Genomic DNA, 127963 nt, shown 5'->3' with positions numbered 1-127963 from the left:
CACTTTTCTCACATCTTGCCTCTGACCAGCCCTGCCTCTTCAGCTGTACTTAAAATGAGAGAAATCAAGTCAACAACGTTCAGCAATCAGCGACCCTAAAATAGCAGGCCACCACCAGCGGGTTAAGTACACACCCGCACAGAGGCAATCATTCAAATTTCGTACCTGGCAAATAAGCTAACAATTTATACTTGATCTGACTTGATTATTTGGAAAAATCTGCTTTTCTGTGGCATAAATACAGATGCCAGTTCTGTCCTGCAGCCACATTTCTCACTAGAAAGTCACATGAATTGTAGGATTCCCTTACAAAGAAACTAGTAGAATGATTTCTTGTAAATGGTAAACTAACGAAAAGGCATCCACTAGTGCCTGTGGAGTTTAAAAAAAATACATTGTCTTCCTTCTTTGCCCTTCTGATTGAAATCAGATGGTTTCAGTCCGCAAGTATTTACTGAATGTTCACTATGTGCCAGTCACTGTTTGCTGCAAAAAATAACAGTACTGAAGAAGGCAAACTGAGTCCCTGTCCACGGTGGTTGCATTCCAAGTGAGAGGGAGATAGGTAATAAACATGTAATTAAATAAATACAATTTCAGGAACTAAGTGCTATGAAGAAGATTAAATAGGGTAATATGGCAGATGGAACCTGAGGTGTGATGTGGCTACTTGGTGATATCTGAGTAGAGACCTGAAGGCTGAGGAAAGGGCAGCAGTGTGGCCTTCTAGGGAGGAGCTCTGCTAGCAAAGAAAGAGTAAGTGCAAAGGATCTGGGGTAGAAATGAACCTGGTATGGGGCACCTGTGTGGCTCAGTCAGTTAAGCGTCTGCCTTTGGCTCAGGTCATGATCTCGGGGTCCTGGGATCGAGTCCCACGCTGGGCTCCCTGCTCAGTGGGGAGTCTGCTTCTCCTTTTCCTTTTGCCGCCCACCCCCTTGTGCTCTCTTTGTCTCTCTCTCTCAAATAAATAAATAAATAAGATCTTAAAAAAAAAAAGGAAATGTATCTGGTGTATTTGAGGGCAGAAAGATGGGCAGTGGGGCTGGAGCAGAGCAAGAGGTCGGCTTAGAAGGGGATGAGGAGATGAGGCTGAAGAGGGAGGCCCAGCCAGGTCAAAGACTGACAGGAAATTTATGGAGGATTTAAAGCAGGGAAGCTGGGAAGTTAATTAATCTAACTGATATTTTAAAAAGATAAGTCTGCTACTTTGTAGAGAATAGACTGTAGGAGGTTAAACATAGAAGTGGGGAGACAATGGCCAGGAGGAGACAATGGCAGGCGCTGGTGGCTTGGCCTAAGGTTTCAGCAAAGAGGACATACTGGCCCATACAGTGCTTATGAGAAGATGAGAAAGTCTCCCTTTCCCTTTAGTGGCCCCCAAATACCAGGTGGATTAAATGTGGGGTGTGGAGAAAAGAGGAGGCCAGATGACTGAGGCTTGCACCTGCATAATGGGCTGGACTGTGTTGAAATCACTAGCTCAGTTTTGATCACGCTCACTTAGAACACCATGAAGTGGGTGTACCCAGTTCCCAACATGGAAACATTTATCACACTGACAAAGTCAAGTAGTTTGGCTATGGAGGGAAGTTACCACTTCAACCAGCACTGGAAACCTTATGCTGATGTCATGGAAATAGCATTTGTGAGATATCCAACCAACTTATGTTGCCTTCCCAGTAAACTCTTGTGCCCATGCCCCGCCCCCCCCCCCACTGAGTCAATGGCATGTATTGAGTCACAGAGAGAGAGAGAAAAAACAACAACAATAAACAAACAGCCAAGAATGGGTAAGTCATCATTTAGCTTTGAGTTTCAAAGTAGGATTTAAAAAAAAATTCATGGCAAGACAACAGTTTGAAATCAAGTGCTTTTGACTAGCAAAAGCCAGACTGTGTTGAAAGAAAAAAAAATGTAATTGTATCTACCAATGAGGCAGAGTTTGGAGAACTGCCCCTGAGCAGATCGTAGATGGTGCCAGGAAGAACACAGGATATGACGTCAGAGTCATTTTCCCATGAGAGGAAAGAAAGATCAAGTTTAAGCAGCAGACAGGAAGTTGGAAGATTCAGAGGGTATCTAAGCATAGGCTTGCCCCAGGTGAGTGGTGGGGGAGTCTTAAAGCTGAAGAAGTGTGTACCCTGCTTTCCATTTGGAACCAGGCCAACTACAGAGAAGTGGAAAGGCCGTGGTTAGGCAACAAGAGGCCTTGTGATCATGCTTCAAGTTCCTGGGGCCCGTTGTGTTTTCCCTGGGAGAGAATGGTGGAAGGCTAACAGGATGAATGGGCTGGAGGAGGCCTGGCTTGGGCCAAGAAGGTGCGACGGTCTTTATCCCCGTGGGCTGTGGCAGGGACTGTGGCGGTCGGTAGAATGTGGAATCAATGTAGGCCCAAAGCCTGGAGAGACTGATCTGACCAAAGGAAGCTGGGACGGCCTGGATATTGGCAGACAGAATTTCCCTGCAACTTTCCTACAGCTTCCCTTCTACCTGGGAAGGGGATAAGAGAAGCCTGGGATGAAGGACAAACCCTGAGGAAGGACTGAGTGGTTTGCCAAGGGGGACTGTTTTAAACCTAAAGGGACTGAGCTGTGCTTAAGCAGCATTAAGTGCTTTCCACCTACACCAGGAACGGGGGTTTTTAGCAAGAAGTCATTATAGACAATAAAGTGTTTTTGTTTTGTTTTGTTGGTATATCTAATTTTTAGTGCATACATTTCAAGATTGCTACATTAGGAAAGTCTGTATCTTTTTACTGAATAAGGAGAGCTCAGCTTGATGTACCTCAGCCCATAATGGGGAGAGGGGGAGACAGGAAAGGAAAGGGCAAGGGTTGACTGTCAACACTGGTTGCCTCCAGGGAAGGTAACTGGGGGACAGAGGAGGGAAAAAGACATATTTTTTTACTGTATACTTTTTGTACCTTTTGCATTTGTACCAGGCATGAGCATTAACTTTCAAAAAGTAAATTAAAATGGGAAAAAGAAAAGTTTCTGAAATGAAAAAAAAAAAAAAAATGCAGGGGCGCCTGGCTGGCTCTGTCGGTAAAGCATGCAACTCCTGATCACAGGGTTGTGAGTTTGAGCCCCACGTTGGATGTAGAGCTTACTAAAAAAAATAAATAAATAAACCAAAAAATGCAGATGCACAGAATCTGATAGTGAATGCTTGACAGCTGACATTAAGTATTTTTTAGCTTGCCAAGAATTTTCTCCATGCACCGTGTGGTTGTTCCTTTCATTTGCACTGATGCTGGTTTTGTAAGCTGTCCATCTTGCCTCTCCAGCTTGCCTGTGCCGTCCGTGCCTTGTACCCCAAACACATACCATACATCCAGTAGAGAGGCCATCACTTCCAAAGGGGAAAACAATCCTACTGACTCAGTCTTGCCTGCCATCCTGGATTGAGGCATGGGAAGGATTGATGAGGGGTATTTGTCCCCATGCTGGACATTTCTTTCCTTTGGCATCAAATAGCAGGGTGGAAGCAGCAGAAAGAATTTGGGCACTGGAGTCAAACTCACCAGGACTGAGCCCTGCCAGCTTCGGTTTCTTGGGTGAGTCTTAAGTTTCTTCTTCCACACAGTAGAGTTGATACAAACCTCATTGGGCTATCTTAACACAATGCTAGAAACCATTCTGATTACTCCCAACCCCCAGTCCAAGAGAACAGAGATTAATATTTGAAAGATCTTGCATCTGACCAGACTCTGCATACCTCTTCTTCCTACCCCCATTCTGTTGTCCCTACCTTGATAAACCCTATTAGTATCTCCTATGGTCTGGGCTCAGGGCTTTAATTTAAAATGAACTGGGCTATAATAAAGTCTGTTTGTCAGTGTCCCCTGCAACTAGACATTCCATGTTCTACGGCCAACGGATTTAAGTATCAGTAGCATATGAGCTTCTCCCGATCCTTCTTTCTTCCTGCTGACTGGAATGCAAACAAAAAGGCTGGAATTGGACAAACTGCTGGACCAGGATATGGAAGTCAAATCCTGAGGAGAGTAAAACTAGGAGCTAGAAAGAATCTTGGTTCTTGACACGTTGGTGCTCTATTCTAGCCTTATTAGTCTACCTGGATTTTTATGTAAGAGAGCAATCAACCTGTTTCATGTTTACTGTTACTTGGACTTTTCCATCATTTGCAACCTAATCTAACGAATATAACAAAGTTGGATCATTCTAACTTCTTCCCCATACCAATCCTGGGAGCTTTAAATGCTGGTGGTCAAATTACATGACTAAGCAGATCACAGCCAATACCTACTACCTTCTCCAACCTCACCTGGGCCCTCAGTGCTGCTTAGCAGTGTGTCCAATTCTCTCCAGTAGCCACTTCAAATCTTCGTGCTCTTCAAACTTTTCTCGCTTCCTTTTCCCATTTCCCTCTCAGCAGTTGACCTCTCCTTATTTCAGAGGGAAAAATACAAAAATCCATTAGATAAGACTTCCCCCCTCAATCACCCACCTCCAAGGTTACTCATATCCGCACCCATTTTTTTTTTTTCCTTTCTTCCAGTTATCATGAGATTAGCTTCTGAAGGCTAATTCCTCCCCTGTGCTAGGGATCCAGTCTCTTCCATCCTCCTCAGACACTACCCTCCTACTGTCCATGATCTTCCTCCCTTATTCCACTGGCACTTTCCTTTCAGTTTCAAATATCCTTAAGTAGTTCTCCTCTGCAAAACAAACACACAAAAAACTTTCCTTCAGACTTGCATTCCTGTCCAGTTTTCTCTGCTTTCCTGCTCCCCTCCCTCTTCCCTCTCTAACTCCCTTCCTTCACTTCTCTCCCTCTCCCTTCCTATCTCCTCCCCTCCATAGCCAAACTACTTGACGTTTCAAGGTCTCCACCTCTTCCTCCCTCAGGATCTTCTCAAACCTCCAGAGCATGGTCTCTGCTCCCACCACTCCATAAAAATGCTATTGTCAAGGTCACCAACACCTTCCTTGTAGTCAAATCCATGGATATTTCTCAGTCCTCAACTTGCTTTGCTCCTCAGTAATGTGACTCGGTAGACCACCCTTCCTTAATGCGTTCTCTTCTCTTGGCTTCCATATCATTCATCTTTTTTTCCCCCAATGACATCTCTTTCTCAGTCTTTGTTATGGTTTTTTTTTTCTTGTACTCTACCCCATAAATGTTAATCTTCCTGTCTGTCTAGGTCACGGCTTCCTGGGAAGTTTCATTAACTTATTGGACCTCAGGCTGGTGATCCCCAAATCTTCATTACTCTCTCCAAGGTGGATCTCATTTTGGGGCTTCAGAGTCATACATTCAACAAGCCACAGAGCAGCATCATGGATATCTTATAGTGATCTCAAACTACCTTCATCCCACACCCCAGACCTGCTCTTCTGTTATTCCAATTCGGTAAACAAACAACCATCTGTCTAGCTGCCCAAGACAGTCATGGGTCCTCTTTAATCAGTCATAAAGGCTTGCCAAGTTTACTCTTCAATGTGTTAAATATGTTTCAGATGCATCCACTTCTCTCCATTCTCACTGCTAATTCTCTCATGCATTTCTCCATCATCTCTCCCTGGGCTATATTCTAAAACTTTCCCTCTGCTTCCAGTCTTGCACACCCATTCTCTACAGTACAGCTGAGTGTTCTTTCAAAAGTACAGATGTGCTCTTGGCATTCCCCGATTCCCTATGGCCATTAGGATAAAGCTTAATATCTTGGCTTTCTTACGAAAGCTGTCTGATATGTCTCCAGCCTGTGGCTTTGGCCTCTTCTCTTGCCATTGCCCTCCTTTTATTCTCCATTCAGCCACATTCAACTTCAGTTCCTCAAATACGTGCTACTCTCTATCGGTGCTGAGTTTCTGAACAGGCCAAGCTGTTCCCTCTGCTGGGAATCCTATTCCCACTGCCCTCACCTGTCACCCTCCCTCATCCTTGGCTACCTCCCCCTTCTTTCAGGTCCCTGATTGTTATCACTTTCATCTAGAGAGCCTTCTCTGACCTCCCAAGTTTGGTTCAGTACCCCTCCTATGTGCTCTCTGCCAACCACAAAGACTTAGATCTTATTTCTGTCATAGCACTTACACATCACATTGTAATTGTTTATTTATCCACTTCCTTTTACTAGATTTTCGGCATTGTGAAGGTAGGGACTATGTCTATTTTACTCATCTTTATATTCCCAGTGTTTCTCGCTTACTAGATGCTCAATACATTTTTAGTGAATACATGAATCCAAAGTAGGTATCTGGTATTCAATACATGTGTCCCTTTCTCAGTGGCTAAACTCATCTGACTAGTTAGGCAATTAAGAGATCTTCAATGAAACAACTCTCATGGTGAGTGAAAAGAAAGAATCCCTCTCTTCAGACATTTTTATAATTACTAAGTTTAACAAAGCTCTGTAAATTGTGATGCTCATTCAGAGAAAAAGATCAAATTAAAATCAGCTCTTGCTTTCCAATTAAGCTGTCAACAGGCTTCCTTCTTTGAGGTTTCCCCAGGAGTCCCATAGAGTAAGGAGAGAGAAAAGGTGTATCTTAACTGTCAGCATAGACCCTTATTACTTTCCTACTCCACTCAGGAGTGGAGTTCCTATCTCCTGTCTTGTGATCTTAAGTTGCTAGAAAATTAAAAATAGCTCTCCATCATTCATGAAGGATGAAGCGTCCACTTCTGCTCAAATATTCAATGAATATTTAACTGCATGCTGACTATATGCAAGACACCCTCTTATTTGTCACAATCTCAGGTTTTATGAAGGATCAAACTTTTGTCTCCTGCAAGTATTTTATTCTCTCGCAGACCTCCCTTCAAGAGGGGAGCCCTTACTCTATTACCAAAGGCCCCCTGGCCTTCAAGAAGCAGAATGAAATTAGAGACATAGTTTCAGTCACAGTCATCCAAGTCCAAACCACATTACAGAGTTAAGACACCAGAAAGAATTTTGCTCTGAGCTGTTTTTCTAATCATATTGATCATGATGCATTGCACTACTTACACACTCTGATCCAGTCATTCCAGATGGTCCCTAACTTACAGTGGTTTGACTTAACCATTTTTTGACTTTATGATAGTTCAAAAGTGATATGCATTCAGTAGAAACTGTACTTTGAATTTTAAGTTTGGATCTTATTCCAGTCTATTGATGGACAGTTTGATCTCTTGTGATGCTGGGCAACAGCATCCCGGTCAGCCATGCAATTAAGAGGGTAAACAATCAATATACTTACAACCATTCTGTACCCATTCAACCATTCTATTTTTCACCTTTAGTATAGTATAGTATAGTATAGTATAGTATAGTATAGTATAGTATAGTATAGTATTCAATAAATAAAAGATATTCAAGACTTTATTATAAAATAAGGTTTGTTTCACCCAACTGTAGGCTCATGTAAGTGTTCTGAGCACATTTAAGGTAGGCTAGGCTAGGCCTATGATGTTCAGTAGTATTCAATGCATTTTCAACTTAAGATATTTTCAACTTATGATGGGTTTATTGGAATGCAACTCCGTCATAAATCAAAGAAGATCTGTATATATTAGCCCCTGATACATGTTTGCTGGTCCTAAAATAGTTTTCTCCATGAGAAGATAATTGGTTCAGAAAGGATCAGAAATTTAGAGCTATTAAAAAACTAATTCCACTATCTCCAACTTTACTTAGAGAACTCATCTCCTGGAATTCTCCAAAAACATGGCATTACTTTGCAGGCACCCATATAAGTTGAGTTTGCTTAGACACAATACCAGAAAACAAAAAGCCAATGTAGGCATTTCAGAAATGCTGTGTTAGCTGGAAATAAAGCATGCAAACAAGTAAATGAAAGAGGGCCTTAAAAGTCACGGAGTGTTTGCCAGCCAGGAAGATGATGTCACTGCATAAGGTTCCATTTTGTTTAATTATACCTAGTTCTCCAAATAAATAAAGACTTCTATCACCTTTCTACATAAAGAGAAACTGTAAAAAAAAAACAAAAAAAAAAAAACAAAGTCACAAAACAGATTTTCTGGAAATGTTCTCACTTGTTTGTGTGTAAATCTCAGTGAATGCTGGGCCCTGTGATTACTGGTGTACTTACAAATCAGACCAAGGGTATTTCAGAATCCAGCAGGTTGACTTATAGCTCAAAGTGTCAGCCATTATGAGCAACGATAATGCATACATCAAATTAACGTAATATTCTTAGTAAAAATTTAAACTACTACATGTCCTGCCCATTCTCTCATTCATGTCTCTCCCATTTTATAGTATATTTCATGGGCGAGCAGGCTTAATTCATCATAATGAAGAAATAAATAAAAAGGTTAAGATCAACTGTCTTCAAATTCCCAGGACAACCAAACATTTTGCAGATCAAAAAGATATTCAAACTGGTGTCATAGATCAACATACAACTAAATTGCAATACAGGCTAATAGGGATAGTTCCTTGGAATCTGTTAGGGGATTTCAAATGTTGCATCACTGCACTGAACTCTGGCCCCTCAAACTACATAGACCCTTTCAGAAGCGTTTCAGCTATGAATAATTTGGAATATCTTTTTCGTTAGCCATTGAATGACTTAAAAAATACTTAAACTGAAGATAATTTCAGAATTTCTTCAAGATTCCCTGGTTCTGTTATATTTCCAAGAGGCTACTGAGCTCTTCAACTGAAGTTTATTAGTCTGGGACCATCTGCTCTGACAAGTCTCATTCCACACAAAGGACCGCACCAAAGTCCTAAGGGATTAAGATGAGGTAGAATGAGTATTAATTCATTGATGCTAAAGAGTCAGATTATCTTGTTCCAATAGGTTAGCAGGTAATGAGATTCTTAATCACAGTAGAGCCAAGGAGCTAAACATAAAAGCATGTTGCAAAATTGCAGGAAATGCTGGCTTCAGTATAAATGGGAGCCTCTCCAAAAGGGGACGTCTTATCTCAGTATTTTTGAACTCCCCTCACTCAGTCTCCAGTTTATTTACAGCGAATAACTGCTCATTGTTACCTACTCTGATAAAAGAACATCTAAGGACTGGTATCTGGGGCCAGACTGGATTAAGGCTTGGACTCATGCCTTGTCTGAAGAATTCCTTGTGTTTGTGAAATTCCACCCAGGCATTTTCAATGGTCCTTTTGTACTTAAAGAGGAATTAAAACACTCTGGTAAATAAATATGGCCATATTTGAAGTCAGTAGTAATAATGAAACCATAAAAGCACCTTTAAACAAACTCTTGATTATAAACTCTCAAACTTTTAAACTCCTATAGCACATGCCAAAGCAGTAAACGTTCTTTTAGCGCTTGTCTGCAAAAGGCCATGTCTCAAGAGCAGTGTCTGACTTTTGTTTCATCACATCACAGATATCATTTCATAGTTATATTTGTTACCTCTGCAACAAGATACCGACTTTGCATAGTACACCTCATTCAGGAATTCCTGCCGTAGTTGAGTTCTTTGAATAAAATCAAACAAAAATACAATTAACATTTGCATTCATGCAGTGTGACTAATACAGAAATTACACTAACAAACTTGTTAGAATTTACACACTCAACTGAACACTGTTTCTTTCAAAACGTCATCGGAAGCAGCTTGGTGTGTGTGTGTGTGTGTGTGTGTGTGTGTGTGTGTGAGACAGAGGGACAGAGAGCTCCAAGAAACTGCCAATCTCTTGATGTTGTGATTCCTTCCTATAGTTTCCACACCTGGACATGTGGATAATTACTATGACTTCTCATGAGGGATGCACAATAAATTCTGATGCCCCACCCCATTCCCAACCCTTATTTACACTCAACTCTGTAAGTAATTACTTTAGGGATCCTAACATGTTACTAAGACCCTCCTATCATGTTACTAAGATCTTAACATGTTACTAAGAATTCCTCCCCTTACCCCTTCTCACCTGTACCTGAGCCCATCCCTGCCGTGGGAGCGGAGCTCTTACCTGCTGTAGATCTTTGATAGCCATTTTGCGGGAAATTCCTTCTTTTGTCCTTGTACAGCTAGGTACTACTGTCAACTCCTGTTTCTCTACCTAGGGATCTCTCCTTTGTGATTCAAGCGTTGGACAACTTTATGGGCACTTAGAGTTTAGGTTACCTCGTGGATTAAAAAAGATTTTGAGTTGCTTGGCAATATAGTAATTTTAACATTTTAATGAGATATTACAATCACCATTTCAACTCATTTTCCAAAGGTCATTTGACAAAGAAGCCAACTGAAAATGAGGAGTATCTGAACGTGCTGCATTCCCGCAGACGTGTGGTATGCAAAACAACTGTGCTAACTTCACAATAAACAGAAAAAGTGACAGAAAAGCCTTGTCATTGAGTGAGCACTCCCGTTAGCTGCATGATTTCATGCAGAGTACCAAAGGGCTATTAGTGAAACTATGGCACAAGGCTTTGATTCTCACTTCCTCCTCTTGTCTTTCATTTCCAAACTAGGCAGCCTTTTATTTGAAAGAATTCTGAAGCAGATCATCCCCTACAGTTGGGACTCATTGTTTAGAACACAATGATAGTTGATGTTCTGACTCTATTGCCACTTGTAATTTAAAAATAGAAACTATTAAAGTGCAACATCGTTATCTCTGCTTCAACAAACAAAACTTGGGAATTTAACTGAATCTTGGTGACTTAAGTCCCTGAATTATGTGGACATAGGAAACAGAGGTTCTAGTATCAGATTTATCAGTCAGGAGCCACTTTGCCTGACTAGGCTTTGGTTTCTCAACTGTAACTTGATTGCCAAGATCCCTTCTAGTTTCATGTTCTGTATTTTCATTAATAGTTACACAGTAACATGATATAGTGGAACTTCAGGAAATTCTAAGGTGGACAGACCTTAATCTTCCCTTTCAATCTTGAATTGCTTTTTGCACCCTATTCCTACCAATGACAGGCGCTCAAGTCTGGATGACATACTTTTGGGCTGTAATTGATATTCCTTCTCTTTTCTCCAGGAGAATCCTTTTTGTTCTCTTCTGGCATCATCCCTGGGTTTCTTCTTGTTGCCCAGTCACCTACTTATTGTCACTTTTTGTGATGTCTCCACGTTTTCCATTTTTATCTTTTCAGCCAATAAGAACCATTTTCTGATCAAATAGCTTCTGTAACCTTCATTCTTTTGACTGTTTTTTTAATGCTCCTACTTAGAGACCGTCTTGGTAGCTTAATGGTTCAGAGTTCTGTTTCCTACAATTACCTAAGAAATAGTTTTTGAGCATCTACCACAGACCAGGCACCATGATAGCTCATCAACTTGGGAAAGAATTCTTTCAGTGTGTTCTATCATTACAGTGGGGAAGGAGCAGATAAGACACCAAGAGCACAGGCAACAAAAGCAAAAATAAACAAGTGGGACTATATCAAAACAAAACGCTTTTGCACAGCAAAGGAAAAAAATTAACAGAATGAAAAGGCAACCTGTGGAATGGGAGAATTTATTTGCAAACCATATCTGATAAGGGCTTAATTTCCAAAATACATAAGAAACTCGTATGATTCAATAGTTAAAAAAACAACAACTAATAAGTCAATTAGAAAATGGGCTAAGGACTTTGAATAGCTATTTCTCTTAAGAAGATATACAAATGGCCAACAAGTATATGAAAAATGCTCAATGTCACTAATCATCAGGGAAATGCAAATCAAAACCACAGGGAGATGTCATTTCACATCTGTCAGTTTGGCTCTTTTTTTTTTTTTTAAAGATGTTTCATTTGTTTGAGAGCGATAGAGTGAGCAAGAGCACAGCAGCGGGGAGGGACAAAGGGAAAGGGAGAAGACGAGTCCCCGCTGAGCAGGGAGCCCAACACAGGGTTTGATCCCGTGACCCTGAGATCATGATCTGAGCCAAAGGCAGACGCTTAACCGACTGATCCACCCAGGATCTCCAGTCAGGTTGGCTAGTTTCAAAAAACAAAAGACAACAAAGCACTGGCAAGGATGTAGAGAAACTGGAACCCTTGCACACTGTTGGTGGGAATGCAAAATGGTGCAGCCACTATGGAACACAAAAAATTTTTTAAAAATTCCTCAAGAAATTAAAAATATAACTACTGTTTGATCCTGCAATCCCATTTCTGGGTATTTACCCAAGAGAATTGAAATCAGGGTCTTGAAGAGATATCAGCACTCCCATGTTCACTTCGGCACTATTCATAAGAGCCAAGATTGTGGAAACAATCTGAAAGTCCAACAGGTGAATAAAGAAAATATGGTATATACATACTCTGGAATACAATTCAGCCTTAAAAAAGGAAATTTTGCAATATGCAATATGGATGAACCTTAAAGACATTACGTTAAGTGAAATAAGCCAGTCACAGAAAGACAATGCTGCATGAATCCACCTGTATGAAGGAATGGTTCTATTTCCTGGATGTGAACTTCTCTGGTTGCAGGACTAGAAATGATCATGAGTTTTTGCATCAGTGAATTTGCTGCTGCTACCTTCTAAGCAGCTGCCTGGAACTTATAACTGCTCATGTTTCCCTCACTGAATAACCTGCTAAACATCTTGGTGCCAAACTGATTTATGACTCACATTTAGCAAGTTTACAGGTCTTCATTAAATCCATTCATGTACTCACACCACTTCTGGTTCTATCTTACTTTGTTATAATACCAAACCTTTGTTTTGTTGTTGTTCATTTAAAAAATTTTGCTATTGATGTTTTAGTCTTAATTATAATTTTGGTTAGCTACCTTAAATCATTTTTTTAAAATTATGAAAGAAATAGACTCCAAATCCCACTCAATAAAAAAGGAGGAAGGAGCAAACATGGTGGCTGCGCACACAGGAATGGAGCAAGACTTCCAAGGTTCAAATTCCACCTCCTGGAGTTGTGAGCCGTGTGAACCTTGGGCAAGTTACCAGATAACACTGTACCTGGTTTTTGTCGTGAAACGGAGACAAGAATTCCTACCTCACAGAGCTGTTTTCAGCTTTAAATAATATACTTAAAATTGTGCATTTATAACAGGTCCTGACACATAACAAATAGTCATATGTTAGCTGTGAGGAATTTATCTTATGCTTTGGTTTAACTTTAACATACACAGCTGAGTTTACAATCTAATGTCAACCAAAACAGACCAGCATTCCCATCATATCATCTAACAGAATGTTTGGACATGATGCTTTACAACAATTACTAGGAAAACTCTGATACTCTGAGATCTTATTTACTCCATTTTCTGCTGACAATATTATCAAAAATACAGGCATATTTCTTTAAGGGAAGCTGAATATTGAAATCTGGACTTATAGGTTCAAGAATTGTTTTCTGTAAACATCGGAATATTCAAAAAATTTTTAAAAACAAAACACAACTTGTGCTTTACCACTGCCAGAAAGAATCTGAAGCAGCAAAATATTAAAATTCAAAGGACTTTTTTTTTTTTTAAAAGGCAAGAGCTACAGAAAAAGATGTACATTAAGAGAAGGGAGAAAAACTGTATCAGAATACATTGGTTAAAGGAAGTTACTGTAGTTGAAAACAGAACTTGATTTCCTCAGAGGGCAGCCAAAGCAAAGAGCGAACCATGAGAGGTGTCCCAACTCTCTCTTTAATGACAGGAAGTTTGCCATTCATCAAGGAGAAACACTTCTTGTTTCTAAGCTAACAGAGCGTGTATGGAGAACTTTGTTCATGATGGTCAAGAACTCTGACAGCAGCTTAAACAAAAGTGGAGACAGCTTACCTTTGGCAAGTACCTTGTCTAATAGGGGAGTCTCAACCTAATGTCCAAGGCTACGTTCCTGATTCCACAAGCAGTGCGCCCTCCCCCGCAACTTTTCTTCTCATAATCTCCACTTTAAATGGCAATTCTATTCTTCCAGTTGCTCAGGCCAAGTCTTGCTTGACTCCTCTCCTTTTATGCCCTACATCTGATCTGCCAGCAATAATTGTCAGCTCTGTCTTCAAATATATCTAGGTTCTGGTCACTTTTCAAACCAGCTCCACCACCACCACTTTGACCCATGCTGCCATCATTTCCTTCTAGGGTTACTGCAAGGGTCTAACTGGTCCCCCCATTATCACTTCAGTCTATTTGCATCTATAAAAACGTGAGTTGGATCATGTCACTTCCCTGCTCAAAATCCTCCTATAGCTCCCATCTCACTCAGAATAAAAGTCAAGCCTCAGGAGGCACTCCATGATCTAGTTTCACCCCTTTTCCTCTCTGCTCTTACCTATGAACTCCTCCCTTTCACACTACAGAGCTACACTGCCGTTTTGCCATTACAGCAATATTCCAAGCACACTTTTCCTTCAAGACTATTGCAATTGCTATTCCCTCTGCCTAAATGCTCTTCTCCTAAGTGTGGCTTTCCCTTGCCCTCCTCTTTAATACTGCAAACATTCCACACACATCACCCATGACATTTTGTATCTCCCTTTCCTGCTTTATTTGAACCTTCAGCACTGTTCACTATCCATCATGCTGTGTCTTTTATTTTTCTTATTCACTTCTATCTTCCCCACTAAAACATAAGCTCCATGAGGGCAAGGATTTTTTTCCTGTTAAATCACCCAGTGTGGCTTGGTGTGTAGCAGATATTCAAATACCTGTTGCAAGAATGTGTAGATAAAATTTGAGGGCATGGTCTTAAAGTATACTTATTTCTGAAAGTGGGAGTGGGAGACAGAATAATATAGTTCACTAAGCAGTACTTTGGTGATCTGATATGCCACAGGGTTAATGCTTGGAACATAAATATGAAAGAATGGATCATAGATCTCTTAGCCAGTGGTCTCTAAAGTGGGATAGCACAAGATGATCCATCAGGATGAGGGGCCCAAGTGTTTAAATTGATAGGCTAAATATAGTTCTAAGAAATAACGGATGGATTTTCACTGGTGCCCTCACTCACTCAGTCTACCTGTCAGAAGATCATGCATCACCCATGGTTCTTGAGGTATCCTGAGGGAAGACTAGAGTAGGAGTACTCATGTTAGATGTAATTATATACTTATTTACATTATTATATATTCCTATCCTGTTTTACATATACCAGAATATTTTTAAAGTGGTAGAAGTAAGCAATGACAGCTTCAAGAAGATAGTCTGGTAAAAGACTCCTCCTTCTGGATATTTACCCTGTCTCACTTCATGACCCTAACATGTTTGATGAAGGGAAATTCCCTATACAAATTAAGGAACATTTAGATGGTAAAATCACTTTGATAAAAGAGTTAAGCCGTAAAGATGATCTTTCTTTCGAGTACATTTGGGAGACCTAAATATAACTTTTTCTCCTTGGCCAGAATACTGTTATTCCGTTAATACAACTGAGTAACTGAAAGTGTTCCATTAGGCATCAACAAAATGACAGAACCAATATTCAAAATGCTTGAACAGAAAAACACCTAATGATTTAAATTACCTGAGTTTTCAAAACTTGAATTTGATAGGGGCGCCTGGGTGGCTCAGTTGGTTGAGCGACTGCCTTCGGCTCAGGTCATGATCCTGGAGTCCTGGGATCGAGTCCTGCATCGGGCTCCCTGCTCAGCAGGGAGCCTGCTTCTCCCTCTGACCCTCCTCCCTCTCATGCTCTCTATCATTCTCTCTCTCAATAAATAAATAAATATCCTTAAAAAAATTATTAAAAACAAACAAACTTGAATTTGATAGAAAATGAACCAGACTTTTCATAGTTGGGAGGAAGGGGGAACTGAGGCACTCTGGGAAGAACATGAACCTTTCATGGTCAGTGAAGCACTGTTTCAAAGGTCTAGTATCCCACTCTTGCAGACAGCCAACTCCCTAGCAGGACTTTACCAAAGCTTCAATTATTCAACCACTAAACAAAGTTCCTTTATTAATAAGTCAGAGATGCTTTCCCAAGAGAACCAGAGATTTAAAGTGTTACATTAAATGCAAATTCTTCATCTATTTCAAGTGAATATTTTTGAAGTGGGGGGTAGATTTGTCCAAGAGTTTTCATTTCTGGTTTCCCACTCTCAGTTATGCAAAAACGAACTCACGGAGACAAATTCAAGTATCTATTTTGAAAAGTATTTACTTAGTTTGAATAAATTAATTGCAAATAAAAATTAGCTACAATATATAGCCTGAATAGAAATGACTAGAACAAATACAACACTGGACTTGATTTCCTTGCATTAGTCACAAAGCATGTGACTATCTAGAAAACTTCAAAATCAATTACATTTCTTTGAAAAGGGGGTAACAGCAGTTACTGATACATCACAACTAGTAAACTTATAATACAAGTTTCCTGACATGCATTTCCTGAGTGAACCCAAATGACCATTTTTAAAAACAAGGAAATTTTGACAAGTTGAATTAAAGTAAAACAGTTCATGGCTTCTAAGCAACAGTTTTTTTTTTTTTTTAAAACCAAAAGAAAATTCAGAACAGTATAGTAATAGTTATGATAAATTAAAGCTATACTACCACATATGAAAATTTGCTAGAGTCAATTATTACACAACTTGCGAACTGAAGGAAAAACAAATCAAAAGATTAAAAAAAAAAAGATTCTGTCTAATCTAAAAGTGTACTGATTTCTACAAGTGTCACAAAGGGTTTGATGTAGTGCAACTGTCTATACTTCCTTTGTGGTGCATTAAAAAAAGGGGAGGGGAGGGACTACAGAAACGTCTTCTTGCTTCTTTAAGCAAAGAACTTACTGGAATTAGAGAATAAACATACCATGCAAGTATGTTCCCCTACTCAGCTGTCACTGGTGCTCATCTGCCAACCAAACATTTCCTTGAGTCACATGGTGGCAACTCTCCTTAGGATTCAAAGCCCACAAAGTTAAGGCTGGTCTGCTAGGTTAAAAAAAAGGGGGGGGGGGGGGCACTACTGTCATTGAACCCTTTATCTCTCTACATTTCTTAATGCCTGGATAAGACCACAAACAGAATAATCAATTAAGTATTTCTTTTTCTAAAAGCAAATCAAGTCACTCTCCTCCTTGTTAATTTATGCTTTTTCTCATGAGAATGATTTTTTTTTCTAGAAACAGTGAACAGATGAACCACAGTTTATATCTAAAAAATAAACTTGCCAAATGTTGCTGATACTAAAAACAGATTAGTTATCATGGGAGAAAAATAGATAATCTAGATTAAATTGCATATTCAAAGGAGCATATAAAATGTTTCTTAGCATTAAGTTTTTGTTATATACTACACTTGAGAGAAACATTAAGAAAAAAACTTTCCTGATTATATTCAATGTGGTTAAAAACAAACACCTCTTACACAATAATAATTAATATGAATTTGGTTTTACAAAGTATTTTAATTTACCAAATTCCATATTTAGAAGGGGGCAGGGAGAGAGGCTCTCTTGTCCTTCTTTCTAAGCTTGTAAATCCTTGAGCTATGCTCGCTAAACTACCATTCACACCGAAAGTGTGACACCATCGTTACCATGCTACTCTATCAAGAACATTCTAAGATGTTTTCTATAATAAAGATAAATAGAAAAAAGTTAATATACATGTTGCTGTATTTTACAATGTTTGCAACAAACTGTAAACTAACATAGTTTGAACCAACAGTACCCTCAGTTATATAAAACAATTTTCCAACACTGAGGATGGGTGATTCAAAAACACTAAAAGGAAGGCAACAAATTAGATTGCATCTTTTTATCCTCAAAATATATTTTCAAAACTCAGAATTCAAAGTCTGGTACTTTCAGAAATTCTTTTTCTTGAGTTTCCCAGATTTTTTGATCAGAAATTGTTACTACTTATTATAAATGTTTAAAAAAATTCTTCATCTTAATGCAAATGACCAGAGCAGAGAAACTGTGACATGGACAACAGGTTGGAAAACCCAACTCACTTAGCTTATAAATTTTATAATATAGTCCTGGAGGACAACTGTCTGTTAATCTAGAGGTCCTTGGAAAATAAGTCTGATGTAGCCTTGTTCACCAGCCAACTGATGTGCACAAAAGGGGCAGGCTGCATGAAAAGTATGAGTACCATGAGGAAGCGGGATCTGGGACCAATAGGCAGTTGTCTTTTCTGAACACACATGCCCACATGGGCTGAATGCATGGGTTGGAGGGCCGGCGTCCACATAAAATCCAGCTTCACATCCAAGCCACAGAGGGACATAGGGACCAACAGACCTACACATGGGACATTCACGATCTTTTCCATCACGTTCTTCTTTGTTTCCCCAGTTATGATAGCCATGTACATGGCCGCAGTTTAGATACACCCATGGCTGTTTTTCATCGACAACATCTTTCCTCTTCATACTAGGAAATGCTAGTGTGTTGAACCCTACAGGGCACTGAGGTCGTGCTGCATTGATTTCCTGTCTTAAAGCTTCTAAATGCTTCACTGTAGGAGTGTGGGAAAGGCCTTCTGCAGTACGCCACAGCAATGTTGCACCACAGAGGTCAATTAATGAGCCATCTTGTAACTGATTGGTTTCAATTTCCACCTAGAAGAAACAAGAATCCAAAAACATTCAACACTGTGTTTTCAATTTTTACATGAGAGTTTTGGTCTTACATGCTCCTTACTCAAGAATCGAGATTTCCTATGATTGTTACTAAATGTAAGAAACTCTAATGGCAGTCATGAAAAATATAAGTTTGAAAATCAAGGATAAAATGTGGAGCAGGAACATATTTCTTCTCAGCCTTATAGTGAAGACTACTTATGATTAAAACATCTGGCTACTCAGTAAGTCTAATATTTCCCATATACATCATGGTCAAAGAGATATAAATAGAAACTACACAGTGCTATTTAATTTAGGAAAGCTGAGGTTTTAAAATATATTAACATAATATGAAAGAACAAATTTTTAAAGTGTCCTGATTGAAACATTAAGATATTACCCTCTAGTATAATATTTAGCGGTCAGTGTTTCTGATAGTCAGACTTAAGCACTCTGTGTCAGCATTTGAGAGTTTTGGGAATTATGTAATACATTCAGTCCAACTCACCCAATGTGTTTACTGGAGTTAAATAAGAGGCTACATCTCAATACTTACCATTTTTCCTCTCTGCTGAGCTGATCTGGTTTCCCGCAGGCTGAATACATTTCCACACACTGATATTTCTCTCCATATTCCAGGCTTGGAGTCTTCTGTGAACCCATTGCGTGGATGCATAACAAGAACGCCATTAGTGGTCAAACCATCCATCTGCCCATCTGATGTCTTCCACTTGGCAGCCTTCTCCTAGTAGCAATAAGAATAGTGAGCTTCCAGTTCTTTGTAATTTGGAAACAGAAGTGGTTAAAAATAATGCACCAGGGTGCCTGGGTGGCTCAGTTGGTTAAGCGACTGCCTTCGGCTCAGGTCATGATCCTGGAGTCCCAGGATCGAGTCCCGCATCGGACTCCCTGCTCAGCAGGGAGTCTGCTTCTCCCTCTGATTCTCCCCCCTCTCATGCTCTCTCTCTCTGTCTCATTCTCTCTCTCAAATAAATAAATAAAATCTTTAAAAAAAAAAAAAAAAAAAAAAAAATAATGCACCATTTAGGAAAAAGCTTTTTACCCCAAGAAAGATGTTTTTTGATGAGTCAAATCCTGCAGCATAAATCCGTGCTGTAAAGGGCGGATTCCGTTCACAGATGATTCTACAGGCAAATCTTGATATAGTGCTTTGCACTGACTGTGTATCAGAATTACTTTGGCTTCCAGGAACTGTGTCAGTTACTACAAAATCAATGGGACTTTCAGTCGACCGACCAATCTAAGGGAAAAAGAAATATCTATAAACCTATTGAAAGGAACACAGTGGAAAATCCATTCAAGAAAGGTACAAGAAGATGAAATCATTAAGCCTCTGAAATTTCTAAAGCTCAAACTTATACTTAACTCTGAGGGCATCTATACCCTAGAAAACTAATCTGTCAAACTTGTTCTGACATAATAATTATTTAGAGTATAGGAGTAAATGGGAACTTACCATCCAGAATATATGGAACCCTCAGGGAATGCAGAGTTTAGGATGGCTGAGATTCCTAGATGGCTACAGATTTTAATTTTAACCCCTTTGGATGGAAATATGCCTACCATGTATTATTCTGCCTTCTTTAACAGAATATAGTGAACATACAAGTAAATCTTTTAAGATGTCTCCAGGACATTAAACTATAAATACCATTTATATTACACTGAATGCAGTGATGTCTTCAGGTGCTATAAAGGTGTACAAGAAGGCTGATCCTTATGTTATGGGCTTACATAGCTTTCTTTGAGGTCTTATATATACTTTATATTCTCATGTGTTCTGTCAGGTTGTCAGCTATCACTTCTTGCTGTTGGGCATACTTGACTCTGGCAGCATACCCCTCCTCTAACTAGTCACTATTATTCTGCTGTGGGCTGAGAAATCAAAAAAACTAAACTTTAAAGGATAGCATTTCAAAAGGTTCTTGGTAAGTTCCTAAAGGATTCTCCAGGGAGCAAAGAAAAGGAATTTTAGTGCATGGCCTTTTGTGGCCTTTATTTTATAGGCCTAGATGTCCTTTTTATTTTCTTCCTGGTTCTTGACCATATTTAAGAGAGACAAGGTTCCCAGATAAGAGTTCTGGTGGATGGGTTGGCAAATTAAAACATCTTCAGAGGTACTAGCTAGGAAATATATTAATTTTCATTTTGAAAGATGAAAGTTGAGAAGAAAAAAGGAAATAGATGACAGAACTGATTGTCACAGGGTTTTAAAGTAAACATTTAAAAATGAAAAGAAAAAAGGAAATCTGTGGAAGAGATGACAGACCTGACAAGTGTCACAGGGTTTTAAAGTAAACATTTAAAAATGATGAGTTCATTCATGTATTTGTTATAAAGTAGTATAAAATTGAAGGAAGTGGATACTGAGAAAAAACACTGTCCCTCTACAATGATGATGACACTTCAAAGTCATTCTTTGCATAGTTGAGCCTCAAGAATTCCTCATAACCACACACTTTCGGATAAAATCCTTTTAGCATTTTGTCCTATCAAGTATAAGTCTTTCTTTAGTTTGGATAGTTTTAGAAGAAAACTGGCTGGTTAACAAAAGGGACTGGATGTCCCTTTTCCTGCTTTTTAAGATAATGATATACAAAGAAAATGGTCTCAGACTTTTGAAACTAAAAATATTTCTAAGAATAAAAGGCTATTTTAGATCTAAAAGATGTAGGCCCAGGAATGGATTGAGGATTGATTTTTTGAATCAAGATATTCAGAAGTGGCATTTATTTGGGAGGAGAGACTGTTCCAAGAGAGTTGAGATTTGCTCTGGGTCTTAGAGGAGATTTAAGACATCAAAGCAATATTGGTCAAGACAGGTAAGAAGGAAGAAATCTTAAGTATCTATAAAGAGAAAAAACCTATGTGATCATGATCAGATGCCAAAATATAACTGTGCGTTAAGATAAATTTTAGTAATTCCTCTTCTAACTGCTACTATTAGCTTTAAAAATATAGATCTTATGTCATTCCCTCCCACTCTCATTAAAAACCCTAATGGTTCCTTACAGACTATCCAAACTTCTTAGTTTATTTCTGTAATAATTAGAAACTGACCTCACAATTTGCTTCCCACTGATCCAGCTTAATTTGCTATCATTGCTAATCACACGAAAAGTATATTCTAGCTATAAGCAGCTCACTTGTCAATCTTCTACCACACTGTGTACTTTGCCATCTCTTTTGTCAGAATGCCTTTCTACTGGCTGGACTGACAAAATCCTACTCAACTTGACTAAAAAAAAAAAAAAAAAAAGTCTGGATAAAAAGGCACTGCTATGAAGTCTTTCCCTCACCCTTCTTCAACCCAATCAGAAGCTTGTACTTCACATTTAGACTGCCAGTGTAGCATCTATGAATACAATCAACATGTAATGTCTTTATTTACTTCATAGTGTTAACCAATGCAGAGTTGGAGTTTGAACAGCTAATGAATTGAACAATAAACATTCTTGTTCAGTTTGGAAGGCAGGCAATCCCAGAATGATTATAAAACCAGTTCCTCAAAGACTGGCTAATTTATCAGGGTAGTTTTGGATATATCTCTGGTTTTTAATGTAGAAATGTTTGGATTTTCCATTGGTATAATGCTTTGTAGAAGGAGCATCATGACTACTACTTAGGAAAAACTCTCTATTCCTTTATGAAAAGGAAGAAAACAAAAATGGTGCAACTTATTTAAGGACCTTCATAAGATGGTAAAGACACTGTTCTAGAAATCAGAATGCCTGGTTTAACCCCAATTCTGCCCCCAACTAACTTTGTAAACTTTAACTCACAAGATTTCAGTAACTTTACTGACAAAAAATAAGGGGTAAACAAATTAATTCAAGGTATTTTCTGAAACTAAAATTCTAGTCTGGGGTCAAACATCTAGGTAGCATCTTGATTTTTTAAAAAGCTAATTAGGCATATTTATTTTAACTGGTTGTCAGCGAAATAAAATGTGGAAAATCATCCTAAAGCTTGTGTTAGGTTCTCATTAAGATCCCAACCTTCATCTTCATTAAGGGTGTTATTTATCTTAAATTTTTTTGGCAATAGCAAGAAAGATAAACATACATCCATATTCTGATATTAGAGACACTATTCTAAAAAATTCAGTATTCTACTAGAAGGGCTGGGGCGGGGGGATAAGTGACCTCAATGAGAAATACTTTGCTATTGGTTATAATTAAAGATATCTCCAGGCCTTTAGATTTCAATCTTGATAAAAATAAAGAAAAATTGAAAAGTCATTGGGACAGTAATTTTAAGAGCAACATTATCAGGTACTTTATGTCCTATTTGTTTCCAAAAACTCCAGGGCTTTACAAAACCAAACAAGGGAGAAGACAGCATGGATTCTGTTTCCATCTTTGGGTTTGGCTGTTCTATCATCTATCAAGTTTATAAAAATATCAGCACTGGACTGGTACAAAAAGGAGAGAAAAAAAAACAAACCTTTTACCGCATTAGTAGCTTGGAGCAAATGTGTGCTGAAAAACAAGTCTGATCACAAACGTGATATGGACAATTAGAGACTGCCTGTACATTTTCCTACCTAGAGAGGAAGGTGGGAAATAGTGGCAAAAACGGTCATAAATATGTGCAGAATATTTCTTGGTTCTTTTTCTTTTGGATAATAGCTAACTGAGCTATTATTATAACCACTATTATTAATAGCTAAGTGTTTACCAGCTCCCTGGCCCAGCTTTGAGCACTTTACATGTACTAACAACACATTTAAGCCTCCTAAATGTCATATGAAGGAAGCTCTATTATCTGCACTTCATAGGAGGAAAGTGAGCCATAGAGTGGTTAAGTAATGTTTACCAGAGCCCATTTCTTAACCATGCTATGCTGACTTCTATATATGAGATTTAGAAATCAATATATATTTTAATGTAATACATGACTAAAATAGGATAATCATGAAACTGACCACAGCAAAAGTCACTGACAATAGGTTTTCAACTTTTTTTTTTTTTAAGACAAAAATAATTCAGATGTTATAGTACCTGAAACATATCAGTGTTGCTGTCATGAGTATATTCAACCACCACTGTCTGGGCCCGAGATAAGGTATATGATATGCTGTGCTGGTCCTTGTTGCTTATTGCCTAAGAAAGAAAAGATTAATAGCAAAAATTAGCTGGTAGGCCAATCAAATCAAATTCAAAAAAGAAAAGTAATCTATCACATGTTTGACATATTTTCCTCCCAAAATTTAAGGTAGAAATTAATAACTCTTCTGTAACCTCAGCTGTGACAGTAGTTACTCAGGTTGAGTGGGGTTTCAAGAATACCTTGAAGATGTTATACAATAAGAACATTAATTTCATTGTATAAAAACACTGTAAAATCTAGGTCTCCCTTATAAATATTTTAAATTATAAAGTAATCAAAATCAAAGCCCATGCAGAAACTGAAAATAGTACTCGATCATGCTCTAATAAGGAGGAAATACAGAATTTTCCAAGATAAGATTCTTATTTTTAAAGTAACTCAAAGAGTTATAAACAAGTTACCAACAAGCAGAGTTAAATGGTTTTCTTAATCATTCTGGGACTCTACAGGTGACACACATTTGCCATATGCTGGGCAAATACAGAAAAATTCATCAGATGATTAAATATTACCAAAGGAAATGGACACAATGCTTACGACTGTATTTTTGACTTATCCCAAACTAAAACTAAAGACATTGCTAAAAAGAACTTTTCGGTTTTGTTTTCAGGCGTTTTCTATGTATATGAGTTGAAGATAATATCAGAAAGGGGGAAAACCTGAACAAAGGAAGTGGAAATAGGTTACGTAAAAGGAAAACAGATACAAAACAGATACAAAGACACAAAAGAATGATTATACAAAGCAAAGAAGCTAAATTCAAAAAATGTTTTTTTTTTTTAAAGATTTTATTTATTTATTTGAGAGAGAGAGAATGAGAGAGAGCGAGCACATGAGAGGGGGGAGGGTCAGAGGGAGAAGCAGACTCCCTGCTGAGCAGGGAGCCCGATGCGGGACTCGATCCTGGGACTCCAGGATCATGACCTGAGCTGAAGGCAGTCGCTTAACCAACTGAGCCACCCAGGGGCCCTGATTTTTTTTTAAAGATTTTATTTATTTATTTGACAGAGAGAGAGCACAAGTGGGCAGAGCGGCAGGCAGAGGGAGAGGGAGAAGCAGGCTCCTCACCGAGCAGGGAGCTGGATGTGGGGCTGATCCCAGGAGCCTGGGATCATGACCCGAACCGAAGGCAGATGCTTAATGACTGAGCCACCCAGGCGCCCCCAAAAAATGTTTCTTAATTAGAACATTGGCATTATAAAACCTTACTTGGTTTCAATTTGTAGGTAATCTGTAATAGATAAAGCCTTAAAATAATAGCTTTAAAATAAGGCTGTGGAATTTTCAAATATTTAAAGAGAATAAATAAAACACCTGGGTACCAACTACCCAGCTTTATCAAACCATAACAATGCCATTTTTGCCTCTGGTTTCTTAAAAGAAATTAAATTCAACAGCAGTGTCAAGGCTGCTTATTACATGTTTCTCTCACTCCCCTATCTTCATAGAGGTATATAACACCTCATTAACACAATGTAGATCATTCCCATGCACGTTGTTGATGTTTTTAAAATAAACATTATATAATTGTTTTATAGATTTTAAAAACTATAATTACTTTAATTAGCATAAAGCAATGATTTTCCAATCAAATACTGCCCATAATCTTGGAAGTAATTTTTTTTTTTTTTTAAGATTTTATTTATTTATTTGACAGAGAGACCCAGGGAGTGAGGGAACACAGCAGAGGGAGTGGGAGAAGGAGAAGCAGGCTTCCCACTGAGCAGGGAGCCTGAGGCGGGGCTCGATCCCAGGACCCCCGGATCACGACCTGAGCCGAAGGCAGACGCTTAACGACTGAGCCACCCAGGTGTCCCAGAAGTAATGTATTCTTAATGGCTAAAGGGATTTAAAAACACAGGTTTTTGTGTACTTTGAGATTGTAATCTCTGGCTTTTTAGCTATTAAACCTAGTCTTAGATTAAGAATAAGAACTATGTCTAGTTAAATTCTCACTGGACTGAAAGGCGGGGTTTAACCTTATCCCAGATGACTGCCAGAATAGGGTATTTTAGAAATAGGGATCATAACTATTTTCCCTCTGCTAGTGGTTCTCAACCAGAGGTAGTATTAGCTGTGAAAGGGGCACCTGGAATTATGTAGGTGCATTTTCTGGCTGTGATTTGCAGGCTTACATGGCATTAGCGGTTGGGGACAACATGGGAGACAACCCTGCACAGAGAAGTGGCGTACCCCAAATGCAAGAGCACGCTGCAAGGGCAGTTCTGGCACAGAGCTCCTCGGCCTGGGTCATTAGCTTTCACTCACTCTCACCACCTGCTTAGCACAACACTTCTCTGCAAAGGAGCAAAAAGAAACACTTAAAAAGAAACTGTCCCTTTTCTATATTCACTGGGTCTCAAACAGTAATAGAGGAGGCCTCGTCAAGACATGAGGACTGTTCTAGTCACCATGCTGGATACAAAACAAATTCAATTAACTTCAGGGATTGGAGCTATGACCTAAAACAAGCCACCATATGCCAATTTCTCTCTTGTTTAACTTACAAAGATATACCTCAGATGGTAAAATATTAATGCACATCCTGGGGCTACCTAGCTAGGGATACAATTACTTCCAGAAGCTGAGAGACTCTTTGTAATTTTAGTCACTCAACACAATATCAAATACAAATTCTATGTTACAAAATTGAAAGTAGAGGAATTCACAGAAATGGAAAGATTTAAAATTCCCTCTAAATTGTCTTTCACTCTAGGAAAAGCCTAAGTGTCCCGAAATGATGGCTCAGGTTCTGGAGATTTTGGTAGGGAGAGAAAAAGGAGCTAAAAGCATTAAATATACTGGGGGACTGAGAAGTTATACTGTAGATACAACTGGGTATATGCTTTTATAGTTTTGGTTCAATTTAATAGTTAACTGAGGTCCATTTTGTTCAAGGCACTATGTTAAAAGCTTTGAGGGTCATAAAACAAGTAAACAAAAAATAAGAGCATACACAGAATCTTTGATAAAGATCTCTTGTAAGAAGCACACAATTAAACCCTTAGTTTAAAAATCACCTCATCCAAACAATGCTTCTAGTACCTGAGTACTCTTATTATATATACTACATTCCTTGCTCAGCCCAGGCAAGGCCACTCTAGTAACAGTGGAAACTTCCTACTTCTCGGGGTAGACAGCTGTATAATTCTAAATACTAGATAAAGCCCTGGTCCCAACCTACCTTTTTAAAAATTTCTTATTAAAAGGGAATGTTTCTAATTTCCACCCACTGATCCTGGTTTGTCATTTAAAAAAAAAAAAGTCTGATGCCCTTCCATATGGCAGCCCTTCAAATATTGTCTCCAAAGTGTCTGCTCCCATTGAAACAAAAGGGAACTTCTGGTACAGAATGTGAAGGGAACGCTAGAGAACAGAAACAACATGTACAAGTGTTTCAATTTCTCAAGTTAACTTATTTAGTTTAATTTGGGTTTGTTTGCTTTTTACCTTTGCAGCCTGAGGAGTACAAGCAATATGCACAGTGCTGGGCTTCACCCCATTTGCCTTAGGTCTTTTAAACAAAGCAAACCTACTTTTCCTTCTTCCTCTATCACCGTTTGGGAGCGATCCATTGTACCTGATGGGAGGGAAAAAAGTGTAGGTGATCTCTTGTAAGAACCGCACAATTCTGAAATAAATGCTTTATTTTGCTTTACAATATGGATCAATCTTCAATTAATTATCTATTAGCACACTGTAAGTATCTCAAATTCCCTTCAGTAATTGCTGATCCCTAGACCAGCTGTCTAAGCATGAAACAAAATGAGATTCTGGTTACACTCCCAGTCACAAAGAAGTATTTTTTGGATTATAAATAGCCTTAAATTATCTGTATTTTTCTTTCCTCTTTTATTCAAGATAATCAAGAGCTAATTAATGGCATATCTGATGCCTTATTCTATGTTTTTTAAAAGTGAATGTTTGCCTGTGCTAATACAACCTTTAAAAGTACAGTGTGAATTGTCTAAAACAATCTCCTTTAATTGTCAACTAAATACTTTAAATAGCTTAACGTCTGAAATTTTCAGACTCATTTGATAAGTTTGATAAGTCTTAGGACTTGAATGTGCACATACACATTCATATTATGTTGGCAAAACTTATCCAACTGAGATGCCTGCTAAATAGTGACTAAACATATTTTTGTCATTCAGATCTTATGACCACTTCTCCATGATACCATATACATGTGCTGAAAATAAGCAAGTAAGTGAGGACTGGATAGGAAAGAAGTTCACAATGAAACATTTGGGTGTTTACCATGTATTAGGCACTACTGCGTTCTCTACCATACAGCACCTCATTTAATTCATCCTCATAAAAACTCTTGAGATTGGCATCACTCAACTTTTACAATTTGGAATTTAAGTTATTCCTCAGGGGAATAGAATTCCTTAGAGGCTCAGAGAAATTAAGTCATTTTCTGAAGGTCACACAAGGGACAATGGAAAAACTAGAATCTGAATCCAGGTGTTTGTGTCAGGCTTTTTAAAATTCTTCATTGCTTCATTTTGGCATAAGCAATGGCTTAATAATAATCTCTCCTCATTCACTGTTCCCTGCCCCCTGACAAAATCTTTGGTTTGTTTCCTGGTCTCTCATTTATAGTTGGTCTATCTGAGGGAAAATGAGGCACAGACCAGGGACAATTTTGAGGTTGTAGGAGAATGTGATTGTAAAATGGCCTACATTAGTGGCTGACAAGGAAGAGAAGGGACTTTACTCACACTGCCATATGTAGAAATTATACCGATCCTTTATAAAAAATAACACACTGATTTCTGTTGGACAAAGCCCTTGCCAATCTTGCTAGCCTTGCTGAGAGTTCAGAGTCACACCCCTTAGTTAATACAGTACTAATTCTAGGCTGTGTGTTGCCACCAGCCCCATTTTGGGTCCTGACTGTTCTGTCTGCCTAGTTATATGACTTGTTTCCCTCCTGGGGATATACTCTCTATTCCCAAACATTGTGTTTCTGTAGCTCAAAACTATTCTAATAAAGTAGCAACAACATCAAACTGACAACCTTATCCAGCTTTACTTTTCCTAGAGGGCTGGAAAGAAGTATTATTTGTATTTTAAGACACCAAGTGCCAGATACAGAGACAACCATTATTGCCAAGGACTAACTGAGAAACTTCTGGGCTAAGAAAGGCAGTTTAAACCATATAACTAAATTTTAAATTCCAGTCTTCAAATGACTCAGATTTCCTGGTAGAAGAATTTAACTTTGAATAATTTTTGGTAGTTAAAAGCTGTTTGTCATTAATACCTTAAGATCTATGTGATGTGAAGTTGGTAACATTGTAGTTACTACATAATTTTCTAATCTTTTAAATTGTTTTTGAGAAAAAAGATTTTTAGGTCTCAAAGAGCCTGAGATGATCCTGTCTGTCATTTTACCGAAGAGGAAACCAAGACCCAGAACGGTGAAGTGACTTGCCCAAGGTCATGTAACTAGCAATGTTGGAATAGGCACTGGAATCTAGCATTCCTGACTTCTAGTCAAACTCATTAACTCCATATTATCTTTCGACTTTCTCTTACTCTCTGCTCTGAAACAAGGGACATATTCTCACTTAAACAAGACCTTGTACCAACCTGACTCTAAAACATGTTGTTTTAAATGTCTAAAGTCATATAATTGTTCCTAGAGCTGTTTTCTAGACAGAAGAAAAGAAACATCAGAGGGAAAGTAAAATTTGCAATTTCTAGTTTCTGAAATTTCTAGCTAATAGACTATATTGTGTCTCTGTTTTGACAGTTAAATCAAGTTTTAGACTGAATAAACGGAATCATCTGTTCCTCATTCTTTAGATTGTGTCTGTGTAAGTTGTATGGATGAGAATACGTAGGAAGCAAATGAGCAGTGAGATTCTGGGCTTCAGAGTCATCATATCTTTAGCCTGTACAACTCTATCACACGAAGAATAGGACCATAAGCACAAAGCAACAACTACCTCAGAAGGACAAAGGAACAAATAAATACTGACCTACATGAAATGACCTAAACGGGGAAGGGATTTTGGTAGTCAGGTGAGGCAAACTTTTCTAAATGATGGGATAGGGAAGACAAATGGAAAAATTATATGACTGTAGACATTTAGACTGTACATTTTTCACCTTTAAGAAGCTTTATTCTTTCTGGGGTAAGGGTGAGGCAAAGTTTATGCATATGTGAGCACTTACAAGAGATGGCATAAAAATGAGGATTAGAAGAGTTTGATTTTTTTTTTTTTAAAGATTTTACTTATTAATTTGACAGAGAGAAACATAGTGAGAGAGGAAAAACAAGCAGGGGGAGTGGGAGAGGGGGAAGCAGGCTTCCCACAGAGCAGGGAGCCCGATGCAGGGCTGGATCCCAGAACCTTGGGATCATGACCTGAGCCGAAGGCAGACGCTTAAGACTGAGCCACCCAGGCACCCCAAGAGTTTCTTGATTTAACATTATCAATATTATTTTGAGGTAATATTATCCTGTAGCTTTAAATCATTTTTGGACATAGATAGGATATACAATCTAAAAAGTAATTTTAACCTAGATGTCAAAGTTACTATATATTGTTCAATTTTATGTGTCATCAGATGGAGAAAACTTACCCTAAGACAATGAGTTCACCATATTTTACTGGTGCTTTGGATGGATGATTTTCTTGATCAGGAGAAAACATGAGCTTGGCTGTCTTTCTCAAATCTTTGTTCACTGGTCAGGAGCCTTGGGACACCTTTTGCATTATCTCCTAGAGAGAAAAAGTTTTCATTAATAATGTGAACAATGAATTTCAGTTTAAATAAAGATGTTATTTTCTAGCAGTCCTTGTGAACACAATATTATGCAAAGTTATCATATAATATACAAAGTGTATGACATTTTCCCCAATAGTGGTTATATATTTGGTCCAACTGTTTAAATAGTTTAAAAATATAAATTTGGTAACTTCCACTTCTAGGAAAATGGAGTACGAGTATTTTTCCCTATTATTTCCACTAACTACAACTACAAACTCTGGATATTATATATAAAACATAAGAAGACTCTGAAAAGTAGAGAAAAGATAGACCAGCTAGGGACCTTGGGGCACAAGGAATTACACAGTGCTGAGTTTCTCTGGGTTTTCTTTATGCTTAATATATCCCAGATTAAGAGCTGAAGAATCCAGCAACCTGGAAATGTCAACTGGCCGAGACAAAAAAAAAAAAAAAAAAATCCACCCAAAAGCTTGCTCTCTCTAGTTAAAGGAATGAGAAAGGGGCTGCCTTAGCAAGAGAAATAACTTTTGACAATAACCACTCTACTGTAGCCAAACACCACAGAAAACACTGGACCTACCACTGCCTATACAAGCAAGAGCCAAGTGGGGAGCCTAGATTTCCACCTCATGAGGCCGTAAGGAAGAAACCTAGCCCCCTGCCCCCAACCAGGGTATTGTCAGGGCAGCCAAGTAGGGAGCCAAGACTTCCACCCTGCTGGTTGGTAACATGCCCCCACCTCTACTCTAGCAGTGTCAGGGGAGCCTGGACTTCCACACTCACTTGTCAATAACAAGGATTCCCTTCCCTTTGGGTGTCAATGAAGGCTGACTAGGGAAACTGGACTTCTATGTCTATTTGGCAGTAATAAGGAGGCAGCCACTATTCCCTAGCCAAGGCAGTGACAGAAAAAGACACTGGAAACAGTAGGTGTAGATAACATCCAGAGTCTCAGAACATAACACAAAAATGTCCAGGTTTCAACAGAAACCATTCATTGTATTAAGAACTAGAAAGATTTAAGACAATGCAAAAAGATAATAAAGACAAAAGCTGAGATGACAGAGATCAGAATTACCTGAAAAGGATTTTAAACCAATCATGATAAAAATGTGAAATGCTTTAATAAACAACTGCAAACATATCTGGAACCAAAAAAAAAGTCTGGACAAAGAAACAAAAATTTAAAATAAGCTCACTTTTTAGGATGGGCTTATCAGCAGAATAAAAGGGACATTATAAAGAATCAGTGAACCAGAAAAGAGAAATTACTTAATCTGAACAATAGAGGGAAAACAGACTAAAAGAAGAAGGAGGAGGAGGAGAAGAGAAGGAAAGGAAAGGAAGAAAAAGAAAATGAAGAAAGACCAGAGCCTCATGGACCTGTGGGACTGCAGCAAAAGATCTAACATTTGTATCACTGGAACCCAGAAAGAGAGGAAAGAGAGTAGAGCTGAAAAAGTATTCAAATACTGGCTGGAAACTTGCCAAATTTGGGAAGCGAAACCACACAACCACAGATTCAAGAAACTGAACAAACCTCACAGAGCATAAACCTGAAGAATTCCATGCCAAGATACATCACAGAAGCCAGAAGAAAGTAGCATATATTTTTCAGGTGCTGAAAGAAAAGAACTGTCAACCCAGAATCCTATGCCCAGCAAAAATGGAAGGGAAATCAAGACAGTTTCAGGTGAGGGAAAATTAAAGAGAATTTGTTACCACAGATCTACTCTATCAGAATGGCTAGCAGAAATTCTCTAAGAAAAATGATAAAAGAGGGGCGCCTGGGTGGCTCAGTCGGTTAAGTGACTGCCTTCAGCTCAGGTCATGATCCTGGAGTCCCAGGATCGAGTCCCGCATCGGGCTCCCTGCTCGGCAGGGAGTCTGCTCCTCCCTCTGACCCTCCCCCCTCTCATGTGCTCCCTCTCTCTCATTCTCTCTGTCTCAAATAAATAAATAAATAAATAATTTTTTAAAAAAAGAAAAATGATAAAAGAACCCTGGAACATCAGAAAAGAAGAAAAAACATGGTAAGTAAAAATACAGGTAATACAATAAGCTTTCCTTTTCTTGAATTTCTACAGTATGTCTGAAAGTCAAAGCAAAAATTATTAACACTGTCTGATGTGGTTTCAAATATATGTAAAGGAATATTTAGGACAATTATAGATGGCACACCTGGGCATTTATCCTAGAGAAATGAAATGAAGACTTATGTTACAAAACCTGTACATGAATGTTTATAGCAGCCTTATTCATAATAGCCAAAAACTGGAAACAATCCAGATGTTCTTTACTGAGTGAATGATTAAACTGTGGTACATCCATGTTGTGGAACAGTACTCAGCAATAAAAAGGAACACACTACTGGTATATACGAAATAACATGGCTGAATCTCTAGAGAATGATGTTGAGTAAAAAAAGCCAACCTCAACAGGTTACAAAAATGATTCTATTTATGTAACACTCTTGAAATGACAGAATTATAGAAATGGGAAACAGATAAATGCTTGCTAGGAGTTAAGGAGGGGGTGGGAGTAAAATGGAAGTGGGCATGGCTACAGAAAGACAACAGAAAGGACCCCTGTGGTGATGGAAATGTTCTGTATTTTTACCAATGTCAGTATTCTGGTTGTGATATTTTACTATAGTTTTGCAAGATATTACCATTGGAGGAAACTGTGTAAAGGATACACAGAATCTCTCTTTGTATTATTTCTTGTGACCACATATGAATCTACAATGATCCCAAATTAAAAAGCTTAATTAAGAAATATAAATTTGACACACATATGAAAAACAAAATATTTCTGATAAGCCAGAAAAAATGCTACAATAAATAATCCCCATAATACTATTATGATTATTTCATCAGCAGCTTAATGGGACCAGTTATTTCCTATACCTGTTCTCTCCATGGTCTTCCTGTTAGACCTGTTACAAAGGTTTTTCACAACAAAACTCTTACTAGCTAACCCATGACAGTCTCCTGATTTTATACTTCCATCAACAAGTTCCATAGGAAACTAATGAATGAAAAATGCCTATTTGTATTTTTCTATAGTACAGTGAAATACAGCCTCTATAGCAGCACTTTTGGAGAGAAGGCAACACAGACTATTTGTAGCCCAATGAGTAAGAACAAGTAAAAGGAAAAAGCTTAGCCATTTGACCCTCTTTTATCCGTTGTAACTGACATACACATTTAAACCAGCAATTGAGACACACTAATTTTTATCGTTAGTAAATTTAAAAAACTTATTAAATTATTTTAAATAAATAAAACATGCTTAAGAACTATTAAAAAAACACAATCCCTCCATACAAATACTCTATAAAATCTTCTCATCTCCCCAGAGAAATGTTTTATTTCAGTAAAATAAACTATACTGGATCATATCCTCCATTTAGAAAAAGAAATAATATGAAGCTAACTAAAACCTTCAATGTAAAAATTTAAGAGTTCTAAAACAAATTAATTCAGGGGCGCCTGGGTGGCTCAGTCGTTAAGCGTCTGCCTTCGGCTCAGGTCATGTTCCCAGGGTCCTGGGATCGAGCCCTGCATCGGGCTCCCTGCTCTGCGGGAAGCCTGCTTCTCCCTCTCCCATTTCCCCTGCTTGTGTTCCCTCTCTTGCTGTGTCTCTCTGTGTCAAATAAATAAATAAATTCTTAAAAAAAAAAATTAAATTCAAATTAACCAAAGAACAGTTTTGGTTCCATATTACAAGACCTTCTGATCTATATTAAATCAGACTTTACTATACAAACAAGAATTCATACCCTTTTACTCCCCCCTCAAAGAAGCATCCCATTACAAAAAGCTAAGCAAAGCTTAATTAGAAGCTTTAACTGTGCTTTTCTTGTTAGACAATTAAGGTACCGCCATCAAACACAAAAACATTGCTTTGATACATTTCTGACCAAGAATAGCAAGAATTAAAAATGTAATAACAAGAACTAAATTTAAAGTTTAAATTAAATTTTAATAATATGGCTTTGTCTTGATTTGTGCTCCCATTTAGAGTTACTTTCTATTTTTAGGAAGTGATAATTCTCCATTTATAGTAGTAAAATGTTCCTTTTAAAAACACTTATTTAAAGAGGTAAGTCAATTTAATAGTATTAAATAGTATCAGTAAGTACACAGATATGGCTGAAATCTGAAAGTGATAAATGTGAATGCCCATATTTGGCTGATACTTGTGTATAGCAGGGCTAGCAAATATTAGCTTATGTTCTAGTTCTAGCTCTCTTTGAACAAAGCAATGTTCCCTCATCTCTAAAAATGATGAGACTAAAGTAGAATGAAGAGAATTTTGGAGCTGTAAAAAATACGAGACCATCTGGTTCTAACATAAGAATTTATAAGTAATGTACATTTAGGACTATAGACTTAGTCCCATCACCTCAATAGCAAAAGAACAATTTTTAGCTTTGACAAGTAACTGGGATAGGGCTAGCATATATCCACCATACAGACCTTGGCCAAATTAGCCAAGAAAAACAATAGATTTCCAATTATACTTATTTTTACTCTGCTTAGGTCCCTTAGAAGGCCTGATTTTGGGATATTTTATCAGTGATATCAAAGTTTCAATACAGGAACACACTCAAACTTGGCTTTTATTTCTGTATCTAATAATCTGAAACCTATAATAATGAAACACTTTAGTAGTACTGTTTATACACTTAAATGACCCAAGATAAACAGTTTTCTTAAATTCAAAATGGCATATAACCAATGATCTATAACTGGAATTCTTAAACTATGAATAACATATGCTATGACAACTACTTCTCCTGGAACCTTTCATTGCAATTCTAATACATGTTTACATGTGTTTGTCGGAAAGAATTGTTAGAATCTTTACATGTTCTGAAGAATCATGATTTTTACAGTGGTTTAGAATCTGTAACAAAGCTAAGTTGCTAGATGGTGCTCCTGTACCCACCCTCCTTGTATATTCTCTATATTTAAAATCTGAATAAAATATAGAATTCTTCAAAATTAATTCCTAAAGTCATTCCTAAATTCACTTGAGACTGTGAAATGGGTATCTATATAAAGTATATTCTAATGCCTCAATTACTGGCCCCACCTGTTGATATTCAATTAAGTTAGTTGGTCTGACCTCATATATTCAGTTCTTTCCCAATGTGATGATCTAACAAAAAGAATATTAAATAGCACCATTAATTCTACCCGAGACTGGAAAAAAAGGATAGCAAAAAATCCTACTAATAATAAGGCTGTTTTCTATAATACCTATTATTTTAAAACTCTGCTTGATCCTTAGAAAGTAAGCATGTTCTCATCAGCAGGGACCTTCCCAAGTTAAACAAATTGTTTTAAAGAAACACATTCAAGAATATTATTTTCTGTGTAGGCTTGGAAAACATAAAAAACGAGCCATAAAATATATATTTCTTAGAAACAGTCTCATTAAATTTGACTGATAAAGGATTCTAATCAAAGAGTTGATACAAAAACAATTGTACTTGGCCTTTAAGGCCAGTGAAGTACAATTGTTTTTGTATCAACTCTTCCCAAAGGAATGACTTTCTATAACATATAATTGTCAGTTTCACTTAAAGAAGGAAAACTGGGAAATCAATCTTCGTTCAAATTGCTCCCTCAACATAACATGTTTTTTTCTTTTATTTACATTGCACACAGCCTTTTGCTTACTACCTACTAAACACAAGTACAAAATTCCTGCCCTGAAAAATAAAAAGAAGCAAAACAAATACTAAACAAAGAACAAAACTGATCTTACATAGATGTTTACATAATCTTTTTAAACACTTCTATTTTGGTGGGGAAGTGAGTAGGCACAAAGGGTTGCAGAGGAAAAAAGAAAAAAGGAAAATGTTTTAAAACATGAAATGCTTCTTTATGGTGAAAAATGGTGTGGACTGCATATATTATCTCTAATGAAACAGATTCCCATCTACACTAGAGTTCCCCTTTGGCTGATTTCAAAAGGATGACTCAAACAGAACTGTTTTGGTATATTTGTGGTGGAGCCGTTTTATGAAACCAATTAAGCTATGATTGAAGGGAGGTGAATTTATAGCAGTTTCTTGATAATAAGAGTGAAAATCTAATCACCTTCTTCCTTTTTTCACAATCAGCAGGATTAATAAGCAGCATTCTTCCATAAAAAGAAAGAAAGGAGAGAAGAAACAATGGAGCCTGCAGGAATATGACGTTACAATACTGCCCGTCAGTGACTTTAAACTTTTTAATACAGCAATGGAGGAAGTGAAGTCCGTGTTCCCCTTCCCAAAATACAGGGCACCCCCTGTGCGAACACCTAGTCTTTCCCATCGGGACAGCCCAAATGACATGCTGATATTCTACTACTTATAGGGACAACATATTTTCATCCTGATGGGAAAGCAGTTAACATCTTTCACACGGACAGTATTTGCTCCTCGAAACTAGGGTTTCTCAACCTTGGCACTACTGATATTTTGACATTGTCGGGTAGCTGGCCTGTTCACTGCAGGAGGTTCAACAGCACTCCCAGCCTTTACACCCCAGAGGTACCAGGAGCATCCCTAGCTGTGATGATCAAAAATGTCCCACCTTCCCACCCTTCACCCTGTGAGAACCACTGTTCTAATCTCAAATTGAGGATGACAGCTTGTTCTTAGGAGGGGAATTTCCCCTATTTTTGGCATAGTGCTTGGCACATAGTAAGATATTTAATAAATGTTTGCTTTCTTACCTCATCATACTGATGTCTTAAATGGTTATTACTAAGCCTTGTGTTAGTGAAGGCAATGGCTTTGAAGGTAGCTGTAGTTTCAGTGTTTTATTAGAATCGGTAAGTGGCTGGAAGTGAAAATTGAAGAACTATCATCTTACCTTGATGGTGATTAATTATTAGTATTTCTGTGCATTTAAAATATTTTAATATTGTAGCAGCCTCTCTTAAGTGGTGGAAGGAAAGGGACTGGAGCTGGGGTGGCCACTCTAGTCTTATAGGCCAGTGCTGGGTAGTCTGACATTTAGAGAAAGGCTAACCTGTGAAGGCCAGATAAGCAAATATCTTCTTGACCTAGGGGGCCCATATCTGGAGAAATTAAAAGCAAGCTTTGGAAAGCATAGGGGAATCTTTTTAAATCAAAAGGGGTGTCAACTTGAATCAACCTTGGATTAAAGTCTATCTTGCACTTGCACAGAATGTTAATTAGCAAAGAGCTTTCACATAAGGTTATTTTATTTGACCCTCACAAAAGCCCTGTGAATTAGAAAAGTCTTATTAACTCCATTTTCCAGATAAGGGAACTGAGTGTGTTAATCAGAAAGGCCACTGACTGGGTTCAAGGCCAAACAGGTAATATCTGGCAAAGCTAGAACTGAGACCCATATATTAATTCAACATATATTAACTCATTTATCCCCATTTTATAAATGGAGAAACTGTGGCTCCTAGAAGTTAAGTAGCCTGGGTTTTCTGATACCGCAAATCAAATCCCATACATCATTGGCTGGGACTAATTCCTAAATAAGAATAGGATGCCCCTACTATGGGATCATTTAGGAGAGAGACTAGAAAGTATACCTGGGTAAAATAAACTAAACAAGTTACACTCCAATATAGACTAGTAACAACTATGCAACTATGACTAGTGTTTTTTGAGATTGTTTGAAACTGTGACTTCCTCACTGCTCACTGTGTTTGTCAATCCTGTTTCCTGGTAGCGACCAACAATAAAAACTTCAGTAAATGAAGTGGACTTTGCATGGTTGTTTAAAAAATGGAAAGGGAGACAGGAACCCAACATGAGAAGCAGGGTATTTCACTAAGGCAAATTCCTGGTACCATCGGAAAGAAAAACACATATTGGAAGTAAGTCAAGATAGCTTATGGACAGAAGCCTTCATGTACTCTCTAAAAAGTAACAACCAAGAAAAAACTGCAGGGCAGTATTCCTGATCAGCTGACCTCAAATGATCACTTAATTCCCTACACACAGAAATGTATTTTAAAAGACACAAATAAGGCCTCAAACATTTTTACTATCTCTGCCCATACTTGGCCTGTGTGCAACCCTTTCATATTACCAAAGTTCCTAAAATGAGAATATGCTTCTCAAAAAGCAAGACTAGAAATTCCCTTAGGTTTAACCACTAAAATCCCAAACAAAAGTCTGCAGAAAGCAGCAAATTCAGTGGGATTTGACAGCTATTTGGAACAAAAACATCGGATAAGAGTATATTCATGGAAAAGTCCATCATTTTCTAAAGTCAGCACTCAACACTGGCAGTCAACTCATGCTTATGCTACCTTTTTTTTTTTCATAGTGGCTAAAACTTAATGGGTTCTGTCCCTGTGCCAAGCACTGTTCTAAGCACTTTACATGTATTGACTGATTTAATCCCGAGAACAACCTTAATGAGGTAGGAACTATTACAACCCTTACTTTATGGATAAGAAAACTAAGGCTCCAACTCAAGCTCCCTATTACAGGCTACATGTTACATGCTATTGTCCCAACATGGGACTAAAGTAATACTGACTAGCCATTTTAATTTTCTCAGTAATTCAATTAATTGTTTAAAGCTGAATTTAAAAGTCCCTTGGATAAAATTTAAACATGGAAAAAATGAATAAAATGGTTTCTTTCCAAACTTTATTTTTTTAAAGATTTTATTTATTTATTTGACTAAGAGAGACACAGCGAGAGAGGGAACACAAGCAGGGGGAGTGGGAGAGGGAGAAGCAGGCTTCCTGCGGAACAGGGAGCCTGACGCGGGGCTTGATCCCAGGACTCTGGGATCATGACCTGAGCCGAAGGCAGCGCTTAATGACTGAGCCACCCAGGCACCCCTATTTTTATTTTTTTTAAAGATTTATTTATTTATTTATTTGACAGAGAGAGACACAGCGAGAGAGGGAACACAAGCGGGGGAATGGGAGAGGGAGAAGCAGGCTTCCCGTGGAGCAGGGAGCCTGATGCGGGGCTCGATCCCAGGACTCTGGGATCATGACCTGAGCCGAAGGCAGACGCTTAACGACTGAGCCACCCAGGCGCCCCCCAACCACTTTAAATGTATACTAACCCATGAAATAAAAAAAAATGGAACACTGAGCCTATCGTCATCTTTTTATATTCCAGCAGTTAACAATATTAATCTTATGGGTTATGGGCCCTTCCAAAAAGAGTATTATGTAATAATTATTTTGGACAGTTAAATCACTCCCAGAAAGAGAATAACCTGGGTTTTCTCTAGTCCTTATTTTTATTGGAACACTGACCAAGTTACATGCATTTTTAAAAAGGCAACAACAGGGGCGCCTGGGTGGCTCAGTTGGTTTAGCAACAGACTCTTGATTTCAGCTCTGGTCATCATCTCAGGATCTTGTGGGATTGAGCCCCAAGTCGGGCTCTGCACACAATGGGGAGTGAGCTTGTCCCTCTCCTTCTGCTTCCCCTCCACCACTTGTGTGCGCGTGCTCTCTCTCTCAAATAAATTAATAATAAAAAAGGCAATAATAATAGTCTCAAAATATCTCCCCAAGACATTAATTATACAGGAGAAAACAGAAACTTCCCAGTGTAAAAGCAGGCAGACACCATTTTAACCAACGATCAAGGATAACATTATCTGTAATAAGACATTTTGATATCATGTATCCTCTGATTAGGATGCACCAAAAGACACATTGCTTCCATAGTATGTTACCAAAAAATGCATAACCTCAATCTAATTACCAGAAAACGTCAGACCAATGCAAACTGACAGACATTCTACAAAATAACTATCAGTACTCTTCAAAGTGCCAAAGTCATAAGAGACCGGAAAACTCCCAGATTGGAATAGGATTAGGAGATGAAATAACTGCCTGGGGTATGGGATCATGAACTGGATCCTAGAACAGAAAAAGGACATTAGTGGAAAGCTGGGTAAATTTGAATATGGTCTATAGTTTAGTTAATCATATTGTACCAACCTTAATTTCCTAGTTTTGATAAATATAATCTGATTAGATTGTTGACATTAGAGGAGGCTGAGTAAAGGATATATGTAAACTAGCTGAATTAGTTTTCCAATTTTTTTAAGCTAAAATTACTTCAAAATCAAAAGTAAAAAAGAGAATAAAAACAGGAAATACAAAAAATAGCCCCTTAAATTAATAACAGGCATTAAAATGAATTCAAGATTCAAAGCTGGCCTCCTTTCAGCCTTCTCACAACCTAAAGGTACAGTATTTCCACGTTGTGCTGGTCCTATCAAGTCACAGAGCCTCCCAGGCCTCCCATCCTTTCTCTGATGTGAAACTGCCCATCCACAGCCAGTTGGTCAAGAAGTTTGTTACTTCAAGTATGGCCACTCAACAGACTGAGTGATACCAGACCCAAAGTGACCCATTTCCCACATTGACTAGAATTTTGCAGAACCATGCTTCATGGATTTTTAAGAAAAAAGAAAAAGAAAAAAAAAGTTATGACACAGAAGGGCAACTTCATTATTAATCTACTGTAGGTGGCTTTATTAGAAAATACTCTGTATATGCAGTAATATCATAGCTTCTGAATTAATGTATTTACATTTATTTTTCTTATCTATAAAGTCAGGGTTATAATAGTGCCTACACCTCATTAGGTTTTTCTGAGGATTAAGTCAGTTAATACATATAAATTCAGTTAATATATGTACATTTACATGTAACTGAAATCTTTAACAGTGTTTGAATCTGAGTTCTGTCCACCTACACACATGAATCCTTGTCTTAAATAGTTTATGAAAAGGAATAGAAGGGGAGCTGGGAGGAAGAAGAATTAGGAAAAAGCAGCATCAAACTGTAATTCTGATACATTTCATTAAAGTAAAATCTTGAGGTGCGCCTGGGTGGCTCAGGCGTTAAGCGTCTGCCTTCAGCTCAGGTCATGGTCCCAGGGTCCTGGGATCGAGCCCCCCATCGGCTCCCTGCTCAGCAGGAAGCCTGCTTCTCCCTCCCCCATTCCCCCTGCTTGTGTTCCCTCTGTCGTTGTGTCTCTCTCTCTGTCGAATAAATAAATAAAAATCTTTAAAAAATAAAAATAAAAATAAAATCTTGAAAAGCTAGAAAGTCAAGGACTTCCCTGAGTTATTCACTAGATTACTTCATTACGATAGTGTTTTCTTCAGACTAGAGAAGACACTGAAAGTCCAAGCTGTGACTGTGTAGGGCCAAACCTGAGCATTCTGGCCCTTGACAGTCATGAGGGCTATATCTAGGGTCCTTCATGAATTCTCGAATCTACAAAACCTATTCTGTAGCACATGATTTTCTCTACCTATGGTGACAATATTTTCCATACTTCATAGATTTTGTCACCAGGGCTGAATGAGAACAACAAAGTGGCTTTGAGATTTGGACATTGGGCAATCTGCTTGGTTCAGTCACTATATACATAAGTCATAGACTTTTGGGTCTCTTAAAATTATTTAAACTGTGAGGGTTAAACCAGGGATTCTCAAGGACCTAATGTAATGTAAAAAAAATTTTTTTTAAAGTGCTTGCTAAATACCCACTAAGTATTTAGTTAGGCATACAAAGTAGGTCTTACTAATACTTAATAATACTGCTCCAACATTTTATATTTATTTTCTCAGAGACTGATCTTTTTTTCTTGGTATCTAAACAAATGTTTATAATCTATTACTGGTAGATAACTTTGACACCACAGAAGTTCTAGTTTTCTACTACTCATAATATGTAACAGGCCCTGAAATACAATCAAAGGCCTCAAAAATCACTGCAGTTAGTGTCAAGGTTGAATGTTGTATAAATGTTTGATTTTCAAAATGGGGAAAAACAGTACACCTAAGTCAAGTCAGAGTTAGTATATGTATTCCTTGCTCTTATAGGGAAGTTAACTTTAACTCTTTTATAGTTTCATAATTCCATTAATAATTCTATTAAAAAGGAAGGGAAAAATGTAGTTGAAAATTCAAATTACAAATGAATCTTCAATACTGTGTCTAACAGTAAGGTTAGCTACCTATAGAACGAGATCATTATTAAAAGATGACAACTATTATTCATCTAACAAAAAGAAGGTTCATCTTATGAGGATTTTAGTTTTCTCTCTGGTTCACAAAAAGTTCTCAAAAGTAGCAGCTGATCTTTCTTTGACCAAATCATAATGTTTTCTCCATAAATTTTTATAGCAATAATTTAGAGACATTGTGTGTGGGAGGCTAAGAACATCTATTTTTTAGCAGAGTGATTATTCAAAATCACTCAGTGTGGTATTCCTACTTAACTCTTTTCATTAGGAAAATGATACATACATACAGCTGAGGTATTTTTACAAATTTCCTCTCTCTACTCTGTTATTGTTATATTATCACATTATAAATACCCCAATTATGCAAAATTACTATGATCAATTTTTCCTAATTTGCAACTTTTCTCGTTACTTCCATTTTATACATGTACAAGAGTGAATACTTCCCCCTCACAAACAGATTAGAAAATCTGACAAAAAATGCACACACATTACTGGGCAGCATGTCAATATTCTAGCAAAAAGATTCAATTTTTAATAAATTTCCTATAAAAAGAAAAATAAAACTCAATTATAACCCTTTCTTTTAATGAAAACACAATGCTTTAGAAAAGAATACTGGGAACTTATGATTGTTCATTTTATATCAGAAAGAGTCCCATCTCATCAAAATTAAGATCTAAAATTATTAAATCTCTTCCCATCATATCAGAAGAACAACAACAAAACATTCAGGGTAGGAACATTACTTAAAATCTTTATAAAGCAAGACTCTCAATATTGTAAAAAATTTTTTATAATTTTTCCCTACCTTGTGAAAATGTCTAAATAGTAAATTGTAGTTATCTCAAAGGCCTAGATCTCTTTGAGAGAACCTCAAGAGGAGATTTATGGTCAAAAAGCAAGATTCTGAATAAGCTGTCAATAGCTAACCAAAGTACAATGACAGCACCATCATTCTGGCTTCCAAACAATTTTCTTCAGAGAGCAACATAATTCACAAATTTAGTAATTCAAAAGAAAACAATGGACAACATTAAGTTCTAAAGCATGTAAAAAAAAAAAAACCTACATACACTAGCTTGGATTGGAAAAATATTACACATGAAGTTTTCAGGTTTCTGTTGACCAACAGTCAAGAGGCAATAAACACCTGTAGATATTTTTCTTAGTACTGATGGAGGTGAGATTAACAGTGTAAAGCCTCCCTAAAAAAACAGAAGCCTCAGAGCTAGAGATTTATTCAACCCTTTCTCTAAGACAGAAGGAAATGTAATTCATACATAACACTTCTAAAGCTGAATGTGAAAAAATTAAACATAAGCAATCTGATTATGATTCAAATCATTCCTCTTAAAACCTTACCTTTAACCTGAAGCACTGACAATGTGACAATTAAAATAAACTACAGAATACCTACCTCTTTATTCCACTGCTATCAGCTTAGCTAGATAAACAATCTTCTCACCAGTAGATAAAATCCAGACAGTATCAAAGCATCTCCCAATTACACTTGGAATCACACACTGAATAGCTGTCTGCTCAGTGTTCTTTCACTTAAGCACCTCATAATGTGTGTGGGTGGGCCTGTGTTACGCAAAATAGGTAAACACTATATAATTCTAAATTCTATTGGCTGAAGTGAGAACTCAGTTCTCCCTCACGTCCTCCCTAAGGAAGCTTGTAGCCCAAAAGGGAAGAAACGGAAGTAAGAGGGAAGCACAGAACAGTTTTTAACACAGGCTTAATTTCAAGTTATGGAATAAGGTACCTGAAAAGGCAGTATTCTATTTCTTAAATGGTTGACTGAATTAACTATATAAATGCTCTAGAAATGTCAGAAGTATCACTAAGATATTGAACTACCTTCTCATGATAGTGTAATAATCTATTTTTAACAGATTTAGTATAATAATCTGTTAGAAACATTCCATTAAAAAAACCCAGAAAAATCAATGCAATTCACATATAAAGAAATAGTGTCCATTTAGCATTATCTAATGAATCAGATTTTTTTGGTCTTGTTACAAAACACTACATTATCGCAGGCATAAGAACAGGTGAACATTCAACCACATTTTCAATTGATCATGCTTTTTTATTTCTAGCTTTGTATTTTAAAATAAATTAGATTCATTTGGTGCTCATGAAGAGGAAGAATCGATAGCAATACCCAGCGGTGAGCTGGGATTGTTTAAGGTTCATCAGAGAGCTACTGAGGGCACCCTACTTATTGACTTGTAAACTTCATTTGAAGAGTTAACTCTCTGCAGCTCCAAATTACCCCATTCCTCTTCTTAAGAAATGTATTTTCTTAAGGTAAAGGGTTGTGCATGGAACTCATCTATTCCTCTACACAGTCCAAGGTGAACCTGCTTTTGCTTAATTATATTTAATATTTTTTTAAAAGCATGCTAATTAAGTCACAAGAGTAAAGGCTGGTTCATACCTGATCAATGAGCTGCACAGGCAAATCATCTATACTCTCCACCCATTAAACTCTTGCCCTACTCCAGTCTAGGGGCTGATACTCCCCTATACAAAAATGGTTTTGGTCAGCCTAAGTCTAATAATACCTTGTCACCTAACATCCTGGCATAAAATACCCCCTCCCTCCTATGTTATTGCTGCAAGTTTACTTCTGTTGCTTCCCAGCATTCCATATCTGTGTCATATCCCCTGAAGCTGTTCTTCAGTAAATCTGCATAATGTTTCCTTCGCCCATTCAGCTGGCAGCAGGCCTGCTCGGGCTACTGTGAAGTAAGTCTGCTCCAGTAGTCTGCTTTTGTCTAACCAGTGTAGATGCATGTCCAGTTCAGGAAATACATCTGTAAAAATGACCTGGGCATATTCTAAGATTTTGCTATTTGGTGATCCTGCCTTGTCATGTGATTCTGGGCCGATGAAACTGCTCAAGAAGCCGGACATGACAGGTCCAATACTCATACTAAATAGAATGTAGTTGTGACTATTCCTTAAACTTGAGTCTACAACAAAACCTGAGGACCTGACAGTCTTTAGACCAACGTATCAACTCTCTTAATTTGGGGAGTGTGTTTCTTGCTCAAAAACTAAAGTAACTGAGGTATCAGTAGCTCATGAACTACCTTAATGATTAAAATTAGAGCATTAAGAGTATAAAAGTTCCTTATGTATTTCAAGCTCTGTGTTTATACTATATAGTGTCCTGAGGGAATATAATTTTCCTAAAGAACTCTAAGAAAACATTAAAGACAAAACCTCTCTATTTTCTAAGTGAGTATGGTGAGTTATTTTTATAATGAGACAAAGACCCATATTCATAAGGGAGAGAAGGCTAGAATTAAATCTCCAAGCTCTTCTTTCCCAGTCTGAATTCTACTTTTTTCTTTCTTTTCCTTTATTTATTTATTTATTTTTAAAGATTTTATTTATTTATTTGACTAAGACACAGCGAGAGAGGGAACACAAGCAGGGGGAGTGGGAGAGGGAGAAGCAGGCTTCCCGCGGAGTGGGGAGCCCAATGTGGGATCCCAGGACCCTCGGATGATGACCTGAGCCGAAAGCAGACGCTTAACGACTGAGCCACCCAGGCGCCCCTCTTTTCCTTTTTTTAAAATTCTATTTATTTAAGTGATCTCTACACCCAATGTGAGGCTCGAACTCATGACCACGAGGATCAAGGGTCGGATGCTCTACTTACTGAGCCAGCCAGGTGTCCCTACTTTTTGCTTTTCACATGTGCTTTATTTATAATAATGTCTGATTAATAATATCATGTAGACCAAATACAAAAACAAAAACTTTAAGCACTTTTCTTAGGTTAGTGGGAATCAAAGTTCCCAAATGTTGGCAAATGGACCTGAATTTCAGTGACCTTCCCCCTCTCTTCTTCCATATCTAGCTTGGTTTACAGGTGTCATAAACTTCCTGGTCTCTATCTACAGTGTCTGAACTTCTGGCAAGTACCTCAGCTGAGCTTTGGGATCAATAATAAACTTTTAGTACCCTGAAAACTTTTAAAAATCATTCTGGAAAAAGGCTAAACAAAACAAAATACACTTACCTCACAATTTCTAGGCCTTTTCAGATGTTTCTTTTCTTATGGTCCTGTTTTTCTTATTAGTTGTAGTCTAGGTTTTGATTTCACCTTTGGACACAACTAACCTCTGAGAGCGTGCTTCTTCTCTAATGATCTCTGAAAACTTCCACGGAAGCAATCAAGGACTTAATCTTCATAGTCCCTTTACCTCTAGCCACACCCACAGCAGGTGTGTAAATTATTTCATCCTTTAGTTCTGCCTCACTGGTGATGTGTAGGTCATGTTCTTCTAATACATAAGCAACTTCACACAGGTGGTATTGGCTATCCTATAATGTCTTTACTGAGTGTCTACATGTACCTGGTTTTTTACTTGCCAAATCCATCTATCTCCAATCCTTTTGAGAAAAAGATATATGGAGGCCTAAGATTTTTCAACAAGGGGAGGGGGAAGGAAAAAGGAATAAGAAGGAGGAGAAGAAAGTCACTGGTATTACTGCACCATATAATCACATTCTAAAGCTGGAAAGAACCTTAAAAAATATCCTTCCTATTCAACTTGCACAATTTTCTTTTCAATTCCCTCATTTTATAGATGAGAAAAATCTATATCCAGAGAGGGTAGGTCATTTGATGAAGTTATAGGGCTAAGTAGTGGAGCTAGCCAACAGATCTTTGACTTCCTTCCCCCCACCCCCCCCCGCCGCCCAGATCTTTTGACGTCTGTTAGTCTGTTTCATTAGTTTTGGAGGCAAGACCACAAGCACTAAAGAACAGAACAGTCAGCCAACAAGTAACTCATACCTTGTACTGTGCAAGTATCATCATATGAGATAGCCAAGTATTCACCTTTAGCTTTATTATTTGCTGTCTTGGTTGTTATAATAATTTATATCATAAAGAGAGAGCTGAAAATTAGATAAATAAAAGTTTGATGACAGGCATACCATGGAGATTGGTTTCTTTTTGCTCATCAGAGGGGCTATGCCTCCCTGAACTGTCTGTTCACTCTCCCACTTTGTGGGCTTTCGCTAACCTAGAAGTCTCCTTAAACAAACCAAAGAAACCTAGATATCAAAAGTACTGCCATAGATAAGCCACAGAATGGGAAAAAATATTTGCAAATCACTTATGTGATATAGATCTAGCTATATCTAAGTACAGATATATAAAGAACTCTTGCAATTAAATGATAAAAATATAAACCCAATTAAAAATTGGTAAAGAATCTGAATAGACATTTCTCTAAAAAAAGATAAACAAGTGAGCAATAAATACATGAAAAAATGCTCAACTCACTAGTGTTTAGGGAAATGTAAATCAAAACCACAAAGAAATACCACTTCACAGCCACCAGGAAATGTTACCACCATAATAAAAGACAGATAATAATAAGTATTGGCAAGGATGTGGAAAAGGTAGAATCCTCAATCACTACTGGTAGGAAAGTAAAATGGTGCAGTCATTTTGGAAAACAGTCTGGCAGTTCTTTAAAAGATTAAACATTAAGTTATCATACGACCCAGGAATTCTACTCATAGGTATATATCCAGGAGAAATGATAACATATGTCCATATATAGACTTGTGGATGAATGTGCATTGGGCAGCATTATTCATATGGTCAGAGTGGAACAACCCCAAAGTCCATCAACTGTTGAATGAATAAACAAAATGTGGTGTCCATACAATAGAATATTTGGCAATAAAAAGGAATAAAGACCTGTTAGAATCAAACACAAATGGTGACCAGACTTGAAAACTCCCTGAGCAGTCATACAAGCAAAGTTTAATTTAGCTTATTAAGCAAGATAAGTGAAGTTACCTTGACCTGGGTCACTTCTAAAAATCATAAGCAAAATAGTTCCCCCAAACTGATAAGGAGTGAGCAGTAACCAGTTCTCTTTCTTTTAAGAAAATTTCAATATTGCAAGTAACCACCATAAAGAATAAACACTCATGCCTTCACACTATATAAGATGCTTTATAACAATATACCTCTGAGCCTCATTCCATGTTTTGATTTGAGTGCTCCTGGTTTGCAAACTGTCTTTTTGATATGTACTCAATACACTTTTACTAATTTCTACTTAAGTGACTGATTTTACTTGTTTTCTTTATGAACTTTTGTGACAGTACTAATAGATGCTATAACATGGATGAACTTTGAAAACATCATGTTAAATGAAAGAAGCCACTCACAAAGCACAACATATTATATGATTCCATTTATATGAAATGTCTAGAATAGGCAAATCCAGAGACAGAAAGATAGGTGGTTGACTAGGGTGAGGGTATAGGTAAGTGGGGTTTGAGGAGTGATGGCTAAAGGCTACAGGGTGTCTTTTTCAGCTGATGAAAATGTTCTAAAATTGATCGTGATGATGGTTGCACAACTCTGTGACTATACTAAAATCCAGTGGAGTATATACACTTTAAAGTGGGTAAACTGTATGGTATATAAATTATGTCTCAATAAAGCTGTTACAATAAATAACAAAGAAACAAAATATACCATATAAAAAAAATCTTGCCATAAACTTGAGATTACTGAATGCTGGTGTACATCTGGAATTCAAATACTAATGTTCTGAAGAATAAAAGATCAGAAGAACTTATGCAACTTTAGAACTTGCAAAAGTTAAAAAATTCTAAATATTTTAACTTCTATTACTTGTTGAACCAGAGAAATGGAGGGAAGTAATTATTTGAACATTCTACAAGTTTTCACAGAGCTTAAGACTTTCCCAAACCAAATGTTTTTTGTACCAGAAATCACAAAATTGACAATTAGGCTTGGAATTTCTAACCTCATATTGTTTCAATCTAGCTTTAATTGCAGACATGAGTTTTTTTGGTTTATGTTTTGCTGACATCATACATCACCCTTCAATGAATGCAACTGAGCATGATGTATCCTCTAACACCAATCAATTCATCAATTCTCTGACACCAAGTGGGTGTCCAACAATTCAATTCAGTTGATGCTACCTACCTGGAGTTAACTCAGATCCCACAAGTTAAAGAGCTCAGTCCCAAAAGACCATCCCATTTCTAATGCCAGTTGCAAATCCCAGGCTATCTCTACTTCTGACTAACAGGCTATAAATTGGGGGTTTCCATGCCCCACTCCACATGTTCCATAATTTATTAATATGACTCACACAACTCAGGAATACACTTCACTTACATTTACTGCCTTATTGTAAAAGGAAGTATTAGCTACAAATATTAGCTTACAGTCCTATTGGTTAAATAACTAAAAATAGTTTAAAAACTATTATTTCTAGGTTACCAGATAATGATATCTCTACACAACAAGATTATAAAGAGCCATCCCTCTTCCAATATTCTAGATTGGTATTTTCCATTAAATGATTATTAATGATTTTTTTCTACTAACAACAGCAATTGTAGGCTTCCCTTGCAATTTAATTAACTTAGATGTTTGAGTAGTTTTCAAACTGAGGGCTGTCGTCTCCCTACTTTTTTTTTTTAAGTAGGCTCCACACCCAGTGTGGAGCCCAATGCAAGGCTTTAATTCACGACCCTGAGATTAAGACCTGAGCGGAGATCAAGAGCTGGATACTTAACTACTGAGCCACCGGGGCGCCCCTCTCCTTTTAATTTTGTGCACCTAAAATAACTAATAATGTAATTACTAATCCAACAAATTATCAGTGAGCATTCACAATAATACCAGAAGCTACGGGAGTATTCAAACGAATGCAAAAGGTGTGATTCCCTATACCACCACTTATTTCCTTATTGTTAGCAAAAAGGGTATAAATCAATCAGCCCAACCCAAATCAGTACAGGACAGATACTATATTAAAGCAAAAGACCATAGGTATTGTAAAACCTCAAAGAAAAGTATTACCACTTCAGTGGAAGAGGATCCAGGGAAATCTTCATAGGAGGGGTATTTGAGTTGGGCCTTGTGAGACAGACTAGATTTTGATAAGCAGAGAAATGGCAGTTCAGGTGGAAGAAACACATGCATCAAGACAAAAAAGGCAAGGAGTAAAAACTATAGTGTGTGCTCATAAAGGATAAGTAAGTAGGTTGCCTGAAACAAGGGATTGGTTAGGAGACCAATAAACAGTAAGTCCGCGGAAATCAAGGAGCATGTCTCTGTAAGCTCAGTCACTATCAGCAAGCACTGAATAAATGTCTAATAACTGAATGAGATACAGCTGAAAGGCAAAGAAGTGCCCAATATAGTGGGCCTTAAGGGTCAGGGTAAGGTAAAGAGACTGAACTTTATTCTGGAGTTAATCAAAAGTCTTTAAACAAGGTTTCGGAGAGGGGAAGAAAACAAACGTGTTATCTGCTGGGTAGCAGGTATTAAGAACTTAATACACATTAAACTCAAATTTTACAACTGTCTCATAACAGATGAGGAAAACAGGCTAAATAATTTGCTCAAGGTCATTTTGAAACTAACTGGCAAAAGTTATGATCTGAACTTAAGCCCCTGTCCTTTCCACCATTCTACACAGCAAAGGTCAATCAATCAATCAAACCAGGGCCAGAAGCTGTCTGCCAAAAATGTCTGATAAAAATAATGTATTATGTCAAATTCATATTTTTAGTCTGGATTATCACATTATGGAAAAATAGGTTTTGCCAAACTTAGGTGGAATTTGGGATAGTAGGACCCAAAATAAAGGCTGCAGTAGCACACATAAAACTCACTTTAGGGATTTTTGGGAAGTCATCTCAAAGAAAGAGTTACCTTTCAAAATAGAGTAAACCAATATGAGTGAGAAGTTAATCTGAATATGGAGAGGGAAATATATGCCATATGCATTAAGACAAAATGGAAAGCCCCAAAGGCACAGGCATGTTACTGATTCTCCTCACATGTCTTGTCAATTTTTCACTATTTAGGAAAATCTATATTGATGAATATAGGGGACTGGTGTGGGATCCCTCATCATTTGTGTACTGTTGTGTATTGTGTATTGTTCAACATCTCTCAGAGGGAGGGCTCTTTTCCTAAGGAAGGTTACCAGAGAGGGATGGGTTTATATCTTTATTTTTTCTCATGGTGAATGGATTAAGAACAGGCCAGTAATGTGGCTCTTCAAGTGAGATGAGTTACATAGATGCTTCTGCAATGCAAATATGTAAAAGGAATAAGAAATTGTATATGCAGCTAGAAGATGCTTATGAAACTATCTGAAACCAGCCAGGTCAAAACTGATCAAAAGAAATCTCTGTTCTGTGTTGGACATGGTCTTCATACTTTAAGGTACTGAGAACCAGGACAAATTTGACTAAGTCTGAGTTTACTCACAGGAATGAGAAGCTGGGTGGGGTAGGTTGGAAGAAAACCAAAGAAATCACCAATTATGACTTTTAGTATTATACACCAAAATAAAACACTTATTTTAAAAAAAAATCAGTTGAGTGCAAACAAAAAGTATGATAGCAACTGATTCCCCTTTATAGCCTCACAATAAATTCTTGACCTCATATTTTTTCAACGATGGATAGACTACCAAGACCAGAAAAAACATCCCCATATTAATTTGCAAAAGCCCAGGTTGCTAATAACCCTTTTGCTGATGCTTATTAAACAAAAAAAAAAAACCACAAGGTAGAATGAAAGCATAAAACCCATCAAATTCCATGCCATCAAGAGTTGATTTGAGGGGCACCTGGGCGGCTCAGTTGGCTAAGCCTCTGCCTTTGGCTCAGGCCATGATCCCAGGGTCCTGGGATCCAGCCCTGCATCAGGCTCCCTGTCAGTCGCTTTCTCTATCTGTCTCAAATAAATAAAATCTTAAAAAAAAAAAAAAAAAAAGGAGTTGACTGGAAAACTTTTCAGAGGCATGATTCCATCAATATACACTTACTGGGAAACTATGCTTTAGTAGATTACAACACCATAGCAATGCTTCCTAAACAATGTTAAGTGAGTCGGGTTTTTAACATTGGTGAATATGGCTTGAATTGGTAGTGGGTATCTTCTGGAACTTTGTTGTGCTAAAAATATATTCATTTAGTGCTGTTTTAACTGTTTTTCTCAAACTCTATTTCCAATTGAGTGCTTGACTGAAACAACTGCAACCTTGCTAATCATAATCCTTGTTGTCAAAGGATTACTGTACCTGAAATTGGAACTAACCTGGAAAATCTAGGCTTTTGCCTTAGTTAACATTTGAAAGTCAGAATTTAGCTTCCCTCTAACTACATTTATTAGGACTGACTGCTAGATAGGAGTAGATCCTTTTGGCAGAAAGTTTCTCTACCTTGGTTGATTGACTTTTTTCCATCAGGCATCTCAGATAAAAACAGACTCTTCCCATTCATATAATTTAGAAACTATATTCTGTAGATACCTGAAAAGATGGTATGCTGTTAAATCTAGTTCCCTTTTAAGTAATTTCAGCTCAAGCTAAGATTGAGGAGATGAAAATATCAACCAGTTTTCTTCACACTCAGAACTGAGAACCTATCTGTACCAAAATTGAGATACAAAAGTGGGTGTGTGGGGAGGGGAGAAGTATAGATTTAAAGCCTAGAAAGGTAACATTGTCCTACTGTGGAATTTCTAAAATTGAGGTTAGTTCAATACACATTTACATGGTGCCTACTATGGTTCAGCTACTGTGCAAGGAGTTACAGATACAAAGATTAAATGAGAAATATTCCTCTCCTAAAGGAACTATTAAAATTAGGAAAAACATTTTTTTTGTCACTAGAATTTTTCTGAGATATCCTTTTAAAATCATGTAATAGTCTTATAAGCAAATAAAGTTATACATGATATACTTCTATGCTTTTAAAACTGTAAAAATGGATTCGCAAATGTACTTTTTAAAAGTACTGTAGGGGAGCTAGGGTGGCTCAGTTGGTTCGGCATCCGACTCTTGATTTTGGCTCAGGTCATGATTTCAGGGTTGTGAGATTGAGCCCCGTGTCTGCTCCATACTGAGCATGCAACCTGCTTGGGATTCTTTCTCTCCCTCTGCCCCTCCACCCTCCCTCCCTAGGCTTGTGTGTACTCTCTCTTTCTCTCTCTCACATAAATGAACGAATGGATGGATGAATAAAAGTACTGTATGCATTTTAATTGCCATCAACATTTCTTCTCTTCCTCTAAGGAAAAAAATTTTTTTACAGGACCTCAAAAATTCCCTAAAATTTTACATTTTTAAAGAGTTACAGACTGAGCTAAACTAATGTGACATCTATAATGAATTTTTTAAAAATTCTTAATTTGCTTCTATTGTCATCTTTAATTATCTGTCCTAATAATGATTCCTGCTTTTACTGGAGTTTTATTGTAGAGTATATGACAGTATGTTTAAATGTCTACACACATCTTTAAATTTCATATAGCTTACAATTCTCAGCAAGGCTCTCCTCTATTAATATTTTCACATATTAACATTTGTCAAAAAATTGGGTTTTATGTAAGTTAACAATTATTTTTTAATAGAAATAAAAAGTATTTTAATTAACATATTGTTTTTCTCTTTGAAGGCCCTGACACAGACATAAAATTGCTGATATTTGGATCAATAAGTTTACTGGATTGTCTTTTTCTTAACCTTTGACCATAAAGTGTTTGGTCTATCACTGTGTTTACTGAGCCAAATATCTACAAGGACAAACAGCAATGCTTCCTATTCATTCTAGCTAAATCAATTAGGTTATTCACAAATTTACTGAACACTTGCCAAAAGCCCACCCCCCCCCACCTTTTTTGGTATCAATAAAAAGCATTCTTATAATAAAGGTTTATTTTGTTTTGGAAAAAAGCCAGGGTTCTTAAATTTACTGTGTTACTTTGTAACTCCTGCTTCATTTGCCTTCTACATTGTGTAGGTGGAGGAAAGAAACCAAGACATTCAGAACAAAATGTGAAGTCAAGGGAAATTTTTAGACAGCAATAAATTGTGAAAATGACTTAAAACTTACTGTCAGAACAATCTTTTGTAGAGAAACATAAATGTGGGAACTTTAACATACCCTTGACATTCAATGAAAAAATACTAGGCTCAGAATACCACAGATTCAAATCTTATTTGTTTAAACTAATTTGGGCTCTTTTTTATGTAACTCAAACTGCAATTAAAATAATATTTGAATAGGTTTTGTCTAATTACTCCTCTTAGTACTTCAAAAAAAAGGCTTAACTTCTTAATAACCTATGAAATATATTATTCTCTTCTTTGTGGTTATGAAAATGTTCTTCAGTAAACATTTAGAGTATTTATAAATTTTCCAAGACCACTCATTTAAAGTCACGCTGTATTTTGGAAAGTCCACTTTAAATGATCTTACATTTGTAAAACACATTAATACATATATAAAAACCAAGCAAATTAATATGTTGTTGATTCTAGAAGATGTACAGAGTACAGACTACAATTGCTAATACTGCTGATCCATATATAATCACAGGAATTTCTTTAATGACTAATGTTAGAACATTAATCTAGAGCCTTCTAAGGCAATGTATGTACTATTTTTTATTCAAATCACTGATTACCTCTTGAGAAACAATGTAATTTTTGTTAGAAATGATTTTCAACATTTATACTACAAAGAGTTATTGTGGTGGCTGAAATAGAAAGCTTCTCATATGATGTGTCCCAATAAGCTCTATTACTTTTGGTTTTTAAGTTTTAAACCATGTGTCTTTAGGATCTACCACAATTCAAATTCTTCCAACTTTTCTCCAGATTTAAAAATGATATATCACATATTTTTGGCAAAAAAGTGAAACTGAATATAATAAATGCTCAGTAAGTAATAGTTGTTTTAATGTTATCACTATTTACCTGTAATGTTTCAAGACCCATATGATATGCGTTTTCCAATGAGGAAGTCTTTCCTTATCTCCTAAACACTTATCCTTATATCCAGCTTTGCATTACAGTAGGTATGGATCTTGTACCATCTCCTATTAAAGCTGAAAACATCTATAAAGCTGAAAAAATTGTTTTCTCATTTCGCAGAACTTAATAAAAGAAAAGAAAATGTTAAATATATGTTTAAGTTAGATTTCATGAAGTCTTCATTTTATTTATTTTTTAAGATTTTATTTATTTGAGAGAGAGTGCACGAGCAGGGGGGAGGGGAGAAGCAGGCTCCCAGCTGAGCAGGGAGCCCCATGTGGGGCTCCATCCCAGGACCCTGGGATCATGACCCAAGCCAAAGGCAGACAGACGCTTAACCAACTGAGCCACCCAGGCACCCCTAAAGTCTTCATTTTAATTTGGTGAGTAAAGCATAAGTATTTCTATGGTGTCAAGAAATTCTGGGGCATCTGGGTGGCTCAGGTAGTTGAGCTTCCAACTCTTGACTTCGTCTCAGGTCATGATCTCAGGGTCCTGGGATCAGTCCCTGAGGCAGGCTCTGTGCTCAGTGTGGAGTCCGCTTGGGATTCTCTCTGCCCCTCCCCTTGCTCTCTCTCTCTCTAAAATAAACAAAATCTTAAAAAAAAAAAAAAGAAATCTAAAAGAAAAAAACCTAAAGTTTCCTAAATACTATAGGATGGTAAAACCTTAATGGGATATTTGTACCCATTCACATATATATGAATGTAATGTAAAAAATGGAAGAAGTGGGACACCTGGGTGGCTTAGTCGGTTAAGCGTCTGCCTTCAGCTCAGGTCATGATCCCAAGGTCCTGGGATGAGTCCCACATCAGGCTCCCTGCTCAGAGGGGAGCCTGCTTCTCCCTCTGACTGCTGGTCCCCCTGCTTGTGCGTTCTCTCTCTCTCTGACAAAATAAATAAATAAAAGCTTAAAAAAAAAAAAAAGAAATGAAAGGAGCTATCCAAAGATTATATTAGAGACTGAAATGTAAATATAACTTTCCACTTCATTTCACAATTTTGATGTTAAAAAGAATAAAAGTACAATAGGTACTTATTTGCCTTTTCAGTAATAACTGAATTTCCATTTTCAGACTAAAATCAGTTACAGTAATGAATACATAAAGCCTTTTTAGTGTCCCTCATCACCCCTTACTGCTCCTCCTCTCCCCAAGGCCCTGAGTGTCTAGCAGAGAACCTTAGATTTCATGGTTCTTTATGAACTTCTTGGTCTAAAAGCCCAGTCTGCTTAAGGCATTAAAGAAGTATTAACCTAGAAAAACATGTGAATCCATAAAGACACTGTTGTATATCATAAGAACTAGTTATCAGCAAATGTGATTACTATAGCTAATAGGAAAATTAATAGTATGGAATTTATTAAAGTAGCACCAAATTTTTAAATTTTGATATTCTCAAAGCTCTTCAAAGTTGAAAAGTCCTAAAACAGTAATTTGAAGGGAAGTCATACAAATTCCAAATTAGCACTGAATACTAAATGAAAAAAACAAAACAAAACAAAACAATCAAGCTGGTCTTCTTTAGTTGAGACCTAACTCTTAAAATGGAAAAGATACAAGAGTTAAGGACATCTATTTTCTGTTGCCCAGCACACATTCACCCTTACTGTAATATAATGGTATCCTCATTTCCTTTTTGGAAATTACAGTTTATGTGTATCTGGTGGAGTAGACTATGCCCTCAAACTCGATGGCTGGGCATATGGCTCACTCCTAGACAATCCAAACTTCACATTCCTGTGGCCACAGAGGGGGCCAGTCTGAGCCAATAAGGTGCAGTGAGACTTTTGCTAGGGCTTCTAGGAAAAAGATGGTCACTCTTTCCAGATACAGATGACCCTGCAGGTATTTAGGGGCTGAAGGGATTAAAGTTATCTTCTACTCAGATCAGGCTGGAGAATAAAGCCAACAGGGAGGAAGTAGTGCCAGGAAAAGCACAGAAATTGAGTCTTAACATTATTAAAGCCTTGGGTGGAGCCAGTCCTGAAGCCACACCTATCCGGGTCCAGTTTACACAAACCAATAAAACTTTTCCCCTCTTAAGCCAGTTTGAGTGGAGTTTTCTATCATAATAGAGTTTGTTTCCCCAACAGTAAATACGCTAGGCCACAGAATTCAGTTCCAAAAACATGGTAAAACAGACTCTTCTTCATAAATGATTCTTGTTTTTCATAGTCCACTCTCCTTCTCAAGATACCCTCCTGGCTAAGTTTAAAGGCTATAGAAGACTTTTATCTTCTGCCTTTATATTGTCTTAAAACAAAGGAATTTCTTTTTTTGCCACAAAAAAATAAGAATAAAAAACCAACAATGGAAAAAAGAAATAATAAGCAACTGGGAAGTGGGGGAGTAAATCATCTATAGAAACTGTAACCAGATGTACTTTTTTTACTAAAGGCCTAAATGAGAGGGACTAAAACTTACACAATTAAGCAGAATTCAACTACATACAAAATCTAATACAAAGACCTCAAAATATTGAAATCAAAGCTCCTATTCCAAAAGCAGCTGAAAAAATTAATAGGAAAACTTCTCCTTGGGAAATTGAAATGTCTATGACTTTTAAAAATAGGCAAATAACTACATGATTTCAAAAGAGGTAATAGTTAATTATAACCATAAAAATTACTGATTTTAAGCATACTATGTGAATATGACATGCTATTGACTTCCAAGTCATTCTGAAAATATTTAGCAAAAGAAGATTTAAAAGAATAAGTAATTCACAACAACTAAAGACACTTTAGAGTGATATATAAAATTAGTACTCCCACTTTCTAGGGATTTTGGTGACTTGACTGCTAACAAGAAAAAGAGAAAAACAATGCATGTGGAATAAAATGGAATTAAGATGTATATCCTTGCGTTTCTCGTAACATATTCAAGTGAGCTTTTAACTGCATATTTTAGATCTTTTACATTTTAAACACCAGGTATGAGAGTACTAGAGTGAATTATAATACTCCTATGATCACAATGAGATCATTAATACAGAGTCTTGTGTGCAAGAGGATGAGATACATTATTATTAGTTGAGATGAAATAAAATAGAGTGGTTAAGGGAGTTCTGGAGTCAGACTGTCTATGTTGACTCTGGCACTGTCATTTAAAAGCTGTAAGTCTTGGACCAACCCTACTGAGGCTCAATCTCCTCAAGTCTAAGATAGTAAGTAATGATATTAACATGTATGCAGTGCTTATCCTAATAGGTGCCAGGTATTTTTGAAAGAGCTTTACATATTAGTTCTTTAACTCCTAATTATGTTCTTGGGAGATAAATAATATCTTCTCTGTTTTATCCATGAGGAAACTGAGGTCCAGATCAGTAAATTACCAGAGGTCATAAAGCTAACCTGAGAAGTCTTGGTTAAGAGTCAGTACTTATAAACACTACAATCCACCTTTCAACAATATAATATTACCCACCTCAAAGGGTTGTTTTGAGAATTAGACCCAAGTGTTTAGCACATAGTAGTACTTCAATAAAGATTTATTGTTATGGTTCTTTTGATAGCCAATTTCTATTTACTTGGATATTTATACTGTCAAATAATTATTTTAGTATAGAAACTATTTTTTGCTAAAGAGAATTTGGTGGGGAGAAAGACAACCCTGGAAATTAATTTTTATGAAGGGTAATAAATCATTCTTCAACAACTTTTATAGCCAGGAGGCTCCCATAAGTTTGACTTTGAGCATGGGAATCTGAGGTGCCTTTGAGACATCCATGGAGCATTAGAAGCAATTATATATACAGGTCTGGAGCTTGGGCTGGAAATATAAGCCTGGAAATCTTCAACATACAAATGAAATTACCTAGGGAATGAGTACAGAGTATGAGAAAAAAGCCTAAGATTAAGTTCAAAAATTTAGGAATCTGAAAGAACAGGAGCAACTCCTAAAAGAGATTTTAAAAAGCAACAGCATCAAAGTGCTGGTCTATGGTGTATGGCATCCTGGCAGTGAAGAAGAATGCTTCAAAAAGTAGGAAGTAGTCAGCAATGTCAAATGTTGCTGAGAGGTCAAGTAAGATGAATAAATGAAAAAAGTATCATTGAATTTAACAATATGGAGATAGTAAGTGATCTCCATAGCCATTTCAAAGGAATAATGGGATTTCATTTTATTTTAAACACACTTATGTACCTTTTTATCAAGAACAGCAAGCAAACATTTGAGATATGTTGATAATTATATTGGGTCTGCCTTCTTCCCACCTCCAGCCCCCATAATGCCCATCCAAGGAAGGCTATATTGGTGAGATATTCTGCAATGACACTATAGTCTACTGCAATTTTCCTGATTGCACATTAGCACAGTATTGGGATAAATAAGGAAAACCAAGACTCAGTTCTTGTCCTTAAGAAATGTATGTAAAACAATTTAATGTCAATGTAATATGGTAAAAGCAGTATCTGGGCCCCACGGAAGCAAAGAATACTCATCCCAGTTCAGGGGGTAGGGTCAGACTGCTTTGTATAAGATACATATCCACTCATTCATTTTGAGCAGCTCCTATGCACTAGATCCCAGGAACACAAAAACAATAAGCTTAGATCTCTGGATCCACATAGCTCATGGTTTAGTGAAATGTGTCCAGATGTGTCAAAAGAGAAATTCTAATACAATGTGATCAGTGCTATAACAGAGGTATTTTTTTTTAAAGATTTTATTTATTCATTTGAGACACAGAGAGAGAGAGAGAGAGAGAAAGCATGAGCAGGGAGAGAGGCAGAGGGAGAGGGAGAAGCAGGTTCCTCGCTGAGCCAGGAGCCCAATGTGGGGCTCGATCCCAGGACCCTGGGATCATGACCTGAGCCAAAGGCAGACGCTTAACCATCTGAGCCACCCAGGAGCCCCTATAACAGAGGTATTAACCAAATGTTAACCAAATGACAATAAAAAGTAAAAAAGCCCGAGACCCTAACCTAAACATGGAGAAGTTGGAGAAAATTCTATAGAAGAATAAAATTCAAGATGGGCTTTGAAGGATAAAAAGGCCTCAGCCAGAGATGTTTATTCTATGCAATAACATATGCAAAGGTTCAAAACTGTTTTGAGAACAATGAAAATTTCATTATGACTTATGCACAGTAATGAAGGGAAGTGAGAGATAAGCTAGAGGTAGATGACAGTCAACAATTTAAGGACTTTATAAGCCAAGACAGAATTTGGAGATTTTTTTATTTTTAAGATTTATTTATTTATTTGAGAGAGAGGGAGTGCATGCACACACATACACAAACTGGGGGCGGAGGGAGGGGCCAGGCTGAGGGAGAAGGGGAGAGAGAGTCTTAGGCAGACTCCACCCCAGCACAGAGCTTGATCTCACCACCCTGAGATCATGACCTGAGCCGAAACCAAGAGTCAAATGCTTAACTGCAGAACGAGAATGGACTGACATAACTATATTTATTTTTTTCAGACTCTCAAACCTGACAAACTAGAGTCATGATCCTACCCCCTGCTCAAACCTATCCTATCCCTAATCTATTTCAGTAAATGGCACCACTATTAATCTAGTAATTGCTCACACTGGAAATCTGGAAGTCCTTAATAACTTCTTCTCCCTCATTTTCTGTATTCTGTCTACCACCATGTCCTACCATTTCACTTTTAAAACATACTCAGCATCTTTGCTCATGCTGTACCCTCAGCCTGGAGCAATATTCCCTGCTCTTTGCCTAGCTGGCTCCTCATTCTTGAGATAGCAGCTTAAATGTTAATTCCTTAGAAAGTGTTCTCTGACCATCCAATATACAGTATAACACAGGTCCCCTCCTATTATTCTCTCTCAGCACCCTGTTCTGTATTTACTTGTATATTTACTTGTTTTTAATATCTACCACCCTTCCTAGTCTGTGATTTTCATTAGGAACTGTCTCATTCTGTTCTCTCACCATATACTCAATGCCTGCACAGTGCCTTCTACATAGTAAGCCTTTAAGAAATACTGGTTGTAAGAAAAAAAAAATTTTTTTAGGAAAATAACTTTGAAAGCACTATGGAGGATGTATGAGGAGAAGGAGGATGTGAAAAACATGAGGAGACTAGAACCAACAAGATCAGATAAAAAGAGCCCAGGTGAAAGGATAAAGAGCCCAGGCAAAGGGGAATGTGGAAATGAGGATAGAGAAAAGCAGTACTTGAGAAACCAAGGCAGAACTGACAAATTCCTGGCTTGGGCATGTATAGAGTGAAACCTTAACTTCCATCAGGATTGAAGGAGGCAGAACAGATACTGAAAGAAGAATGAAGAGATCTTCTTGACAATGGTAAGTTTGAAGAATCTGGATTAGTAGGTCTGTCGGGCAGCTGAAAATTTAAATGTGGCACACAGGAGAGAGGTCCTGGGTTGGAGAACAGATCTTTTCCTCTCTTCTTCCACCTCTACAAATCAAGATGCCAGGAGGAATAAAAACAGCTTCCAATTTTTGATCACCTACATTATGCTTGACATTGTGCTGAGGGCTTTATATATTATTTCTATTCCTTTCAACAACCCTATTAAGAAGGTATTCAAAGCTTTGAGAGGTTAAGTAAACTAAGTCAACTGCCCAAGGCAGCAGAGCTGTTAATCAGTGGCAGAATTTAAATCCAGTTTTCTAGGGGTGCCTGGGTGGCTCAGTCGTTAAGTGTCTGCCTTCGGCTCAGGTCATGATCCCAGGGTCATGGGATCGAGCCCGGAGTTGGGCTCCCTGCTCAGCGAGGAGCCTGCTTCTCCCTCTCCCACTCCCCCTGCTTGTGTTCCCTCTCTTGCTGTCTCTCTCTCTGTCAAATAAATAAATAAATAAATAAAATCTTTTAAAAAAATAAATCCAGTTTTCTTTATAGCAAAGCCTCTTTTTGTACACCATCTTACTTCTAACTTGAATGACCCTATGAAGTTGGTTCTGGGAAGGGAAAAACAGCAAAACTAAAGGAGCTATCAGACTGAGAAAATAGGGAATGAACCTAGAGAAATGAGGCTTCAAAAACAAGTTTAATAAAATTTCATGTGAAGGAGTCGGAGAAAAAGAAGTAGAGTTAAGATTTAAAGACCCAGCCAGAAGAACATCAAACCATCATAATAGTTTTATAAAATATGTTCCATGGTATACAGCAGCAACACATTTGGGAGCTAGTTAAAAATGTAGAATCTCAAGGCTCATCCAGACTTATGGAACCACAAAATGCATCTTAATATGACCCCCAGATAATTTGCATAATACATTAATGTCTGAGAAGCAATGGTCTGATACCATTACATAGATGAAGACACTAACCAGGTTAAAAAATAAGTTTGCAGAGCTAGAAGTCAGGCCTTTTGCCTCTCAGGCTAGTATTCATTCTGCTTCCCTATGTGCCCTTCAAACAGACACATCACTTTGAACTTCACTAACCTGAAGTTTTGCCATTGAAACATTTAGGAGTTGAAATGAGTTTAAAACAAGTCATCACTAACCACTGTGAATGTTTCCACTTCATTTGTAATTTTAAGTGTTCCCATGAATTTTCTCCACTATTTTTGTTTTTTTTAAGATTTATTTATTTATTTTAGAGGAAGGGGGAGGGAGAGGGAGCGAGAGCAGTGGGAGGGGCAAAGGGAAAGAAGGGAAAGAAGCAGACTGCTGACTGCCAAGCTGACTTGGGGCTAGATCTCAGGACCCTGAGATCATGACCTGAGCCGAAACCAAGAGTCAGATACTTAACCAACTGAGCCACCCAGGTGCCCCCTTCAATATATGTTTTTAACATCACAATATATCTTAGCCCAATATTGGCTGTTCTAACAGAATACCACAGAATGGATGGCTTATAAACAAGAGATTTATTCCTCACAGTACCGGAGACTGGGAAATCCAAGATCAAAACTAGCAGATTAGGTGTCTGGGGAGGGCCCGCTTCCTGGTTCATAGATGGTCACTTTTTACAATGTGTCCTCACATTGACAGAAGGAGTGAGGGATATCCGAGTTCTTTTATAAGATCACTAATCTTATTCTTGAAGGCTGCGCCCTCATGACCTAATCCTGTCCCAAAGTCCTACCTCCAAATACCATCATATTAGGGATTAGGTTTCAACATGTGAATTTTGGGGAGATACAAACATTGAGTCTACAGTATTACATGAAACACAAACATGCTATCTCTGACTACAAAGAATTCTTAATTCACAAAGTTTCAACTCTGATCATTCAATGTGAAAAAACAGTAAAGACTAAGAAAAAGACTTTCTATTGGCAAGTCATTTAAAATCATGGAATCACGGAGTTAGAAGAGACCTTATAACGTTGAGGTGACAGATTTCATCTAGAATGCCAACTATCTAGTTGCTGACAGTGTAGTACCAAAAAGGGAGTATGAGATGATTTGGGGTCAGCTATTAGGTATATCTGCCAGGGGTTGGTTCCAAAGAGGGCTACCATAGAGTTGCTAACCTTGTAAAGATAAGGAAACTAAGGCCTAGAGAGGTTAAATGAAATATATGAGTCACACACCAAATAAATGGACCAGAACTCTAGGTCTCTTGACTCCTGATATACTGGTTTATATCCAGAATCCTCTTGCTTTTCCTCTCTGATACATTTATTCAATAAAAAATAGAAAATCCTTTTCATGTAATAGCAAAAATCAAGCCAATTAAAATTTAACTGAGAATAAACAAGTCCTCATAATTTATAAGTCCTATAACAAAGACTTACATTTTAAGTACATTCAAAGATTTAAATGAAGCCCACAACCTCTAGGTTGTATCACTGTGATCAGTGAATGATCTCTGACTCAGATTGTTTTCTGATAATTTTACTTCATGGTGAGTTTTTCCATGTGACAATTCTTTATAGAGTTTAGCCAGGATGACTCAGGGCACCTAGATGCTATGAAGAAGCTTTCAATTTAAGAAGTAGGAGGAGAACAAGGGGGCATATTGAATCATTAACAACCTACTCAGTTCTGAAATGTAGCAAATCCTTTTTGGAAGCCATTTTACAGACAGCTTCAGAAGGCAGGTTCTGGCTAAAGCCTTTAAAGACTGGTCTTATTTAAGAGCTGAACTATATACAAATAAACTGGTATACCATCTCTAAAAGAGACACAACCAACAAGTTTTAACAAAATGTGACTTTCTTTTTGTTAACTATCAGTGATGAATTTTAAAAAAAAGGTCTGGTGTCACTGAAGTTACAGACATGATCTAGGTTGAACAGTTTAAGGGCCTAAATGAAAATTCATTGCTCCTTTGGTGAACCAATAGGACTTAGTTCAGAGGCTGAATCATCCCACTTGAAATGAAAATTATAGTAAAGCAGTAAATAAATTTAAAAAGCTTTCAGATACATGAAGTTTGTCTATATGACTGTGGTTTCTACTTAGAAGCAACCACTACTTTATAAAACAAACGCACATTTAACGCATTTTCTCATGAAAGATAAACTTAACTAGTTTTGGAATTTGGATGTTTTGGTCCTTTGTTAAATTTAAAGAATAGTAGTGAGAAACAATTCAAGAAAAATCTATTATGTTATCTGTAGCCTAAATTAAAGAAAATCAGCTTTTAGTGCTTCCAGTACATGCAGTTCATTAAATCTGGCATAGACCCAGAGGAACATGAAGTACTGTGGATATTATCTGCCAAGAACCAGGAATGCAACACTAAGGTTTTGAGGAACCAACAAAGCACCTCCAATTGTTTTAACGTATTGTTAAAAAATAAAATTAAACTTTATGATGCCTTCTAAGGATTAAACCAACTGATATGTTGAACACTACAACAAGCATCTAAGTGGCAAAAAATCAGGGCCAATCACCTTATAATTTATTCCATGAAAGGATGGAGAAGTTATAAACTTCTTTACCATATTACTGATCTTTCTATCCTTTCCTCTTAACTGTCAAAAAGCACCTTATCAGAAATCCAGACACAGTTTTTTCCAAGGCCATTTATTACTACAGTAATGATGAAGTCCCTGAATGATGTTTTTGGAAAAGACAACATACACCAAGAGCTGAAAATGGCCTTTGAAATTCTGCTAGGCTGTTAATTCTACCAAATTTTGCTAGTTTAGGTATAGTTCTGGATGGATGCAGAACTCATGAGGCTTTCAATTTAATGAGTTTACTACTACTCCCTACATTATTCAGTTCAAAAAGTACTATATCCTCTGGGTCACCCAGTTATCTCTTAGTGCCTAGCTGATGGGATATACTATCTCTCCACTAGAACACACACCAAAAAAGGGGGGCAAGAAAAGATAAAAAGAAGCTAAGTAGGTAAGACACAAATAGGACAAGTGTTATATTTGTCATCTACCTGTGACTTCTTTAAGACCCTTCATTCATTCCAAGACCACTTTGTAAGTAAAAAAATGGCAGACACGTAGACAACATGGTGGAAGAGCAATGGGTACTAAAGCAAGCAAAGGAAGATAAACAGAGCCAGTGAAAAAGTGAGGAAGAGATGAAAGTAAGAGAGAGATGAAGTGAGAGCTGCAGAGATGTGGAATACTAATATCTTGCAAATCACAAGTTGAAAAGAACATCCTGGAACCTGATGCTGCAAAAATCTACAGAGTTTAAGTAATAGAGTGAATTTTCTTTTTTTGAAAAAGGTTTATTTATTTGAGAGAGAGAGAGAGTGCAAGTGGACATGCACTAGAGAGCAGGTGGATAGGGACAGAGGGAGGGAGGGAGGAAGGGAGGGAGAGACAGGAAGAGGGAGAGAGAGAGAGAGAAGCAGACTCCCCACTGAGCACAGAGCTTGACTCAACTCATGACCTGAGAAAAAATCAAGAGTGGGATGCTTAACCAACTGAGCCACTCAGGTGCCCCAACAGAGTGAATTTTCAAATAATTCTTCATTACTGTTAATTATCATCACCATCATTATTAACATTATTATCAATTCATTATTGTTATTGCTTCCCAAAATAAGTACAGGCTTTATCATGATCACAAAGTTTAAGCCAACATGAAATTTAAGATGTCCCTTTTGCAAAGCAACTTTTTTTTCTTGAAATGGAAGCTGTATTATTATTACTATTCTCTACTTAATTTATAAATTTGAGTCTTAGAGCTCATTAAGTCATGGACACTTAACTAGATCCAAGTTACAAGAATTATCTATGGACATGTTTACTATTTTGTGACAGCCAATTTTTTTCTTTCCTTCCTTCTCTTCCCCTCCCCCTCTTTCTCTTCCTCCTCCACCATAAGTTATTTATTTATTCCACAAAAAGGGAAATGAAAAAGAGATTCATAATCCTACTACCAAATCAAAAGATTGAAAGCAATTTCTAAAATGAGCCACACATCACAATGGTCCCATCATAGAATTTCAAAGTCCTTCATGAAAAACTATTATTCTTTTTATTGTATTTTACAGATGAATCAAAGATAGCCTGTAAAGACCTTCAGAATTAATGGAAAGCCTAAGAATTAAACATGGGCTCTCTGTTCCATGCCAGTAGGCTAGTGTTTAAAATACGTTAAATAATCCCGCCTAGCATCTAAATCTTGATAGTATATACAGTATATGAAGAAAGGTTCTATCTATCTACATATACACGTATGCTATATACACACTAAAAGGACCAAAAACCCTGATTGAATTAAAGAAATTAAAGATTTTTCTGAAAAATGTTTAAAATAGGGAACTTTGTTAAAGTATTCCTTATACTGTTACATACTTATATTCTTAGTCACTTTATGCAACTCATTTTGTTATTATTATTTTTTTAATTTTATTTTTTTAAAGTAATCTCTATACCCATCATGGGGCTCAAACTCACAACCCTGAGATCAAGAGTGCATGCTCTACTGATTGAGCCAGCCAGGTGCCCCTGCAATTTATTATATAATAAAAGTTCACAAATTCTACTTAATCCCATTAAATCCTACATATTATTGATTAAAAATACAAAAGAAAACATTGTGCCCCCTATTATGCATAATTAACTAGAAAAAATGGTTTTTTAAATTCAATGTTATCAACAAAGTAAAAATCATTGAAATAAGTTTAGTTTCTCAGGTTGGAAAACTTATCCCTACAAAAAATGAAATTCATTCGTCATTTTAAATCTTTTAGTGTACAATCATTCAAAACTAGTAATCTCCGCATGTATATTGTCCTATGAATAGATGATTTTAAAAATCCGTATTTATGGAGGGTTTTTTTGAGGGGGCCTTTCAAACATTTGGAGGATAAGATCAATTTTTCTATAATAATAAAAGATTTAAACACAGTTCTTTATTATGGCAAATCATCATGTTCCGGAAGCAACTACTAATCTGAGAACTGAGGCATGAATATAAATCTTAAGAGCCAGATTAGTCTCTTAACACTAAACGTGTGCTAGTCTTTTAATTCCCCAAGTATATGCCATAGCAACAAGAAAGTTATACAACTGGGCGCCTGGGTGGCTCAGTTGGTTAAGCAACTGCCTTTGGCTCAGGTCATGATCCTGGAGTCCCAGGATCGAGTCCCGCATCGGGCTCCCTGCTCGGCGAGGAGCCTGCTTCTCCCTCTGACCCTGCCCCCTCTCATGTACTCTCTCTCATTCTCGCTCTCTCAAATGAATAAATAAATCTTTAGGAAAAAAAAAAAGTTATACAACTTCATTACATTATAAATGCCATCTCTTCAGTCTTGAATACCTAACATGGAAACTTACCTGCAATGATTGTTTTGAGTACTTAATTATTAAGAAGTGTACACAGTCTTGTGTGTATATGTGTATGTGTTTTAATGCATCAGACAAAACTTAAATATTTCAGTGAGTATAATAGTCTCTTCCATATTAGTCACTCTCAGAGGTTAGATCCTTATTCTAAATGATGCTACAATTGTCCACAACATTATTAAAACTCCTTTTCAGTCTATGGGTAGATTTCATTTTTAGAAATAGTAATTGCCTTCTCAGAGTGGATGTGAATTTTAGAAACAGCCTGAAGTTATTTCCTATTTTCTTTCTGTCCAAAATCCTTTGAGTCATATCTGATAAATGAAATGAGGTATCATGTGGCTAATACCCCCTTTTTCCTTAAAAACAAGGAACAAATATAAAGTACTGAGCTATTTTCATGTGTGGCTCCTAAACTGGCTTAGAAGGCAATTACCAAAAAAAGGTAGTTCCAAAAATATTTTGAGTAATGCTAATATTCTTGAAATAAGTGTATAGCTTTCAGGGTGACTAAAGTAGACTTATTTTAGTTAAGTGTATAAAATAAATGTTCTTACTTCAAAGCAAGGATGGATAACCAACCAGGCCCTGGCACCTCCCTTTACCTTTCTTACCCAATCACCTGCTACTTTCTCACTCTAACCCAGTCACACTGGTCTTCTTGTAGTTTCTTGCATTCTAGACAAGATTTCTCTACCTCAGGGCCATCATACTTGCTGTTCTCTTTGCCTGTGTCCTGCCCAAGGGTTATCTGCAAGGTTTACTCCCTCACCTCCTTCGGGTCTTTACTCAAATTTCTATCACCTTCTCAATGAGGTCTGTTCTGCAACTTCCTCCTATCACATCCCACCTGTCCCTTTTCCCCCTTCTCTGCTTTATTTTCTCCTGTGTGTGTATAAAACTGTTCATTACAGAAATTTTCAAACATACACAAAAGTAGAGAGAATATGAAAAATCTCAGGTATCCATCATCTACCTTCAACAACTTTCTTTTTAAAGATTTTATTCATTTATTTGACAGAGAGACACAGCGAGACAGGGAACACAAGCAGGGGGAGTGGGAGAGGGAGAAGCAGGTTCCCCACGGAGCAGGGAGCCCAATGTGGGGCTCGATCCCAGGACCCTGGGATCATGACCCAAGCCGAAGGCAGATGCTTAACGAATGAGCCACCCAGGCGCCCCGACCTTCAACAACTTTCAATATATGGACAATCTTGGTTCATCTATGCTCCTCTCCCCTCCAAATTATTTTAAAGCAATAATCCAGATATGATATTTTAATTCATAAATACATTAAATCTCTAAAAGGACTCTTGTTTAAATCCCGTAATACATTATCACACCTACAAAAACTAACCATTCCTTTTAATCAAATATCTAATCTCTAAATTTCCCCAATTTTTCATAAACATCTTTTTACAGTTAGTTTGCTCAAAGCAGGATCAAAGGTCCATACACTGCATTTGGTGGATATGCCTCTGAAGTCTCTTTTAATCTTAGAGCTTCCTCTCCCTTTCTTATTTCTTGTTATTTACTTCTTGAAGAAATGAGATCATTTGGGCACCTGGGTGGCTCAGCCGGTTAAGCATCTGCCTCCGGCTCAGGTCATGATCCCGGGGTCCTGGGATGGAGCCCTGCATCAGGGCTTCCTGCTCAGCAGGGAGTCTGCTTCTCCTTCTCCCTCCACCCCCGCCCTTCATGGTCTCTCGCTCACTCTCTCAAATAAATAAATAAAATCTTTAAAAAAAAAAAAGAAATGAGATCATTTATCCTTAAAACATGAAATATTTTACTTATTTATTTTATTGCCTATGTCTTGGTTTAGAATGTAAACACCATAAGGCAGAGGTTTTACTTTTAGTCTGTGTGAGTGGTATCAGCATCTAGACCAGTGCCTGACACATAAAAGACATCCAATAAATACTGAATGAATGAATATTTGGCGTTCATGTCAAAAGTCCAATGCCCACCCAATAGCAGAAATTGCTAATCACAGCACTCCCAGTTTTCTAAATATAGTGCAGGGAGCCACCACCAAGAAACTGGTTTGGTACCTAAGGTGAAATTTATATGCTATCTCTGCTTTACCTCCCCCGTTTCAAAGTAAGTGTACTTCTATCTCCAAAACAAATTCAACGCACCCTGTACAACGAAATTTAGCTGAAATTTAACATAATTAATAACTGTATTTCTTGTCAAGTATGTGTAAATATTTCTTAGCTTATTTTAGACAACTTAGGGGAGAAAGCAAATTGAAGCCAAAAAATGATAGGAAAAGAAACTGCAGAAGATGGTGGGAAACTAGGGGTATTATGTATTTTTCGAATTAGCAACATCCCAAGGGTCCATTATAAAAGAAAAATCAGTAATAAATTCTTTGAAAAGGAAGTAAATTACAAGTGTATTGAATTTAGATTTCTTTTTTTTTTTTTTAACCCCATGAATGGTCAAGATTAATGGGAATGACAAATGTCCGGATTTTCCCATTTATAGGCAACAGCAACACATTCTATTTTTCTGAAAATGGTATTTTGAGGTTTATGTAAGTCTTACAGGAGTAATATAAGGAGTATTATATAGAATTCTAGTTCTTTGAAACAGAGTTTACTGCAGCAAAGAAAAAAATCTAAAACATCGTCTACACATTCTGAAAAAATAATCACATTTTCTTAGACTCATTTACAATTCATTTCTCTTAAATTACCTGACGAAGCTCTTTTCCTCTAAGTTTATTTCTGAAGGAAGCTATGCTAATTGAAAGGCTCCAATCACATATTCATATGTTTCGATTACTTATTTCTATTTAAAAAGGATAAAAAAATCACAAATTCCCTGATATTCCCTCAAACAATCATTGCTGCTTCTTTATTACCTGCAAATTAATTCAGCAACAACAACAGAAATTATGTAGGACCTACTAAGTGTAATATGTTAGGCAATTATTTTCAACCTTTGAAAGGAAAATTAAAAGTGGTCTTTCAAGATAATGTAAGAAAAAGCTAGTGGCATAACTTGGAATTATATCTAGTGGTTTCAGTGACCAATATTTCTTGTTTTTAGATTCCCACACATTAGTGTGGCCTTCTCTGGCAGAGGTCAAACTTAAAGAAAAACAATAATGGCCCACCCTCCCCCTTACCACATGTGTAAAAACAATCTCCAACAACCCAAATCCCTTGAAAGAATGATTTCTGTTTACTTTTCCTGTGTAATATATTTAGAGGGAATCTGGAAAAGATGGCTAGAAATCTATAAACAGAAAGTGCTAAGTGGAATTCACTGTTTATAGATTTCAGCTAGAATTTTGTCCCTTATATAATGTTGCCAGGAATCTTTTATATTATACTCCTTAAAAACATCTTCATCAGGTTTCCTTCTTTCTGTTGTTTTTCTTCTTTCCACGGGCTCTTAAATTTGTTTCATTCTTTTTAATTAAATGACATAAATGTAACTTTTGGAATAACATGATTTTTCCAAAGAAACTCCTGGAACTATCTTAGTACCATCATATACCTGTCATTTTGAAATTTTAATATATTATATACTGTACAGTTAAAATATATGTAATAAAATAATCCATATAAATCTTTCTGATTTAATAAATACTAGGGTAGGTCTATACTGATGTGCAATGGTAAAATGTATGTGTGTGAGAATGTTAGAAAGATAGTTTTCAACTCTAAGTCTGGGCTTAAAATCTTCATCAGCCCCAGAAGTTTCTGTCTGCAAACAGTTGTTCACAAAGCAGGATTACTATAGTATAGTCCTTATCATCTGACCCACTGGACAACACCATAAGGCATATTTTGAATCAAAGGATTCTGAATAATATGTGACATTATGACAACCTGAAAAGATGCTGAAACAAAGTCAAATAGCAACCTACGGAGGCTTCCCCTTGAAACTTGCCTGATTAGCATTCAGCGGTACCATACTCCATTCCCTGACCTGTGCTTTTCAGTCATTTCTTTAAGGGTTCCCAAAGATACCAGGACACTGCAGGGCAAGCCTTTGCCAGTCAACACTAACTTCCGCCTTTGGACTCCAGTGATTGAGCAAAGATGTTGTGTCAGTAGCTTCCTTAAAGTACAAATGCCTCTGGCAAATCTGGTTTGTAAAAGCTACAGAAAAAGTTCAACATAACCAACTAACTGCAAGGTCACTGAAATGACAATTTTAAGGAGAGCACAGCTTCTCCCCCTTCACCCCAAATCTGTCACTAAGACACAATGTCTAGCTTTTTTTTTAAGTCAATAAATACTACCATTATTGCATTATAGCACCTCTAACACATTAATGAAAACCTAGGTGACAGTATTCTCTTTAAAAGGTGTAAATTTATTAGATGGGGCATTAAAACCACTTCACTACATGCAACTTTCCATACACTTAACTGTTCTATTTCCAATTGTTTGTTTTAAACTCAAGACCTCTTTAAACAGGAAGGGGACAGGTTAGAGGATTGGAGAGAAATATGAAAATAGCAAATGTCTCACTTTCCTTTTCTGACAGAACGACCAGAATCTAAAATCTGGGGGCAACTATATTACACAAAGTTAAATTCAAGAGTAATTAGGATAAGTGAAAGTACTCACTGTTACTATAGTTCTGATCATCATTCACCTCAGGAAATAACTACTAGAAATGATGCTTGATTTAAATTTTTGGTACCCTCCAGTTTGGTTCAACTACCAAAATAAATAAGCTTGTCCTCAGAGTTAAGCATTTTCCTCCAGAAAAGGTTGTTGGTGTGAATAAAAAACAAAAGGAATTCATATGATGTATTTGTACAATGAGGACAATGTTTTGAGAGATGTAAATCTGATCACTCTGAGAAAACATTTCCTGTTTTAAAGGAAACATCATAAACTGAAACAGAAGAAATGAAGAGACTGAACCTTCTCCACAATTGAAAAATTTAAATTCACACTATAGTGCAAAACAAACAAAAACAAAAACAAAAAACCCAGCATCTTACATCCCTCTTCTACTATAATACATATTCAATGTAGAAAAAGACAAAGCCAGTTCTGAAACAAAAGATCAGCTGCTACAAAAACAAAATAACATTTTGCAGAAGAGGAAAAGTACACAGCCTTTGAACCAAAACAAACAGATGACCTTTTCAAACTTAAAGCTTCAATCCATGGCACAATCAGCACCTTATGGATAAAATGCTCCCTCAATTATCTGTTAACATACTGTTTGATGACTACACGATGGGAAGGTTGTTGATGCTGTTAAAACCAAGACACATTTCCTTCTGTGTAGTGATTAATATCTGTCAAATCTACATTAAAAAAAAAAAAATCTCTGCCCTCCCGCTCCCCATCTTGCCTCATAAGAGACCCGAGTGTACAAAATTAAAAGTAGATGGTGAGGTGAGTTTATGATTTACAGCATTTCCCACACTCGAAGCATTTTTCAAGAGTCCTTGAGGTTTTAAGATTCAAATACTATGCAAGAAGAATTATTGTTTGAACTACCTAACAATTACCCAGACTTCTTTTAGACTTCAGTTAACCTGTAACTAAAATGAGCATCTTTAACTTTTCCACGGGTTATTGGAGAACGAGTTCTTACTCATAAATGCTTTCAGGTCCTCAGACACTAGGCGCGGCGGAAGATCAAGAGTATCCATCAATTAGAGAGCTCTTCCGGACCTCAGTTTACCCACTTAGGAAAACGGGCGTATTAACTTGTTTCGTAGGGACCCCAGAGGTGTAATTAATTAGTGTTTTTAAACGCTCTGAGATCCAGAGATGAAAGGAAATGCGCGAGACACGCAGAGAACATGACAATAATCACAACAATAAAAAGAAATGACTAACTTGGAAGTCTGCGTTATATAAGGAAGGAGAAATAAGTTAGCAGATTCGCACAAACAAAAGAAAAGCCCACCGCCCCCTTTGTTTCTCTTTCATTTCTCTCTTCCTCCCCGCCCCCGCGGAGCTCCCCTCCCGCAGCATGCGGCCCGGCGCGGGGCGCGGGGCGCGGAGTTGGCCGCCGCGCGCCGGACTCCCGGGCGGAGGGGGAGGGAGCGTCGGGCCGGCTCCTGACAAAGGCTCTTCCTCCTGCGAGAGCGCGGGATGTCGGCGCCGCAAACTCCGCTCCCGGCCGCCTCTAGAGCGGGGGCGCGCAGGCGGGCAGGGAGAGCCGGCCGGTCGCCCCGGGCAGCCGCCGAGGAAGTTGCGCGCCCGCCTTGCCCGCACCCCTCGCCAGCCCCGTCACCATCCCTCCCGCGACGCGCCGCGGCCACACTCACCGGACAATTGCTGGTGGCCGCAATCCCAGCACGGCCCCGAGATCCGGAGCGAGGGGGTGAAGTGTGCGTACGCGAGGAGCGCGAGCAGAGAGCCCAGCGTTCTGTCGCCGCCTTCCTCGCTAGCCGGCCAAGCCCCGCGAGGGAAGTTGGCCTCGGAGCCGAATGCTGAGGAGCCGCGGACGGAGGGAAAGACGCGGGGCCCGCTTTGTGGTGCGCTCCCGGAGGGCTCGAGGCAAATCCGAACGCGCGGCGCGGCGGGTGCTGCTGGTGGAGGCGGCGGCCGCGGCGGCGCCCCCCGACGGTCCCTCAGCCTCACACCGCCTCTGGGTCACTGACACACACTCGGAGGGAGGGGAGGGGACTAGGAGGAGGGCGGGGCAGGAGGGAGGGGACCGGGCAGGGCCACAGCGGGAGGCGGTGACGCGACGCCGAGTGGTCTCTTGGGAGTTGTAGTTTTCCGACCGAAGAAAAAAGGGAAACCTCGTTGAAGATGCTGCCCGGCTCTCTCTGCACTGCGCATGCTCGGGGAGGGAGCGCGCGGGAGCGCGCGCGCGACAGAGAGAGAGAGAGAGAGAGAGAGGAGAGAGGAGAGAGAGAGAGAGAGGGTCGGCCCCTACTGTTACTATGGTCACCGACACACCGAGGAAGAGAACGTGTTCTTTGCTGCTGCGGGCTGAACAAGGCCCTTCTTGTCTTAGGTGCTGTTAGGGATCCCGCCCTCAGCTAGTCCTTCCTACTTCGCTCCACCCCCAGCTCCTAGCCTCACCACTCACATGTGCCCGGTGAAATCTGACTTCCTGCCGATATTTCGGTCTTCCCTGCTGCTTCATTTTCTTTCAAAATTCTGAATCAGAAATACCCATTTCGGGGCGCCTGGGTGGCTCAGTTGGTTAAGCGACTGCCTTCGGCTCAGGTCATGATCCTGGAGTCCCGGGATCGAGTCCCACATCGGGCTCCCTGCTCGGCAGGGAGCCTGCTTCTGCCTCTGACCCTCCCCCCTCTCATGTGCTCTCTCTCATTCTCTCTCTCTCAAATAAATAAATAAATCTTAAAAAAAAAAAAAAAAAGAAATACCCATTTCCTTCCCTTCCCTCAAACGAATCCTCTCTGCTTTAAATTCAAGGTTTTTTTGTTTTGCTTTGTTTTTTTACTTAAGACTTGTAGAAATGTAGTTCCTTCCAGTAACTTAACAATTAAGTGATAAAACTATTAGGAACACTGTTGGAATCCCATAGTTAATTTTTTCACTTAGTCACATCAAACTTTAAGACCAACAAAGGTAAAAGTTCAGGATTAGGATTGGTATTTTTTACTTGCCCGGTGTAAAATAATCCAGATTTGTTTATTTTAGGGTCTACGATTTTTAAAGAAATATACATAAATTCAAACGATACGTGGGAGGTTGAAAATTGTTTACTGTACTTACATTGGTAAACTTTCATTTGGCAATAACAGAAGTCTGAACCAAGGTCTGAATATGCTGTTGGGCTGGTCAGCTAAGTCTACACCCATATCGGGCACCCAGGTGTGAACTGATGTTGGAGGAGGGTGGTGAAAGGCAGGATACAGTTACTGGATCTCTAAAGGACTAAAGGCAACCTGTCCCAAGCTCTTTTGTTTTCCTTCTCTGCCTAGCTAGAAACCCATACCCTGGGAGAAAAAGATTAATGTTTATAAATCAGAAACATATGTGACGGAAGAAAAATTGGAGGTTTTCAAATAGAATCTCAAGATCAGAAATCCTTATGTTTGTACAGCAAATAATTACTCATTCAAAAAAACATTTATTGAGTATACTATGTCCCAGGCACTTTATTAGTTCTCAGAAGTAGAGATACAAGAATGTAAAAGAGGGGCGCCTGGGTGGCTCAGTTGGTTAAGCGCCTGCCTTCGGCTCAGGTCATGATCCTGGAGTCCCGGGATCGAGTCCCGCATCGGGCTCCCTGCTCGGCAGGGAGTCTGCTTCTCCCTCTGACCTTCCTCCCTCTCATGCTCTCTGTCTCTCATTCTGTCTCAAATAAATAAATAAAATCTTAAAAAAAAAAAATGTAAAAGAAACATTCCTTGTTTTCAAAGTGCTTGCTATGCACAGAGGAGACAGGTAAATAAAGGGACTCAGTGTGATAAATACTGTAACAGGAAAGCACACCAGGTGCTTTGGTACATAGCTGCCCCAGACTCAAGCAAGGTCAGGAGATGCTTCCAAGAACATATGAGCTTGAAGATGACTACACATCAGCATGTTTGTGCACTTTGGTGGAGGAGGGGGAAGAGAGAAGTGGGTGGAAGCATTGCAGGTGGAGGTGGACGGCAGCAGGAGCAAAGTGCTAGAGGCAGGAGACTGTACAGTATTTTGGTTATGCCAAGAGTTCAGCATTGTCGGTAGAACAGGGTTGAGGGAGTGGTGAGAGGAGACGCATAAAAAGTAAGGGAAACTGCTTAGATCATGAAGAATCTTATACAATATGCTAAGGAATGTGAACTCTTTTCTAGAAGCAATGGAAACTCATGCTAGGATGTAAGCAGATGAAATTTTGATAAGATATGCATTTTAGAAATGCATTTTAGGCATTTAAAAAAAGAGGAGAGCCTGAACTAAGGCATTCACAGTAGCAGGAGACAGAACTGAGGGTACTCAGGCACTATTTAAAAGAATTAATAGAACCTAGTGAGCAATTGCCTGTGTTTGGGGGTGGAAGGTGAAGGAAAGTTATAGTTATGATGCTTTTGGTTGCAAGCAGCAAAAACCCAACTCTAACCGGCTTAACCAATAAACCAATATTACCTATCTAGATAGAAAGTCCAGTGAAAAGGTGGGCTACAGAGCTGAATGATTCAACAGTTCAAAGATGTCATGTTTCTCTCTTGTTTCACTGCTTTTCCTTACTTAGTATTAGCCTATGGTCAAATGACAGTGGTTTTAAAAATTCCTGTGGTTTTAAGTTTCACCATCTAGGCACATGAAAAGAAAAAAAAGAGTAAAATTTTTGAAAACTCTCTTAGAAAGGAGAGAAAACACCTTTCCCAGAAGCCTCAAGAATTGGTTCATGTGTCTATACATGGCCAGGGGATGACATGAGGCTAATTATCTTAGGATAAAGACATATGCCCTGCCCCTAGACCCAAAGGAGTCAGATTCCCCCAAGTTGTGATGAGGAGGTGTGGATATCCCAATGAAAACTGAGGTGATTGCCCAGAAAATGAAGAACAAAGGCTGACAAGGGGGGAGCCACAATATCTATTACAAGGAAGAAGAAGGATGAGTCACAGATTTATGAGCTAGTGATGCCATTCACTGAGTTAGGGAATATAGGAGATTGAACAGCTTTTGAGGGGGAATTTGATGAATTCACTTTGGATATGTTGAGTTTGAGATAATTCTGGACATCTCTGTGGAGAAGTGGACTATATATGTGTGTGTGTGTGTGTGTGTGCTCTGAAGAGAGATCTGGACAGCAGAAGTTATAATTGGAATGTACCATCATATAGATGGTAGTCAAAATTATGGGAATGGATGAAATAACCCCACCGGGAGTATGTACAGCAGAAAAGGAAGAATCAATAATAGCATCCTGGGGAACACCAGCACTTAAGGAGTAGTCAGGAAGATCATGAAAATGCCTGGGAACTAGCAAGGGAACTAGAACGTACAAAGAAGTAGGAAGGAAAATGTAATCTATAACCAGGAGAAAAGTCAGTCAACGTAAACAAAGCCAGAAATGACAAAGGTGGTAGAATTAGCAGTCAACAACATTAAAAATTATCATAAATATTCTCCATATACTGAGAGAAATTAAAGATATAAAAATATGGAATTTCAATGGACATAAAAATTTCACTGGGTGGGATTAACACTCAAGCAGATTAGACACTCAGAAAAAAAGATTGGTAAGCTTGAAGACATAGCAGTAGAGTCTAGCCAAAGTAAAGCACCTGAAGAAAAAAAAAAAAAAAAACTAAAACAACAACAAAAACTAGAAAAAGAAAAACAGCCTCAGTGATCTGTAGGATAATACCAAGTATTCTAACTTTTGTGCAACCGGAGTTCCAGATAAGAGAAAGGTGAGAAGGGCAACAGAAAAATTATTTGAAGTAATATAGCTAAAAATTTGATAAAAATTATAAACCCAGAGACTCAAGAAGTCCAATGAGCCCTAAGCAGAGTAAGCACACACACTCACAAAACCACTACAAAAGACATCACCATTAAATTGTTGTAAACTTGTGATAAGAAAATATTAAAAGCAGCCAGTGGGAAGAAAGGTACATTATGTATAAATAAAGACAAAAATTCAATAAACTTCTGATCAGAAACTATGCAAGTCAAAAGACAATGAAAGGGCGTTTTAAAAAGTGCTGAAAGAAAAAAAAATCTGTCACACAGAATCCTATATTTAGAGAAAATATCTTTCAAAAAAAGGAAAGCTAAAGAAAACAAAAGCTGAGAGAACGTTACCAGCAGAGCTGCACCACAAGAAATGTTAAAGCAACTTTTTCAGCATTAAACACACACACACACACACACACATACACACACAGAAGCTTGGATTTATACTAAAGAATGAAGAATTCTGGAAATGGTAACTATATAAGTAAATACAAAAGGCTTCCCACCCCCACTTAAAATTTAAAAAAAAAATGATAATTGACTACTTAAACAAAAATATAACACTGTTTTATGGGGTTCATAACATATGTAGAAGTAAAATGCTTGACAATAATAGTACAAAGGATGGAAGGGGGAAATGGAATTATATTGTTAGAATTTATATTATATGTGAAATGTTGTACTATTATTTGAAGGTCAGTTGTGATAAATTAAAAATGTGCATTCTAAATCTTAGAATGCCCATCAAAAATAAAACAAATGGGTATAGCTAATAAGTCAACAGTGGAGATAAAATGAAATCCTAAAAAGGTATGCTTGAATGTAGAAACAGAAATATGAAGAAATCTGCATCCTTAATGACCATAGAGCTGACATAAGTTCTGGACTTTCTTTCTCTTCACCTCTTTTTTTTTTTTTAAAAGATTTTATTTATTTATATGACAGAGAGAGACAGCGAGAACAGGAACACAAGCAGGGGGAGTGGGAGAGGGAGAAGCAGGCCTCCTGAGGAGCAGGGAGCCTGAGGCAGGGCTCAATCCCAGGACCCTGGGATCATGACCTGAGCTGAAGGCAGACACTCAACAACTGAGCCACCCAGGCACCCCTTCACCTCCTTTAAGTGAGAGAGAAACAAACTTCTTTCTTATTTATAGGCATTGTTATTTTTGTATTCTATGTATGTACAGCTGAATATAATCAGAATAGCTACATGCTTATAGTAGTTTCATGAAATAAAGTATATTTCCCACAATCAGGCAGACCCACACATTGCTCAAAATTTGGTCTCATTGGCAGCAACTTCAACATCATTCTGGAGTTCGTGTACTTGTCACTAGAATTGCAGGAATAGTTTACCTTTTGTATGAACATCCCCTACTATTAGTTCAATCAACTTTCCTTAAAGAGGAAGTACATGTAAAGTCCTTGGAATAGAGTAAATGCTCAGTCAATATATACTACTTTGAAGAAGCCACCATAATAAGTTTGAGATAGCCCAATTTAGACATATTATGGGGTTCGTACTCCAAAGTTGGGTAGAAAATCAAGGTGGCATTCATTTACCTATGAAAATCAGTGACTCTCTTTTTTAAAATTGTGTTCACCGTACACTTCTCTATAGTTCTTCAAAATCTGCAGTGCTTTGAATTCAGGAAATTTCAGTCACAGGAAAAGAAATGAGTGTACCTTCACTTACCATCATCTACTCAGTCTGTGTATCTAGTTTAATACTGAACATTTCTTTGACCAAAACAGCTATCCTTTTGTTGCTTATCTGCACTTTCAAATTTGGTATATTCAAATATCTACTCATTTCAGTAAGAAAGTGGATCCTGGGGGATTAATAACTTAGGTTTTGTTAGATGTCTTAAATTCTAAAAAAGTCTTGATCTTGGGACTTTGCTCAGTAAATTCCAATGTTTCCTCCACATCTAACTATATAAAAATCAACTAAAACTGTATTTCTACCCTCCTTCCAAACATACATGGAAATGGTATTTAGAATATGAATATAAGGAAAAGATCACAATATTGATACCCTTCTCCAAAACATCATGCAATTAATCTAATTTGCTAGTAAATGATGTAGAGGGAATTGGATATACCAATCTTTTCTTATGACTTGAAAAAAACTTACAAACTTATTTTTCTCCTTTTATTGCAAATGTTTCATCTGCAGCATATGAATATACCTTTTCATATTTTGTCCAAATTTCTCGTATTTTATACTGACAAATGATTATATCCTGTTAGTTCATGTACTTTAAAAGTTGTTTTTTTACTAGAAACACAGGCAGTCTTGTCTTTGGGATCAAGAAAGACCTAGACTGCATATTGAACTCTTGCTAAGACTCTCAGATTTGAGAGTAATAATGTGTGTTGGGGTGGGAGGGAGGCATGCATTTTAATATTCATAAATTATGTAGGTTATCTCTTAAAACTTCTACCTTCCAATAGTCCTCCTCCCTAAAATAAAATTATTCTCTTTTAATGTTCTCAGAGTCTCCAAATAGCTCACAGTCAACATGGAACATGTTCCTATTTTAAACCTGTGAATGGCACACAATTTGAAGGCCTGGGCTTTCACTCAAAAGATTTGTAGGCCCCAAATGCTGTCTCTGACATTTTAGATATATTTGGAAAATGTCAAAGACAAGCTAGTTAAGATTTTAATGTTTTAAAGGAATGTGCTTATATACTGAAGAATGCAGCCTGTATATTCTCAGTATTAGGCCAACCAACACGTATGCAAGCAGTTATTTTGAAACTTTAAAAAATACTAAATAATGAGAGAAGTGGAAAACTTGTGGAGAGAAGATTTAGATTGTGTTTCCTTCCCTATTGATTTATCTGCTCATAGAATAATTACTTGTATTTTTATACCTCAAATTTAATGCATTAACTCTTTCATTGAATACTCATTGAGCATAATGCCAAGCTATTGATGTAAAGATTAATTAGTCATGTTTCCAACCCTCAAAAAGCTTATAAGCAAGGGAATAGATAAGTACAACAAAATTTTATAATCACTTTTCTAGAAGTATGTTTTGGAAATAGTGGGTATGTAGACAAGGGAATAATCAATTTTACATGAGAATACAGTCAGAAAACACTTCAAAGAGGAGGTAGTGGTTGAGCTGAGTCCTGAAAAATGAGGACTTTTCAGTAGAGCTTGCACTATAAGAAAAAACATGGAAGTTGAAATAGCATGGCCCACTTGCAGAACTATAAGCAATTCAGGCCAGATGATAGGGTGTGATGTGGGCACCCTGAATCATGAAGTTAGGTAAATTTTCTGGGATCAGATTACAGAAGTCTTTGTATGCCATGCCATGCCAAGGAGTTTGGCAATGAGAAACTGTTGGAAGAATTTAAACAGACGAGTGATATAAATCATATTTGTGCTTGACCAGGGTGACCAGTTAAAAGAATATGTAATAATTCAGGTGAGAAATGATGGACAGACTAAGTAGCTGTGGGAATGGAAAGAAGAGAACAGATACCAAAGACATTCAAGAGATAGAATGAACGGGACTCAATTGCTGATTGGATGTGGGAAGTGAGGGAAAGAGGAGAGAAGGATAATTTTGAGGTTTCTGGCTGTGTAACTGGACATTATACATTGAAGTTACTCATTAATATAGTGAACACAAGAGGAGAAGCAACTTTGTAGAGAATAATGAATTTCATTTTGGACAACAGAGTTTGAAGTGAATGTGATGATATCTAGCAGGCATGAGATAAATATTGAGGACTCATGCCATCACTGAACCTGAGAGTGGGTAAGATCCCCCAAGGACAGGGGTGCCTAGGGGTGGCTCAGTCAGTTGAGTGTCCAACTCTTGGTTTTGGCTCCAGTCATGATCTCAGGGTCATGAGATCGAGCCCCGCTTCGGGCTCTGTGCTCAGCGGGGAGTCTGCTTCTCTCTCTCTCCCTCTCTCTTTGCCCCTCGCCCCACTCTCTCTCAAATAAATAAATAAATAAATCTTAAAAAAAAAGATCCCCCAGGGAGAGTGTGTAGAGTAATAACGATAACAACCATTAACATTTATTGCATTATTAAGATCTTACTTTGACCAAGCATCCTGCTCTATGTTATCTCATTTAATCTTTGACACAACTCTATGAGATAAATACTAGTGATTGTTAATTTTATGTGTCAACTTGACTGGGCCAGATATTTGCTTAAACATTATTCTAGGTGTGTCTCTGAGGGTGTTTTTTGATGATACTAACATTTGAATCACTAAACTGAGTAAAGCGAATTGCACTCTAATGTGAGTGGGCTTCATCTGATCAGTTGAAAGACTGAATAGAACAAAAAGGCTGATCCTTCCACAAATGAGGAATTTCCTTCTGCCTGACTGCCTTGAGCTTGGATATTGGCTTTCAGCTATTTGAAAGTCCTGGTGTTAGCAGGGATCCCAGTTCTAATCTCTGCATTGCCAATACCAGTACACATCTCCTGTCCCTATATGGGCATTAAAACCCTGGCCCCAGGCCCTTAAGGCCAAGATTTAGGTCTCTGGCTTTGAGTCCCCTTCTCCTGATACAACGTTTTTTATCCCCTCTGGCAATAAGGATTTCTCTCAAGCTCAGCTATGTTGTTATATTTACCCAGGATGTCTATGTATTTGTATGAGAAAATGTGGCTACAATTAGCCCCGTCTGCCATGTTGTGGGAGCCTATTTTTCATTCATTTTTGAAAACGGTTTCAAACACTTTGCCATAACTACCTATATTCCTCCTTTTCTAAAATCTTTTACTGATACCTTTAAGAACATACCTGACTTTCTAAAATACTACTTTCTTAGCGTTCAAGTACAAAAGAGACACACTACCTGTGAAGCATTACCACTCTATACTACTGGAGTGGTAATATAGACACTCTTGAGGCATGGTTAGGGAATACTGGGGAGCCAGGCTGGGGTACGGAGGGGGTTTAGGGTAAACAGCCATATTTAAAGTTGGCAATACATGGTGCTCCCTCTAATTCTCCTTGTTTTGCTCTCCCAGCTATGTTGGTGCCCCATAACCCAAACCCTCCTTGGTAGTCTTCTTTAGTCTACTCTCTATATCAGTTTTTGTTTTGTTTCATTTTGTTTTAACATCTCTTTGTAGGCCTGCGTACAGGAATCCTGGACTTTGCCAATAAAATTTTCCTAGTTAAGTTCTGCCTTTTTCAGAATTGATTCCTCCCAATGAGGTCTCCTGAACTGGTACTGCTTTAATCTTTTCTCAGATAATGCCCCCATTCAGTTTCACAGCCTGCCTTAAGCATCTGTCTCCTGCTGGTCCTGCCTCCACAGTTACCTCTCAGAGATCAGTTTCCTCACAACCCCACCCTGCTGTGTCACTGTATAAAACTCCCAGCCTCCCAACCTGAGTCACCATACGCCCCGTTCTAGTGTTACCAGCCGGGACTCCTGCCCCCAGCCTGTCTCTTCTCTGATAAAATCATCATTGCACATTAGCGGAGTCACACGGTTCCATCCATTTGACCAGACTTAGCAGCCTGGAGTTTTTCAGTTTACGGGAGTATGTTTTTAATGCATTATTTATAGATCTTTTTATTATAGGAAATTTCAAAATATACGGAAGAACAGAGAATAGTCTAATGAATCCCATGTATCCATCATCCAGCTTGAAGAATTTTCAACTCCTGGTCAACCTTGTTTTGTCTCTACCTCCACCACACCCACTGGTTTATTTCAAAACAAATCTCAGATTCCATATAATTTTATCTGTATATCCATATGTGTCTCTTAAAAACTGGGTATCTTTATTTTAAAAACGAAACTATAACGTGATTATCACAGCTAAAAATAATCTCCTGAATATTTCCTTAATATCCTCAAACATCCAGACAGTTTTTAAGAATTGAGAGCCAAAAATGCAATTGGTTGTTATTATCTCTTAATTCTCTCTTTTTAAAAAACTTTCATATTATGGAAATTTTCAAACATATACAAAGTAAGCAGTATAATATATATGCGCACCACCCAGCTTCAACCATGACCAGCAGTCCGTCTCCTTGTATCATCTCTACCTCCACCCACTCTCTAACTTCCATTCCATTATTTTTTTCAACAGTGTTTTGAGGTAAAATATACGTGTATTTATTTATTTACATTTATTTATTTATTTATTTTTAAAGATTTTATTTATTTATTTGACAGAGAGAGACAAAGCGAGAGAGGGAACACAAGCAGGGGGAGTGGGAGAGGGAGAAGCAGGCCTCCCATGGAGCAGGGAGCCCAATGCGGGACTCGATCCCAGGACCCTGGGATCATGACCTGAGCTGAAGGCAGGTGCTTAACGACTGAGCCACCCAGGCGCCCTATACATGTATTTAAACATACAAATCTCAGCTGTATAGTTTTGACAAATGGATATATCAATATAACCCATATCCCTATCATCACATAGGAATTTACATCTCACTAGATGGTCCCCTTGTGTCTCTTACCCCTTCACAGGAAACTTCTATGTTGATTTTTTTTTTTAACCTTAGATTAGTACCTGTTCTAGGCCTTTATCCTCTTTTATGTCCAGCTTCTTCTTAGTATAATGTCTGTGAGATTCATTTGGTCTACTTCTTAAAATTGCTATCACTACTACAATATGTGTGTCCTTTCTCCTGTTGATGGAAATTTGGTTAATGAAAGTTTTTGTTATTGAGAATAAAGCTGCTATGAACATTCTTCCATAAGACTACCAGTGCTTAAGTCTCTTTTAAGGTCTAAGTGGTCTAAGTGGTGTTTGTGTGTGGGGGTGGGTACGTGGGTGTAGGGGGTTGGTTGTTGTTGAGGAATTCAGGTCAGTAGAATGTCTAGTCTGGATTCTGCTGCTTGCATCCACATGTGTTTTACATATTCCTCTGTTCCTTGAATTTTGCATAAATTGATAGTTAGATCTAGAGGCATAAAAGATTCAAGTTCAATTTTGTCAAGACTGTTTCAAAGGTGGTGTCGTGTGTTTCTATTAGAAGATTCACAGTGATGGGTGTTCTTTTATTTGCCACTATAACTTCAGGATAGATTTCTAGAAATAAGATTGTTGGATCAAAGGGTAAATGTATATATAATTTCACTAGATTTAACTTATAGGATTTTCAGGGGTGCATTATACACTCTAATATGCTGTTCAGTGAGGTATTAGCAAGTTGCAGTTATTTTGCTACATAGAAATACACATACACACATGCACACTTGAATCTCATTATTCATAGTAGTTATGATCTATAAAGCTGCTGTGAACACTGAATTAGTGAATACTGAACCATGCCTCCTAGAGGAAATACAAGATTAAGATCCTGTGAGCATCTGGTCACAACATCTCAGTTAACTGAGCAATAGATAACCATATTTTATGTGTACTTCTGTTTAAAGACAACTTATTTAGTATATATTGTATTGAGCTCACAGTCAACAGCACTATAACTCATGCCTAAATGAAGTTTATCTAACACACATATTTTCTCTGAGGGCAACATCACAGCCTTCCTATACTTAGAAACACTAGACAGCACCTCAGCACCATGTTTGTGGGCCATTTTAAACATTGAAATCACCAAAAAAAGAAAAAAGGCACAAAAATTTGAACAATGTGGTGCTAAATGGACCACAAAAAGGACACTTGTTTATACTATGAGAGCTGAGACAAGAAGGCAGAGCATTGCCTTGTTCAGCCTCAGCTAGGTATGAGGGTGCCAGGTGACTCAAATTTTTGGCTACTCTTCCCGTGTCCATGAATGACCTGCGAAAGCACTATGAGCATTGATTTGGGGGTTACAAATAAATTTTAGCTAGTAGGCAAATTCACGAATACATACTCCATGAAGAATGAGAATCAACTTTATACATAAAACAGGGTTAGCATCTTTTTCTAATCCCCCAGAAACTGGGCAACTAAAAAGAAGAATAAACTTATTCTTTTTAGCAAGTTCAATGGGACTATATTCCCATTAGAGCTAGGCTTGATGGGGGTATCCTGCCTCAAAATATGTGTAGATTTAAGTGTAACCATAACTCATTGTGGTAGGAGATGTAGACAAATTGAGTTTTAGATATGCTAACATTTTTACTAAGAAAGAACCCTGCTTGGGTGAGAAAAATAATGTCATATGTAGACGTGGAAACGGCATGAGGTCTAGAAAGATAAATATAAAAGTGTCTAAGAAAACTAGCTTAAAATCTAACTTGAAAGAAAGAAAAGACTGAGGACTTAGTACATAATAAATGCAAAGAATATAGTTCTAACATGTTTCAGTGAATGGGGAGTGAGAGACATACTACCTAATGAAGATGTGTGGTGATGAAGAATCAATTTACCTGGAAGCTGAGAAGTAATAGAAATAGAAAAACCTTTGCCTCACTAATGAAAAGGAAAAAAGTTCTTACTTGGACTTGAGGGTATATGTATGAGAAAATACATAAAATAGTATTCCCATAAAATATATGGAAGAATAATAAAAGTAGACCAAGTGAGTCCAGAATATGGATTAAAAAATTGTCTTACTCTAGGTATGAACCTCAGAGAACAATTTATAAAGAGTCTGATTAATTAAGTGACATCAGATCAGTATAATAAGTAAAACTGAAAATGCCTGGTGATTTACATATTGAGACAGATTTTCTGCTCCCCAAGGCCTCCGTAAATTATAGTCATACATTTGGCTCTCCACATATTAAGCAAATGCTGGTGTAAAGAATTATCAGAGATACTAGAGGCAACACATAGGAAAATGGCCATATTTTCCAAATATACCATAATAATTACTTTCCCACCTCTTATCCCTGATACTATTCTCTTGAGCGGCAATAGCAGAAAATATACCACTACATTTTTCTTCAGACTTACCCTTAAAATTGCTCTCTAGGTCAGATATCGGGCTGAAGATACTTCTTGAAGTCAAGTCACAGAGACGTTCTATAGTGCTTGACCACAACACTTATATCCCTATGGTGAGAAACTCCAGCCTCCTTCCCAGACTCAACCAGGATTCCCATAAAACTCTCCTATAATTCCCTCTCCTAAGACGCTCTCCTAAATAGCATATTCTAAACCATGGGTCACTAGCCTGGGTCTCCCTTTGCTTATTGAACATCTTGCCTGCACTCACTAGTTTCTCTCTGGCTTTAAGAATTTCAAAGATCATCTCTAGGATGTGGGAAAAAAAAAAATCCCTTGATGTAGAGGGGGAAATGGTACTGGAAAAGCCCATTAGTATTATATACTTTTAAAGAAAGCAATTTGGCTCATATGAAGATTATCATTACTATGACAGACACCTACATTTTAGTTTCTTACTGACCAGACTTAACAATGTTTAGGGAAATCATGAAAAGTAATTCTTATCTCCCAGAAAACTAGAATTCAGGAAAGCTCTGCCACTCAGAAGTGGTCTTGCTGATTGAGAAGAATAAACAGGAAATTCAGTAAACACCTTGTCCTATACATATAAAGTAGTAGGATTGATAAGAAATAAAAAAAAAAACCTTTCATAATTGCAAGTTCAGTTTGAACTTTTGTTTACTCAATTTCTAAATTTCGTTGTTCAATTAGAACCATATAATAACACTCATGAGATTATTTTGGTACCCAAAGCAGTTTGTTGCTATTCATTCCTTAACCACAGCTCTCTACCCTCATCTTTCACTCTCCACTTCCAAATTCCAACAGATTATTCAACTGGAGGATTAGCCTGAGCTAGGAGTTGAAGACAAATAGGTGATACTTAACATAAAGAAATGGAATACATAATGTAAGCATCCCATTTTGAAATAAGTTAGATGCTAAGATTTAGAAATATAACTGCTATGAATTTTTACTGATGACATGCCCAATTGTGACCTAGGCTATTGATATGGTTGGCCACACGTGAATAAAAGGCAAACATTTCTATACCTGAGCACAGGCAAACTGGTTAGCTTAGAAGAAACTTCAAATCTATCTTCATAAATGGAACAGAGAAAATGGAACCAAATGACACTGGAGGAAAAAAAGAAACAAAAAGATAGGTTATCTCATAGTCCTATAGGGTAAAAATCCTAATTATCTTGAGATCATTTATCCAGCAATCAAAATAGGATCCAATAACCCAAAGGTAAAACTTCTGAGCTGCTAAAAAAAAAAGGAAAAAATGTTTAAAAAGCTATATACTAAAGATCACAAACAATAAAGTAGAAAATGTTCTAATATTAAACTCATCTAAATAAACTTGATATTTCATTCCCCTAGTCACAGAAAATTAGAAGCAATAAATTTTTTTAACCCCCAGTTATTATAGACTCTAACATTTATTGTGTGTTTACTATGTGTGAAGGATAGTTACATAAATAGCTAATTTAATCCTAGGAGGTATGTATTATGATTCCCCTCATTTCTCAGACAAGGAAATGGAAGTAGAGAGAGGTAGTTAAATTTGCCCAAGATCACACAGTAGAAACCAGAAGGGTCAGGATTCAAAGACAAGCGTTTTACCAGAGACCACAATTTGGGCATTAAAGGCAGACATCAGGGACTGTGAATACAGCGATGAACAGGTTGGGGAGGTTCCTGCTGTCAAGGTCTACAAGGGCCAGGGAACTGTAAGAGGAGTGAGCTGGTAGGAGCTGAGGCCAACAGCACAACAGCAGGGAGCTGAGGGTTGGGAGCACCAGACCCTTTACAGTTATTATTGAATTCATTCTTTGCAACCATGCTGTAACTTAGAAGCAGCCCCTTTTTAGATGAAGAAATTGAGGTTACGAAGCATTGAATAAATTTCCCCCAAATTGCATAGTTAGTGAATAGTGGACCTGGGATTTGAATCCAGGTCTGTCTGACATGAAAGCTTAATTTCTTGCTCCTACACCTCACTACTCTAACAAAGCCCCAGAAACACAGGAACTTATAAAGCATTTTGTCTACAATTCTGTATAAAAGGAAAGGGCCCTGAAAACACTACACCAGCCTGTGAGGGTTTTGTTGAATACAACAATGGTACAATAAAATATGTACAATTAAGACCCCAATAATCAAGAACTAGTGACATTATGTTGATTACTCTCTGTTTAAGAAAGCAGGGGAAAGTATTGCATATTTTAAAAAGTCAAAAGTAGATATGGTTAAAATGAAATGTGCATTCAAAGGGATGAGCTTCAAGTATCTGGAAAATTTTCCTAAGTGGAATACCTCTTTTCTAATGATACCAGATAAATAAAGTTTCCTATCTTGGGAAACAGACAAATAGACATATTAAATAAAGGTTAACACTATTTTGTGTCATAGGGCCCAACAAAAATAGTCCCAGCACTTAATACCAACTTGGATTATGTGTTAATACTGAATCATACAGTATCTAAAATGTGTTCTACAAATTATAAGAAATTTTAATTTATCAGGAATTCAAGCTATTAAGAAAGTAAAATATTGGATTTATCCCCATTCTATACTTCTGTGAGAAAAATAGGACACCAGGGCACCTGGGTGGCTCAGTTGGTTGAGCGACTGCCTTCGGCTCAGGTCATGATCCTGGAGTCTCTGGATCGAGTCCCGCATCGGGCTCCCTGCTTGGCAGGGAGCCTGCTTCTCCCTCTGACCCTCCTCCCTCTCATGCTCTCTCTCTCTCGTTCTCTCTGTCTCAAATAAATAAATAAAATCTTTAAAAAAAAAAAAAGAAAAATAGGACACCAGATGTTCTTCAAAGACCTATGAACTTAAAATTCAGGTATTCAGCACCAAATAAACCAAGGGTTTACTTTAAAGAGCAGTATGTCTTACATACAATGTTGAACTGGATTTCCTATACTTTCCCTATAGTGCTGTATTGATGACTGATCTCATGATGATAATCATGATCCATAGTGTGCTCTCTGAGCTACAAAAAGACAAAAAAAGCTAAAAACTACATTCAATGTAATTTGAGAGCAATACATTCGATTACCACTTTTAAAAAAAATGAGCCAACTATTGCTTAGCTAGTATCTTTCAGATAACTCAAACACTAATTACAAAATTTCACTCTCCAGTCTATTCATGGGAACATTTGAAAAAATTATTTATGAAAAGTATTCTAGAAGTATAAGAAAATCATGTTTTCATCTATTGCACATTACTTTTATTGACTTGCATGTTCTTTTAAATTCCCATGTCCTGCTTAGGTGTTTGATGTATTTTTAATGAAAAATGTTAATAATTTAAAAATAGCTATTAAGAAATTTTCAATTGGTTAATGATCATAGACAACATTCAAAAAACAAAAAATACCATTCGTTACTGAATAGCTTTAACATTTTATTTGGGTTGCAAGAAAACTTTGTGTGGGAGATAATTACTTAATTTAGACATATATATTTGTTCACTCAGAAGTGGTGCTTTATGTCAATGACAAAAGCATAATTATGCATAAAGTTAGTTTTGTTCAAGCCCTTTTGCTAATTAAAAAAAAATCAAAGAAATGGATGTAGCTTGGAGAAAAAGGAAAATATTTTCTTGGGCAAATTCACAGATGGAGGATGTGTAGCTATGACTACTTTTTGTAGAGTTTTTAAGACAGTTCCAATTTTAATATTCCATTTAAAAACCATGCTAAACCATTCATTTTGATTTTTTGTTTCAAAGTGTTTGGACACCATAGAGGGTAACGATCTAATATTTTTACGAAAATCTTATTTTGGCTTTGTTTCTAAATGGTACTTAGGAACATCAGAGAGTTTTTATAGGTGGGTCCCACACTCATTGAAGACTTAGAGCATTTAATTAATAAAGAGTAACTGATTGTGAATAGGTCTTCTGATGGGCTTCAGATATTTTATGAAATATGATCTGAGTTTATAACAACATAGAGAGATCTATTTATGAAGTTTTATTATGCCAGAGATGCTCTGTTCCTTCTTCCAGTTTAAGGCTTCAAATAGCACATATATACTGATTAGTCTGTAAGTTGGAAAGAGTCCGTCTATTATTAGGACAGCATTTCAGCCATGTAAGAGAATATACTTCTCCTTTTAAAAACATTTCTCTTATTTTATTTTCTAAGAAATCATTTAAATATTGAATCAGTATGACAGGACTTGTCAAAGCAACAACTGAGCAATTGGCCTAGAACAGTCCTTTACACACCTAGATGAGGCTCAGATAGCAGATTCATTAAAAGAACACAATGCCCTGTTTTTTCCCCTTTAAAGGAGAGGAAGCATTCTAGCAGCAATAGTGTAAAGACAGGACGGATCTATTCCTTGCTTATTAAAAGGAAATGTTGAAAGGGAATCTTATCTCCACCTACTTGACAGCTCAAGAAAGACTAATCTTTTAATTTCCTTTCCTTTTTCTCTTTACAACTTTTAATTGGTTCACATGTTCCAGACCTCAGGGGACAATGTGAGCTCTCATTTTTAATGTGGTGCAGCCTCAATGTCCAAATGCCCATGCACACACAATGGGTGTGATATTGGCGGCTCCGAAGACATACTTGTTTTTGTGTCATACTTGTGTTACACATGCTTTGTGATGGTTATGACATACTTCTTACCAAATAAAGATTTTAAATTTACTTTATTTTTTGAGATTAATGCATATAGTGGCACAGAAAGTTCTATTTTAGTGTCATTATTACCACCTCATATTGTGACCCTGAAGGTGTTTTTTTTAATGACAAGTTCACACACATGTACCCAACAGGAGAGCTCTTATAACCATCTACAAATTCATATAGATTAAAGCTAAAAACTGCCACAGAGAGCCCAAAACTCAATTCACGTTAGAGGACTGGAAGTGAGAGAGCATTTCTGTTTGTACGTGATTACCTGGTGCTCTGTCTTCATATAACTAAGAAATGATGCAGATTCACATAATCATGGCCAACAGCCAGATCTTCCCTAAGCACTTGCAAGTGTATGTGTATGTTCACGAAAAGGTATATCAAAGATTTCTATCTTTGTAATTTATAAACTTTTATGTCTAGACAGAAACAAATACAGTGCAATATTTGAGCATTATTTCTGATGTGTAGGATACTAATTTGCCCAGACCATTTAGACAGACTAAAAATATATGAATTAAATGTGGTGCTTCTAAAAAGACCCCTCTGTTTTTCACTCTGGAGAAAACAATTTGCTGTTTTACTTTACTATTTTTTTTTTCTTTGTGACTCAAGGGAACCCATGACTTGAATATAATTTTCTTGTAGGTATTTAAAATAACATACTATAAAAGTATATAGTATTTTACAAATTTAGTGAAAAAGGGAAATATTTAAGAGTGTAACTTTCAGACAATACTCTTCCTTAAAATTTAGACAATACTCTTTTTTGACATTATAGTGAGCTTCAAAGTTCGTGTATGTTCTTGCCCTTTATTGAATAAAACATCACCCAACATGTAATGGGAAAATAAAAACTTACATATCACAATATTATTATTGTGTCTATTCACTGCATATGACACACTATATTTTGTGATTGACCAATTTAATCTGTAAAAGACTGTGGGGCCACTATTAGCTGCTTAAAACAGTCAAATGAACTAGATATTGATTTTTAAACCTCAAGAGAGCATTAATGGTTTACTAAATTTTCTCAGCTGAAGTTCATCATCTTGGCAGAGCAAGACCTTTTCCATCCTTCATGGGTCAAAAGTCATTCTTCTGCTACGTTACTCCACCTTTCTCAGTGTTCACCAGAATGAGATTCAACTGTTGCTCTCAAGCGCCCATTTCACCATCTTTCTGTCTTGCTCAGCTCACAGAACTGCTTCTCTTTTATGCACCTCTGATATCTCCAGAGAGCCTCTCTACTGGCTCTCTCCTCAAAATGCCCCCCAGGACCCTACACCCTCATTTAGCTCTTACCTTCTCTCTCTCCTTCTCTTCCCAACCAAGCTTCTTGAGAAAGGGCTATATTCAGTCCCTACATTTTCTCATCTCTCATTTAATCTTTTTATTCTCTCTTTTTTCTTTTAGTAAAATATACATAACATAAAACTTACCCTTTTTAACTTTTAAATGCATAGCTCTGTGGCATTAAGTACATTGACATTGCTCTACAACTGTCACCACCATCCATCTCCAGAACTTTGTCATTTCCCAAACTGAACTTTCTATACCTGTTAAACAGTAATTCTCTATTCCTCCTCCCTGCTTGCAGCCCCTGGTAACCACCATTCTACTTTCTGTCTCTGTGAGTTTGACAACTCTGTGTACTTCATGTAAGGGGAATCATACAGTATCCGTGCTTTGGTGACTGACATTTCATTTAGCACAACATCCTTAAGGTCAATCATGTTTCCTTTAGTGTCTTTGTTTTGTCTTTTCCATGTCATTGAACTGTTCCTTGCCAAGGTCTCCAGTGACCCCCAACTTACTCAATATTCTGGAAAATTGTCTTTTTTTAAATCTTTCAGTGGCATTCAACTGCACTTGGAACTTCTTAACACTCTCCCCTCTTTTCAATTCCAAGACATCCCTCTCTCCTGATTTTCCTCCTATGTTCCTAGCAATTTTTTGTTTGCTCCTCTTTACCTTACATACTGTTTTTCTTCTGTGTCTATGTACATTTTAGAACACGCTTTTCCATTCCCATAACTTCTATTGTCATCCATACATGGACTCTGACTCTGTCATCAACTAGACTTCTCTCCTGAGCTCCAGAGGGCAGATGGAGCTCCCCATGCTGGAGATCTCTGCATGAATGCTCCACAAATGTTTAAAACTGAACTTACCATGTTTTCCTCTGGATTTATATCAACAATACATGGAACCATCCTCTGAGTTACTCTTGACTTTAAAATTTTCCCTACCCACAACACATAATTGATTTCTTGAGTTTTCTCAGTTTTGCCCACTTAATATCTCTGCAATATCCTTAATATTCACTTTTATCTATCCTCACTGCTACTGCTACTTGTCAATTCAAGTATTCTTCTCTCTGAGATCACTGTCACAGCTTCCTAATGAGTCTGCTTCTCTTTCTTCAGTTTCATCCCCATCTGATATATTCTTCACCTGTTGTCAGAATGATCTTTTTACAAAGAAAATCTGATTATATCACTCCCTGAATAAAAGTTTTGAATGCCCTCCCATTGCCTTCAGGAAGAAGATCAAACTCCTTAGCATAGTGTGTCATGTTCTGCAGAATCTGGCCTCTACGTCTAAACCTCAGCATTTGCTGGTTTCCCTTATGCATTATTTGTTCCCAAGGGCATGATAAGCTAAATGTACTAAATGTACTCTCCCCAGGCTGTCATATCTTCATATGTGCCATTCTCCTAGATAACTCTTACTTGTCCTTTAAGACTCAGCTCCAGGGCCATCCTCCCTGGAAAACCTTCCACGAAGGTGGCTATGGTGGGTCCAATGGTGTGCTGCTTGGATTCCTCTATGACCTCAGGAATGAAACATTCATTTCCTAACTGCAGAGAGTGTTAGTAACAGATACATCTCAGCTAAGTTTCATTTTGGAGATTGACCTTGGTTGAAGAGAGCCACTTGATTAAGGTCATGCCTTCCTTCCTATGGGCAGCCCATATGCAATGGCTAGTTGATACAGAAGTATAGAGGCCTCGTCCTATTGCCCCAGTCGGGACAATTTGCAGGCCATCCTAGCCCAATAATCCTCCTGTGAAAGGTCTGAGGACTTTGTTGTGACTGCATCATGGTCCAACTTCTTCTTCTGTTCAGTTCAGTTTCTCTCACTTCCCCTATAGGTGATTAATCCTGAAGGCAAGACTCCTGTGCACAAATCTCCATCTTAGAGTCTAAGTAGCAACACTGACTTAGGACCCTCAACACCACTTGCTAATTTCTACCATAACTCTTATCCCACTATATCATCATAATTGTTTGTTTACTTGTGAGGCTATGCCTAAGTACAGTGAGCAACTTGAGAACAGGGATTTTCCATTTTGTCTTTTTATCTTCACTTCCTTTTAATCTTCATTTATTACATCTTTTTGAATAAATGAATGAGTATATAAATGCATGAGATCACCGTCTTCAAAATCCTCTGGGATTTTTCTAAAATCAATTCAATCCTTCCTGAACTTTATTTCCTTTAGCAATAGCCCCCCAAATCTGGATTATTTCTTCCAGGATGTATTTGAGGTTTGCTGCTGCTTGTGTTTCATGAAATTGTGAGAAGCATGGATTTGAAGATCTGGATTTAGAAGCCTGGATTGAATTCTCAGTCATCATAGCTGTGTGACTTTGGGCAAATCATATAATCTCTTCATGTCTCAATTTTATCAGCTGGATGATAGTAATATCTAGCCCATAGATACTGCTTGGTGGTAAATAAATTAGGTGATACCTGTATGAGATGATGGCACATAGTAGATACTCAGTAAATTTTAGCCCCATCCCCTCCTTTTTTCCTTTTCAGACTGAACTTACTCTTCCTAGAGAAGAAGTAAATTACAGAATTACAAAGAAATAAATTACAGTAGTTGGTCCCACTGAGATGATCTCAGTAACTTTCATTATCGTCTCACCCCACTCCCCTGCCTTCCCCGGCACATGGCAAAAATCCATCATTCTCTGCTACTGTTCTTATTTTAGAAGGAAAAAAAGCATCTACTGAAAGCATCTACTCGACAATGCAAGTCCCTGCTTGCTACAAGTTTTGTTAGATTTATTGTGAAGCATCAAATTTGCTAGTGACTAGAGAGGCGTGACTAGGTGTGTCTGACAGTGAATCAAAGGTGAGTTAAATGACATGAATGTAACACTACCTGATGGGTTTCAGTGAAGCATAGGAAGGGTAAAATGATTAACATAAGGCACCAAGAAAAGGTTAAAGATATGGTAGCAAGGTATCCCATATTTAGGTACCTGACTCACTCATATTTCTAGTTTTCTTCTTCCTAGTACTTGGAAAATCACATTTCTCAGTCATTAACTGCACCATGTGATAAGCTTTGGCCAATTACTGGGAGCAGAAGTATTACATCACATGTAGGGAGAAGTATTTGAGTCAGTGATCAGTTCTCAGCTAGAAATCTGGAATTTTGAAGAACATATGCCCTGAACAGTCTTTTAAATCTGGAGCAAATTCTGCAAAAAGTGAAATAACCTTTCATTGTGTTAAACTGCTGAGGTATTCATGTTCTACATTACCTTAACCATTTGGTTAAAACTTAACCATTTCTGACCAAAGCACTGGGCTCAAGAGTACTCAGGATAAATCTGAATAAGCAAAATATCTCAGGAAAAAGAACCATGGCCTGCTGTCTCAGAAAATAGAACTGGAACGTTGTTCACAAACCTTGTTGCCCACATCTACTCTACTGTTCTACGCTAGAGTAACTTAGCTATTCCCTTTCATTATGCTCTCTTCTGTGTCTGTCTTCTTCTCCCACTTCCAATGACCATTTGTCTTTCTCTGCATCATTGTATCTCTGCAACCCTAAATCATTCATCTTTCAAAGAGAGAACTTGGTTGGTCCAAGTTAGGCAACCATCAAAAAGTGCTCTTGAACCAGAATACATAGGCTGCTGAGTAGTCTACAAATAGGCTTTCCTTGAATTAGATGCCCTCCCCTGGTCCAATTAGCAACAACCATGATGTTGGGTCATGAGATACAAAACATAGCCACCCATGCTTAAAGAAAAGGAACTGTGGGTTGAAGTCCATTTGGCTTACCCAATAAACTGGGATATAGACCCTTTAGGCCAGTGAGAGGAGAGTACTCCATTGCTGTGCCCACAGGGCATTGAACTGCTTGCACAGATGCACTGGTCTTGACCTGGAAATTGACCTGGGACTTCTGGGTCAGGACAAAATTTTTGTTGAGTTGATCAATGAATCTTCCCAGATGAGACAGAAAAAGTGGATCCAATGACTCTGGGTCAAATGCAGGCAATCTCTGGCTTCTTATATACTTTTGATCAAGACCTAGATATTCAATTTTGAGAGTGCTTTTGGTGGTAATGGGCACAAAAGGCAACAGTTGTTTTAGAGCAATGTAATAATCAGTGATTTAAAGTGGTTTTGATGTCTAAATATAAATTAGGGACTATTTCACTTCATCCTGAGCATTTGGTTAACTTATTCATAAATGTGAAATAACAGCTTTCCTTTGCTTACCTGCCATAGTTTCTTACAAATACTCTTATTAATGTATGGTAGTCTCTATTTTGAGTGTATTTATTTACCTTCTTTAAAATGTTTATTTCATTTTAAACTCCACTCCTTAACCTGTCCCTATTGTTTAACATTCCCCTGAGGAACCTTCTTATCTTTCCCACAGTACCCCACTGTCCTCTCAAATGGTATCAACTCCCTCAATGCCCTCCACTCCACTCCCAGTCAAAACCCTCATTGTCTCTGAGGTGATCTCAGTTGAGGTTAAGAGGAAATTAGCGAATTAAACTGCTATTAACTAAGCTAAGAATTCCTGATTTTTTTTTAAAGATTTTATTTATTTATTAGAGAGAGAGAGAATGAGAGAGAGCACATGAGAGGGGGGAGGGTCAGAGGGAGAAGCAGGCTCCCTGCCGAGCAGGGAGCCCGATGCGGGACTCGATCCAGGGACTCCAGGATCATGACCTGAGCCGAAGGCAGTCGCTTAACCAACTGAGCCACCCAGGCGCCCCAGAATTTCTGATTGTTAAGTGACAAAAAAAAAAATAATGCAGAAAAGGATTTTGATCAGATCTGTCTTCCTACAGTTCTTTAAATTACTGCAATTAGGCTCTTTCAGCCTTCTTTTGATACTACAAACAGAATAGAGGTCTCTAATACTAGTTTTTGGTCAAAGGTAATGATACAGAATAAAGATGGTGAATTCAATATTTTTTGAGAAACCATTACTACATTTCAAGGAATTTTAAAGGCTATCATTTATAAAATGCATTCCTATTTCAGAGATGTTAAGCTGCGAAAAAGGTGTGCCACAATTTCTACCAAAACGTGGCATTGGGTTAGTACACTGTGTGGAAACGGCAGGGGAGTGGAGTGCTGAAATTTAATTAAGACCAGGTTCAGCTTCCAATCATGCCCCTTATTAGCTGTGAGACCCTCAGCAAAGCATTTAACTTCTTTGAGCCTAAGCATCCTCATCTGAAAGATGGGGATAATAATAGCTACATGGTTATTAGATGTTCTACATAAGCTATTGTACATGAACTATCTTGACACATAGCAGGTTCTCAGTGGGTGTTAACTGAATTTGAATCTGCTTTTTAAGCACCCTGTAGCCTTGAGGAAAGAAAATCTGTCCTATCAAAAGGATTGATAGAGGACTGGAAAGAACTCTCTGGTTGGAGAGAAAAGACTTCATCTGTGAATGCCCAACTTCCTTTGGACTATTTTTGACTTGATAATAATTTGCTTGTTGTTCCTTTATTCATTTATTCCTTCACTCAATCGTTATTTTGGGGGTCCCTACTTTTTGTCAGGCAGTGGGGATTAAAAAGATGAATAAGACATGGTGGTCTCCACAGATCATAGAACCTGGTAGAGAAAGAAAGGCATGAAACCAAATAACTGAGAACCATTAAACTATCTATTTTTTAAAAATTTGCAAACCTTTCCATTAAAGAAACAATAAAAAAAAAACAAGGTAGAGTACCAAAATATTCTATGATTTATAAATTGTTATAGAAGCATGGGCGATCCAAACTAAACTCTATCAAAAAGAAAATTTCCTCTTTCAAATTTTCCCTCTTGTTAGAGTTAATTTTGACTTTGGCATCAGGACACATTTTGTTTCTTTTTTGCTCTCACACTACATCTGTTACCTTCTCTGTCAGGTAAGTATAGAAAGTAAATCATCAGGCAAGAAACAATAAGCTCAGCACACATGTAGAATCTGAAACAAAGTTGGTAGACATAATTTTAGCTCTACCTGTTTTCACAGTGCTTTGCATATGGAATACAGTATCTATAGAACTTTAAGGGTTTTTTGTTTTTGTTTTTTTGTTTTGTTTTGTTTTTTGGTAAGGCAGCATGGCACAGTGGGAAAATATAGGCATAGGAATCAGAATAAGTTTAAATTTTGGCTTTACCACTTACTAGTTGTATAGGGAAGTCCTTTACCCTCACTGACTCTCAATTTCCTTATTTGTGAAAATGAGTGATAATAATACTTATAGGATTATAGTGAACAATATGCCCACACATATGACTTCAATAAATATAAGTTATTACTCAAACCTTAAGACAAAAAAGAAAATATTTTCTGAGCCCTTGGATAACTGTATAAAATACTCAAATGTTTTAATATAAATTGTGTATAAAGGGGCAGAATTTGACTTGATTATATTAAGCAGCAAATAGTTATTAAGATTGTCTTAACTTGGGATACCTACAGTGACAAGGTCATGACAAGCTGTAAATGCCTAGCTAGAATGGGGAGCTCTGGGAACCGGGCTGGACATAGGTTGGAGCCAGTCAAGATGGGAGTGTGGAGTGGGGGATTAAGCTCTGCCTCCTGGAGGGGCATTGTCCATATATAATATTTGAAGTTCTTTTGTAAGGAAGAGTTGTTTTTTCTTCTTAATTAATTAATTATTATTCATTTATATTAGTATGGACTCATGTATGTTTTATATTTTAGGTAATAATCTAATGCTATGTTATTTATTTTGCTGTTCAAATTCCTCCAGCTTTGTCCATGGGGAGCACTTTCAGGGTGTTTCCTGTGGCCCTTTGACATATTTTGACCCTTTTGTGTTTTTGAGCACTTCTTTGCTTTCTGGTACTATAAGATGCTCTAGGCTCATCTTATATTTTCTCTGCTCCAGTTCTAAAATCAGCCATCTCTCCGAAGAGTCCTGGTTCCTTTTATTAGGGAATGGCATTTAGAAACCAAAATCTGTGTCCTATGTGAGTTAAACAAATATTTTCTGAGAATTTTCTATCAGCCTGGAACTGTTCTGGGCACTGGAGATAGAACAGCAAATTTCTCTGACTTCATGGAAATTATTATGGATCGTGAAATACTATGAACAAAACGATGCTATGTTCATGATACTATGAACAAAATGTCTAGAAGAATACTTGGCTTATAACAGGGGCTTAATAAACGTTAGTAACTCCTTCCGTCTCTCTCTTACTATACTTGCTCTAAAGTTGCTCAAATCCCTTTCTTGGGGATTGGAGCTAACTGGACTGGGCTGAGGCCTAGAGTCCCATGCAAGAGTGGGTGTGGGATTATTGCTGTTGCCCAGCTACACAGCACGTGTGTTTTACAAAGCATGTTTGAAGTGTTCCTGAGAAGGCAAATCAATGTCTGTAATAGAGGATCACCATCACCTTCTAACCCTAACCCAAGAGATACAGCTCGAACCATTGCCAGTTGACCAAACCCAAATGTGGAAGCTGAGTACAAGTTGAATCCAGTAAGAAAAAGTCTGACTGAAGTCTATGAATGAGGTAGCAGAGCTGGGTCTTTATTGGGCCCTGCCTCCTTGGTATAGGAAAACTTTACTGATCATAAGCTCAGGCAAGGCAAACATGCTTGATCTCTGAATGTCCATCTCCCTGCTTTGCAATCCCCCCATATTTTCTGTCCACTGCTACCCCACTGCCCTGTCATGTATTCCAGGGTTCAGGTAGAGGAAACCTTAGTGCAGGTATAATGTTGACACCACAATGGCCCCACTATCCTCCAGAGCCCCAGTGCAGGGACTCGAGCAAGCTATTAATAGCTACCCCCAGAATTGAGGCTTACCTAAGGGAACACCATGTCTTTCTGCTTTCTACCTTTGTGTTCAAGTCCCCCTTGCTGCTGGGTGAATTGGGAAGTTGCTACTTGGAAGGGTTTGAGGTAAGGAGTGGGAACCCATGGTCTCACTGGGTATCCAAATTATGAACAGAGGGAGAGGCAGAGGTTAGCACCAGGGAAGTGGTCAGCAGAATTATGCCTGAGGTGATAGACAAGGAAGTAACCCAGGAGGCTAGAATCTGGGAAGGCTGAGAACTAGTAAAGAGAAAAGATATGAGAGGGGGCATACAAAAAGGTATAGGACAAAGACTGAAGGTGTGCACAGTTGCACGTGGTGATGGCTGCTGAATGGGTGAGCTGGATGGGTTCAGGTGGTTTCCAGGCCCAGCCCCAGAAGCTCCAGGGGACTAACATTGCCCCTTCTTTTCACAGTGATAGCAAATAATGAACAATTATTTATGATAATGATAATTATAAGATAATTACTTCCTATGTTAGTGGTTTATAATATGAATACTATATAAATAATAAATGGAAATTTGCCTTCTGATGTTATTTTGAGGTTGTGATAACATTTTAAGAGGCAAAACTCACCAAAATCCAGTGAAATGAATCCAGCATTAAAAAAAAAATGTTGATTCAAGCCTGCACTTCTTAACCTCATCTTGGGGCAGGAAGAGGGCAACCAGTTGTAAAATCAAGTTTGGCATCCCCTTGTCCCTTTATAACCTGGTCCCTTGAGTGGACTATGACATCATGGAGCTTAGAGGAGGACAAGGCCCCAAGGAGAGAAGAGATGGTTTTAGGGCAAGATTATCACATCTTCTATCACTGTCCTCTCATAAAACCTGTTCTCCTGGCACAGTCTTGCCAAAAGCATGCTGACCAATGCTTAAAATGCAATTCAGGAGCAATGCATGGGCAATCATTCGGGATGATGGCGAGGACGAGATGATTTGTTCTCAAAGTCAGGCATAATGTCCTCTCACCTCTATACACATCAGGACACTTGGAGAGCACGTTCTGTACCCTGAACAGGGTATTTTAAAAGTATTAGCTGCTTCAAAGTAGAAAATAAAGTCCAACAAGATTTTAAATTAATTTCTATGCCTCCTTGGCAGCTGTAATATTAAACATAGTAAATATCTAGGGTAAACCAAGTAGTCACAGGGGAAAGTGATATTTCACACCTCTATTTTGGAATTATGTGCAAAGTTTGCCACATCCCTCATGTTGAATATCACATAGTTAAATTGATTATCACCCCAGCTGAACATGATGATCTGTAATTAAATTATTAGTCATTGTTCTGTGGCATAAAACTATTTGATTTCTCAATTTATGAACAGTCTTTAACAAAGGTTGCTGGCTTACAAGTTGATATTTACCAATGACTTATGCAAGGTTGTAAAAAATTAAATAGCAGAGGCTAAAGAAAAGAGTGAGTAGTTTGAGACATTATTAGGTCCTCTGTTGGAAAAAAAAAACAAAAAACAAACAACCTTTATGAAACTTTAGATTCAGTTTCTAATAGAAGAATAAAACCAAAAGGGCATTTGCTTCCTTAACAACTGAGCACTAGAACTGCAGTTCTCTGGCATGTATTAGCCATGCTTAAAATTCCCTCTTTGTGCTGAGGAGGACATATTGGCAGAGCAAGTAGAGCTGGGAAGGCTGCTACCCTGTCCCCCCTTTGTATGTTTTCCCTCTGCCCTTTCCTCCCCCTCTCCCCATTACTTACTATCTAGTTCTCATCGTTTCCCTCCTGCTTCCTTCTCACCCCTTCTAGCCATGTTACCTCTGTTTCCTTCCCTCCTAATTTATAATCCTCTTTTCTTTCCTCCCTTCCTTCTCCTTCCTCCTTCTAGGCAATGCTGCATAGTGGTGATGAAGAGCTGGGCTCTGGAGGCAGATGAAGGCTTCCAATTCTGGCTCCATCATGCACTGAGTGACCTTGGGTGAGCTACTTAATCTTGCCCTGATGCTACTACCTTGTATCAGTCGAGGTTTGATTAGGGAAACAGAACTGCTGGTGTGGGAGACCCTGCGGAAGTGAAGATCAGTCCCTCTGAGATGACAGCCATGACTAGCTGCTGGAATGGGCCTGTGAGTAGGGAGCTGTAAAGAAGTCCATGGGGAGCTTCTGCCTTGCAAGTTTTGCATGCAAGCATCTGGTGATGCTGCATTTCATCAGCAGGGCCAGAGGTCCTCCAAAGAGCAGGATGTGGAGTGGAGGAGAACCTACTGGCATCTCTGGGTCCCCACTGCTGCATCTAACCATGATGACCTCCAGAGAGTAAGAGCTGCTGCTCTACTTCTGCATTCCAAATCTCATGTGAATTGCACTTTTGGCCAAATCAAACCCAGAACCATACAAGGAAGTGGCTTCTGGGAAACCTAAGTCTAACCTAACCAGATTTTTGTAGTACAAATCACCATATGAGTCATTTTCAAAATGCAGTTATTAAAAGTTCATAGCCCATGGACATGTTGTGAAAAGTAGATGAGACCTAATACATATAAAGAAAGCACTTATCATAGTATCTGACACATTGTGAGCACCCAATAAATAAATTCTCCTTTGTTTTCAATCCATTTCCTCTTATGTTGTATCTTCTAATTAACCCCTATACCAGATTTCTCGCTGTCATTGGCATTGTATCATCAATGTTCAGGATTATTAGCAAATGATGTGGGAAGTGTTACAATAAAATAGATATTATTTATTGAGTACTTACCAGGTGACATGCACTGCACCTTTATATGCATCAACACATAGGATGCTGACAACAACACTATGAGCTAGGTACCATCATCATTCACATTAAAAGTTGAGGAAATTGAAGTAGAAAGATTATTTTCTTGCCCCAAATCTCACAGGATTTGAATACAGTACCTGTTTGTTTACAGTGGAATAGTGTAAGCCCAACCATTTTAAATACTCTGTTCCCATTAGAAGTGGGAATACCACCTGTCAGAGGATCATCTTCAGGAATACAGCACCTTCAAAACTTGCAAAGGATCTCAGAATTCCCTTTCTGTTGTTATTGTTTCACACAAAATTGGGGCAAATTCTAAATCTGCTCTCCATGATATGGATTACAACACCAGTGGTCAGAAAGGACTTGGGATGTGGCTGTGTTGGGTGAAGCAGCTTTGATCAAGCCAACCGAAGGTTGAGGGATTTGAGAGATGGAGAAAAGGTGAAGAAAGGTTAAAGTTAGTTTGTAATTAGATATAATTTTACAACCTAAAACTTGAAAAACTTGTTCTAAATGGACTCTCTGGCCCCTTTTAAAGCATGGCCTTGTGACTTTTATTGGAATGCAAAGTCCAGCAAGGAACTCTGGTTTCTGCCCTATGCTCAAGTAGAAACTTCAAATATGCACCTCCATAGATTGTACTCAATGGGCTTGTGCTATCTTTTATGTACTTTTAAAAAAATTTAAATGTTTTTGGGTGGGGCTTATCACAGTTCCCACTCATCCCTCCTTATCTGTCAAGTAGCCTTACTTCACTCATCAAATATTACATCCCTTAAGCTAGAAGACATTGAGTGTCTAATTCCTGCAAAATAACAGTTATTAAGACAGATTTCTAAGGAGTGGGCTGGTCTTGGAATTCCACATGGAAATCAGCAGAGATGAGGGGCATGAATCCTCTCAATTCTTTTTTCTACTCATCTGGCCTCTCACCTCCAAACCCATTCTTTAAAGTTCTTTATTGATAAACTTGCTGTGTGGCATTCTCACAACTCCTAGGTTTACCTTCTAAGAAACAAGATCTGAGTTGCTTAAAAGCCCAGTGGTGGAACCATACAATTTCATCTTTGCCAAACGTGACATGCATTTTGTAAACAAAAAGTCCTGAGACATAAAGGCTAAGAGTGAAGCAGAGAATCTGAGGCTGTTCACAGGTAGGCACAGGTGCAATCCCCACAAATGTGCCTAGAAAAAAGTTAATTGTGTACTTTTCAGTTTGTAGGGCTTGAAGCATTAAAGTGTGGTATTAGGGAAATATTTGATTTCCTATGGTTTGGAACACCTGTGGTATGAAAATTTGAAGTTATCAGAATACAATAAATGATAGTGTTTTAGCTATGTTGACAAGCATGTTTGGCATTGAGGTTGTTGTCTGTCAAAAAGAGTGCTAGTATTCATTGAACGTATTAACTGTCACTGAAACCTGGGACATGATAATGATGGTGTGGTAAAATGTATTTGGTTCAAAAGCTGGTTTTGGTAATTTACGATGCAGATTGACAAAAGTTTGTGATATATAATTTAAAACATGTGGGTGTAGTTAAGGTAACCATAGTATTTATTGGAGACCACCTTTTTAATAGAGATGGACAAAAATGGGACTATATAGAGTCTAGCTTGCTAAAATAAGGCATAGAACCTGGTTTTTTATTACAAGAGACAAAGCTTCCTAGAAATTTGCATATTTCTCCCAGTGTGCTCGGTTTCCTGGTTTGTGTCCCTGAATCTGAACATCATATCATCTTCACCAGTCTCTTACCTTCTTTCTAGCATTTGTATCATCACTAAAGATGCTTTTGTTTGTATGGGTACTTAAATCAAATTATTACTTTTAATTAATTATAAATGTTATAGTTTTGTTATCCTACCCCCTGGCAACTTTCTAGTCTCTGGTCTCAGAGACAAAATATTTGCTTATAGTGTATGGGATAAGATGGCTGTAAGTACAGTCTTATGTTTTTAAAAATGCTTAATTGTGGAAATAAAAAAAAATCTCGGTAAACATACTGAATATTATTCATTTGGAAGGCTATACCAGTTTAACACATAATTACAATTTCAGAATGCGTGCAATCATGCACTTAACATAATTAAGTAAATTAATACAAATCCAAATTCCTTGTAGACTAATGATGACTTCTAGAGCACACTAGATCTTTCCCATTCTTATTCTCAGTATAGCACATAGATACCTGCCCCGTATAATAAATGCACTTTCAGAACAGTGGATTTTCTCAATTTCAAGGATTCTTTTGGGTACTTGGGAAAGTATATAGAACCACTTAGGTGCTTGGACTCTTACAAATCAAAGCAGCCAAATGGTTTGTCGATCATTCGGAAGAAAAAGAGGTGAAGATTATGCTCAATCATCAAGTGGAGAACAGTTTTATAGGAAAGGGGTCTAAGTCACCCAGTTAATGTTAGTGATAGCAGCAATAATAATGAGCTGATTGAGCCTGGAAGAATAATACTCCTCTTGGACTAGAATTTTAGCTTTCCTTGAGCTGTGCTGTCCATTAGAACTTTGTACAATGATGGAAATGCTCTGTAATCGGCGCTGTCAAATATAATCTGTGCTATCCAATAGCCACTAGTTGTGTGTGACTACTGAGTGTTGGAAATGTGGCTAGTGGGACTGAGGAACTGGATTTTTAGTTTTATTAATTTTAATTAATTTAAGGTTAAATTTAAATAGCCACGTGTGGCTAGTGGCTACTGAATGGAGAGTGAGGTTATAAAGTATTACGGATAAAGCCTCTTTGAGCAATTTCTTTACTTCACTTATTTATCAATGCACACACACATATATATATATATATTTTTACATTCATTAATTCTACAAATATTTTTTGAGCTCTTTGTTTCAGGCACTAGGAATATAATGGTGCATAAAACTAACCCAGACTCTACCCTCATGGAGTTTATAACGTCCCATGGAGTAGATGAACACCAATCAAATGATCACAGAGCTGGTGGGAATTAGGAAAACATGAAGGTTGTAAGATCGTCCCTTGAGGCCAATTTCTGTGAGGAAATCCAGGCTTTTCCACTTCTTTAAAGTCTTCTGATTTCCCCCAAAGAAGTGACCACTGACCTGGGATCTGAAAGCTGTTTGGCCCTATGAAAGGGATAGATTTTGTCAGTTGACACTACAGAGATCAAGCAGGGTTGGTAGAAACACATTTAGAAAATTATCATACTGACTGTATATGTAAATAAAATCACAGTTTCTCTTTAGAAAGAAAGAAGAATATCAGGAGCCTGGTGTTTTAAGAAGCATTATAGCTGTCAAAATTGCAAGGAGAACAGTTGATCAGAGGATATCCAGGGAGTTTCTAAGTCATTTTGTCTCCATGTATAAAGGCGGAGACCCTCTGAAGAGCTTCTTTCTCTTTTATTAAAATAACGTGTAGAAAACACACACACAAAAAAACTCATGCACACACCTGGGTATAATTAAGAAGTTAGAGGTCACGTGAATTACATTGCCTTAAAGAAATATTTTAATATTCTTGGAAGCCTATACTGCTACTGAATGCTAAGTTTCTGTTATAGACAAACTATGTCTTTTACATACATGCCATATGAAATAGTGCCGATCGTTTCCATTTGAATATTCCCCAGTGTCATAGGATGGTTATCTGTGAAACAGATGATCTGAAGGTTCAGGAAATAAAGCCAAGCAAAAGGAGCATAAATAGTGATCAGAAGAACCTAGTTTGCATGTGGAATTCCAATCTCCCTGAAAGTTCTAGCTGATAATCTAATTTAACCATGAAAGGATAAATGATAATTTGAAAATAATTATGTACTCTTAAATGAGGAGCCACTAAAGAACAGCAGCTCAGAATTAAAGTAGCACGTGACACTCTCTAATTTTACTTGCTGTAATTTTAATTTGGGGTTTGGAGTCAGGGTGGCAATGCCTCTCCAAAACATCCTGATCCTGGCAAAATATCCAGGCAGAATCTAAGGGAAATACACTCTATCATCCTCAAAAGGGTATGAAGTTGTATCTACCACTTGCCCCAGTGCCATATTTTATGGTAAATCTGTCCAGTTTTATGGAATGCTGCCAGATGGCTGAGCTCTATGCTTCCCCCCACCCTTTACCCGATGTGCCTGAGAGCATCTGAATTAGGCTAGGGGCAGGGCTTCATCAAAATTATAACACATTTAATTAATAGAAATCACTACATAACATACCTATGGAGCATTCCGGGGACGTGTGTTATATGGAGCCATGGAGAACTCTGGGGTCCATGCAGTATTGAGTGTTTTTATCTCATCTACAAATACTGACACATATCCCTTCCTGAGCCTACATGTAAGATCTTCATGAGTGACCAGAGGGATGAGATACTGCCTCAAAATTCAAGTCTGCAGATACCCTGAAGCCCCTGAGCTTTATTGATTGTGCTTTCAATCTGCTATAAAACCCACACTGACTGCTTTCATCAGGATATGTGCTCATTCTCTCCCCAGAGGTAGGCATTGGTTCTAGGGGAGTCCCCAGGTTGTTATTACCCTACACTGACTCTATCTGACCTACCTTTTTTACATGAAGGAGTTCCCGTTGCACAGGCTTCTGTGTGTGGAGGGGGAGGCAGGGAAGAGTGGCAGTTAGGGGAGCAGACTTCCCTTCATTTCACCAGTGGTCACTAATGGCCTACCTGTCCAGTCAGTCCTGTCAGTTACTGTCCTTTTTCAATGAAAATAGTTCAAGGATTTGTTCTTCTAGAAAATGAAGCCTAGCCTGAAAAGCTGTCTTGAAGGTTGAGCCGGAGTGGCTGGTCCCTACAAGTTTCCACGTTCCAAACACAAATTTACTGTAGTAAAGAAAAATGCAAGTCAAGTGTCTGAAGAACAGGGTGTGATTTAGCTAAAATTGCCAATTTTGTTACAGCATGTTTGGAAAAGTTGCCCCCAAACCAGCTGTCATGAGTATTTCTTAAATTAAAATAATTCCCACTGAATCTTTTGAAAGTAAATAGTTGATGTCCAAGAATCCTCCCAGAACAAGCCATCGTAAAGTCTCATCAGGACAGGAAACGTTGTCTGTAGTCCTCACCTCTGCAGGCCCAGGGCCTGGCACCTGGCAGATGCCATAAATCTGTGTTGACTGTGGAATGAAGAGAAACTATTCATGCCACAGTTCAGCCTTACCAGGAGCCCGGCTTTGTGCTTCATCCTAGTGTTAAAGCTCTCCCTAAGTAGGCTCTAAAACTCCTGGATGTTAGAGTACACATTCCTCAAATAAGTTTTGGAGGATAACCTCAATATGGTCCAAGTCATATGTGGCAAAGATAAACCCATTCTAGTATGGACCCATCCTAACACTCCCCATGAGTTCGGATGCTGGCAGAGATAAGGCAGACCCCAAGATGGTCTCAAGTGGACAAATGTTGAATGGAACAATTGTGGTCTCCAGCTGCTTTTGACACAAGTATTTGGTGGGGTGGGGTGCAGAGGAGGATGACATGTTTACTATTCATGGACAGGCTCTTTTCTTTTTTATCCTGTCGGCTTTGTCAGCTAACGATAATTAATAATACTTCAGGGTCCTTAAGGTAGGACACACAGGTCAGATACCCCGTATCCACTGGGCACTCATATAAGGGGAGAGAGGAAGGAGCAGTAGTCACTTGCCTTTATTAGAAATGGTGTGGTGCCCTGGCAGTGCTCTGCCAGTCTGCTTTGGCTTGGCTGTGGGCTGGGCAACTCCCCACCAAGAAGTCCTCAGGGGAGAAAGGCTTGAGGGGAGGGGCAGTGTGGTAGATGAGCCACCAGATTGAAACATGAGTCCGAAGATATCCATCTCATCTTTACCTCATCTGCCAAGCATTTGAGGAATTAAGTTGCTCCTGCACTGTTAGCGTGCCTCAGTTTCCCCAATTTTAGCCTTGGGCAGGGTACACGATACCCTAGGGACTGCTGCTTGCAGCAGGAGATAATGCTCTTGTATGCATCACTAAGCACAGTGTGAAATTAGTCCCCAAAGGGAGGAGGCATGACCAATGTGTGTCAGATGTTCAGACTTTCTGCGTGACTCCAGCCAGGGGCAGGGATGTGGCTAACCAGGAACGTAGGATTTGGGGAGACAAATGAGCTTGGAGGCAACTGGGGCTCCAGGCTAACCCCACAGTATAAAATGCATGGGGTAGGGGTGGGAAGGAGGACTAGTGGGAGGGAGTGAAGGAAGAGTGAGGGTGGGGGAGATCTTTGCAAGTGGCATATTAGAGCTCTTGTGAGTTGGCTTGGCCACCCCCCAGCAGTGTGACCTTGTGTAAGTTAACCTTTCTGGGCTTCACTGTCCTCATTTGTAAAGTGGGGATAATGAGAGCACCTGTCATCAGGATGTTAAGAAGTGCAAATTCATACATGGAAAACATATAGGTCTGTTCCTTGGCCAAAAAAACAAAAACCAAAAAGGTCAATAAATGTTAGCTCTTATTATCTGTAGCTAAACTTACTTTTATGATGTGGTTTGACTTGTTTATCTACAGTTTGTACCAAGGCACCTATTTGGGAACATAGAGGTTCCACTGGATATCATCACTTCATAGTTTGAATAAAATCAGGTACACCTTGAGGTTGGTGATCCTTAAGAAATGTCCTTAAGGAGGATTACACCTGCTATTAAGTGTGTATTAGCTGGCTAATTCAGTGTTACAAATAACAAAAAGAATGCAAAAAAAGGCTTTCCTTACATCTGTACTCATTTGATAATAGAACATTTAGTGACTCACTGTCTCACTTGTTCAAAAAAAAAGGCAATTAAAGAACTTCACAAAAGAGTGCACATCTCAAGAGGGGTTCTTTTCTTCTGCAGGAATACATTCTCATTAGGTCGTTGGTCAGTCTGCATCTGGGGCTTGGGGGTGAGCGCTGGCTTGAGGCAGACCTCTGTACCCAGGTATAACAGTATCTGATTAAAAGCCCACGAGAAGAAGGATGCTGTGAGCTTTCAGATAACTGCACAGATCTGAAATTCAGTGTGTGATCTAGGCCAGGATGAGCCTTTGAGAAACACAGGGGAGAAGTTATTGTAAAAGTGATATGTCACCTGGCCCAGTAGGAGAAAGGGGAATAACAATATAAAAAAGAAATCCTGGGTGTAAATGTAAATTTAAATCCTGGGGTGCAGGGGAAGCCAACAACCTTCTAGGTTAATCCTGACTGCCTCCTTACCATGGGAATCAAAACACTTGATACAAGGTCATTTTAGATGTAAACCAGGAATAACGTGGAGGCATAATTTTTATATCCTAAACATTAATCACAGCAAACAAATTTTTAAAGAAAAAAAATCCTTGGTGTATTTTCGCTGGAGTCTACCTTCATAGTGTAACCTGGGGGAGGGACTAATACTGGAGTGGCTGGTGGAAAGTCCTTATTCTTTAGAGTTTCTTCTATAATTAGTCTGTGATTAGTAGGTCCCTGATGGAAGTTAACTGAGAAAAAGCATCATCACGAACCTGGGTTTTAATACAGGGTTTTGCAAGCTCATACAATATGCAGGGGCCTAAAGAGCAAAATGAGCCAAATTCAAGTCTGTTGTTACCAGATTGTTTGCATTCAACCTTAATTTACCTCTTATTAAAAAGGCAATATTTTACAGGACAAATATTATGAATGTTTCATAAATAGAGCAAATTAAAGTTATACATTAAATTGCTATAGTTCATAAAGAAGGAAAGAATTAAAAGGGAAAGAAAAAATTGAACTTGATACTTCGCAAGTTTAGACTCAGAATCTTGGAGCTTGGATCTTGCCCATCAGTGATGGTGTGATCCTGAATAGGCAACTTAGTTTCCCAACGTAGAGATTTGAGCAAATACCTTAATCTTTCTGCTATGAATTAGGAATACTTTATGAACATTTTGTCAATGTCCACATAGCAAAAAATAAAGAAGCAATTGCTGATCATTCAGTTTGGGTGATCAGTGAAGATAGCAGAACCAGCCACGTCTGAGATTTATTGTCCCTGACTTGCTTGCCTTGATTACTTACGAGGCCTTAATTAGCCAGCTTCGTGTAGACTTCCCTCCATTTTGTACTCAGCAAATATGACTGTCGAGTTGTTTTCCTTGCCTATGAAAATGAGCAATGTTTACATTAATCAGATCTGAAAGAAAATTTTAAAAGATGACTAAAAACTAGAGAGTAGGACATTTTCATTTACTGAGGCCCCACTTTGTACTTCCTTCTATCACCTAAAGGATGGCTCCACTCTCTTGGGTCACCTGCCTCTAGCTCAGGGGCTCTCAAATCTGACTCACTATAGATCACTTGGAGGACTTGTTAAAACAGGTGGCTGGGCCCCACCTCCAGAGTTTCTGTTTCACGGGTCTAGAGCAGGACTGAGAATTTGAATTTGCATTTCTAACAAGTTGCGGGTGATTGCTGACGTTACCCATCTTGGGACCATACTTTGAGAACAACAAAGGCGATTGGCCTCCTGTCAGCTCCTGAATTGTCCCACAATATTCTCCCCGCCCTCCCCACCAGTGTTTATCTCTGCCTTGGGCTGTTGCTTCTATCACTGCCTGTCCCCAGTGGAATCCCTGGCCTCTTGCTGCTCCCTCTATGTGGCCCCTACTGGGAGCCCACGTGAAGGGGGCCTATCTCCCCACACCTCCTCTAATACAAGACTTGTGTGTTTTTTAATGGACGGATAGAAGTGACTAGAGGGAATTACCAACAGAAGTGGATAATGTGAAACTGAAGGTAAGTATGATTGTTCTAGTACTCCGTTCCTTAGCGCTTTATTACCCCCTAAGGAGACTTTTTAGACCTTTTTTTTCCTCTTACTTACACCCCATCCCATCCCTCATCCCTGCCCATGAAATTTAAACACCACAATACACTGTATATCTGTTTATTTACTGTAGCCTTTTAGAGGGCCACAAACCACTGTGATATCTAAGATTTTATACCAAGATTTTATATCTACCAAGGACCAATTTTGCCCCCTTGGGGTGATACCACCCCTGCTGAAAATGCATGTTCTAGCAGAGTAAGGTAAAATCACTGAAGCAATTTAAATTGTCCATAAGTTTTCTTTGTAGGCGCACTTTAGTTCTTCACCTTGCTCTAGCGTTTCAAAGACTCTTCTTGTCTCCTCTCTCTGAGAGGGGCCCATTCTTCGGTTTTGCCAGTGCTTAGTCCAGCTTTTCCCTGACCCTCCTCTTTTTAGGAAAACCCATTCCCATGTCTCCCCCTCAGGTCTAAAAGGTATGAGATGGAAAGAGAAACAGTAACACCACCTAAGAAATCAATAATCCTGTGTTCTCCTTCTTAGTTTCTCTACCAGCTGGCCTCGGGTGAAACTTTCTGCCAAAGGGGGAAATTCAATTTAAACTCACTACCAGATGCTTCCTTTTGTCTGACCAGGTAGTCTAATGATGCCACAACAGCATTTCCCAAGGTGTGAGTTATTCAGTTAAGAATAGCCCCGTAGGGGCACCTGGGTGGCTCAGTCGTTAAGTGTCTGCCTTCAGCTCAGATCATGATCCCAGGATCCTGGGATCGAGCCCCGCATCGGGCTCCCTGCTCGGCGGGAAGCCTGCTTCTCCCTCTCCCACTCCCCCTGCTTGTGTTCCTGCTCTCGCTATCTCTCTCTCTCTCTGTCAAATAAATAAAATCTTAAAAAAAAAAAAAAGGAATAGCCCCGTCGGAACTTCCGTAGGACGGTCAATAGCAGGTCCTGGCCCTCCAGGAAAGGCTCTCTCCACAGTGTCTTCACTGCTGGGATGTACGGACGTTTTCTATTCTGCCTGCAGGCTCTGGGTGTATGAACAGGAGAGCATCTCCTTTCTACCCCTCCCCCGCCACAACACACACACACCACAAACACATACATAAATGCGGGCACAGCAATTGTCAGAGATTGAGTAGCCCAAATTCAAATTAAGAGCAAGAACCATCCCCAGCCCTGTTTCCCTTCTAAATACAACATATATGCCCAAATCCCTGTGCCCACAAGGGAGATAGAATTTTACATTTTCTATGCAGAACACTTTCAGTTCCTTTCTCCTGTTGCCAGATAATGCCCTAACTCCTATCGTGAGAAGCTCACTAGAACATCCTGCCAAACAACAGAACCCCCTGCTCCAACTAGAGCTCAGAAATTAAAGCTTTTTCTTTACTTGGGACCATTATTTACTTTTGAGCTCAATACAGAAGAGAGGAAGTTTAGGCCTTGTTATCGTTCCATCTGGAGTAAACAGTTGGAGAGATATTATCAGGTGGTGGTGCTGGGAAGGTATTGTTCCACTAGTCACATTTTTTAAAAAATGAAAATCTGTTTTATTGGGGTGGGATGTGTATTTTTGTGCTTCTTCTAAATGGAAAATGGGAGAAATGTCACTTAATTCACTGGATAAGATTTTACATCTAGCCCAGGTGATGGGTTGGCAGCCAACATGCAAAAAGGCAGATGGCAGATGCTTGGATTGAAAACCACACCTCTGGTAGACTGGAGATGGTGGGTCCAGTATAATGGCCATCACCTGCCTAGTTAGTGTCTCCTACTTCCTAGCCCAGAAAGGACTGTAGAGGTATCCTAATGAGCTTACGCATTATATACTGAGGAGTGAGATCCAGAAGGGTGATATGGTTTGTCCAGGGTCAGCCAGATGAAAAAGAAAAGAGCCAGAGATCAAACCCAAAGTCCTTTCATTCCTGCCTAGATGGTTCTTTCCATCACGTCATTGCTGCCTCCCATGGTTCCTTCCCTTTCCTTTGTTGTAACATTGGATTCTGGTTTCTTCACAGATACTAGTGAGATGTGTAAAGTCTCACAGTAGAGAAGTTGGAAAGGTCTGTTTGGGTTTAAATTCCAATTTTCTAAAGAATTGAAGGAAACAGGATGACCTTTCTGGCTTCTGAATGTAAGGGTAAGGAGAGACCACAAAGGAGGCCCAGAGGTTTAGGAGGTTTCTCTACGTTTTCAGAAGCCTTATAGTGAGAACTCCAAAACATTTTCCTATGTTTGTCACATGACTAAAATGGAAACCAAGAAAGGAAAAAAGGAAGCTAAGGGTGAGGTCTGGACAGAGATTTCCCGTTCCTTCTCAAGTTCTTCTTCTTAGCACATGAAGCTGTAGAGGCAAAATTCAATGACATCAGCACCTTTGTTGAAAAGGAAGACAGGGGGCGCCTGGGTGGCTCAGTCGTTAAGCAGCTGCCTTCGGCTCAGGTCATGGTCCCAGGGTTCTGGGATCGAGTCCCGCATCGGGCTCCCCGCTCCATGGGAAGCCTGCTTCTCCCTCTCCCACTCCCCCTGCTTGTGTTCTCTCTCTCGCTGTATCTCTCTCTGTCAAATAAATAAAATCTTTAAAAAAAAAAAAAGAAAAGGAAGACAGAAGTGGGTATGAGGATATGAGCAGCCTGAAGGCCCTCAACCTAGCAAATGCAATGTGGGTGCCCAGCAGCCAAATTAGTGGGAACACCATCTGAATGTGGTCTCAGTTGCAGGTTTGGGCCTGGATTAATCTGGAACTTGACCTAATTCACATCAACAAATAAGAATTAAGGATTGATTATGTGCCAGGTAAGTGTTGTGGGAAACAGGAAGATAAACATGGTGTGGATCCTGTTTTCAAGGAGCTTGTTATCTAGAAGGAGATGGAAGGGTTGTATACAAACCATTAAGGTACAAGACAGAATGTGACTATGCTGTTAAAGAGGTAAAAACAAAGTTCTCTGGGAGTCCTGGACTATGTCTGCAAAGAACTCTGGGCCAATATCTTGTGCATCTGGGTTACCATTAGGTTTGGAGAAGGCCAAAGTAGAGGGCTCATTAGAGAGTGAGTGGCAGTTAGTTGGGGGATTTAGTGATAAAGAGGTTATCGGTTGACTGCAAAAGCAACTACTTTAGCTAGGTATTTGTGGTCACTGAGGCCAATTTTCAATTTAGTCTATATATTTGCATCCCTGATTTTGTGAGGCCCCTCTTCCTACTCACCAGTCTCGTAAATAACCAATCAGTATTCTTTTCACTTGGGTAGGTAAGCAACTGAGTGATTGCATGTGCAAATTCAGGGGTTTGGAGACAAACACAACTATGTTAGTGGTTGTGTTACCCCAAAGTGATGATGGAAAATTAGCAGGCAACCTGTGAAAATCATTACTAATATTTTCCTTCTGAACTATCAAAACATAAAATTCTATACTGGTCTTTGGAACATGATAGATAGGATAAACATCTATCTTAGAAAAGGAACACAGCAATTTTCTAAGTAGCTGATGCTTTGTTATTTGAGTAAGATCTGTATTAATAACAACAACAAAAATAAAACCAAACCATGAGATCCTGAATATTTTTTGGCCATTCCAATTTCAGCATAAGTGGGTCTAGAAATAAAGCCTAAGCACATCCAGGATAGGGAGCTTGAAATTTTGTGTGGCAGGAATGGTGAAGAGATCACCAAAAATTCATCCTCTTCCTTCCCTAGTGGAGTTGTTGTGGGAGGTGGCTGTTCAGGCAGAGGCTACATTTTTCAGTGTGCACCATCTTTCTGACTCCTTGCATCCAGGTGGTCACCAATAAATGTGACAGAAGGGATATGTGTCTCTTGTAGGCCCAGGCTTTTAAAAAGTGAGTCGAGCTTCTTCCCATTCTTTCTTCCCCATCTGCTGGCTGGATACACATGGTGGAACCACGTGATGGAAATAGTCTGAGTCTGAATGATCACAAGGAGGAAAGCTGCCTACAAACCAGGAACACTTGTACTGAACTGTCATGTGAGTGAGAAACAAAATTCTACTGTTTGATAGATTGTACTACTATTCCCAACTATCTGCTGCTGTACAGCAGGGGTCTGTGGTGGCGAGTTTCCCCGGAGAAAGGTTGTACTTCCTGTTCATTGATATTGGACTTGGCCATATGACTTGTTTTGGCTAGTGAAATGTCAGCAGAATTGATATAGACCACACGTGAGCAGAAGCGTCAAGAGCGGTGGCATGACTCCACTATTATTCTTTGTCCTGCCCTGAGAACAGCAAGCTTCACGTAGAAGCTGCTCCTTCAGGCTACAGGCCTTCAGTCTGGGTTCCAGATGAAGAAGACATATGGGGGCAGGGCTGCAACTAACACATAGTCAACATACACCATGAGCAAAAAATAAGCCTTTGCTGTTGATTTGGGGATTGTTTGTCACGGAAGAAGACCCTAGCAAAGGCTGCCCAGTATATTGTACTAACCCACTGACATTTTGATAGTTATCTAGTATAGCATTAGTGTTACCCTAATTAATATACTCTGAAATTGAAAGAACTGAGTGTGTGGAAAACTGGAGAGTGGGGAACACTGAACAAGGTATAAAACATTCTTTTAAAGTATGGTTAAACATGAAATACTCTAATGGAATTAAAAGTCTTATTAAATATTAATTGACAGTTCACAATCAGGTGAAATTGCAAACCAATAAATTAATTTCCAAACATGAATTGGATAACAAATCATTAAGCTAGTGGGATCACCTTCTGGCTCCACTGAGCTATCTGACTCCTCCTGCCAATTGAAAATTTTGGCAGACTCCGAAGAGGTAGGTTGAGGCCCAAAGAAAGAGATGATCCCATAAAGATTCCTATGTTCCTGCAAACCCAGGACCATCTCCCTCTGCCTGTTCCTCCTCCTTGTTGGAATGTCAGAGGAGAGGGATATGAGAGGGGGCAGATGGCATAGAAACAAAGGAACATTTCAGCTTCTCATTTTTGCATGAGGCTGGACCCTTCACATTGCTGGCCTCTTTGTATGAGGCTTAAAAAAAAAAAAAAAAGGGATCATTTTGGAGACCCAAGGCCCTCAGAGACAGGCGTGCTGGGCTGGTGTGTGGGGACAGGGCATTGTGGGAAGAGATGGAAAGGAAACCTTGTGACAAAGCTACGGTACCATTGCCCAGAGGCCTAATCAGCTAATGCCTGGGCACCTCAGGCAAGGTACCCTCTCTCTCTTGCTCAACAGGATGGTTAGGCTCCTGAGAAGTGAGTAATTTAAAAACATAAAAATGGATTGTGTCATAAGAAAAAAAAATGAAATATGCTCCAGTAGGTTGAAAAAAAGTCTGTCATTTTTGTTTATCTCATTATCATGACCAGGGAATTTATTTTCACAAATGATAAATTTGTGGAAAATAATGAAGGCATAAAAATGATTAGTCACAATCCAGAGAACAAGAAGGCCCACGGTGATGTCTGACTGAGTTGTAGAAAGCAGTAGGTTGCAACCATTAGCTCTGCCGTTCTCCATGCTCTCCACCACATTGGCCACAGGAATGTGGGATGGGAAGTCTTGTCACACTCAGTGCTATGTGCTACTCAGGTCTTTTGAAAATCTGGTTGGCCCTGTCTCATCATCCTCTGGTTGTAGACTTGCTCAGGTGATATGGGTCATGCATTAAATATATTCTGTTTGGCAGATAACTTCCATTTTTACCCTGGCAGCCTCTTGGTGATATTAATGGAAATGTTGTATAACATTGTGATTTATAAGAAATATATATTTGGTCATTTGGATGACCAAAATATATTTGTCACATATATTTGGTCTTTGCCCATGGTTCTAGCTCACAGTTCCTAAAACCCCTAGAATTTCCTAAGTGATGAGAACAACAAAGGTGTCTTTTGTTATGTTAATGATGTGCCTTCTGGATCCTACCTAAAGATGGAGGCTGGCTGCCAGTGGAGGCTACCACGTGATTAGAGAGTTAAAGCTTTCAGTCCCCTCTGACCACCTGGGCCACCGGCACCATCAGTTCCAAACTCAAATGTTTTGATGGATGGTTTAAGCCTATTATTCCAAAACTAGTCTTAGTTTTTTGTTCTATTGAAAAATTAAATTAACACTATCTAAACATTCATGCCAGATGTTTATAAGGATGGTAGTACTGGATATGAATAAGTGCAGTGTTATTTCTTTTAAAGATGTGTTTGCAGCACCGTTCATAGATGACACTATGTAAAGTCACATAAGTGAGAGGTGTTTAAAGTCACATAAATGAAAGGTGTTAATAATAAATACACAGTTTTTATATGTCTGGATATAGTTTTTCAATAAAAGAATGTTTTCAGCCCATGTAAAAAATTAAATTAAACGTGTGAAAGTTAGGAGGTTGGTGTATTGCGTGAGTTGGAACTTTGGCAGCAGTGTATAAAGTCTATATCTGGGAATGGTTGAGGCCAGGAGTTTAATTGCAATGCTTAGGATTGCGGGGTTCCGTGAATAAAATGGATATAAAATAATTAGGTATAACTTTTGCTTCTTCCTTTCACCTGAGAGTTAATCAAGAGTAAAGTCCACCTGGCTTGTACTGAAAGTACATTGAAAGGTTTGAAAATATATCAGCAAAAAATGTATTTAGGAAAAAAAAGGCAAACCTTGGTGTTAACAAAGCACAAATATTGTGTGATCTAACTTTACGTTTTGTTGAAAGTGCTTTTATATTTGTATGACTATTATTTCTAGTCTTACCTTTTCATTTTCCCAGAAGAGCAATATGGAGCTAGAAGTGAGGGAAGTGGCAGAACAGGAGGCCATAAATGTGATGGAATGCCCAGAAGGAATATAAGAAACGAAATATTGATCTTTGTTCTTTCAGTGAGGACTCTCGTGTTTCTAAGGATGTCATTACATCTATGGTGGCATTGGTTAATCTGATCTGCTATTCAGCTGTGGTCCTGCTCGGCACTGAAAGAACACTTTGTTCATGGGCTTCAGCTGACAACCAGAGAGTTTTCTAAAGTAAGGGTTATAGTGAGAACATTCCTCTCCATGTGTTATGTAAGATATTTGGGGCATGCAGAACTCTGAGGCAATGAATAAAACTTGCTTTAAAAACAGACACAACTAAAAAAAAAATGACACAATTTATACATTCAAATTAGTATTATCCTTCAAGGAGTCACACTGGGAGACATATACTTATTCTAGCAACGACACTATTGCTCAAAGCATTTTGGAACTTTTTATTTTAGAGTTGCCTTTAGAAGCAGGGGTAGGGTTTGGGAATCACGTAAAACTATTTAGTGTTTCACCTCAATTTTTAGCCATTTCACAGAAAGTTGATTACTTCTTTTTCTCCTCCATAGACTTAATGCCAAATAACTTGAGATATTAAAAAAAAATCAGCTCTGCTCAGTTATTCATTCATCTATTGATTCATTTATTCAGTAAATATCCACTGACTGCCCCGTGTGCCAGGCTGTGTGTTAGAAGTTGAGGATTCAGTGATGCACAAGACAGAAACAGTCCCTGCTCTGTTGGAGTTGATATAATTGAAAAGACAGAACAAAACCACCCCCATAACAACATGCTGACAAACAAATTTAAAAAACACTTGCCAGTTGGGATAAATGGTAAAACGGAAACAGATAAGGAGCTGAGCTGAGAAGTAACAAGAAGAAACCAATTTGTTAGATGGGAAAAGTGACACCTAAGCACAAATTCAGCATTAAAGGGTGTCCACTTGCCACCATTGGGAGTATTCAAATGAGTACGTTTTAAGCTTTAATTTTGGAGGACAATTTTGAAACCTGAATGGACTGAGCAGAACCCACTTTTCCCACAGCAAATTTTCTTTCTGTAGGATATGGGAACATGATCCTTGTCAGCAAAGTAGCCTCAAAAATGAGAACAGTTATCACAAATAATCTGTGATATTGAATAGATTGTGTCTCACTTGGCAGCTCATTTTTTTGCTTTTGTTTTTGTTTGTTTGTTTTGGTTTGGTTTTGCTTTTGGCTTAAAAACAAACACACACACAGTTTCTTTTCTCTTCAGTCAGTAAAGCCATCTTGACTATATTATCCGTAAGGCCCTGGGATTTACAATGCTTCCTCTACCGAGGACCTCTACCTCTACAGAGCCAACTGGGAGATGTCCTGGAGGCCCTCGTGACTGTTAGAAGTGGTACTACTTTTTGCTGTGTTTATTATTTGCAGGCCGAAGTGGGATGACATTGGCACCATGTTAGGTTCTCGAACTTCTTCTCTAGGAGGAGGCCATCAGTCTTGAGAAAGATTGTGAGGCTGTGCCCTGACTTCCTGGGAAACCATGCTGAGAACCATCTGCCATGGGCATGGGATGAGGTCACATAATGTCAGTTTGCCCATTACTGACCATGGCGTTTGATCATTGGGCTAGGATGGTGTCCATTATGCAGGTATCTTTCCCCTTTGTAATAAAGAAGTACTTTATGGGGTGATTTTTTGAGACCATGTGAATGTCCAACATTTCACTGCCAGAATGACTTGCTCAAGTATGTAGCTATAAGTCACAGAATTCTGACTCCCTGTCCCAAGTACTTTCTCTCTACCATGCTAGTTCCATTCATTAGTGCAGGGACATTTCAAGCAGGACATGAAGACAGAGTTCCTAAAGACAAAATCTAGGTACTATGTAGACCTTTATTGTTTATTAAATGTGTTGAATAATAACAGTTTCATTAGAAACTCCTATTTTGTGAGAAATAATTAGATTTCCCTGAACGTGGCTAAGGAAGAAATGGCAATATAACTAGGTAAATGAATTATTACTATTACTATTACTACTCAAAAGGAACTGACAGATGTTGTGGCCAATTCTCCTGCCCCCAAATATTCTTAAACAGATTTTTTTGGGGGTCCTTCTCTTTGAACACCAGTGTGGATTTGTTGGACAGAAGACTCTGTGTTGGGTGTGAGTAACTGTATCTTTCCTTAGAATCATTAACTATAACCCTAAATCAGGTGTTTCCTTTTTAAAACCACACTGTGGTGGCTTTTATATGAATTGAATCCCTGTTGTTGAGACTTTCTAAACACCAGGAGCTGTCCCAAAGACTTCCTGTGGCAGTGTAGCCCATGGGGTGATTATATTAGGATAATAGGGTTGAAACATTTCATAATTTAATGAGTTTTTGGATTTCTTATTCCCAGAATTAAAAAAGAACCTCTATGAATGTCATATTCAGTAATTATCAAACTGAACAGAATTTGGCTCTATGTAACCAACTGGCACACTCTTAATAGACAACAACATGATTTGATATTTATAAAGGGCCTATTTCCCACCCCCTCCCCCCGCTCAGACACCAGAAATGCATTAAATATAAAGCCTTACATAATTCTGTGAAAAAAACCCCTCACTTCTCTGGAGCTTTCCTAACCTCTAAGTTAGATATTTCAATAGAGATATTATTCCTTTAGTGCAGGTTTTCAGCTTTCCCTGAAATGGAGTGGCTAGCTACAGCCCAGCCCATAAACTGGCTTGGATCTAATGAAATTTAATGAATAATAATAATAATAAATGCAAAGCTCCCTTGATGTTAGAGTGATAAGCAATTAAATTCTGGGGAGGGGGATGAGAGATACCTTGGCCAGGCAGCTTCCTTCTGGCATTAGGTAAACCCATTTGGGTTGATTTGGGGTTGGAAACATAAAAGCATAATTTTTGCCTTTAATTAAAAATTTGTCTCCAATAGTTCCCTTGCCTAACAAAGAATAATAGCTCACATTCACGTTCTAGGTGTTTCACATGCATATCATTTAATCCTCACAAACAACCCTTTACACAGGTACAATTATTATTTTCCTTCTTTAAAAGATGAAATCGGGGCCCAGAAAGTTGATGCAACACCTTGTAGGGTGATCTGTCTTGCAAACCCAAACAAACACCAGAGCTGCAGAGTCAGATCCTGACAGACCACACCACCTGCCAAGCTCTGCTGCCTCTCCACGGAGGGGTAGGGAGATTTATAGTGCTTCTCAGAGGAGGGCTGCTAAGTGCTTCTCTTGAATGTATGATTACTTCCCATGGCAATCCTTTGATGCAGCTTATAAACCAAGAACTGGCAGTCCATCAGATGGGAAAGGGACTTGCGTAAGACATTCCCTGTGCTGCTGGGAGATCTGGGCACAAAGTAAAGAGCTCTGACCTTCGCTCCTGGGAGTTCACCAATGGCTAGTACTCTTCTCAACTCCTCATCATGAAAGACAAATAGCATTCTTCCCAGCTGGAGTGTACTCATCCAATACTTGATCTCCATTTCTCCCCAGGGATCAACATTCCTGGCAGAGAAAATGAAACCAGGATAATAACCATTGTAGAAATTATGAAATTGCTTCTTATCTGCATTCATACTCCAACCCTTTTCTAGTGCTTTCATACACCACCTCAGACTGATAGAATTATTTTCTTTGTGACTCGGAGATATATTTTGCTTCCCCATTTTTATCCTCTTTACTTTTAAGGAGAAGATTAGATGATGAAGTAAGATTCACCCTGTAGTGCTCCGTGGGATTTTATTTAACCTCAACACATGGTCTGTGGACTGAAAAAAAGAAATACGTTCATGTTTTACTGTAGTATTACATGTAAGTACTTCTAAAAGTTTTACAAAAACATAACCTAATTATAGAATTTCTTAATCTAACAATCATTTATTGCATTCTTTCTAAGTGTAAAGCACGACAATTGCTGCTGAAGATACAAAAGTAACTAAAACATCATCCCTGCCCTCAAGACACTTATACTGGTATGTGACATTGTAGGACCCACTGTTCATCTGGACCTGCCTGGTCTGTCTTGGTTTACATCTGTTTCCCCAGTGTAATTATAAATAGCCCCCTCCCACTCTAAAAAGTGTCCAAGTTTGTGTGATAAGTTATATATACCCTACAATAATATTTCCCACTAGATGATGCTTTTTTTTTTAAATATTTTATTTATTTATTTGAAAGAGAGAGAGCACGAGCAGGGGAAGAGGGAGAAGAAGGCTCCCCACTGAGCAGGGAGCCCGATGCGGGGCTCGATCCCAGGACCCTGGGATCATGACCTGAGCCGAAGGCAGACGCTTAACTGACAGAGCCACCCAGGTGCCCCGCCGCTAGATGATGTTTTTGAATTACTTGTAATACTTGGCTATAAATAAAAAGCACAGACGGTGAAGGCCCCAAAAATGTACTGACATGCTGTCTTCATCTCAGAATCACTATTTCTGTCACTGTTTGTCAGGTGAGGTAAGTTCATTGGAAAAGTGTGGCATTTGGGTTTCCGTTATTTTTAAAAATGCAAATACTGTTCACCCTCCCATCAGGAGGATGGAGAACATTGGCTAGAACACTTAAGAAGATGAGAGAACACTGCGATACATGGAGCTAAGACCATGTATCATACCCTCAACTCTTATAACGGTAGGAGCCTGAGGTGAACAGGATGCGAGGGCCCTTGGCAGCAAGGGATATGTCAGGTGAAGCCAGCAAAGCAATGGTTGGAGGCATTTAGGGTCAAGAGCCTCTGATCTTAGAATTCAAGTTGGCATCTGCCTTTCCCTCCTTTGGACTCTTTGGTCTCCACCCCATTTCTAAAGATACTGAACTCATTGTTTTTTAAAACTACCTGCAATGTGCTTTTGTGAAAGGTTGGTGTCTGCAGAACTTCTAATTACACATCATTATGTGTACTGTTGTCTGAATATGTATATGTATGTATTTTGATATTGAAGACAAGCTATTTTTAGTTTCCTTTTGGGTATGTTTGGAGAAACTCTTAACTGTTGCTATGCTGCTATGGAAACAGTATCCATGTATACTGACATGTTTACAATTGTTTAAAACACTATAAACTTTCCAGGGCAAAGGCAAACAGCTTACTTCCATCAAAGTTGCTCCATGCTTTCCTTTTTTATTAGTTTATTTATTACTCTCAGACCCATGTTGGAATCTGTTTCATTTGTGCCTGCACTAAAGGGCTGTTTTTCTTTTTTCTTTTCTTTTTTTTTTTGCTGATGTGCATCATCACTTAATTGATTTCACATTCATAACTACAGTAGAGTTGAGAGCACATGAAAATTTCCCCCTGAAATCAGGAAATATTCCCTGGTCTTGTTAGAACTGTGAATTGAATACCTCCTAGGCTCTCAAATGAAAAATGGAATAATACCTATTGAGGGCATGTTGATGATCTATCTAGAATTTGCAAGCACAGGAGACTTTGATAGTCATTTGAATGTAACTATTATAATTATTATTTGTGTATATAGAATGAGTTTATATTTTTAAAGATTTTATTTATTTATTTGACAGAGAGAGACTCAGCAAGAGAGGGAACACAAGCAGGGGGAGCCGGAGAGGGAGAAGCAGGCTTCCCGCGGAGCAGGGAGCCCGATGCGGGGCTCGATCCCAGGACCCTGGGATCATGACCTGAGTCAAAGGCAGATGCTTAAAGACTGAGCCACCCAGGCGCCCCTATCGAATGAATTTAAAGACTATTCTAATTGCTTAGAAACACGCAAACCCGAGTCTGGAGTTTTCTGGCTCACTCCAAGCATGGGGAAAAGTAGGTGGCTGAGAATGTTTACAACTTTTGGAAAGAGAATCTTAACAAAGCCACATGAATTGAAGTGAGTAAGAACCATGTTTGTTTGAAGATACCAGGAAAATGATTTCTGGCAGGGTTGTTCTCTAGGAGTCAAAAAATATTTGAAAGTACAATCTGTAATTGTGAATCACACAGTGATTGGTTCTGACTATGGAAAAGGGCACACAGTCTAATAGAACACAATATTTTATAGGACTTGAAACCCAGGGTACTTTCTCCTTTAAAAACTTCTTTTTACCAAAATTTGATACCTATTTTGGGTAAGTATTCAGTAAAGGAAATTTCAGCTGTCACGAAGGAGACTACTTTCCTCTCTCTTTTACTAAAATCTCATTTTTGTCATCTTCCTAAAGTGGTCATTTTAAGCCACAGATCAAACAAACAAACAAAAAACACACCATATAGAAGTCCTATGGGAAGGGAATGATTTGTGGAGAGCTGGTTGACCTGGGCCTCAGCTGCATGTAGAGATGGGGGAGTCATGGAGCCAACAGTTCCCCAGCCCCCTCCCCAGATCCCCTTCTTACAGTGTTTATATACTTTCTCTGCTACGGCGCAGCAGTGGATATTCCATTCTCTGCCCTTCATAGAACGAGGTTTATGTGATTTTTTTTTTTTCCCTTCCCTGTGGGAAGGATTTCTCCCTGCCTCCTGGAGCTTAGCAGCAGCTCAGAAATGTGACCCCAAGGTCACAGTCAGATTAGAACTCAGTAAAACCTGATGGGAAACTTGCAGTATGACAACCGTGGCTTGATGGTCTACCGTGGTGGGGGGCGGGGAGGGGAGAAGGAAGGGAGGGAGGGCTTACAGAAGGTCCTAACTGGAAGTGAACCTGGCTTAGCAGCAGCCCATGTCAAGAGGCTAAGAACTGTGCCATTAATTCCCCTGCGTTGGGAGCCTGGAGGAGAGTGGGTATCAAGTGACTCTGGCAACTGGGAACCTTCGGAGTTACCCTCAGGATCAGGACGAAAGGGAGGAAGGTGGGCAGGAGCAGCAGCGTGGCTTTACCCAGAGCGCTCCCCAGGCAGCCACTGATTGTCTTACTCTGTTCAGATTTCTCTCAAGAAGCAGATTTCCGTTTCTGTTCTGTTGCCTCTGAGGGGATTTCCCAAACTAACCTTCGCTAAGCTTTCTTGAGGGACTGTTTTTGAGGGCTGGTGGGGAATTTCCCTCCTCTGACCAAACTGTTGTCTGGAGAGATTATTGCTGATCTTCATCTGGGGATTTTCTCACAGGCTTTTTGCTACTTCTTGTTTCCCAAGAGTCTTTGCTCCCTGGGAACTGAAGAGTTATCAAGAGAAGGGAGCAAACAGGCTTTAGGAAAAAAGGGAGGGAGGGCATATCTGATGCAGTGGTGCTGTTCTCCCCTCCTCCAGTTCTTTGCCATAGTGATGCTGGATTTAAAGATCAGGCCCAGGGACCTGGCTGAGGGCTTCAGGCTGATTACACTCAGCATTCCACAGGAACTGGGGTTGGACAGCATAATCACAAACTCTATCAATGATTGGTTTATCATCCTGTATTTGAGATGGACAGAAACTCCCATGTTAAAAAAAGCCATTAAAGAATCATTACTCTTTTTACTTAATGATAATGCCCTACCACTTCCTGAGTGCTTTCTGTGTATCATGCACAGGATTGGGGGCTTTGTATACATTTCTCATTTGATTCTGGCAACAACCCCAGAGAAGCAGACCTTATTAAGACTCATTTAGCAGATGAGCAAACCAAGGCTCTGAGAGGTTAGGCAACTTAGCCGATTTTCTGGGCTGGTATTAGGAGAGGCCCAATTCTGTGTCACCCCAAAGCCTATGACTATATTCTTTCAGCTATAAATTTCACCCAGATTTGGGATTTGTTTCATAGCCTCTTAGGTGCTATTACCAGGAAAGTAGTGGGAAGGACCCCGAGAAGAAGCAGTCCCCAAGAAACAAGGGGTGAAAATATTTTGGGGGACAGTAAGGATGTTTGTTAGCTTAGCTCTGTGCACCTGCCAGGTCCTTTTGCTCTATGTTCACCATTTTCTCATCACCTGGAAGGAGGTGCTGACCAAGGAGTAGTAGGAATCAATATATAAAAGAAGTTCCAGTCAAACCAATTAATTAGTTCTTTCTCTTAGAGAACCCTTCTCTCCAACCACCGCTTTCATGTTGCTACTTCCTAATCTAGCTTTGTACATTTTATCAAGGTTCTTAGAAATAATTACCATGAAGATAGGTCCCAAAATATCTCTGACTCTGCTCTAGCCCAGGGAAAATAGTGTTCTAGGGTTGCCCTACCTTTTGACTCTTGATTGCTCTGAAGCCAGATCGGTGTCTGTGTGTTCTTGTAGTATGGGGTTCTCAGGGGAATAGATAATTAGTTACAGTTAGCCACAGTTGACTTTCTCGCAAAGTTCTCCATGTATTTTCAGTTCCACCAGAAAAGTTACTAGCACAGGTGAGCGTGTTGGGGGCAGCACTGGGACTGATGTGGCAGTTCCTGGGAGTTCCCAAGGAACAGGAGATGCACCTGCTGCATCGACTCTCCTTACCCACTGCACACTTTGCTGCAGATCCTCCTGTGCTAGATCTATCTAGGAGGGCTCCTAACCATATCCTCTTCATCCAAATAGTGAACTCTGATAGCCACCAACGGTTGAAAGCTTACTGGTTACCAAGTGATTTACCTGCATTAAATGACTTGCTCCTTACCTATGAAGTTAGGCAAAATGATTCCTATTTACTTTACCAGCGAGGAAACCATGACCTGGCTGGTTAATAGTTGGCCCAAAGCTACCTAGCTAGTAAACGGAGGGGCTGGGATTCAAATACTGGACTGATTCCTAGTTGGGGCTTTACTGGGGGAGGAGGTAGTAAACCTTATTTATTTTTTAATCACTAGGAAAATATAGCATAGGCTTGAAACATCAAACATACAGGCTATGTTATTATTGTAAGTAATAGGTAGTAGAAA

General features: G+C 38.3%; 1 protein-coding gene across 1 annotated transcript; it reads right to left on the bottom strand.

The window, feature by feature from the left end:
• Nucleotides 1–15983: 15983 nt before the first annotated feature.
• PELI1 (pellino E3 ubiquitin protein ligase 1) lies at nucleotides 15984–74472 on the bottom strand. The gene is made up of 7 exons (XM_045884900.3): nucleotides 74126–74472; nucleotides 30157–30296; nucleotides 27004–27133; nucleotides 23445–23546; nucleotides 19484–19681; nucleotides 18977–19165; nucleotides 15984–18417 (listed from the first exon to the last, which is right to left on the bottom strand). Exons 2-7 carry the CDS (start codon nucleotides 30225–30227, stop codon nucleotides 17851–17853), a joined length of 1257 nt encoding a protein of 418 aa, XP_045740856.1. The 5' UTR covers nucleotides 30228–30296; nucleotides 74126–74472; the 3' UTR covers nucleotides 15984–17850.
• Between the last annotated feature and the right edge of the window lie 53491 nt (nucleotides 74473–127963).

This window comes from Mirounga angustirostris, unplaced genomic scaffold (assembly GCF_029215605.1).
Source record: "Mirounga angustirostris isolate CCGP_5_RB_7025 unplaced genomic scaffold, mMirAng1.0.hap1 SCAF_10, whole genome shotgun sequence".
Lineage (NCBI taxonomy): Eukaryota > Metazoa > Chordata > Mammalia > Carnivora > Phocidae > Mirounga > Mirounga angustirostris.
Note: the sequence above shows the minus strand (reverse complement) of the source record. Positions and strands in the feature narration are given on the sequence as shown.

Coding starts and splice junctions, on each gene's coding strand:
- PELI1 (XM_045884900.3), bottom strand. CDS start 30,227: ATGTTTTCTCCTGATCAAGAAAATCATCCATCCAAAGCACCAGTAAAA. Junction 19,682..23,444: donor GCAACACTGATATGTTTCAG/GTACTATAACAT, acceptor TTTTTCCCTTAG/ATTGGTCGGTCGACTGAAAG. Junction 18,418..18,976: donor CTCAGCAGAGAGGAAAAATG/GTAAGTATTGAG, acceptor TGTTTCTTCTAG/GTGGAAATTGAAACCAATCA.